General features: G+C 42.2%; 5 protein-coding genes and 3 non-coding genes across 10 annotated transcripts in view; 7 read left to right on the top strand and 1 right to left on the bottom strand.

The window, feature by feature from the left end:
• LOC121301881 (suppressor of cytokine signaling 7-like) overlaps nucleotides 1-10,953 on the bottom strand; it is a 15,238-nt gene extending 4,285 nt beyond the window's left edge. The window contains exons 1-6 of one of the 2 annotated variants that reach the window (XM_041231568.1): nucleotides 9,018-10,953; nucleotides 5,042-5,106; nucleotides 4,534-4,638; nucleotides 2,334-2,495; nucleotides 1,257-1,441; nucleotides 845-1,013 (exon numbers count right to left, since the gene is read on the bottom strand). In XM_041231568.1, coding sequence (XP_041087502.1) covers nucleotides 845-1,013; nucleotides 1,257-1,441; nucleotides 2,334-2,495; nucleotides 4,534-4,638; nucleotides 5,042-5,106; nucleotides 9,018-10,633 — 2,302 coding nt within the window. In that variant the 5' untranslated portion in view covers nucleotides 10,634-10,953. The remainder of the gene's footprint in view (nucleotides 1-844; nucleotides 1,014-1,256; nucleotides 1,442-2,333; nucleotides 2,496-4,533; nucleotides 4,639-5,041; nucleotides 5,107-9,017) is intronic. The other variant, XM_041231569.1, reaches the window with a different exon arrangement.
• A 4,030-nt stretch (nucleotides 10,954-14,983) lies between these two features.
• Nucleotides 14,984-27,893, top strand: LOC121301752 (probable G-protein coupled receptor 158). Its single transcript, XM_041231350.1, has 12 exons — nucleotides 14,984-15,064; nucleotides 15,178-15,953; nucleotides 19,284-19,392; nucleotides 21,262-21,361; nucleotides 21,450-21,679; nucleotides 22,063-22,131; nucleotides 22,750-22,859; nucleotides 22,946-23,184; nucleotides 23,572-23,710; nucleotides 24,297-24,402; nucleotides 24,965-25,102; nucleotides 25,393-27,893. The coding sequence occupies exons 1-12, from the start codon at nucleotides 14,984-14,986 to the stop codon at nucleotides 27,736-27,738; spliced, it is 4,443 nt and encodes a 1,480-aa protein (XP_041087284.1). The 3' UTR covers nucleotides 27,739-27,893.
• A 5,604-nt stretch (nucleotides 27,894-33,497) lies between these two features.
• On the top strand, nucleotides 33,498-60,305 carry LOC121302027 (puromycin-sensitive aminopeptidase). The gene is made up of 23 exons (XM_041231816.1): nucleotides 33,498-33,847; nucleotides 39,346-39,430; nucleotides 43,428-43,505; nucleotides 44,922-45,043; nucleotides 45,257-45,364; nucleotides 45,788-45,988; nucleotides 46,143-46,239; nucleotides 46,334-46,367; nucleotides 46,692-46,806; nucleotides 47,159-47,323; nucleotides 47,934-48,038; nucleotides 48,318-48,378; nucleotides 48,838-48,947; nucleotides 49,157-49,220; nucleotides 49,425-49,564; nucleotides 50,034-50,168; nucleotides 51,815-52,034; nucleotides 53,631-53,773; nucleotides 54,118-54,174; nucleotides 55,718-55,825; nucleotides 56,422-56,577; nucleotides 57,209-57,256; nucleotides 58,180-60,305. Exons 1-23 carry the CDS (start codon nucleotides 33,725-33,727, stop codon nucleotides 58,333-58,335), a joined length of 2,631 nt encoding a protein of 876 aa, XP_041087750.1. The 5' UTR covers nucleotides 33,498-33,724; the 3' UTR covers nucleotides 58,336-60,305.
• Nucleotides 60,306-61,843: 1,538 nt separating this feature from the next.
• Nucleotides 61,844-81,396, top strand: LOC121301826 (importin subunit beta-1). Of its 2 annotated transcripts, none has more exons than XM_041231445.1 (22): nucleotides 61,844-62,131; nucleotides 62,947-63,005; nucleotides 64,893-65,075; nucleotides 65,655-65,855; nucleotides 66,461-66,613; nucleotides 67,610-67,669; nucleotides 67,794-67,883; nucleotides 68,277-68,387; nucleotides 68,766-68,867; nucleotides 69,760-69,984; nucleotides 70,805-70,996; nucleotides 71,178-71,308; nucleotides 71,863-72,010; nucleotides 72,478-72,549; nucleotides 74,561-74,705; nucleotides 75,206-75,288; nucleotides 76,108-76,215; nucleotides 76,640-76,783; nucleotides 77,060-77,165; nucleotides 77,497-77,611; nucleotides 78,090-78,257; nucleotides 78,762-81,396. In XM_041231445.1, exons 1-21 carry the CDS (start codon nucleotides 62,092-62,094, stop codon nucleotides 78,253-78,255), a joined length of 2,634 nt encoding a protein of 877 aa, XP_041087379.1. In that variant the 5' UTR covers nucleotides 61,844-62,091; the 3' UTR covers nucleotides 78,256-78,257; nucleotides 78,762-81,396. The 2 variants fall into 2 exon arrangements, with proteins under 2 accessions (XP_041087379.1, XP_041087380.1); XM_041231446.1 differs by having other exon boundaries at nucleotides 61,846-62,131; nucleotides 78,090-78,251.
• Nucleotides 74,980-75,121, top strand: LOC121302047. The gene has a single exon (XR_005947678.1). It is a non-coding gene; the product is annotated as a small nucleolar RNA SNORA79 (small nucleolar RNA).
• On the top strand, nucleotides 76,420-76,561 carry LOC121302046. Its single transcript, XR_005947677.1, has one exon. It is a non-coding gene; the product is annotated as a small nucleolar RNA SNORA79 (small nucleolar RNA).
• LOC121302048 lies at nucleotides 77,199-77,343 on the top strand. Its single transcript, XR_005947679.1, has one exon. It is a non-coding gene; the product is annotated as a small nucleolar RNA SNORA79 (small nucleolar RNA).
• A 4,011-nt stretch (nucleotides 81,397-85,407) lies between the features above and the next one.
• On the top strand, nucleotides 85,408-104,711 carry LOC121301734 (TANK-binding kinase 1-binding protein 1-like). The gene is given in 10 exon segments (XM_041231330.1): nucleotides 85,408-85,831; nucleotides 90,941-91,176; nucleotides 91,979-92,095; nucleotides 92,421-92,531; nucleotides 93,107-93,263; nucleotides 93,884-94,086; nucleotides 94,666-94,727; nucleotides 100,710-100,819; nucleotides 101,536-102,425; nucleotides 103,186-104,711. Coding segments are annotated over 9 exon segments (2,001 nt in total). The 5' UTR covers nucleotides 85,408-85,831; nucleotides 90,941-90,954; the 3' UTR covers nucleotides 103,315-104,711.
• The last annotated feature ends 22,789 nt before the right edge of the window (nucleotides 104,712-127,500 follow it).

Consider the following 127,500-nt stretch of genomic DNA (forward strand, 5'->3'; position numbering starts at 1 on the left):
CACAGCTTGCTACAAGGAAACTTTTTCTTATTTGGAATGCAGAGAAAACATATAATGGGGGGGGTGAGGGAGCTAGCAGTTCAATCTCCATGCCTCAAGCCTGCCCTGGACTGGAGGGAGAACACCCTTTCTCTTATCCCTAGTCCTTTTGTCTCTCAAAGTCATGGCTTCACAAGAGTGAAGGACCCCTATGTCATAATAAGGTTGTTTTGTTGACTGGCGAGAATGCCTGTATTATTTTGGCTTGTACAGTGCAGTGCTAAAAATAAAGAGATCATCACGTAGCCCGATTTTGACAAGCTATGCCTTCAAATGCTGTGGACTATTTCAGCATGTAACGGGGGCAGCTGCGTGCCAGAGACAGCCCGCGGCTCTGATCACAGCTGACAGGCCAGACTGTGACCCTGCCGCTCACGATTTACTGGTAATGAGAAGCAGAGGGACAGGAAGAGGCAACGAGGGGACCTTGCAAAACAAGAAACCACAGTATCGACCAGCGCCCAGACCTTTTACACTGAAGAACACCCACACTTACACTCGCTCGCACGCACACACACACAAGCATGTACACTCGCGCACACTCGCACACACTCTCACATTTAACCATTCTTTATTATTTAAACATGTGCTGTCATACTATTTACAAGAAGCACTATAACAGGCAGCCAGCATACAACAGACATAAACAGCAGAGATATTGCACTGCAAGCACTTGGCTGCAAACACAGCAATCACTGAGAGAGCAGTATAAGCCAGTCCTGGTTTTACATTAATTCTGTGACCTTGATTATTATTCCCCAGCCCCTCAGTAATACTGCAGCCCTACCCCCCAGCCCAGGCTTACCCCTGTAGTGCTCCATGCGCGTGTGGTGGGTGATGGCCTGCGAGCGGAAGCTGAGACTCAGGATATAGCGGGGGTCCGAGCTGTCTCTCACCAGGAACGAGCCGTCCGGCTTCCCCTTCAGCTTCATCTCCGCATCCTCCCAGTTCATGGGACCCCAGTACCAGCCACACTGTGGGAGGGAAGGCACAACACAGGAGCTTCAGATAGGAGCAGGTGCTAGTAAACACGATGTGCGAGGACAGCTGGCTGTGTCAAAGGAAGGAACATTTCTAAAGAAGCCACCGTTCTTATATATATATAAAACTCTCTCTCCCTCTCCCACTCCCTCTCCCTCTCTCTCTAGTGAACATGGTGAAGCTGGGTGCCATGTAATGACTTTAATTCAGCTCCCATCCATTTGTTTCTCTCTTACCTTCTCGAGCTCCCTCAGGCTGGCTGCGAAGCTGCAGGAGTCGGGTCTGCTCAGCGGGCAGTGCAGCACCCGGGCAGGGGGGGGCTGTGTGACGGGGAGCTGAGGGTCTCCTTGCAAGGAACAGGAGGAGGACGAGGAGGAGGAAGAAGAGGAGGAGGGGCGAGGGAGTGCCCGCAGGAACGCGTCTAAAAAGAAGCAAAAAAAAAAACACAAATAAAAAAAAAACCACAGGCATGAGTGAGGCATCAAAAAGACATAAACCACAGGTCTCTAGTCATACCTCATAGCCCCATCCCAAAAAATTATAACAATGCAAAAAATAATAGTGGTCTGCCTGGTCTCTGCTGCAAAGTTGTTGTCTTTCCAAAACTGGACAAATTAAGACTGCAGGAGGCACAGCACAGCAAAAAGAACCAACTATCCCTCTGTGCAATTTACAGTTTTTAATCCACCCCCATCGGCTCAAAGGTAAATAATCACACCTTAAAAGGGGGGCAGAAGTTTAGAACCTTCCTAACGCACACTCACAGTGAAGCACCGAGCTGCTCGCACTGCTGTCCTGTAACATCCCTGCAGCAGTGAAAGCTGACAGGAACACAAACAGCCACAATTCAGCACAGTGACTTGGGAGTCCCTCAGGTCCTACCCAAAACTACACTTCCCATCATCCTCCTGCTCATATATGTAACTCAGATGGACTTGCCAGTGAGCAGGAGGATGACGGGAAATGCAGTTTTGAGAGGTCCATGCGGATACATGGGAAGACATCTTCCCTCCCTCAGCTTTAGGTACTTTTGAGAGCAGATCAGCTGGTCCGGCTGGCAGGTCTGCTTTGGCAGTGTGGTTGCAGGTGGCACCACCAACTCAAACGCAACAGAAACTCCAGCATCGCTCCGGCTCAAGAAAGAATAACCGGATCTCAGCCCGGCTAGGACGTTCTGCACAGAACCCAGTCCAGAACATCTCTACCTACTGTAAGGCCTTCTTCATTGAGATTCAGCGCGATTCTAAATTTGAACTTTTGCCTCCTGTCTTTGGTGCATTGATTTTATTTTGATCCCGAAAGCAAAGTCTTACCATTCAGGGTGAGGCTATGTTGGATGGTGGCATGGGAAGGAGAAGGAGGAGGAGGAGGAGGAGGAGGAAGAGGAGGAGGAGGAGGAGGCAGAGGGAGAGGCTGGAGGGAGGCCCCCATAGAGCCCGCTAGGAAAGGCCCAGGCTGCAGCCCACTTATATCATCTGTAACAGAACACAGTTCACAATTTCAAAACTCGCTAGCAGTAGCTACTTTTGCATTCGGATTTTAAAAAACAAAATAATAATTAGTGTTTCTAGCATTTGAAAATATATATTTTTGTTTCTATTACATCAAAACTCCCCTTATAATGTTGGCTTTCTCCCTAGTTAATAGCTTTCTTTCTTTCTATCCATCTAGCTTTCTCACACCCTTTTTTCTGTCTGCTTTCTGCAAACTGTTTTTGTTTTGTTTTGTTTTTTTAAATAAGGCCGTGCCACTGCTCGCTCTTCCCCACAATAAAGGGAAGTGCGTATTCAAGTCATTTCCTCTTGCCCTGTTTAATTAAACTGATTTAAGTTCAGATTGAATGTACAATACTGTCTTTTAGAGGGATGCTGTTGCTTTTCACAATGTGAAACGGCTGCTGTCTGTTTCTGATCATCCTGCCAGGACACCCCATGTAAAAGAGACCTCTGACTCAATGGGGTTATTCCTGGTTAAAGAATGAACAAATACATTCAATAAATAAATTGTATTAAACTACAAAAACTGTTTTCCTGTCCTCTCTCTCTCCTCTCTCACTCTCGCTCTCTGTCTCTCTCTGGAAGTGAAATGCTGAATGAATGTGCAAGAATGATGCAGAGTTGTTGTCTTCTGCAGCTTTACCTGCATACCTGCATACAGTACTGCTAGCACAAGCACAGACAGATGCACACACGCACACTAAATTCTACTTCTAGCACAGTGAATGCCTCACATTGACTCCTGTTCAACTACAATGTACCACCTTTAACCCCTCAATCTAACATACACACATAGTGCAAAACTAGGGCACATTTATTTTTGTCGTACAGCGCTTGCCCTACAGCACTCTGTATATTTTCTATATATATATATATATATATATATATATATATATATATATATATATATATATATATATATATATATATATATATTAAACTTGGGAATTGATTTTAAAAGGGAATTGAAGAACAGCAAACTGACCCCAAACCCTGCTTTGTATAGTGAAAAATAGTAATTGTGCAATATCGAGGGTAGAACTTTTATAGAAAATCGTTTTGACAGTCTGAAACACTTGGCTGAAGACCAGGACTCAGCACAACACCCTATTGAGCTGAAAGCAATCTGCCAGAACACATGATTAAATCTCCGGATTGCATTCGCAAAACACAGAGGCATGCGCTTCCACCGATCCACAGAAAAACTCAGTTCATGTTTGTTTGGTTCACAAATTTCGAATTGTTTTACCTCAGAATTTGCGATCGAGTTTTTAAATTGATCAAAACTTTTAATTTTTTTTTTTTTCTTCCCCATTTAAGCCTTTAAAAAATAAATAAATAAATAAATACTTGTACTGTTGCTCCTAATTTAATTTCTGTAGCTACTTCAGGTGTTTTTTTTTTCCTTCTCTTTTCTGAAAAAGAAATAATAAAATCATGCTAATGATAGATTGGAGTCCAAATGTTTTTATAAATACATCAATCAGTAACAAGCTTTAGGAATCAGCCCCTACCTGGTATACAAACACAATAAAGACACAAGGATGGCCAACCCAACACAGAGACAAGCTACATAGCAACAGCAGAACACCAGGTTCTGTCATGCATCACACGTGTGCCAGCCTCGGGTTAATTCTTACAGTTACAGAAGTAAACACTAGGTGTTGTGGAATTCATGTGCAAGGCGCAGGGATGGGGATCAGACTCAAACCCATTCCAGGTTTTACTACTTGCTTGGTTAGCTGCAGTGAGTCTAGGTAATAAACTCTGGTGTTTCTGATTTTAAAAGTTTGTCTGCCGTTATGAGGAGAGGCCCTGCACACGACATATTAACTTTTTACAAAAAAAAATTCCATTACAGGCAAATTTTGCCGACACATTATCGCTAAGCTAACACCAAGTAAAGAACACGCAAAGCGACAGAGCGGAACCGTTCACTTGGAAAACTGCAAGACAGACAGACAGAACGTGCCGAACCCCCCCCCCCCCCCAGCCGGGGTGAAACAGGGATCTGTACCGAGCAGGCTGAGGCTGCGTCTGGGCGGAGGAGGGGGTGTCGGGGGGTGGGAGGAGTTCAGCCCCCTCCGAGAGATATCCACGTCAACAAGCGAGACCGTCTCACCTGCAAACAGGGGGGGGGCAAGGTTAGAAATCTTGAGAAGACACATATAAACATCCACAGGTAGCCATGTATTAACATCAGTAACACCTAGTTCCCAAGATGAGTGCTGGGTGAAATGGGGAATGCACTGCAATGAATTATCTGATATTAATGATGTTCTCTCTCACAGCAGAGGCGACTTTAAATTAAACTGGGAATCAGAACAAGGCTAAGCAAATGACGGTGGCTGGTTACTGAAAAGGTTTCACACGAATGCAACAGTTCAATGTGTTTTGTACTAGTTTGCATTAGATTGTTGGTTTGCAACAACTGTATGAGTTGGGGGGGGGGGGGGGATCTTTCAAGACTGACGGTTGAGCGGAATGACTTGGAACAGGATTTAGAAACGCTGCAGGATTCTTACCCGTGAAGACTGGGCTGAAGGAGGCAGGAGAGAAGGCACTTAGGGTCGTGGTCAAGCGCGGTTTCCTGAAAGAAAGAAAGAAACAACAATTAGCCCAAACTAGAGACTTCTAATTGCAATGTGCTGCGCCTGTAAAGGAACCCTCCATATTAAAAAGTATGCCTTCAGCCAGGGCAACACAAAGCCGCTTTTTCAGGAACAGCAGCTTGAAATCAGACCTCGTTTGAGGCAACCTGAAACCCAACACAGGGTTTGACTGAATATAATCAGCCAACGCCTTACTTCTTCAGGTGCGTCTTATTAAAACCAGGAATGGATCCAACTGCTATGCAACGGTATTGCTGCCTGTAGCTGCTCCAGCCCTTAGAAAAGAAGGTAAACTGTCGAGGCGTTTCAGCAATAAGGGAGAGCGGAGGGCTCCTGGATACAAAAGTATATTTGCCCCCTGCACAACATAAATGGCAATTCATGGATGGGAATAAGACTCCCATTGCACAGCAGTTTCACCCATTCCAGGTTTTACTCTGAGTCTGATTAGCAACAGTGCATGGTTTTTAATAACACTAACAAGGCATGGATCAAACTGCTATGCAATGGGAGTCTCCGTCCCTGCAACTTCAATACAGCCAATAAGCTCTTAAAAGTGAGAACTGAAACCCAGGACTGAGTGCCCTTCTTTGCAAGCACGGTTCTGTGGTGCAGCGCCAGGGGAAGAGGGGAAGGCTGTTTCCTCCAGCCACACTGAAGTGAAACTGGGTTGCGAAACTCAACCCCTCCCACCCCATCGCCATGTTCCACTTCCTCTGGGGTTTGGGGTTCCCGCTGCAGAGTAAACACGCTGTTCTTTGTGTGGAGGCTTTTAAATGCCTGTTTGCAGCTGCAGTAAATCTGCCTTTTCACTACCTCAAAAACCAACACCTGCATAGGCACATTTTTCAGCTTGAAAAGCATTCGCTGGCACAAAATAAATCCAAACATAATGAGCTGGTAAAACAGAATTCTGAAATATTTGAACATCAAAAAAAAAAAATGGTCCCAGCACTACAAACAGGGATAGAAATAATCGATTAGCCACAGTGTATAGGTAACAAGCTCAGACATGTTAGACCCATAGTAAAGCCAGGAATGGATAAAACTGCTATGCAGTGGGAGTCCCATTTCCATCCAGACCAGGTTGGCAAGAAGCTGCTTAAATAATCGTGGCTTGACTGTGCTGTATTTCAAGGCTGAAATTTAAAGTCAGGGTTATTGTAAATGCAGCTGAGAAAGCAAGCTGCAGTTATGCGCCTTTTATAATGTCTTCAGAGGGCAGCTCAATCTTTAAGATCTATTGTGAGAATGCAGGGGCCTGGTGTTGCTGTAGAACAGCCTCTAATCTCTGGGGGAAGCCTGGCTAATTAATGCCAAGTTTTCAACCAGCTACACTACAATATACTTCCAGCGGTAGAAATCTGAAATCCACAGATTTAAAGTTCGGAAGATCCAACTTGTTTTCCATTGCTGTGCTCTGTACAACCACTTCACGCTCGATATTTATACATTACCTGTCACCGAACCAAACATCACAAACGTCAGGCTGCGATTTTGCTGTAGCTGAAGCAACAGCTGTATTACGCATAAAAAGTCTGTTTTGCAAATAAAAAAGGTCAAACTTGATTTGGGACTTCGGTAGAGCTCACACTTATCGTGTGGACACCTAGTCCAGAATACCCACAGTCTGGACAATGCTGAAAGACCGTCCTTCCTGTTTGGGGGAGGGGGGCGGCTTCTTCAACAGGATTAAAAGAATTCAGGTCTGATTCTCGTGCCAGTGTTAATTGAACAGCTGTCCACTTTGGCAGGTCCTGCATCCTGCCTGAGCTCGGCCTCCCCGAAGCAGTTTGTAAAACCTGTTTGGGAGTCAGGAAGACACGGCTAGGGCAGTTGAACTGTCACCCCCTTTCAGGCAAGGGGTACCTGGAGTGCACGACAATATAGGACCGTGAGCCAAAACACTGCGGTTGCCAGCGCCGTACCTGCTCCGAAGACACATGGAGGATTCCAGGCGATCAACCGTAATGTATCACCGTGACAGTGTCTTAAAATGCATTGTCTCTAGAATACTTACACCCACTGTATATCTGCCACATTCCCCCAGTTATAAGGTCACTGCAAAACACTGCTTCTCCCTCTCTGCAGGAGTTACCCATCGCTTTGAGATCACGGAAGAAGACGGTCTCTTGGCTATTCCCAGAACCCAGTTACAAACCTCGGAACTCACTTCCAGGTTTTATCCAGAATGCTGAGCCCGTCAGTGTTTTTAACTCCACACATCCAGTAGATCTCTTTGACTTTTCCTTTTCACGAGCGAGCAGTTTGGAGCGGTTTTGGCTGGCTGCTTGGTTTTTTGTAAAGCGCCCAGTGATGTTTGCACAGGAAGGACACTATATAAATGAAATTGGTAAGGTACGAGGTAAAAAGTGATGCCTAGGCCAGACAACCCGGCACTGAAGTTCCCTTTTATTTTGCATTCAGGGGGGCTATTATAAAAGCTTGGTAACTCCTGCTGGGTAAATCGCAGAAAATTAAGTTGTGGTACTGACCTGGCGAATTCCATTTCATACTTAGAAAAGTACAAATGAACAAGGGAAAAGACAGGATTAATTTAAATTGAAACACAAACAGACTGCCGAATCCTGGTTTTGCAAATGAAAAAAAAAATGATAAAAAAATAAAAATAAAAAAAACTTATTTTGTGAAAAGAATCGCTACTTTCAATAATGAAGATTTGGGGTGAACAGATCTGAGTCAAAAAAAAAAAAAAAGGCAATAAAGAATCTCTAATCTCTCAAGGTAGAGATAAGGGAAGACATGTAGAGATTAAGGCAAGACACAGCTAGGAATTTCAAGTTTTACCGGCACAGCTTGCTAAATATGTTTAATCCCTGCCCTGGGGGTATAGTACAGAACTCAAAAGGGAGACAGAAGTTAACTACTTCAACAGTGACCTTACTGATCGTAATGCAGAGTTGTTTGTGGCAGGGCTGGGCTAACAGTGCACTTTGATCAAATGTGCTATTATTAAATGATATGGTGCCAGGAATCAGGTCCCTGCTGGATAAGGTAAACTATTTTTGTTCTTCCCCTCCTCTACGCACAAATCTCCTGCAGCATGTAATTAATTACAGAGTTGGTTGAGGTCAATTACTGGTTGGATACCTTCTGCAATGAAGTGTAAAGGCTAATCACTCAAGAGTTCAGCTGATGTAACTGTTGGACTGGCTGTTCAGACCGCTGACCGAGTCCAGATAATTCTACTGCGGAGTGATTCCTGTTTATTTTGCCATCTGATTTGCACATCAACCCCCCCCCCCAAAAAAAAACACATTGAAAAAAATATATTGAATACAGTGCACGGGGATTCTTCAATCTCATACAGGTTCCTGCTACAGCTGATTCATCCAGGTTTTGATGACCAGATTGAATTTATAACTTACACAGCAACCCTACAAAAGCACAGTCAATTGGCAAGACTCAGATCAAGTATAGGGACGGAAATGAGACTCCTATTGCATAGCAGTTTCACCCATGGCAAGTTTTATACAAGCTTCATTAGCCCCAGTCAAACAACCTCTGGTGTGTCTTATTAAACTCATAGTAAAACCAGGAATGGATCAGACTGCTATGCAACGACTCCATCCCAGAGTTACTGATCACCAGAGCTTTTATTTTATGAGCCTAGCAATTTGATCCATTCCTGGTTTTACTGCGCGTTTAACAAGACACATCTGAGCTTGTTACCTGTACACAAAAAATCTAGCCCTTAGTAAAACCTGGAATGGGTGACACTGCTATGCAATAGGACTCTTACTGCCATCTCTGATTCGGAGACCACTGTACAACTATAAAACTTTTTTTTTTTTTTTTTTGATAAACAATATTGCTTCTTTCTAAAGTAAATAAATCAAGTGAAACACATATTTATTTTATACTCTACCTTCCCGGGTCTTGTCCTCCTTTGGAACCGGAAATATCCATACCATCGAGGCTCCCGGCTGCCACCGTCGAATCCACGGAATGCCGTTTGTCCTCCCGTTCACCGGACCCGTTGCAACTTCTAGTTCGAAACAATTTGCTCAGGCGGACTTTTAGCGACCCCTTCCTGGATTTGCCCGGTTCCCTCGCCGTTTTCTCGGAACCTCCTCCGCTCGCCACGGTCAGAGGCGAGCTAGCGCACCTGCTAACCCGAACTTTGTGGTTCGGGTCCTGAGGAGCAGCTGGCAAGTCCAGGGTGGGCCCACGAGTGGAAAAGTCGTTCTGGTTAGAGGCGTGTTCTGACAAGGGGCTGCGTTCGTCGGGGGCGGGCTGTGACAGCTGCGCCACGTCTGCCCTCAAATCCAGACCGTCCCTCAGAGGGCAACATACCTGCGGCTGTGGAGAACCGGGGCAGCAGCTAGCACCGGCCGCCCTTTCCGCCTGTTCCCGCAGAGTGTTGCTTGAGAAACCGTTCATTTTTTGCATCACATCATCGTCTCCTGTGCCGTTTAGCAAGGCGGCCGTGCCGTTTTTCAGAGCCTCTTCCAAAAAAGTGCTGCTCATTCCGAGTCCGTCCATCTCTTCCAATTCGAGTCCTTCCAAAACCAAAAGAACGTCGCTGGTTTCTGTCGGGTCCTCCCCGGGCCTGACCCCAGCCGAGCCCAGCAGGCTTTGGCAGTGACACCGCGGCAGCTCTCCTTCCTTGCTGAACAAAACCGCAGCCCCGTCGACCACGAACTCTCCAAATTTCCTGGCCAGTTTGAACACCGGATCCGCCGCCGCTGTGCCCGGACCGCCGCCGCCGCCTCCCGGGGCGGAGGAGCCCCAGCTGGTATCTGAAAGGTCGCGGTGGTCCGGTTCGTTATTGAGAAGCCTCTCGGAAGCTGGGGGCCAGTCTTTGTCATCAGCTGTAAGTCTGTGACGGGGGCGCAGTTCAGGTCTGACGCTGCGGGGAGCAGTGCTGGTGGGGGAGTCTGCAGCCTGCCGAGGGTGCACCAAGTCCAGTCTGGGTTGGTGCTTAATTTGCGGCTGCAGAAACCTGCCTGGCTGTAGCGGGTCGGCGCTGCTACTAAAACCAGCAGAACTAACATCGGAACAACGGCCGTGGCTTTCTAGTACAAGTCCTCCCATTTGGAAACCGTGCTGCCCCGGCCCGTGGTGGTCACTGCCTCCGGGCCGGAGTAGGTTCCGAAACACCATCAGCTGGGGTCGAGAGCCCCGGTTTCTGCGGTGGAAATCCAGCCGCCGAGCCATCGCTGTGTCCGCGGGAGGGGGCGGCACTAGAGGCTCCAATGGCCGTGTTGTGGGCATTGCATCTTCGGGGGATTCAGCCGCCCAGTTCCCTGTCTGTTGCTGCTGCTGCTCTTGGGTCGTTTTGTGATTCGCGTCGAACTCAAAGCCGTTCTTGAGCAGGGTCCCGTTGTTATGGTGCTGACCCAGCAGCACAGGCGCCCCGAATGCATTGCTGGCCGCTGCTGACAGATTCGCGTTCTTCTTGTCCAAACCGTCCTCGTCGGATACCAGGCGCATCAACACAAAATCAGGAGACATATTAATGTCAGCTTGCGTGTTATTCATTATTAGAATATATTTATATAACGCTGGTGTCTCTTCTTCTTTTTTTATTGTTTACAAAAAAAATATAAACTATTTCAATCGCTTTTTCAGCATCGTTGTTTTTTTCAAGCAGAGTGGCGCGTCCTGCTCTCTATGACAGCTCCGCGGGATCAATATCAATCATAAAAGCATGCTTTTTTTTTCTAATACTGAAAATAACCTCTCTAGTTCCATATTGAAAGCTTCCTGCTACTTACAACAATGCAGCCCTTTTCTCTTCTCGAGTTGCAGTGCAAGCCCCACCCGCTACCCTGCTTCCGCAAATTTAATGCTGTGTTTGTGTTATTCCCCTCCTCCTTTTTCGCGTTTTTCTTTTTTTTTTTTCAATGTATTGATGATTTCAAAAACTGATGACGTATTGTGCAAAGCATTTTTTTTTTTTTTTTAAATATACATAAATGTACCCCAAGGGGTTAATCACATCAGGTAAAGCACGGGTGACAAATGTCTGTGATGTCTTTTTAAAGCTTAACCCATTATGTACCAAATAAGATATTCTTTAATACTACTACTACTACTACTAATAATAATAATAATAATAATAATAATAATATATTTATTTATATCATTGTAATATATTACATTTAGACTTAACTCTTGCGGTTAACAAAATAGTTATCGTGTCTTCCCTGCAGTGCCCTGCAGTGGCCTGAAGCCTAACCTTCTTAAGATTCAAGACGGGCTTCGTGTCCCCACGGCTTTACAAGGGCCTGTAATGGATTTATATGTGTGGGTGAAATATTGATTTTGATAATTCAGAAGAAAAAAAAAAACTAACTATCAACATACAGGAATGCACGAAGAGGTGAAGCAAAACATGTATAAATCAAAAACATCGTTTTGCTTTTACTTTTTTGTTTACCCACTGGTGTTTCTTTTAAAAAAAAAAAAACACCCTTTCCTGCACACTGCATGCCACCACAGTGACATCAAAGAAGAGGCAGGAGAGCGGAAACGTCTTAAAGAAATATCACTTTGCAGCGGGACTGTGCTGTTCAAGGGTATTTTATCATGGTGTGCTGTATCCTGGTTAGCTTTCAGCAGCTTTTTCTTGTACGGGTAGAATGACTTCGAATCTGACAGAGTCGAATAGTCGAGGTACAAATAATCGACTATAGTCGCCCCAACTCAAAAATATCCTGTTTGGAACACAATTTGTTTGATAGTTTAGTTTATTTACTTTGTGCCAACAAGGCCAGCACAGGTACATCTCAGCAGTGCATTAATACGAAGAGAGACCTAATACACACACACACTGACACACACAACAAGATATATTTGGTTTTATCTGTCCCCATATGAAGTCGCTATGCATGAACGCTGTAATCTTAGGCAAACTAATTATGCCATTTATTTCACACAGTCTCTGATGTCAACTGCAATATTGAAAATCAGATGTCTTGGTTCGTAAATTACTGAATGGATCGCTCAGTTAAATCATGTACAGAATTTCATGTCACCCTGAACGAAACCAAGCGTTTTACTGTATTGTGTTTTGAAAGCAACAGCGCCCCTTGCTGCTAGCAGTGTAAGCAGCAAGTTACTGCATTTATTACACAGATCGTATTTCGGCTACCAATTTTACTACTCCAGAAACCCACTGACAATTGCAATTTTTAATTAGTATTTTTTTTAAGTCTCATATTATTATGAAGTTACCATAAATTTACTATTTTAGATTTCAAGCTCAGAGAGGTCTGGTAAAGCATAGGGAAGAATTGTAAAGCACAGAGAGGTCTGGTAAAGCATAGGGAAGGTAAAGCACAGAGAGGTTGTAAAGCAGCATTGAAAGCACAGAGAGGTCTGGTAAAGCATAGGGAAGCATTGTAAAGCACAGAGAGGTCTGGTAAAGCATAGGGAAGCATTGTAAAGCACAGAGAGGTCTGGTAAAGCATAGGGAAGCATTGTAAAGCACAGAGAGGTCTGGTAAAGCATAGGGAAGCATTGTAAAGCACAGCATTGTAAAGCATAGGGAAGCAGTAAAGCAGAGAGAGGTCTGGTAAAGCATAGGGAAGCATTGTAAAGCACAGAGAGGTCTGGTAAAGCATAGGGAAGCATTGTAAAGCACAGAGAGGTCTGGTAAAGCATAGGGAAGCATTGTAAAGCACAGAGAGGTCTGGTAAAGCATAGGGAAGCATTGTAAAGCACAGAGAGGTCTGGTAAAGCATAGGGAAGCATTGTAAAGCACAGAGAGGTCTGGTAAAGCATAGGGAAGCATTGTGCAGCACAGAGAGGTCTGGTAAAGCATAGGGAAGCATTGTAAAGCACAGAGAGGTGTGATAAAGCAAATATTTTAAGTGCTGAGTTGGTGCCTTCAAGATTGTGCTTTAATTGCAATATCGACCCACGTAAAGAATGAGTAACCAGCCCTAGGATATAACCTTTATGTTCAATATTACATCTGTGAAACATATCTACTAAACATACTGTGGTCTCTGCCGTTCCCAAACCCCGGTCCCTGGGGCCCCCCAGGGTCTGCTGGCTTTCATTCCTAGTGAGCCCTCAGTTACTTAACTAGACCCTTAATTAAACTAATAATGAGCTTAATTAGACCTTTTTAATTGTTCTCAACTCTTAAACAGTTGTAGATTAAATTTCTTATAAGTTTATAGTTGAGCTGAACTCTCCAACTGTTTAAGAGCAGAAAACAATTAAAAGGGTCTAATTAAGCTAATTATCAGTTCAATTAAGGGTATAATTAATTAATTGAGAGCTCAGTTAGAATGAAAACCAGCAGCTACAGGGGGTCCCCAGAACTGGGGTTGAGAACCATTTGCCTAAATGACATCATGGAAAATAATGAATGTTGTCTATAATATGTCTTAATTATGGATTTCATATATATCTAATACCCATTGAAGGGCTGGTTGTGCATTGTAATATTATGCTGTCAGCAGTAATATCTATTGCTATATATCCAAGATGTTTAATAATATATACAGTTTAAATACAAGTGAATTGCATCTATTATAATAATTGCAATATGCAATGAAATTATTATATATTTATTCACGAGAGAGAGAGAGAGAGGGAGGGAGGGAGGATGGAATAGAATTCACAGGCACCCGTTACCATGGAGCTCCATCCAGGATTTGGTGACATCACAAGCAATGGCCGAGCCTTCTTTTTTTTTTAAATAATGGAACGGTAGAAGCAGGGGAAAGAAGGGGGAGAGAATGTGAGACAGGAGGGTCACAACCATTAGCTACCTATCTGACTTTACATTGATTTTTTGTTTATGTTTATGGTATTGCCCAGTTTAGGTATTTTTTAAGGTTATTTTTACCTAATTTTTAATGTGGGTGCCATCTAGCACCCACATCTGTCTGCCTCTCAATCTGTATAGATATACACACACACACACACACACAGACACAGACACGCACACACATAAACAGACACACACACACGTATCTTTATACATTTGTAGGTAAGTTCCAGGCATTCATGCATGGGTGGATATACAGGAGATTATCACCCACTTCATTTTTGTCCTCCTACACTCTCTCTCTCTCTCGCTCTCATCCACAAACCCTCCTCCCCTCTTTCCCCTATAAGACCAGCCCGTCTGCCACCCTCTCTGCTCCCAGATGTAAATTCACAAGAGCAGCAGGGAGGAGGGACAGAGCTAGTACTGACACTTGTGAATATTTCTGAGGCTGTCGTTGTAGCTGCTGCTGGCCTGCTACCACCAAGCAAACAGAAGAAAGAAAGAGGGAGAGAGAGAGAGAGAAACAGGAGGGCGGTGCAAAGAGAAGACGACGGTTCTCTTCGTTCTGCTAGCTCTGAAGTGTTAAACTCGCTTTGTTTTTATTCTCTCCTTTGTTAGAGGTCTTATTTCTACGATCGTGGCTGTTATTCTTATTGATTACATACCTACCTGGCTGCCTACCTACAGTAGCGATCGGATTCCTAGCAGCCTAATGGATGCTGAAATCTCAGAATGAAGCCAGGCTACTCTAATTACAGCTGCTGGTTCTTTTATTATTTCTTTAAAATATATGTGTGTTTGTGATAGGGACAGTCGAAAAAAAAAACAACAAAAAAAAAGATTTATTGGGTTTTTCTGAAAAGAAGAAAACATGAGACAAAATAGACGCCTAGGTTCTTCCACAGCAGACTGCATCCCAGCAACTTGTAGATAACAACTGAAGAGCCTGAATCAATCACAACAGCAAGCACAGCAAAGCGCTGAGAACTGCTGCTAGATCTCCAGAATGTGGCGGCAGTGAGGTTGCAAAGGGACACACATCACAGACTTTTGCTGCAACAGGAGAGGCGCGGGAGCAGGAGGAGGAGGAATCTGCAGAGATGGATGTTCTGCTGTTGCATCTCTTTCTGTCTGCTCACACAGTCATTGCCTCTGGTCTGGGAACCTTTACGTTCCAGAAGGCAGCGGGATCTACCTCCGAACCTGGGACTCTGGTTTCTTTGGCTCCAGAAGACATCTGGACACGGCTGAAATCTCCTTCCCCAGCTGGCCCCCCACCCCTTGTGAACTTTAGAGGTCGACCTGGGGGTGGGGGTGGACTGTGCCCCCGAGTTCCACCCCTGGTTACGGAACCACAGCGCAGGCAGACCCAGTGAGTCCGGATGGCTTGGAGGCTGCTGAAGCTTTCTTGTACAGCGGGGATGTCTCCAAGCTGACCCAGGCTAACTGCTCACAGAGGTACCAGCTGAAAGGGCTGCCCGGTTCCCCCAGCGGTGCCCTCCGCCCCTACCTCAGCAGCGCCCTGGATACCTTGACCCACGCCGCCAACTTCCTCAACATGATCTTCCAGACCAACGACATCCGCGAGTCCAGCGTCAAGGAGGACGTGGAGTGGTACCACGCCCTGGTGCGGAGCATCGTGGCAGGGGACCCCAAGATCTACCGTGCCCTGCTCACTTTCGACGCCCAGGCGGCTTCCGTCAGGCCCCAGCTGGTCCTGCAGGCGACCCGGGAGCAGGGCCTGGGCGAGATCGTCCTGCGGGACCTGTCCTCGGCCTGGGAGATCCTGCGCATGGGCAGCGACGCCAGCGACTGGTTCGCGGGGCTCAAGTTTTGGGAAGGCCCCTCGCCAGCTTCCTTCCTCCACAAGAGGGTGCTCAGCAACGACCTGCGCACCCTCGACACCCCCAAGTGGAGCCGGGGAGACAGCTATGTGATGGACCGGGGCCAAGTGCGCTGGTCTGGGGCCCCCTTCCTCGAGTGCCAAGCCGGGAGGTTTGTGCCCGGCTGGATGGTCACTCTGTCCACCTCCTTCTACGGACTCAAGCCAAATCTGAGCCCGGAGTTCAGGTGAGTTTCTTTCTTTTTTCCAAAGGTCTTTTAAATGATTTGAGTGTTATTTTGCATGTGTCTGAATCTATACAGGGTGATTCATAAAGAAAGCTCCATATTAACAAAAAACAGTATTACAGAAAAAACACAAGCAGTAATGTTATCTACTCCAAATTGTCATCAGAGCATTCTTTTCGGAAAGGACAATAACACTCAATAAATTTACAGAACTAAGAAAGAAGCAGCTCAGACATTTAATTGGGGGACTTGCAGTTAGCAATAAGGAGCTCTTTTTGGCTTGCTGTTTAATTATTTATATATTTTGCAAAGCACCCTGGGATGCTTGCACACAAACGATGCTATGTAAAATGATATTGGATGACATGGCAAGGTACAATAATAACACTGTCTAGAACATTTTTTCACATAACAAAGCTGCCACATGAAATGACCCAATCTCCACGTTGCTGTTAACACACTGAAGGACCAGAGAACCAGAATCAGAGTGATGCTGTACCAGGGTCCCGATCCACTGCCAGGACTGACAATGCTGTGATCAGTCAGCACTTCCCAGTATAATATTCTGGTTTTAAAATGGGATTTTGAGAGAGGGCCACTGCATTGCAGCTCAACACAACCTGGTAACAGCACTAGTTGGTTGGTTGGATCTCTTGGGCTGCATATTGCTGCCTACGTACAGCATCCATTTTTGGGTGGGTGTGCAAGAACATGTAAGCAAAACGAATCTACAGACAACAACTGCAGCTTCATTGCTGCGGTCAGTTAAACCATTAAACCACAGGTCAGGCCAAGAACGTGGTGCAGGCGTTAATTCACAGACACAGTGCAAGCAAAAAGCAGCCTTGATTGGGCATTCTTGTATTGACTCTGCTTAGCGAGATGGGAATTTACTCCAGCCAGAAATGAACTATTTGCTGTGGGAGTTGTCTGGCCTTTCAGTGAAGGTGCCACAGGTTGTGTTTGCCTCACTGTCTGTGTTTTCCAAGTGTATCGAATCCCACTTTGTCTGCTTTGCATCCATTTTGTAATGTGAGGGACATCTTTATACCGCTTCAGTCTTCAGGGGGCTGTTAAGCGTTTTGGTGACGATAGCTGTTAAAATGTGATATTGTTTGGAAAAAAAAAAAAAATGCATGCAACTGGGCCAAAAAAGTGGTCTTATGTAGGATTAGATATACATTTACATTTCAGAATTCAAAATTGATTTTGTTGTTGTTTTCCTTGATGCAATTAGCTGTCTTATATTAACTCTGTCCTTGATCTCTGTGTGCTGCTGATTAAGCTTGAACTGCATATGTTTTTATTATGTTGTTTGTACGTTGCAATCGTTCTTTCTGTGTGTTTACAGGACCCCTTGATAAATCCGGTCCTGGTCTCAATGGATAAATCTCCTGGTTAAATAAATAAACAGATATTCCAAGTTCATTAAAAAATAAGCAGTGCCTTTTGTCACAACTGTATAATAATATTTTACACTGTTGCCACAAACACCCAAACAGCTAACCCAGCCTTACAAATGCATCTCTGGGTTAAAATCTAAGAAACTCTGGTTAGCGTCACAGCCCAGGTTGGTTACCAGCAGAAATTAGACCCTGCGACAGACAGCTGCAGTTTAAAGGGTACATAAGGACCTTTTTGATTTGATTGTGTTACATGTTCCTATCATCCTCCTGCTCACTGCTAAATCCAGCTCAGTTACATATGTGAGCAGAAGGATGATGGGAAATGTAGTTCTGAGAGGTCCATGCGGATACATGGGAAGCCACCTTGAGGCAGGGAATGCAATTTAAAAGTTTAAAAAAAGTCAAAATATATATATATATATATATCTATATTAATAAAAAAGAAAAATTAAAACAATACACACACGTTATATAAACAGTTGTGTTACATGTTCCCATGTGTTGCTACAATAAAATAGAAAGGTCCTTATGTAACCTTTTTATCATGTAAGTAAATGCCAAATGACCGTCAGGATATTAAAAATACATAATGAAGTGTTCTTACCCGGGCATAAATTAGTGACTCAAAAAATGAAAGCGACTGTCAATAACAACAAGCCCAATTCCCAATGTGCCCTTCAATCACTACGGACGCTGTCCAAAAATGAGGGGTGCAGCTCACGCCAGTCCTCCACGTTCCATTGGCTCCCACATTTTACTCGTAATCATACCCATCAAATCATACTGCAGCAGTGTGAGGAAACCGCACGCTTCTGCAGTATGACTTGATGTGACACATGTCAGTAAACTGAGATCGTGTGAACACAATGACGAGAGTCAGCAGCCGCTGAAGAGAGAGCTATTAACCTCACCGACGGGATAGGACAGAATCTATAATGGCAGTGCATCCCACAACACTGCTGCCCATTACACTGGCACCATTGCATCACAGATGACTGTCAGAATGGTTGGAGGTGATCTTTAAGTGGTTTTAATGGTTATGTGGTTTTTTGTGGGTTTCCCAGGCAGGCTGGGAGTGTCCTGAAGTCCCATGGTGTGCAGGAGTGGAATGGAGAGGCTAAGCCCTTGCTGTATTACAGGAGATGAGTGAATTCTACCAGGGATTAGTACCCGTCAGCCTCCCCCCACAGCATAATTCTTTTTTATTTTCTGTGCTAAAGCAGCTCTCCTCTCGATCCTGTTAGAGTAAACCTCCCAGCAGCTGGGCTTGTGCTGGAGGGAGTATGAGGGCCAGCGTGGTTGTGGATGTGGGCTCCAGGCTGGGGTCCAGGGCTGAAGGACAGGGGTTCAAATCCAGGGCTGATGGACAGGCTTCTCCTTCTTCTCCTTCTCCTTCTTCTCCTTCTTCTCCTTCTCCTCCTCCTCCTTCTTCTTCTTCTTGTTCTTCTTATCCTCCTCCTTCTTCTTCTTCTTGTTCTTCTGTGTGTGAGTGAGTGTATATGTGAGTGAGTGAGTGTATATGTGAGTGTGTGTGAGTGAGTGAGCGAGTGTGTGAGCGAGTGTGTGAGTGAATGAGTGTGTATGTGTGTGAGTGTGTGTGTGAGTGAGTGTATATGTGAGTGAGTGTGTGTGTGTGTGGTGTGAGAGAGCGAGTGTGAGTGAGTGAGTGAGCGAGTGTGTGAGTGAGTGAATGAGTGTGTATGTGTGTGTGTGAGTGAGTGTATATGTGAGTGAGTGGGTGGGTGAGTGAGTGAGCGAGTGTGTGTGTGAGTGAGTGAGTGAGTGTATGTGTGCGCGAGTGAGTGAATGAGTGTGTGTATGAGAGAGCGAGTGTGTGAGTCAGTGAGTGAGGGAGCGAGTGTGTGAGTGAATGAACTGCGAGACAGACAGACCCTGATCTTTCCTGTCTCTGTCCCTCTCTCAGGGGAGTGATCCGGATCGACGTGAACCTGCAGGGGTTTGACATCGACCAGTGCAGCCCGGGAGAAGCCTGGTTCTCAGACACACACCAGTGCAACCACACCAGCACCCAGGTGAGGGCTAGGGGCTACTGCAGGGCTGGGCTCATCAGAACATCTGGCCTCTTGACAGATCCACCAGCCCCCCCCTACCGTGTCGTGCCAGGGGGTGCTGCCAAGCTGAGGCCTGTCCCCCGGAGGCATTAAAATGGAAATGATTCCATAAGAGATGGGGGAGTCGACTAGACTGATCATATATCCTTCTCAGTCCCTGTGTCCATAGAAATGGATGTTTGGATTTTCAGTATAAATCTAAACTGTAGGTTTTTAGGTGCTGGAAACTAAAATGCATTTAAATGGAGCCTTTACAGAACCTCCTGTGTGGTTTATATTGTATTAAACAGTGTTTAAACTTATCGCTTTAAATCAAGGGTAGGTGGTAACCTTGGCTCTTCCAATCCATTCCACTGAAGGTCTTTGTTCCAACCTTTATTTAATTGACTTCTGACAGGGTCAACTAAATAATTAAGGGTCTGGTTGGAACAAACACCTGCAGTGGAATGGATTGGAAGAGCCGAGGTAACTTCCCTGTGATTTAAAGGGATGTCTTGCCCCCAAAAAAGTGAACGCACTTAGTGGCACATCTTCCAACTCATCTATGGCTTCAGGTCAAGAAAATACCATTTATTGAAAGAAAAAATGAACAGGGCACTCTTGTTTAGGCAGCAGTGTGCACACTTGTGAGAATGCTGCTTCCCTAGTTTTGATTGTTGCGCGTATGAAATCAAACCACTGGAACTGAAAATCTTGGAAAATTGTCAAAACATGCAAATGAGTGATTGTCTGATTTAATTGATGTCTTTATTAAGCTTCACGTGCAATTAATTTAAAACAGCAAGAGAAAATTAACATGTAGTCACACATGGTGAAATGCAGGAGACTTTTTAGAAGTTGTTTAAGATGCCTAATTAAAGCACAAAGTGGTCTAACGTGTTCACACAGGAGCGCCTATTGTTTCTATATCACTAATTACTGAACAGAAATGCAAATTCTACAGCTACTGTCACACACACACACACACACACGCACACAGTGCTCTGCACTCAGACAGAGGCTGGAGCACTCTCTCCTTGTCTGTCTCCCTGTCTGCCTGCCATGCTGCATTAAGAAGACCAAGCACAGTTTTCTATTTAAAGATTGCTGTGGATGGGATGATTTCAGGGATTATACTGATAATCCATCTGGAATGCTGCACCAGGGACCTGCTCAAATAGCAGAGTGCCAGCCAGGGTGCAGGGAGCAGGGTGTAGGGAGCAGGGTGCATGCAGTGTGTAGGGAACAAGATGCAGGATGCAGGGTGCAGGGTGTGATCTGATTATATAATTGATGCATAGAGGAGGGAGTTCTGATCACAGTAAATAGTTGGTTAGGAGAGGAGAGGGTTAAAAGCTATAATGCATGCTGAACACAAGACATGCCTTGGAGCACTCAAGTGTCACATTATAGATCATTCATATTTAAGCCTTAAAGCCTTAATCTTACTGTTTCTGATGTCAGACCTACAGCACATTGATTTCTTTTTATTAAACTGAATATGATAAAGCTGTTTTCACAGCAGTAGAGGTTCATTTAGATTTTAACATGGATTGACACATTGAGCTTCTGTGGTTCATTTCTATTGTATGAGATAACTGGTTCGCTTTGAGTTAGGGGCTGTGGGGCTGTGGGGGAGGGGCAAGTGTGTGTGTGTGGCTTGGAAGACATTGAGCAAGGCTTCTGGTTGAAGCATTAGTCTTCTTAGCATTGCTGGTACTTCAATAAAAAGAAAAAAATGAAAACCCGAAGAAGTCAAATTAAAGGAGTTTCTAAATCTGCTGTTGACAGCATTATAATTCTGTGCAGCGCAGGGCCGTGTTGACAGTCCGGTTTGTGTTCTTTCCCCAGTGCATCCCTCTGAAAGGGCAGGGGTTCAGGCTGAATCAGTACCGCTGTGTGTGCCTGCCTGGGTTCTACAGCGCCACCGCCAGCTCCACGCAGAACTCACGTAAGGAAACTAATCAGCGAGCAGAAATGCACAATCCCACCCCTCAAATATCTCTCAGTTTGTAAAGACCTCTCTCCCTTCCCTGCAGGCAGAAAGGAGGATGGCCTGCTGAACGACAGGCGCCCCAGAGAGGAGGATGCTGGGACGGTGCTGGAGTGCCTTCCCTGCCCCCCAGGCTGCCCGCTGTGCCATGATGGCGCCCCCTGCAGCGTGCAGGAGGACTTGTATCTGCGGGCTGCAGTGCTGACAGTGCAAGCCTTCTGCGTGTTGCTTGTCTTTATCAGCATGCTGGTGGCTTATCACTTCCGCCGGACCAAGGTGAGCGAAGACAAGGGGGGGGGGGGGGGGGGTTGTTTACTGTTGTCCCAGGACAAGGTGGGCGAACCCAGGGGGTCATGCCTACCAGAGTCTACGCTTTTCAACTCCCACACCAAAGCCTTTTGCAGTATGTTTTACCCATCTGACGGATCTTTCATAGCAGGACTACACTTACCAGAATGCACTGGGGTATGAGTTGAAAATCCTGTTCACAAATGAACCCCAGCCTGCCACTATTCCTGGAGTTAGGTGAGTAAAAGCCTACCACTGCCCCCTGGAGGAGAATAAAGTTACAGCGGGAACTAGCTCTCCAAGGGTTTGATTTCACTGAGCTGGAACGCATAGCATAGCTGAGTCTATCCTTTTTTTTTCCTCCCCGACAGAGAATCCGGGCTTCAGGTCTGCTGCTATTGGAAACGATCCTGTTCGGATCGCTGCTCCTGTACTTTCCAGTAAGTGAGGGACTTACTATCTATCTGTCTAAACAAAAAAATAATAATCACTGCATATGCTTTATCATGACTGTTGGCTCACTTTGAAAGCTCAGTTGGTGGGCGGTCTATATTAATAACCCTCCATGACCCTCTGTGCCGCACGCTGCTGTACTTTGAACTGGAGAGACGTCTCCGTCGATATTTCAGTCTGTCGTCCAGATAAAAAGATGCATGACATTTTGACAGAACATTCCCCGGGGGGGGGGTGTTTAAACTGAAAATCCATATACAAAGATTAAAGTTCCAGCCATCCCCAAATACGATCTGAAAGAAATCAAATTCCATCTTCACCCTGGTGAACCCTCGGAGCAGTCAAATGAACAGAACCCTGACAGCGTGTTAAACTCAGGCCAGTGAATGCTAGCCCAGTCTACCGCTCGGATAGGCAGAATAAAACTGACATCGTCATAAGATTGGCACTTACCGCTGGCTGCAGAGCTGGATTATCTTTTGAAAAGTAAGGCATTCGTCTTTGAACCGCATGCTTTGCGGTTCGCGTCCCTTTCCATCCGATTCAATGGGCTGAGCTGCTAATTCATTTACACCTTTATCTCGCTTCTCTGTCTCCCCCTACAGGTTTTCATCATGTACTTCAAGCCCAGTACAGTTCGCTGCATTCTGCTGCGTTGGGTCAGAATGCTGGGGTTCGCTATCGTGTACGGGACGGTCAATCTCAAAATGTACAGGTACGTTTTAAAATTGGTTTTATTAACATTATGACCCTAACCCTAACCCTAACCCTAACTCTCTGTCCCCTTGTCTCTCTGTGCAGAGTGCTGAAGGTGTTCCTGTCCCGCACTGCCCAGCGCGTTCCCTACATGACCAGTTGGCGCGTCTTGAAGATGCTGGCGGTCATCGTTCTGATGGTCAGCTGGTTCCTGTCGGCCTGGACGGCCGGAGTGCTGGAGAACCTGGACCGGGACGTGCCCCTGCTGGTCATCTCCCAGACTCCCGAGGGGCTGGGCTTCAGTATGTGTGACCTTGACCGCTGGGACTACATGATGGCTCTGGGTGAGTGACGGGAAACCATGGGCACGCCCCCAAATTCTTCTTGGTTCCAAGCTAAATAAATTAACTATCCTTAAAGGGTAGTTAAGGACCTTTTTATTTGATTGTGTTTCATGTTCCCATGTGTTGCTACAACTGTTTACGTAAGGAGTTTGTATTGTTTTATTATTGTTATTTTCTTTTACATTTTGACCACTTTTTAAAAACTTTTACACTGCTTGCCTCAAGATGGCGTCCCATGTACCCGCAAGGACCTCTCCGAACTACATTTCCCATCATCCTCCTGCTCCCTGCTAAATCCATCTCACTTACCCACTCTCTCTCTCTCTCTCTCTCTCTCTCTCTCTCTCTCTCTCTCTCTCTCTCTCTCTCTCTCTCTCTCTCCCCTAGCGGAGCTGCTGTTCCTGTGCTGGGGCAGTTTCCTGTGCTACACAGTGCGGACGGTCCCCTCTGCCTTCCACGAGCCTCGCTACATGGGCATTGCGATCCACAACGAGATTCTCATCTCTACAACCTTCCACCTCCTCCGGTAACACCCCCCTCCCCCTCCCCCCAGCAGGACATCGCATGGGGCTGTGCTGATAGCCGTTACTCGTGCTCCTAGTTGCCTTTGAGAAGTGCTTGTAGGCAGGTATTAAATAAACCCATTCATTAAAGCACTTATTTGAAAACAAGAAAAGTCGTCTTTCCTTCGCCTTTCCAGTAAATTGATTGGCACTCAGTTGTAAAGGTGAGGGAAGGACAGCTTTTCTTGTTTTGAAATCAGCACCTTCGTGAATGGGTGCATTTGATAACCTGCAGACGCACTTCTCTGCAATTCGAGCATCAGCACACCACTATTGTAGAGACACCTGCCACTGCTTAGATAAAGAACATACTGTTGCAAGGTTTAAAGGCTGTCACTGCAGAGATTTCAATGTGAGCTGAATCAGAAGAGATGCTTTCCAGAGGTTGTTATGTACTGTGTTGGCATGTGGCAGGCTGGTAAACGGCCAGCACTGTGCATTCACTGACCCTTTATGAACCCTGAGCCGCCGTGGGGAGGGGGTCTGTGTCGGATCGTACCTAGGCTCTGGTGCTGTTTCACTGGGTCGCTTCTCCCTTCCTGTCCCCAGGTTCCTCATGCTGCCCTCGCTCCACCCTGACTGGATGCTGCTGCTCTTCTTCGCTCACACCCACGTCACGATCACCATCACCCTCGCCCTGCTCTTCATCCCCAAGGTACTGGCAGCGAGGAGGGTGGACTGATCGATCTTAACTTACTGCCTTTGCAAATTCATCAGAACCGTTACAGTTAGCACAGTATCTGCACACCCTGTATTTAAACAGCGAGGCCATGTCTAAACCCTGTGTGGTGCTGGGAAGTGTGTGTCCTGTTTCAGTTCTGTCTCCCTGGATTAAAGTCTTGCATGGGAGTTCAAGCACCCTGTTTCACCCTTTCATACAGCTCATATAGGGACAGATTACAAAAAATATATATATGTGGGGACATATGGAAGACACAAATGCATGATGACCTCATATGAAGCTAGTGTGTTACATTTGTTGCATGATGAGATCATCATGAGGTCATACAGTATATATGAAAAAAATAGATAAAGCTGCAATGAAAAATATAGTGTTCAAAAGTACTTGCATTTTTTTCCCCAGCTGTTTTCAATACCTCATGCACGGGAGGGTTGTGTGGCGCAGTGGTGCTGAGCGCGCATGTGTGTGTGTGTGTGTGTGTGTGTGTGTCTCTTTCTGCACCCCCAGTTTAAACCCTGTGTCTTGTCTGCTGCAGTTCCTGCATGTGAGCTCTCCCCTGCGGGAGGAGATTGCAGCTGAGGTGTACGAAGACGAGCTGGACATGCGACGCTCCGGATCCTACCTGAACAGCAGCATCACCTCCGAGCACAGCCTGGACCCTGATGACATCCGGGTAACCCTCTCTCCAATAAACGAACCCCCAAGGGCCGTACCCTGTACCTCTATACAGAATCAGGGTCCATTCTTGTTTTTAAAATCAATTCCAAATTCCCATTCAGTTTTAACCAACCCCAAAACACATCATTGATTGAAACTGCAATTAGCAGTGTTTTGTTAAAACAAGCTTCTCACAACAGTGGCAATAAGTCATTGTTAGTCAGTCAATGAAGTTGGCTAATCAAATGAAAGCAGTTGAACAATCGCACCCCTTACTCTGACTGCTCTTTCCTCCCCTCCTCGCAGGACGAGTTGAAGAAGCTGTATGCCCAGCTGGAGGTGCACAAGACCAAGAAGATGACAGCCAACAATCCTCACCTGCAGAAGAAGCGCAGCGCCCGTCGAGGGCTCGGCCGCTCTATCATAAAGAGGATCACAGAGATCCCTGAATCCATGAGCCGGCAGTACAGCCGCGAGGACAAGGAGGGCTCCCTGGCCAGAGCAGGAGGAGGAGGAGGAGGGGGGAGCCACCAGGGATCCTGCAAGAAGAAGCCCTTCGAGTCCACCAGCTCCAGCATGAAGATGAAGGAGGACTCCATCAAGCACCGCGTCTTCTCCTTACGCAAGTCTCACAGCACGTACGACCACGTCCGCGATCACAAGGACCAGCACAACCCCCATCACCCCCACCCCCACCGGGCCGGAGAGGGCAAGGACCCCTCCCTGCTGGACTCCCTCATGCGCAAGAAGCTGGCCAAGAAGGCATCCGAGAGGTCGGACTCCGATTCGGTGGACGCTGCCCCTTTGGTGTGCAAATCGGCCAGCGCCCACAACCTCACTGCCAACAAAAAGCCGCTGCACCCCAACAAGCCTAGCAAGCTGCAGAAGTCTCTGAGCGTCATGGCGGGCGCCAAGAACAAAGCACCGCTCCTGACGGGCAAGGCCCACAGCTTGGAGGACAACTCCAAAATGCGTGGTAAAAGACAGGAAGAGGAGACGGAGAAAGGGAGGAGGCCTGCAGATCAAGGTGGCCCTAAAGACCATCTACAGGAGCTGGAGAGCAGAGCTTGGGAAACAGCTCAGTGGATCGTGTCCGGAGACGTCACACAGAGGTCGGTGAACACCCTGCTCAAGGAGGACTTTGACAAAGAGGAGGTCTGTCCTTGGGAGCTGGAAGACCTGGCCCTGGAGAGCAAGCCCCAGAAGCATGTCTCCTATGGCCCCTTGAAGAGAGACGCCACCAACGGGGATCATGGCAAAGAGCAGCCACCAGAGGTAGAGCCGAGACAGCAGGCCCACAAGGGTGAGATCTGCCTACCGCCTGGGACCAGTAAAGAGGACTCATGTCCTCTGGAGGGAGAGGAGCTTCCAAGCAAGACTCCAGCTGAGGACATTTTTCCCTGGGATCCTGATCTGCCCCAGGAAATGGAGACGGATAAAGCCAGGGCTCCTGTGTCCTTTAGCGCCCCAGGATCTCCCACAGTAGGGTTCTGGAAAATGAAGGATTCCAGAGGGTTCTCCCACAGGGCCCCGGCGAAAGGGTTCGGACTGTCCATGAAAGGGCTGGGAGGGAGAGGGAGGGAAGGCAGCGGGAAGGAGAAGGTGAAGAAAGGCACGGAGAAACAGAGAGAGAAAAAAGACGACGCAAAAAAGAACAAAGAGAAAGCGGCTGCCAAACCCAAGCAGGGAGAGGTCTGCTGTGGGAAGTCTGGGGAGGCTAAGGGGAACGGTTGTAAAGGAGCTGACGTGAGTCCCTGGGACCCGGAGGGAAGCCCGTGGGATGTTAAACAGGACGAGGAAGGTGTAACGCCAAGCAAGGACAGGAGGGAAGACAAGCTTGCTGCAGTGTGCCCATGGGATGCAGAGGAACCCAAATCGAACACAGTGGGCAAGACTTCAGAAGGGTGCCTTTGGGATACCAGCAAAGCACCTTCTGTAAAAAACGAGCACAAAAATGTCAGTGAGCCAGCGAGCAGGACGAGGACACAGCAGAGCACGTTAGGAGATATTTGCCCTGGGGACGCCGTGCAGGTTAAGTTGGGGTTTGAAGCCAAAGACAACGCAGGGGCAATGCAGGAGACTACTAAAAGACAGGCGAGCCAAGACAGTAAAGCCTCGGAAGTGTGTCCTTTGGATGTCCCGGAGCCAGCAGAGAAGACGCCCAGGAGCCAAGAGAGTGCCTTGGCAGACGATTGTCCATGGGAGATCGAGGAACCGAAAGCAGGGTGTCAGAACCAAGACAGCAGCAAGGTTTCTGAAGTATGCCCTTGGGAGGCCACAAAGGCGGCAACTAACAATACCAAAAAGCAAGACAGCAGAACTAAGTGGCAGGGGAGTGCTGTGGGAGACAATAGCAAAGACGTGGCAGATCCAGAATCCATCTCTACCTGCAGGCAAGACATGGAGGCTCCTGAAATGGAGGAGCTGAAAGCTCAGAGCAGCAGCACTAAGAGCAGGACCACATCCAGAGAGTCTGACCTGGCCCTGGGCAGAAGGGACGTGCTTTGCCCCTGGGAAATGGAAGAGGTCAAATCGAAGGAGCTGGACGAAGCCGAGGATGTTGGCAAATCTGCACTGGGAGGGGTGCACCCCAGCGAGGCCGAGAAAACGGGGGTCAAGAAAGTCGACGTGTGCCCTTGGGATTTCGAGTAGGTTACGGGAGGTGGTGAGGAAGAGTCCCACACATAGATTCTGATGATGCTGCCCTGTGCAGCACGCTTCCTGATTTCTGCCTGCTTGATCTCCAGTATTCCTACAACTCTTATACAGGCTGGTTCACATTTCAGCATCATTCCATGTAAATGCACCTTCTCAGGTGTTTCTGTTTTTAGTGATCAATTTTCTAAAATGCTCAGATTGTATATTTTATATATATATATATATATATTCTATATATATATATATATATATATATATATATATATATATATATATATATATATATATATATATATATATATATATATATATATATAATATATATATATATATATATATATATATATATATATATATATATATATATATACTTGTGATGCACTCCATTGCTATTATTATATATTTATTATACAATATGCATTTGTGTCTACTACTAGGCTGGTTCTAATACTAGCAAGCCAATCTCACATTCCAGACAACAATCTTGTGTCCAAATTGTTATTTTTCCTGAAGAAGAGAGACCCTATGGCTCAGACACTGGGAGCAGAGTGCAACGATCCACTGTATATTTTGGCGTGGGGTTTGATTCGATTAAACCTACACGCTGTGTTAACACCGCAATGATCTGCAGTATTTCATTCATCAAAGCAGGGTTCGAAGCATTCTTTAAACGAGATTGAAGCTCACATTAAAGCCTGCAAAAGAGCCCAAATTTAAAAGTTTCTAAAACATGCAATAAACCAGAGATGTAAACTGGTGTTTATTCTTGCAAAAATATGACATATCAAAACATAATTTCAGTAATAATTACAGTAATCAGCACGCACCAGCCTTTTTTTTTTTTTTGCTGTGTATCTTGTTAAAAATATCTTTTTTTTTTTTTTTTTTTAAACTTGCCATTAATACATTCGACAAACATTCCTCCTAACTTTGGAAGCCGTGCCCATAAACCAACACGACTCCTGGATGTTGCTCAAACTGTACCTACGCTGTACAATTCACTAAAATTCACAATTCAGTGCGTATTTAAAAAATAATAATAATACTAACTACAAAAAATAAATAACGATATTGTCTGTTCAGCATGATTGTTGCAACGTGTACTAGGAACATGTATGTGTAATAACCCGGCCATGCCTATCTTAAATAATTCCCATTCCTGTGGTATCTCGATGCTGTTTCCTTGTGACAGAAGGTATTTTAGACCCAGTAGCAGGGACCCGAAACTCACAGAAGCCCTGCTGCACCCAATCCTGAGCTTCAGTCCTACTTTAGCTATTCTGTTAAAACGACCAGCTGCCAGGAGTTTGAACCATCCAGCCCCTGGTGGATCTTCTCCATTTGAAGGTAAATAAAACCTTATATTTAAAGTAGGGGTCTTGAAGAAGTATTAATCGACAGGTATAAATAACCCCACCCCCCCAAAAAGTTGGGGTGTATCGGCATACCCCAACTTTAAAGCACGTTTCAAGGGTTATCCAACAGACGTTCATTCATTGACATCAATGAGGTACGAGGCTCAACACAACCCCTTTTGTTCCACTCAAGCTGGAATGTCCCTGTGTCTAAAATACTGCATTATATTTGATTGCCTTAACATGGTCTGTTAACCTCTGCTTTGTAAACATGCTTCCACATTGTTCTATAGCAGTGGTACTCAACTCTGGCCCTTGAGATCCAATCCAGTCTGGGTTTTTACTCCAAGCAGGTTCTAATGTAGTTAACTGAAGCTGTCAAGAGGCAATTAACTAATTTAGGACCTGGTTGGAATAAAGACCAGGACTGGAATAGATCTCACGGGGCCAGAGTTGAGTACCAGTGTTCTGTACTGTGTTTCTGGTCTGCACATGAGTTTGATTCATAATGTATAATATAAATTGCGGTATATTTGTAAAAAAAAAAAAAAAAAAAAAAAAAAAAAAAAAATAAACCCATTTCTTTGATGCATGTGTCAGCGTGCAGTAAAAACAAGCTAGTGAAGTGAATTTAATGGAAACAGAAGCCCAGGAGGGTACAGTCCGGTCCAGGTTTCACTATGAGTTTAATGGAACAGAGCTTGTTAGCTGGACACACTGTGGCTAATCAAGCTGGAAACCTGGGTGAAACTGCTATGCAATAGGAGTCTTATTCCCATCCCTGATCAGAGCTGCCCCAGCCATGATGGAAATTAGACTCCTATTGCATAGCAGTTTCACCCATTCCAGGTTTAACTACGAGCTTGATTGGCCCCAGTGTGTGTGTTTTATGAAATATGTTTGTCGTGCATGCCTATGACCTGTCCGTACAGGTTGCCCTTGCTGACCATGTTGGGACACGCACGTGGGTGACCCACGGTAGCCGCAGGAAGAACCAGCTCCTGGCCATGCAGAGTTTCCAATGTGCCATTTCCTGCTGGGCAGAGGAGAGCATTACTGCATTTACATGCACACTGAACGCTTTCACAACAAGCTGGGGGTAAGACAAAGACACGCTACTCAATAGACCTGGGCTCAATTAAAAAAAAAAACAGAAACCCTAACCCTGGGCTCAATTAAAAAAAAAAACAGAAACCCTAACCCTGGGCTCAATTAAAAAAGAAATATATAAGAAACCAGGTTGTCTTTTCCTCACATGCCAGGTTACAAGATTTAAAAAATATTTCATACAAAAAAAACATTTACCGGAAGTCAGTACAGAAATGAAGAGTGTTAAATGTTTTTTGTCCCAGTAAGCGAATGACAAACTCTGTAGAAGTCACCCGGTGAGGTTGGCATGCGCTTCAATAAATAATAAGCCCCTTGTGTTGAAGTCTGGCTCGTGATCCTTGATTTAATGGATGCTGCGCAAATAACACACACAAACACAGCAGGCTAATTTGACAATTACACATAGCACACAGCAATCTGGCCGCAGTTCATTTCTATACAATGATGCCGGGTTACTCACGCCAGCTGTGATCCAGCACTCTATTTCAGGTGCTCTACTCTCTGTTCCAAGCCCTCTTTGAACAGTGGGCTTCTCTGGAGGGATGTAGGGGTTGCAGCTACACAAATGGAGATCACAGATTCACAAGTGTCTCGCCGGTCAGCTTGGTCCTGCCCATTTCAGAGAGCCATTTATCTACAATAACGGACAGATAATCTCAAGAACCAGATTTCAAATCTGTAGCCTGGGGCTATCATCTCCCTTACATTCGCTCACAGACGTACCTGACATTGCTAATGCCCTGATGTTAATAAAGCAACTGCAATGCAGTACAGCGCCCCCCTCTGAGATGGGATATTTCCGCATATCTGATGGACGCCTGGAACCAATTAAATTGGATGTGACAGGTTCTACTGTAGTTAGACCAGAGTAAAAAGATAGTCTTACCGGTGCAGGTGACCTTGACGACCATGTACTCCAGCCTCACTGCCACCCCTGCTGCTTTGGTCGAAGACTTCTGCTCAAAGAACGTCTTAATTTACCAAGCTTTGAGGGTCTCTGGAGTGTACTGTGCAGAGATGGAAATAAGACTCCCGTTGCACAGCCTTTGGATCCATTCCTGGTTTTGCTCTGAATTTAATAGCACTCACTTGTGCATGCTACCTGTTCACTGTGCCTGTATGTATACTCTTGTCTGTGCAGCGATTAAGAAAATGTCAATCGCAGCCCATGATTTTGAATGCGGGTTTGCTGATCTACAAACTATATAGATCTACAGATCTGTCCAGTTAAACAGTGCCCTAATACCACACACAGAACTCTGGGATTGCCTGGAGGAGTCTGGTGGGCGGGGCTGAAGCGATATTAATTATATACCCTGTATTGTAATGAGAGGCTGATTTTAGTTCGCAGTATTTGTAATTGAATTCGAGGTCCATAAGGTTATTTAAAAATAAATAAGCACGCAAAACAGAAGTATGATTCAGGGGTTATAATGTACCCTAACTTGTTTATTATTATTATTATTATTATTATTATTATTATTATTATTATTATTATTATCATGCACTAATTGAGGGTTTGGAGGTAAAGTTTTTTTTTTTTGGACACTGGGCGAATCAGATTAGAGAGGATTAGAAGGAAATCCTTCTAGGTTACAGGAAGCAATCAAGCCACAGGGGCAAAACCTTTCATTGTTGTGACTGACAGCGTTTCCTGCACTCATTTCACCGAACTCTAGCCGATAGCTGTGTGTTTGTGCGACTGTAAATCAGCCACATTGCAAAGCGTAGAAAAAAAAAAACACACACACTGCGCACAAGAACGAGCACGCTCAGCAACGGATATCTTACTTAGACTGCTTCCTAAATCTGATTTTCAGACCCGTATTTAATGTGTCCGTCTGCCTGTCTGTGTGTGTGTAATTAGCGGCTGCTTCTCCTTAGGGCTGCCGTGATCAGAGGACCCCTCTCCGGTCTCCTGTTCCTGCGCCCATCGCACTTTCCTAAAGACAAGCAGCGGGGCTGCACCAAATTCAGCGAGCTCTGAGGTCACTGCTCTGAGCCGTGAAGGGCAAAACGAGACTCCAGACCTCAGACATGCACAGCGCTCACTGGCTATGTTATAACTGAGTTAGCAGGGAGTGATTAAGATGCATGCCTTTACTCACACACACACACAGGGGGTTAGGGTTACACCAGGGGACGTAGGGTTAAATCTCAAGAACCCGGGATTATTGGTTTTCTTAAACAAAAATTATGCAATGCCTGTCTATAGAAAATAGGACTCCAACTACTCCACTGTATGCCACACATTTAAAAAGGTATGAAATACGGAGCCTATTACTTTAAACCAAAGCTGGAATGAGTCAGCAAACATGCGCCCAGTGTGCCATACCAATAGTGACTACTACTACTACTACTACTACTACTAATAATAATAATAATAATAATAAATAATAATAATAAGAGCCACTTATTGTATCATGATGATAAATGCAGCTGCTTGTTGCAAAAGAAACTATCACACACACACACACACACACACACACACACACACACACACATATTCAAGTGCCGTATAAGTCATTCGTGTTACATATGTTATAAATTTATGTGTAGTAACCTGACTCTACGTTAATGTAATATATTTATATAATTAACATCTGACACGTTATTTTTTTGTACGTAAAATTGTTATGAAGTTACACACATATATATATATATATATATATATATATATATATATATATATATATATATATATATATATATATTATTTTTTTTATTGGTGCAGGCTTTTTACACGTGAGGTCTTGAGCTCCATAGCATGTGCCGAATTATTGCGCGCCGCTTGCTGGAATGCGCGGAGCCGTCAGGAACGCGCTTTTGACGTCTGTCAAGAGGTGACGCGATGGCGTTTGGGGGTGGGACAGGCACAAGGGGTTGCGCGCCCAGGCGCCGCTGTCTTGTGATGATGAATGAGAAACCGCTCTTGGCTTTGTGAAAGGAAGCAAGCAAGAAAGCAGAGAAATGCATTACAGGCATGTGCATGCAGCTTTCGTGTTTGTGTGTTTTATTATTATTATTATTATTATTGCTAATTTGCATTATGTGCATGTTTTGATTATATTCAGTCATAAGAAACCCGAACTTAAATTAACCCATTAAGTACCAGATCATATTTTCTTTGAAAAACAAAATAAAAGAAATAAAAACCAGAGCACAAGCTTTTGTTTCTGTCACTTGAGCCCCTGAACCGCTGTCTCGTTTGCAGTGCAGCTGCATTGCTTGACAGGTTATTCACTCCCTCGCTTGCAGGAGGCGCGGAGGCCGACGCGGGGCCGCGCACGCACGGTTGGGGGACGCGCACGCCGCGGTTGTTGCTCTCTCTCTCTGTGTTTCTCTGGAGCAGAGGCTTCCAGTTGTCTCTCCTTGCTGGGTTTGGATAGTCGGTCACAGGAGTAATCCCGAAAAACCCGCTTCGCCTCCGTTTCGTGACCCGCTTGACTGTCGAAACCGGCGATATACCGAACCGTCACCGCCAGCACCAACAACCGAACCCGAGTCCCAGCACCATGCCCGAGAAGCGGCCCTTCGAGCGGTTACCTACCGACGTCTCCCCCGTCAACTACGGGCTGTCTCTGAAACCCGACCTCGTCGACTTTACTTTCGAGGGCAAGCTGGAGGCTACTGTCGAGGTAATGATGATGATAACAATAATGGCAGTAATAATAATAATAATAATAATAATAATAATGTAACACTTGCAACGTGTGTCCATAACAGTTATGTAACGTAACGTACCGTTTCTGTATTTGTCTGTGTAATATCACTTTATCCATTGGCTTTTTTTAATATTATTTTTTTAATTATTTTACGACCATACTAACTACAGCGTACGTCATTTATTGTGTGTGTGTGTGTGTTTGTGTGTCTCCATTGATGTTCTTGTCTGTCTGTGTGTTCCTGTCCTATCGCTGTAGTAATTATCAGAACATGTTTGTTTTTTTGCCAGGGTGTGTTTGTCATGTTGTGAACAGAGCCAACACAAATACAGATATACTGGCATACTATGTATAGAGTGAATCTGGAGCCTGTAATTGAAGCGCCTTTGGCCTATCTTGTTGGGTAAATATTTAAGGATGAACATATTTTTTGCATGCTGTTTCGTCTCAGTAGTGAACACCACGTTTTCTGTGGGTGGAGCAATACAGTATTACAGTACTGTAATATTAAGATGGAAAAGTTAAATGCAGTTGCCCTGGATACCTTTATGTAATAAGTTAGCTGGTAGCCTGGTTAAATCAATCAATCTTTATTTTATATAGGGCCTTTCATAGTGGGCCACCATCACAAAGCACCTTACAAGATGCAGTAACAAGAAGAAAATCCATAATACTTCAAATACAGAGAAATGCATAATACATGATATACAGTAAAAACACACAATGCATAATACATTAAATACAGTGGAAAGAGCAGAATACAGGATAGCAGCAGAATACATGAAATAGTGCATTAAATACAGTGGAAAGTGCAGAATATATAATACATGAAATAGTAGCATCAACATAGCAGCTAATAGCAGAGATCAGGCATAAAGAGCATGGAAAGGAAGAGAGAACAGATGGGTCTGGAGAGTTGATTTAAAGCGAGCGCGGTGGGAGCATCACGCACCAAAGCTGGGAGAGAGTCGGAGCCATGAAGCTAAACGAGCGTTCTCCAAGTGTGGTGCACTTTCGCTTGGCACCTGTTCATTTTAATAACATATCACAGGAATGTAGATGTAAAACTTGTGACTTTGCGAGACTGTAATAAAAATGTCTCAGCCAGTTGTTTAAAAACAAAACCAAAAAAAAAGTTCTTGGTTTTAAAAAAAAAAAAAAAAAAAAAAAAAGTTTGAAGCTGAAATAATGAATAGATTTTCAGTGCGATAGACTTGCTTTATACCTACCTGTGACAGTGTTATGATGGTCTTATTCATACAGGTAGCTGGGGGGTTTCCTCTATATTCCTAGGTGAATAATGGTGAACAGAAGCAGTGGTTCCTCAGTAAACAATTCTGTCAGTGACAGCTTTGTTTAAATAACTTGTTCTTTGCCAGTGTTTTAGGAATCTGAAATCAGCTCTTCCTGGCAATCTTTCCAGTTGAATGATTTTAAAGCTACAGCAATGTGATTTTAGCCAGGCTGGAATATCTCTAATCTTAACCTTCTTAAACTTTTCATCTTGGTGCTGAATGAAAGGTTCTCTCTCTCTCTCTCTCTCTCTCTCTCTCTCTCTCTCTCTCTGTGTGCCTATGTTAGTGCCTATGTTAGCACTTTGCTGGTTCTAATAATAGAACACTAAAGCAGATAATGGCAGAATTTGGGGGCATTGTCTGTTTAGTTGTTACAAACTACAGTTTCCCTTTAAAAACAAGCAGCTTAACTTGTATTCCCAAGAGTAGAAGGATGTTTTCTCTGGAGGAATAATTACCCTTTATAGAACAGGCTCTTGGAAACCAACCAAGTTTGACACGAATCATTGTCAATGGGAGCTGCCTCCAGCCCACCCTGGAAGGACCATCCTCTTGGGTGGGTGGTGGTGGGGGGAGTGGGGTTAGTTTAGTCACTATGCCCATCCAGTCTCTAACCTTGCAAAGCTGACCTTTACTTCCAGTTGTGCAAACACTGCAGGCTACTGAATTGTTATTGGATTGCATGTGTAGCTTTTGGTGTTTGATGTGAAAACATAATATCTCTTGATTTCCTCCCCCCACCACACGCCCCACTCCCCAAAAAAGATGAAAAAACGTTTTTTACTTTCAACAGACATGTAGGTGGTTTTAGCCCTGTTAGCTGTGGAAAATAAGCACCTTCCATGCAAAACAGACTTGCTGTGTGTTTAGTGTCAGTTTGGCACACTGTGCACACCCCCTGCCCATAAACGATTGTCAAGCACTCATTGGATCCAAGCCAACTCATTGGCTGCTATAAGATAATACTGAGTAATGTTCTTTCTGTTTCATAAACACAGCATTAACATGTAGTTGCGCTAAGTTTAATAGGTCTTTTTAAAAAAAATTGTGTTTGTTTCTAAGTACTAAACCCAGTTTAACATGCTGGGACTAAAAGCTTTGCCCTTCTCCGTTTTAATTGTGTGTGTAAGGGCTGCAGAACCTCTACATCCAGTATCCAGTGGAATTTTAAAAGTGTTTGCAACCAGCTGATCAGCAGGCTTGCCTCTTTCCAGTTGTTCCCAGATTTGCTCCCCTGAGGCCGGTGGTGCTTACTGGAGCCGGATCATGAAAAGGCTAGGGAAACTGACCAATGAGAAGCGAAGATTCTGAATGTCAGAAATTTTTTAGATATTGCGCTGAAACGAAGCTCAGGATCAGCGCTGATCCTTTTAGTGCAACCCAATCCAGAATTGGATCTGTTTAGTACAACTGGCCCATGGAGTTTTCCCTTTATTTTTATTTTTTCCCCCCAGCTCAATCAAAGGTTTTTGTTTGCACCATTGGTGGCGAGAGTTGTTGGTGTTGCTGAGTTTTTTTTTGATTTGGCAGACTTTGACAGGAGGATGAGAAGTTGCTCCGCACAAATTACTGATGTTTTCGCTGGGAACACACTCAAACGTTCTGGAGATCTCTGCCGTGGATTTCTGTGGAACTGGACCCTGTAGTGCCTGAAGTATGGTCACCTGTCACTCTGTAATGATTTAAACAGCTGACATGTTGAATTGGTCCTGCAGACCCTGCAGCCTACTGACATGTTGTTTTGCAATTACATTGCCTTGTGATGTGCAAGGCAAAGCTTCATCAAAAGACAAACTTTTAGCACAGTGGGTTTACCAAGCAGCAATGAAAACAGCTGCCGGGCTGAGCGAGGATCTGTTCCTGGCTTCAAATTCTTTAGAGGTGAAAGTGTATTTCTTCACCTGTTTTTCATGTGATTTCTGTTCTGGTGTTTTAACAATAAAAAATATTTATTTTTATTTTTTTTCCATTTATGAACAAGCCAGGCATGATTCTGGTTGTATGCGAAAATGGAATTTCAATAATAGTCTTATTGTGCAAATGGTCAAACAGAAAGCTGCTGAACATGTATGATTTGCACTTTATTATGGTTTAATGAGTCTATAAAATCACGAGTATTTCAGGAGAAGTGCGCAATAGAAGATAAACGCAGTACTTGTTTGTCTTAGCTTGTCTATTATTCTGCATCTTTATTTTTTTATAGCAGAAAGCTTGAATGTTTTGGCCTTATTTCTTTTTATAATAATAATAATAATAATAATAATAATAAAATGCTTTCACTTTTCCTGGCACTGAAAGATTATAAATAAATATTTCATTATAACTCCCAGGAGTATTCTGAACTTTTTAATTATAAGGCGATCAATGTAGCGTAACCTGTGAAATCCATTCTGTGCAGTTGAGCTCAATGATTCCGGTAATCAGTTTTCTGTAATGGTAATTGTGAAACGGTTGCAATTTCACTTCTTGCAGCATCAGGTGTTCTGCCTTTTGTGTTCATATAACAAAACTTTGTAAAGCTGTGTAGTGTTGCTCCATTGTGCTTTATTTCCAGCCTTTTCAGTCTGCTCTAATACTGGGACGCCTCAAAGACTTTTGACTTGGCTCTTTTGGATAATTGCTGCATTTTAGATGGGATTTATTCTGACAGAGCTGACAATTGTCAGGATAAACGTTGATTCTCAATTTAATTGCTGTGGGAGGGTCAGATGAATTGATTAGCAGATGTTGGGGATAGCATTGTGTTCCTCCCAGTGGGGCGCATTTCCCTATAAGACTGTATCGAAATGGTGTGTTACATGAATTGGGAGATCGCATTATGTGTGCTGGAACGGCACTTAAAAAGCGTCAAAATATGCGAAAGACCTCGCCGAACCTGCCTGAATCTTTTTTTTGTTGTTTGTTGATGTCTACATAAGAGCTCCTGCAACATTATGCCAAGCTAATTATAATCAAAAAGACACCGCCGCTAATGAAGGGGTGGGTAGAGCTGGTTCTGCCACTCCTGGTCTTTGATCCATCCCTGTTCTAAATTGTTTAATGGAACCAATTAAACCTCCTTCCAGACCCTGAAGTAGTTCATTGTCTCATTTTACCTGTTAAACCTGGAGTGGAATAGCCCTCCGTGGATTGTGATTGGACACCCCTGGTTTAGGGCAATTTACTAGTAGCCTCATTATTACAGAGTTTATTTTTGATAAGTTTTGGATGGCGTTTCTGATTGTGATCACTCTGTGTGTAATCTCCTAGTTTATAGCTGTGTGTAGCTACAAACAGTAGATATAATGAACCATGTTGCGGTCGACAGCAGAGGTATAGTTACTTCAGTGTGTTGCTTGCAGCGTTGTACTGCGGTTTTGCATTCCTGTGTCTTGTGCTGACATACTCTGTGGCAGTTATTGATAGAACTTGGTTCACACGCCAGTGATGATTGGGTAGGGGAATGGAATGGCAAAACAGTTCAGTGCGAGCTATGATTTGAATCTCCAGAGTGAAAGGAAAAAAGTATCCTGCAGAATGTACCGCCGTGCAGATTTCATACAGCAGGGGAATATGAATCTAGAGTACATGCCCCTGTCCTGTCGTTGGGAGTTTCACTACACATGTAAAATGATTGCAGTTTAAAAATAGAAGCTATTGACATGAACTCAATGCCGCCTATCGGCATCTCATTTGCTTAGTGTCTCTTCCTGTGACAGCCTGGTCATTTCAGTATCCTAAGGCATTACACTGCGTCCATTTTCCATTAGAGACTAACATTGATCGAAACTGCATACATCTGTTTGGGCAGGGCTGTCTGTTGAGTGAGTGAGTCAGATTTCTGAAGTCAAGATATTTTAAACAAATGCATTGGTTTTGCTTGACGTTACACGATAGTGTCAGACGGCTAAGTTTCTGATGTGGCTGCTGTTGCTTTCAATCGGGTGCAGTACGATATCTTTATATCTCCCTCTAAAGATATCGTATATCAAGGAACATTTTACTGTCCATCCATCTGTATGTTGCACGTACTTGTTTCTAGCTGGGATGGAATGAATGCTACTCGCACACACCCACGTTAGAAAAATAATACTTTGTGCACTCTTTTCAAAGGTGTAGCGCTTGTAGACTTTGACATGCACATTTGATAATGTATTTATAATGAACTTTTATTGTCTGGATGTGTTTTGATTGCAGGTTATAAATACAACCAATCAGATTGTTATGAACTGTGCTGATATTGACATCATTACAGCATCTTTTGTACAAGAAGGAGGCGAAGGTAAGTGGAAGTAATGACTGGTCGAGCAGAGTGTGTGTGTGTGTGTGTGTGTGTTTATTAATTGGAATGTGCCCATACGGTGATTGAATGATTTGCCATTAGTCTGATATTGATGACGAATGTGTTGCCGTTCTCATAAGAGCCCCCGGAGTGACATCTGAAAATAGAATCATGAAAACAGTTCCCGTTTCTTTTCATTATCAAAGTTGCAATCTTCAGTTTTGAGAGCCGAGGTTCAGACTCTTGTTCAGCAGTCCTGCACAGTTTCACTTTGTTTCCAGACTCCCTGTCCAGTCCCAAAGTGTTTTGGCTGAGGACTGAATGCAGTTATCTCTAAACTGTTGTTTTTAAAAAAAAAAAAAAAAAAAATATCCCTGCTTCATGATTTCTTTAGAAAGACAGTGCTACTAATTTAATGTGTTTTGTCTTATAGATGTACTTGAGGAAGTCGGGAAATGGCGATAAGTCATCAGCCTTAAACTGTTACTTGATCTAAAAAGTCAAATTTATCTCTTTTCACCTTCGTTTAATTCAGAGGGCTCTATGGCAACCTTTCACAGTTGTTATGGAAACCATAGCAGCCAGTTGCTACCACAGGCGTGTGGAATGTATTGATAGTTGCTTTTTCCTGTTTTTCTCATTTTATTAAAAACAGTTGCAGAGCGAGAAAGGCAACTACTGTAGTGAATCTAAAAGGCATTAATATAGCCTGGCTGTTGGGATGGGTGTCTGTGTGCAGCCGTTACTCAGGTCAGAGCTGCTTACATTGCAGTAGTTCATTAGCAATAGTAAATGTACGTCTGGTGCTTAGCTGAACCGTGGCGAGGATTTCTACAGATGCATTCAAATTAATAGGGAGGTTTTGATGTTGCTAACCCCATATATCTTACATTGCCTTATGCAGCACTGCTGTAAAGTTGCTTGGGTTATAGCATTATTATTATTATTATTATTATTATTATTTAGCCAGTTTAGCAGACGCTTTTATCCAAAGTGACTTAGACTAGGGGTTGAGCAACAACTGCTGCTTCAGAGCCACTCAGTTTTACGTCTCTTCTGAGGGACGGAGCACAAGGAGGTTCGGTGACTTGCTCAGGGTCACACACAGTGAGTCAGTGGCTGAGCTGGGGTTTGAATGGGGAACCTCCTTAACCACGGACCACCAAGCCTACCCATGCTGTGGCTTGTCTGTCTGATGTGTTGAATTTTAGTACCGACACGGAACAAGCCATGTGGAACACAATGATGCAATGAGAAAAAAAAAAGAACTGCCCATAGAGGCTGTGTGGAATCACAGGGCACTGGGCCATTAACTTAAAGCAGCAATAAAGCTGTGTGTTTGAGGCCTCGCACAGCCAGTCTGCAGCGCTGGGCGATGGTAGCGTTTAACATTTCTGTCATAATTACGTCATTGTGTTTCCCATAGGTTGTTCTGTACACTCTAGATAAGATACATATTGCATTCCCGACTTCCGCGCTCCTCACAAAGTGGCTTCATTTACCCAGTCCCTGAGGTTGGATCTGCCCTGCTTGACTACCCTCAAATAAGTGTACAACTAAGTGTGGCATTTGGCTCTGGGATGGGAGTTTAAGTATCCATTGACTCTTCATATGACATAAAACATTTTGAAGACGTTCCTCGTGAAAAATTAAATACCAGTTTAGAACAATTGCTTGAAGTTTTTTTTTTTCTAGTCAATATTCATAATAATTTCACCATTACCATAAAGGAAATTATACAGTTTTTTATTTATTTTGCATTCTGTCTCTTGTTGTGTAATTGCTTGATACAGTATTTTAAGAAACCAGAAAGTGACAGAAATGACTCATTTTTTTAAAATGTCACCTGCCCCTTTTTTATTTCTGAAACGATAGCCGTGATATTGCACAAAAATACCTAATTTCTTGCTGTAAAAGCTACTGCTGCAAACTCAATCTAATTAACCTACTGCAACACTGATGTGACACTCCAGTCTGTCATGTGATGTTTTTTGTAGTGCAACATGCTGAGCTGTCAAGTATTAGGTTATTCTTCTCGGATTCGTAAATACTCTGGCTTTGAAAGGTTAACTCGTTTCATTAAAAATCCGGCCAGTTTTACTTGCAGGTTTTCTTCCTTGTTTTCTCATGAGCATGTTTGATTGATAATACACTATATTAATCCCAGACCAGTGAAATATTCTCTCAGGCATCTAACATGTAATTACATGCCTTGCTACACAAAGCAAGAACAGCAGAATCTAGGATGCCTGATTTCCCTTCTGGGTACATTTTGCACATAATGCGGTGTGATCTATACAGCAATCCACACTAGATGTGCTGCAGTATCCTTGATTAACTGTTTCTGATATTCGTTTGATGCATAATTGAGCTAATTACTCTTGACTGCAGATAACCGCGGGGTCATGCTAATTCTCACAGCTGTGTTATGAATTCCCAGTGGCGATTCTCGAATTTTCTTGGGTACACGTTGTTTTTTTTTTGTTTTGTTTTTCTTTACAATGTACTTAGTGTAAATCTTTTTACACTGTTTAGGTAGGTACACAGTTGCAACAGAAAAGGGTGATACTGTATCATGCAAAAAATGTACACAAAGTACGTTGTAACTGCACATAACATTAATTGTGCAAGTACACATGTATTTGTTACAACCATGTAAATACACAGTAATTAGAGACACAATGTAAAGTATTACCGAAGCTGATTGCATTTCTCCAAGAATGAACTCTACAACTTTCCTCTTTAGGTATATAGTACAGACATGAGTGAATTCTGCAGCATGGCGTGACTGCACACTCTCAGTTTAAGGCTTGCGTATGTGAATCCCCATCACTTTCTAGTGTAATTACTTATGGACTCACTTTTGTAATTTTCCTGCAGCATTAATGTTAAGTACGGTACTAAGGGCAGGAATGCTAAGCACTGCCTAATGCTTGTTTTCTGGATACATCTGTTAAATGCTGCTGTATTTACACTGCCATTAGTAACATTTTAAATATTTTTCCCCAGATGCTCACAGGCTTCTTTAGCCTTGCAGGGCTACGGTTGTTTCTATACAGTCGATTATTTTGTTTTTTTAGCTTCTCAAAGGGTTTTAATGCTAATAGCTAATGCATATGGTATGGAAGCAGATCCTTAGACATCTGAATTAAAAAAAAAAAAAAGCATGAGTTATTCTGACGCAACAGCAAAAAGAGAATCTTAAAGGGAAGTGACCTTACTGATCAGTTCAGGAAACACTTTCTGAAAGTGGTTGGTTTAATGTGAAAGTCTGAAGTGCCCCTTACCAACTACAATACCATAGCAGTTTGCAAATAATGTAATCTGTGCACAGAATGCATTTACAGCAGCTGTTTGAAAAAATAAACCAGACACAAGTTTTCAAATTCAGTTTCTCTCCTATCATTCCATCCCTGTTTATTCAAAGTACTGTATGCATGGGCTCACGAGTGGCTGCTCCAGGAAAGGGGCTCAGCATGGAGTGCAGGACGCACCCTATAGTCGGGAGATCACAGGTTTGAATCCAGGCTTGCTGGGGGTGATTGGCGGTTCCTAGGGGATGGCAATTGGCCGAGCGCCGCCCGGGTAGGGAGGGCTTAGGTCGGCAGGGGAATCCACGGTTCACCATTCACAAGCGCCCCGTGTGGCTGATAGGGCGCTTGCGGGTCTGCAGTGGAGCCAGTCTGATATGTGTTGTTCTCCAGCACTATAGGTCTGGTGGCCTCGCTGTGGATCCACAGTGTGTAAAATGACGGACTGGCAGGAGCACGTTTCGGAGGACGCGTGTTCCAGCCTCCGTTCCCCCGAGGCGACGGGGCGTTGCAGCGGTGAACCGGGATTAAAAAAAACAATAATTGGGCATTTGCAAATTGGGGAGAAAACCAGGGTAAAAACCATTGGTGACGACTAAATTTAAAAAAAAATAAATAAATAAAAATAAAAAAAATAGTATGCAGTAGCTGTCTATTCTGAAAGCTCACCTCTTTTTCTTTCTCAGAGATAAACGCAACAGGTTTCAACTATCAAAATGAGGACGAAAAAGTGACCTTGTCGTTCCCCAGTGCGCTTCAGAAAGGTGAGTGCGGTCTGCTACTCTGAAGAAGTCTTTATCGCCAACAGTAATAAAATGATGATGATAGCAACACATTTTTTTTTTGAGGCTGGTGAAATACACTTTTTTTTTTTTAAATGTTATATTTGGGTCACTGCAGCTCTGGTAGACCCCATTCTGTTCTGCATATAAACTGCATGAGATTGATAAGGTGATTTCAGGGTAGTGTGTGTTGGGTGCATGGAAAAGAAGAGAGGTGTATGTGTAACTCATGCAAGAAAGTGCCTGTGGCAGAGGAAGTACATAAATAACTTTTCATTTTAAAGCTTGTTTTAAGGGCTTAGCAAATGGAAAATGGCCATCGAGGACCACTTGAGCTGGAGACCCATTTGCTGACTTAGTGTCAAGTGAAATGTGCACGACAAAGTAAAGAATTCTGTAAAACTGCAGTGTTAATCATTTCAATAGCCTAAATATAGCTAAAAGGCTGTGCATGAGCACCATCATTGAAGCAGATTAACAAAAAAATAAATTAACAGGTTGTTATAAACCCATTGAAACCTCTCAAGTTTTAAATAAGGCTGTGAGCCTATTGAGATCCACGCTGGGATCCAGATTTATATTCAAATGTTTTGTTTTTTTTAGAGGGCTAGGGGCAATAGGTTAATATATTCTGCCGGCTTTTATTGAATAACGAAGGCCAGTTAGTTTTTGTGCAGTTCAGACCCAGCAGGTAGTGAGGAAAAGGACATTTTTTATGAATGCAGTAATGGAATAACTGACCAGGAACGGGGTTGGTAGTAGGTAACTTGTTATCCATGCTGTGAACCAAGCCCTGAAACTTTTTAGTAAGAGATATGCACTGGATGGCTGGCTTAATCCAAACTAGAATAATACGAAGTGTGTAAATTTGTTTTGGGAGAAGTTTATTTTCTACCAAGTGCAGATTATTTTGTGGTTAAGTAGATGCCACTTTAGTGACATGATGTCTGTAAAACCAATAGCAAGCCTCAGAATATTTATATAGAATGAAGAAATGTTATCTGTCTTTTGCATATGACATGTTCTGTTTAATCAAAAACTCTTTTGAGAGTTGCATTGAAATAATACAAAACCTGTACAGCGCTCCCATGCAGTGTCAATACATTAAAGAATGTTAAACCGAAAAGTTAGTTTAATTGTCGTCTTTATCTTTGGGAATAGACAAACAAACTGTAATTAGACTTTGATCTTTTGTTTGCAGAAGATGGCAGTTGGCATGTATGCTATCAGGGTGCGTGATTATAAATAGGAAGATGGCAAGTTAATGATGGCTTCAGATGTCAGGACAGTGGTGTTACTGTCTAGGGAAAAATAGCTTGTTTAGAATCGGTTAACTTGCCAGGGGTAAAAACCAATCTATGCGCTTCCTTTCCTGTTAATAATTTTTTTTTTTTTCAGGTTCTGGTACGCTAAAAATAGATTTTGTTGGAGAACTCAATGATAAAATGAAAGGGTTTTACAGGAGTAAATATGCAATTCCATCAGGAGAAATTCACTATGCTGCTGTCACACAGTTTGAGGTACAGTGTGGATTTTTAAACAAATTCTTTAATAAAGTTTTTGTTTTTTTTAAATGTTATTTTATTATCATATGAGGTATACTCAAGTGGACCAATGAAGTAAAGAAGCCTTTATTTGTGAACCACCATCTATTGAAAACATTTAGATCTAAAAAAGTCAGTTTCTTACATGGCGGTTTTTTGTTTAATTTTCCTTTTTTCCTTCCTCTCCAGGCTACAGATGCTCGGAGAGCTTTCCCTTGCTGGGACGAGCCAGCTATTAAAGCAACTTTTGACATCTGCTTGATTGTTCCTAAGGACAGAACAGCTTTGTCAAACATGGTAAGTGCAACGAACTCAATAAAGTACGTAATGATGTGTTCAGTGTTTCCGTAAAGATCCAGGTTCCAAGATGCACATTTTCACTCCATGCTTTGCACAGATCTGTTCTGGCTGATGCAGCTGCTTTTGGATTATTGTGCCAATTGATCGAAGCCCTTTCTGTTGCTACTTCGGTCCTCCTTGTCTTTGCTTATGAGTCACCAGTCTCTTCCCAAGCTTTGTTATAGCTCGTGAAATTTAAATAGGGTGATTGCCTTTGAGCTTAGATGTTTTTAAAGCACCTTTTTGAATATGCAAAACTGCGCTGTATTGGGCACAAGAAACTTGTTTTTGGTATGTTGACTGTAGGGCAGTTTTTTTATATTTTTATATATATATATATATATATATATATGTGTGTGTGTGTGTGGTTTTGTTTTGCAGAATGTTATTGATCGAAAGCCATGTCCTGATGATGAAAATCTTTTAGAAGTGAAGTTCGCTAGAACCCCGATCATGTCCACGTACCTAGTAGCATTTGTAGTTGGCGAATATGACTATGTTGAAACCAAGTCATCTGATGGTGTAATAGTTCGGGTGTACACACCACTTGGAAAAGGAGAACAAGGAAGATTTGCATTGGAGGTAAGCGTCATTCATGTTATTCTAATTTGAGTCATTTTAAGTCAAGAAAAAGAGTACTTCATAGCCATCAAGAGATGTATTTCGTGAAGTTACTGAACTGTAAAGAAAATTCAGTTTTCTGGTTAAAACCATTATGATTTCTTCTTTCTGGCAGGTTGCAGCTAAGACCTTACCTTTTTACAAAGACTATTTCAATGTTCCATACCCACTACCTAAAATTGATCTCATAGCTATTGCTGACTTTGCCGCTGGTTAGTACATTACATTTTCCTTGAACTTGCATTTTACAATAAACAAACAGTAATAATATTAAAATATGCTGACTCTTGCTTTAATTACCTACAGGTGCCATGGAGAACTGGGGCCTTGTTACTTACAGGTAACTTGTTTTTTTAACAGATAGCAGACTTGATCTGTGTGCCACATGTGTGGTTTACAATGATGATAGATTTTGAAACGGATTGGACAAAAAAAAATTGTGTCTGCTGAAGCTGCAGAACTCTGCGTGTTTTTGCTGGAGCGCACTGTGGCGCTTGCTTTCATTACCACAAGCTTTTCGTCAGCATAAATTGTGGCCAAAAACAAACAGCACCTAGTGCATTTATGAAAGTATGAGCAGGTGGTCCACTAAGCAGTCGAAATGTAAACAGCAAGGTCTGTTTTGTAAGTTAAGGGATCGTGTGTGTGTTCCTCCCACCGACAGAGAGACAGCCCTGCTTATTGATCCGAAGAAATCCTGTTCCTCCTCCCGGCAGTGGGTCGCTCTGGTGGTTGGGCACGAACTTGCTCATCAGTGGTTTGGAAATCTAGTCACAATGGTAATTCCATTCAGATTATTATTATTATTGGATAGATATATATTAATTTTGGTGCGTACCGAATCATTTCTGCTGGTACTCGTGTGAGAACCTAATGTTAAAAGTTATGTGAACCCTTAATTTTTATAATTGCAATGACTGCAGCATAATTGTAGTAGAACAAAATATCATTGTAATTATAATTTCAGCTAATGATGCTGCTGTAGTTGCAATTCTTATTGAACCCCAGGTCTGCTCTGCACTGCTACCAATGTTTTTACACGTTCAATGCAAGTGTAATGTATTTGATCCTGTTCTCTCTCTCTCTCTCTCTGTTTCTGATCTCTCTCCACCATGCTGTTTCTTCCGGCAGGAGTGGTGGACTCACCTGTGGTTAAATGAGGGATTTGCCTCCTGGATTGAGTACTTGTGTGTGGACCACTGCTTTCCTGAGTATGACATCTGGACTCAGTTTGTGTCGGCAGACTACACACGGGCACTTGATCTAGACGCTCTGGACAACAGCCACCCCATTGAGGTACTGAACTGCACTGCTTGCCACTGCAATAGATTCTGTGCTGGGTTGCATGTCGCAAATGGACTGGAAAATAAAACCGCCAAACCTTTTATAAAAATGTGTTATAATAATAGATGAAGTACTTCAAGGCTTGTGTTCGCCATTGTGGTTCCCAATGTATTTCATAGTTCATATGGCAGTGATTTGCACACAGTCACACAGCTGGTTTGAATGCTGATCATGTGTGGTTCATGGTGAAGGTTCTGTCCTGTTTGAAGGTGGTTGGGGGTACTTTTTATTAAACAATATGTGGTATTGAAGGAATGCTTCTGATATTGTTAATCTGCTAGAAAAAAAAAAAAAACGGGAAGCATGTATGTAATCTTTTAAGAACAGCTTTAAATGAATTCTTCCTTGGAAACTTCTGCAACATAAAGGGTGTTTCATAAGCACAAGTTAGTGTGTGTGTATGTGTGTTAGAAGTTACAGGATGTCTGATGCAATTTTAAAGGGTCCAATAACCACAATCATTTCTGTAAGTAATGTGAATAAAACAAAGAAAAGTTTGTGGTTATTTGTTAATGTGTGGTATTTCTGGTGCAGTTTTGATTCTCAGTATAATTTTTTGTAGGTCAATGTTGGACACCCGTCGGAAGTTGATGAAATCTTTGATGCAATATCCTATAGTAAAGGAGCTTCAGTTATCCGTATGCTGCATGACTACATAGGAGATGAGGTGAAGAGTTCAGTTAATTTAATTTAATGGGTTTTGCAATTTTAGTAGATGGTATGTTTTAATAAATTGAGCATGTTTGGGGGATTTGGATACAGGAATAACAAAAAAAGTGCAACTGAATCAAATGTTAGAGGTTTGCCAGTAGCGTAGTAAACAAAGAGTATCAAAATGATAAAGGGGGCAATCTATAAACCATGTCTGGGGGTAGAATGTCCAGTCAAGCTGGTTTTTTTGGATGGGGGAAAAAAAAACAAAAAAAAAACGTTGTTTTTCCTCCAGGACTTCCGGAACGGAATGAATGCATACCTGTTAAAGTTCCAACATAAAAATGCATCAACAGGTAAAAACATAAAAAAAATGAAAATCAAACTTTAATATAACATGACTGTCTTGTTTTGAATATTCATGCTGGCTTCAGGATTTTAAAAGGTTGTTTTTGTGTGCTAGCTGTTTGCACTTTTTGATTGAGGGACACCACAGCTAAAATGTAATTTTCAGTCCTGTGCAGCATGCCAAGAGCTGAAATTTAACTACAGGCTTGACCTGAATAAAATCATCCAAAATAATCTGTCATAATGCAAATATCCTCTGCAAATACCTTCTGCAAATGTTTTTCATGCATCATTCAAAGTTGTTGGTCTGAGTTTCCTTCTCTGTTTTAAGGTACTGGTAGCCAGTCAAGCGAATCAGTGTAGTTAGTCGCCTTGTCAGTAATGAAAATGTTTAATTTTACACTACGGCAGTGTAGGATCTAGAAGTTTGTAATGATACACCTTATTTGTTTTTATTAATTCTACAGAGGATTTGTGGGACTGTCTAGAACAATCCAGTGGGAAACCAATAGCTGCTGTTATGAATTCGTGGACTAAACAAATGGGATTTCCAATTATCCTTGTGGAACAAGAGCAGGTAATTATGATTCCAGTTAAATTGCAGTGTACGTTGTACAGTAAATGAAACTTACACAAACCTCTAGGTTCAGTGTGTCTTGCACCTGCAATGGATTTACTGTTTTTACCTCCAGGTAAGCTAGTAAAATTGTTCATATGGTAAACTATAACAAGACTGAGTGATTTTTGCTTTTATAGAATGATGACTTGCCTATTTGTTTTATTCAGCAAGGAGATGACAGAGTGCTGAAATTGTCCCAGAAGAAATTCTGTGCCAGTGGACCGTACAGCGGTAAGATACATCTAACACTCTTACGACACAAATTACAAATGCAGAATGACCCTTTTTATTAGATCACACGAGACATTTTTCTATATTACAGCAAGGAGGATGAGGGGTATGGATGCATGCTTCGAGGAGAGAGTCGGGGGGTGTTGGTGCTTTTCCAAGTAGTGTGCACAACGACTAATGTGTGTTCTTATCTCGTTTCTGAAGGAGACGAGTGCCATCACTGGATGGTTCCTATCAGCATCTGCACCAGCGATGACCCAACCTGTAGCAAGATGAATGTGCTGCTGGATTGTGCTGAAATTACTGTCACTGTGAAAAATGTGGCGCCAGATCGGTGGGTTAAGGTAAGGTGGAATTAAACGAGAGAGAGAGAGAGAGAGAGAGACAGGGGGGTTTGCCTCTTTATATTCTGGTAGCTGTATAGTTACAGGACCTGATTGTATTGGGGGGCGGGGGGTTGCATCACCTAGTATTTTAAGATTGAGACATTAATTCTAAAGAAAAAATATATATATAATAATTTTAAATCCTTTTATCTAACATCATGCAAAGAAACCACAAAATGATATTGTAAAGGTCTGTTGGAAGCAGTACAGTATTTCATGTTCTAAATGTCACAGAGGACAACACAGCTCTGGGAAGCTTACAGGCAAGTCATCTGTTCAATAAGTTATTGTTGAGTGCCCAGTGACTTTTGTTGTCTAACAAAACCGGTTGTTTACGTACATCATCAGCAGAGTAATACATTTTGAAAGCTGTTTGTAACCTTCACTGTGTCTATGTTACAGTTTTCGAATGCATGCTCTATTTCAGATGAACCCAGGAACTATTGGGTTCTATCGAATTCAATACAGCTCCTCAATGTTGGAAAGTTTAATTCCTGGAATCAGAGACCTCACTCTGCCCCCCGTGGATAGGCTAGGTCTGCAAAACGACCTCTTCTCACTGGTGAGTAACAGCTCTCATACCGGAAGTAATAACACTAAGGGGTCGATGTACTAAGATGGGTCAGTCGCAGTACAACCGCACTGCAATTTGCATTTTCGTTGCGACAGTTTGCAAAGTGTACATTTTGTCATATGTTCTAAGAAAAAGTATGTTAATTTTAAATATTATTTGTGTCATCTTAGCGAGAGTTGTGCGACATTGTGTAAATAAATAGCGGCAGCTGAGTTGTGGTTTGCTGCAGCAGAGGGTGTCCGAAGGATAGCATCTATACATGCAAGGGTGCAAGAATCAAAATAACATTGTTTCTGTTAAATGTAAACGTCATCTGTACAATGCAATCTGTTCTGTCTTCATTGTACCTACTTTAATACTGATCTGTCTATGTATGTATGTGTATATATATATATATATATATATATATATATATATATATATATATATATATATATATATATATATATATATATATAAATACAATACACACATACATTTACAGTTCTTAATTTATTTTAAATGTAAATCACTGCTCTGAAATAACACTAATGTGTTTTGGGGAGGCTACACATTACATTATGTAAAAATGTAAATCTGTACAGTAGGCCTATACAGTACAGTAGTAAAATCAAATGAATACCGAGCACACTTATTTTGTACTTTAGCATGTAGGCTACTGGTAACACAAAATAAATCATGCTGCTGCTTTGTACACATGGGTTTACAATGCGAATAAAATATTATTTTAAACTGAAACTAAATGATTTTAGGGTTTTTTATTTTATTGTAATTATTATTTTATCTTGGTCTACTTAGTAGCCTAGACAATTAGCACACAGTAGATCATGGTCTTAAACAGATGCTCAGAATGAGCTGGAGGAATTAGTGGCACATGTGTGCAGTCTATTGCTCCCAACATGCTGGGAAAACCAGAAATGCCATAGAAGTTTGTTTTCAAGGCTTGTAAGTGCACCCTGACTTTAGTGAAAATGAAGTACTTTGGTGTTCATCCCAAAGATACATTGAGCACAACTGGCAACGCACGAGAAAAAGCGGACTGGGAAATGCCAGCAACAATCGTGACTGTTTAAAACATGCTCTCAAAAGTTCTTAACAAATTGATGCAATTGTGTTGCAATTGTCCGCAGCTTTAGTACATCTCATTACAATATATTTTAATCCCTCGTGTGTCTCCACCCTGTTTTTTGCACATTTCTGCAGGAACGCCCAGAATTACATATTCATTTATGGCTAAAGTGCAAATAAGAACTGCGGCTGCAAAGCATCTGTTAAAATGATGCTAACAGCGCTTTGTTTGAGTACATTTCACACTACGCTTCTGACTGGTTTGCAACAGACGTAACACTTTGGCACATCTACCCCTAAATCGTTTAGAGTTGCTGCTGTATAACACATCCACTCCTTGTTAAAGTCCCATTTTCAGTATTGATGAAAAAGTCATGTCACACAGTAAGTACATATTTATTGTCCTAGAGCGGAGGGGGGTGTCAGAGAAAACTGATGTGGTAAATGCATTTAACGAGGAGAAATTAACCTTGCTCCTCTTCTTGGAAAATATCTAACAAGGGAGTTCTCGGCATAAAAGTGAAACCTTTTTGGTTGTTTTTGTTTTTTTCTCCGCGTTCCTCCAGGCCCGAGCGGGTATGATTAGCACCGTGGAAGTACTGATGGTGATGGAGGCTTTTGTAAATGAGCCAAATTACACCGTGTGGAGCGATCTGAGCTGCAATCTGGGCATCCTGTCCACTTTACTCGCCAACACAGATTACCACGAAGACATCCAGGAGTTCATAAGAGATCTCTTTACACCCATTGGGCAGAAGCTGGGCTGGGACACTAAACCTGGAGAGGGTAGGTTTTAAATGCAGAAGCTGGGCTGGGACACTAAACCTGGAGAGGGTAGGTTTTAAATGCAGTTCGGTACCTGAGCCGCTCAGAGCAGTGAAAGAACCCGCTTAACAGCACGCTCAGTTCCGCTCCCCCTGAGCAGCTCCGAGCTGCAGAGCAGATTCCATCGGTGATCTGAGTGAGCGGAAAAAATATCGCTCTGAGCCTCTGTTATTTAATGGACCCACTGAGTAGACAGCCACACCTATCTGTACTGAAACTGCAGAACTATGGAACCTTCTCACAATGTATAGAATAACCTCATATATACGGCTCAGTCATTAACTAAGCTTCATATTATCAGAACATTTCAAGTTTGTGAAATTGCAGAAGTGACCACACCCTGTGATTTTTAATCGCTCCAGGTTTGTATCTGACTTAATTGTCCTGGAATGCGTCTGAGTCAGACCAAATAAGCTTTACATTATTTTTTAGAAGCACAAATTGGAGATATATATAAAATGTGTGTGTGTATACTGCATATATAAGCACGGTGAATGCATAAAGGAAATGAAGTGTCTTATATTGGCTTTAAAATAACCCTAAAAAAAAATCCTAATTTATTTACCTTATTTAATTAAAAGCAATGATACAGCAGTAAACAATCCACATTTATTTCCTGCACTTTTTGAAGTTGTTTACCAAAATAAAACTTGGATGTGTTTGATGTTTTATGCTTTTGGGTGCCTGTAGAGAAGAACTAGAAGCTGTGCCGTGCGAGTTGCAGGGGCAGGGTGACCTCAGCTGCTTTCTCTTGGCTTTATCATTTTACTGCTGGCTTTTTTTAGGATTTGTAGTCAATACAGTTGCCTGTCTTTCCCTGCTGTAATTATTTATTTTGCCTCCAGGGGTCTGTTCACTGTTAGGTTAACCCAGCAAGATTGCTTTGACCAAAGACACCTGCAGGGCTTGACAAATGGTCCAGTAGTGACTCATCAGGTTTATCCATTTCAAAAAGTGACAGTCACAAAGCGCTCTCTCACTCTCTCTCTCTCTCTCGATTTTCATCAGGACATTGTGATATGTTTTGCCTTGCGCTAATCCGGTTAGATTGTGTTAATGAGACAGTAGATCAAGCCTGGCCTATGTAAAAGATCAGTTTCAGAGGCTTACATTTGAAAGTCTTGCATTAACTTTGTTCCAACAAGAGTAACCAGTAGTGGGAACTGCATCAGTACTGAGCCACAAAGCAGGCTATTTGTTATTCTACATTCCAGTTACAAAGGTGTTTTTTTAAATGTATGTGTTCTTAAAAATAAATATGTACATGAAATATAATGCTTTATTTATGTCTTTCATTTTAGAATTAGTTAAGTCAATGCAAACAATGCAAGAAATAGGAACCAAATGCTACTTCTGCCGATTCTATTACCAGTAGGAACTGGTAATATATCCTCACTATATCGGCCAAAAAAAAAAATATATATATATATATATATATATATATATATATATATATATATATATATATATATATATATATATATATATATATATATATATATATATATATATATATAAAATCATTGATGATTTATTTTTAATTTATTTTTAATCCAGGTCATTTGGATGCCTTGCTTAGGGGTTTGGTGCTTGGAAAGCTCGGAAAAGCTGGACACAAACCCACGCTGGAGGAAGCACGTCGCCGATTCAAGGATCATGAGGATGGAAAACAAATACTGCCAGCTGACCTGAGGAGTCCGGTAGGAGATCTACATCCATTTATTCGTATTGTTGTGACCAGATCATATACAGCGTTGAGGAATGAGCGTAGCCAATGCTTGGCATTTTAAAAGAAAAGATCTGGAGTGCTGACAAGCCAAAACCGTTTAGATGATTTGGGATCTTTTATAAATGTTATCGCATAGAAGGTGGAGGAACATGCACCTGTGTTTTAATATTATGAACAAACAAATTAATTGTTAGTGTAAATAGATCAAATTAAGTTATGGTTTGAGTTTTGAATGTGCTGTTTGTTTTCAGTTCAGATTAATGCAACATCGTTTTTGTTTTTGTTTTTTTCCTCCTGTACTTGTTTATGTTGCAGGTCTATTTAACAGTTTTGAAGCATGGAGATAGTGCAACGTTGGAGGCTATGCTGAAGGTAAATGCTTTTGTACATGTAATTGTGAAAAAGGGGACGAGCGTCAGCATTTGGTTTTTAGGTTTTGTTGTTGAGAGTGGGTATCTTTCTGTCATTCCATTATTGCACAATATTAACCCAACCAGCCAGAATCTTGCGCGGGTCTGATTTGTATGACCCGATTCCGACCCAGACCAGCTACTACAGGCCCTGATCCTTACCGATCCTTACTGTCTTCTTACCCCCGACCCGCTTTAATAAGACTGGCAACCTGACCTAAACCCGCAAGTGTTTGTCCTTTACCTACTGCCTGCGTCGACTGGCGCTCTCGCATTCACACACAGGTAATCTCTACCATTCTCCACAGATTGAGTTTGTACAATAGGCTGTACTAGTGGTCTGCATATATTTTAACATTGTAACATATTAACTATCTCTACTATAAAATACCTCTCTCTTCCTTTTGTGCCACCAATTGAAAGGGAGCTACACCTGCTCTTTCACAGAGATGATGTACCCAAAAACATAATGACAGGTTTTACAAGCAACGAACCCAGTCACATGTTCATTCTCTGATTCCAAATGAATTCCACACTTGTGATTTACCTCTCGCACTATTATCCACTGCATGATATAAACCCTGCGCTATCTTTTGTTTCACCTCGTCCACAGGCATTTCTAATATCACCAAGCAGATGTGATAAAAGGATCTTGCGACGTATCAAACAAGCAGCAATACAAACCGAGAACACTGCTTAGTCAGCTGACCCCTCCCTAATCGCCTCCTGCTTTGGTGCAGGAAATGCTTTTATCTTCTAATACCTTATTTGGGAAAGGGTTAGAGACGAGTACGCTGAAAGGACAGAGTTTTTGGTGATCCAAATTCAGACCCGAGCCTGACCTGACAATTACAGGACTCTACTACCGGCTACATTACTGCCACCTGCAGTGTCGTGCCCTTATTTCACTTGTAACAATTGCTGCAGCTCAATAGACACAGTAGTACTATTTGTATATTATGGTGCCACCTAGTGTCAGTGTGTTGTAAATGTACCAAAGAGGGAAATTTTTTTTTTTTTTAAATGCAAATACTTTTTCTGTAGAGATTCAGTGTTAGGTTACAGAAAACATTTTCCGTGCGCCAATTAAGCAGTTACAACAATTAAATACTTGGAGCAAAATCAGTGACTATTTTAAACTAGCTGTCTCTGCCTCTGAACAATGCTGATTATGTACAGTATACGTTTTCATCATTGCTGGTACATTTTATATTTTATTGGTGTTATTGTATTTTTTGATTACCCAAACAGTCAGCTCAATTTCGGCTAATCTGCGTTTCTCACTAATTCGGGCTCAAATCGGACCCAGTCTGCACGGATTAACGGGGGTCTCCTGTGGGCTTCAGGCTGAACTGAAAAATAATCTCTCTGTCGAAGTGAAACCAGCTCAGATATGCAAATTACAGATTTGAAATGTCTGTCAATTGAAAATGTTTGTTTCGCTGTGTTGCAACAAATTCCTTGATTTCTTGAGTAACTGATTGAACGTGTAACTTTCCCGTCAGCTTCACAAACAGGCTGACATGCAGGAGGAGAGAAACCGGATTGAGAGAGTACTCGGGGCTATTGCAGCACCTGATCTGATTCAGAAAGTTCTGAGCTTTGCTCTGTCGGTAAGACTTTTTGAATGATTTTTTGGGGGGTTGTGTTCATTTCACATGTTAAATAAGCCAGGAGGACACAGTTTTGTTGCAGTAGGTACCTTTTTGTTGGTTGGTGTCCATGCATAATTTTAAATTCTTAGTTAGACTGATCTTTACCATTATAAACGTCAGCCAAACCTATGGACATATACTGTGGGCTTTAATGTGGCTACAATATTCATACAGGGTTAAGAGATTTTGGTGCACCGTCTATGTCTTCTGTCTATTTGAAATGTTTAGTATATTTAAACAAGGGATGCGGGGGCTATAGAAACCATCAATCTGATTTGGTGCTCACAGCATTTTGGGGCATAGGGGTAGAAAGACGGGCCAGCTGTTTCGGCGAAGGGCCAACTGAGTGAATTTGAATACTGATCTTAAGATTGAAATCACCCTCGTGTGAAAGAACGCAGTACAGTTTGACATTGGCCCATTTCTGCTGCAGATAGAGGCCCGTCTTGGATTCTAAATGTGGTTCGGGTGCAGCCCTTTGAAAGCGGGTGCTTGTCACACAAGTGTCCAAGCATGCTAGCAGCTGACAGTAATTGCGCTCTGTTGTTTCACAGGAGGAGGTGCGTCCTCAGGACACCGTCTCCGTGATTGGGGGTGTCGCTGGCAGCAGTAAGCAGGGGAGAAAGGCAGCCTGGAAGTTTGTAAAGGACAACTGGGAGGAACTGCACAACCGCTACCAGGGCGGCTTCCTCATATCCCGATTAATTAAGGCAAGTAGCCATGCCAGAGCTTATCTGTGGCATTAAAATGTGTGCAGAGTGGTGGCTGTTCGCTGTCCCTGTATGGATATAATTGGAAGGCATGGTCCTTGTAATAATTTGTTTAGTCAGGGTGTTATGGTAAAAGGAGCTGTGTAAAAATAAATAAATCAATAATTTATAGGTAAGCCTAAATATTACATTTTACAGCAAATTCAGTAGCTTTCTACCAGCAACCCTGGAATAAAATTCTAAGAGTTAAAGTGAAGTTTAAATTGTACGCTTTGATCTGGTTTTACAGATCTCGGTTTCCTTCCAAATCGTTATTAGAACCTGAATAGAGCAAATAGACTTCATTTGTAACTTATCAGGTTCTAGACACTTTGGTCTACTTTTTATCAAATTTACATTATCAGACCTGGGAAAAGTTGCAATGGTTGCCCTCTTCAAAGTCAAAGATAATATATATATATGATATATATATATCATATATATAATATATATAATATAATATTAGATAGATATATATATATATATAATTCAGCCCCGTCAGTATGTCGCAATCAAAATAACAAAATTAGCAAGACAAAAGAAAAACGTCGAATATTCTTGTTTTAATAATCGTTCCTGTTTTCTTTTGCAGCTTTCAGTCGATGGCTTTGCTGTTGATAAGATGGCTGCTGAAGTGAAGGTGAGGATACTGCTGAAACACACCACCAAACCTCTTTGGTGAAGAATCTTATCTTTTAAAATAAATAAATCCAAGTTTAAAAAAAAAAAAAAAAAAAAAAAAAAAAACACATGGGAGAAAAAAACAACAACAACAAAAGTTATTTTGGTCTTGACAGCTAGAACGGGTTCAGTCATATATAAATTGCATGAGTTCTAATATATTGCATGATGAAGCATGTTTTCATTGGGTGTGTTTTTACACAGGTTTGTGTTTTAATCTATAATGGGCACAGTCATTTACGAGTTGCTGATAGAATCAAACTAGGTAATACAGGATTGATTGCCCTTATCAAAATGGGCAGCAGGAATCTCTCCAGTTCAGAATAATTTTATTTTCTTGCCAAGCACAATTGGCTTCATTAATCCTGCACTTGATTCGTAATCCTACAATGTTTGTAAACTGCAAAGGCTATGATACGGTTTGCAAATTTAATTTTGGAGAAATTTACAAAACTGTTTCTGCAAAGAGCGGTTTTGGGTTGGCCAGATTTTTCACGAGTAAGTGAATGTAGCACAGGTGGCAACTGAAATGAATTGAACTGAGAGCACTGCATTCTAAAAGGCATGCGCCTTGCAGGTACTGTCTACGTTTCATTGAGGATTTTATAATAAAGCTATAAGGATAACCATTTAACGTCAGACAAAGGAATCGTTTCATTTTGCCACGTAGCTTAAAATCTTAGCCATGTTTTAAGGGTTTTAAAACATTGATGTATGGGGGTGGCAACTACATTCTCAATATTTTTGCTATCGTTTGGTTACAAGATGCCAAAGCACAATGCGTCTTTTTGTTTTTATTTTTCATTTACCCCCTGCACAGCATTTCCAGTTCAAGTAATAATTAGTTGTTCATTTATTTATTTTTGTGTTGCTTTCTTTCAGTCCTTTTTCGAAAGCCACCCTGCACCAGCAGCGGAGCGGACGGTACAGCAGTGCTGTGAGAACATCCTGCTGAACGCAGCCTGGCTGAAGCGCGACTCAGAGCTGGTGCACGAGTATCTACTGCAGCGCAAAACCTCTCGGGCAGCCAAGGTCTGACCTGCGGAGCCACAATCTCACCATCCAGAGAGGGGAAAGGGGCGGTCAGCAACGAAATCCTGAGTCATTTCTCCAAAAAAAAAAAAAAAAAAAAACAAGCAGAAAACTGGTTTGGACAATGAATGTAGTTAATCCCATCCTGCCCACACAAGATTACAGTCATCATTTTAGGCATGGCAGATCAAAAGAATGCTTACTGAAAGGCAGAGAAAACTGTACAAAATAAAAATTATACATTCTTAAAGCTACACAACAGTGAAGCTATTGCAGTATTTTGTGGCGATTTAAAATTAAATAAAATGTGAAAGATATATTAATCTGAGTGATTTTGTATCCCTTGCTAAATTAAAAAAAACCAAACAAACACACACGTGTATGACAGCCGGGTTTTGTTTGGTGAAGTTGGGCAGGACGGGGTTAATGGCTCTCTGCTTATGTAAGGAGTTTGCACAAAAGAAATGCAGCATTGAATTGCTGAGAAACGGTTTTTTGGGGATAGCTGCCGCAGGCTTGGAACCTCATATATATCCAGTGTTTGTTTTTTGCAAGACTTCTCACACAAGAAAGGCGTGGTGTATGTGTTATTTTTCACCATGTTCCCCCTTCCCAAAGCGATTTTGTTACTCATTATCAGTTCTGAATTAACTGATGAACAACAGAAAATAATAAGTTAAAAAAAAAAAAAAAGTGTGTTTAACCCTCTATGAATCAGCCACATTTAAAAAACTATTTTAGATTTGCATTCGCTGAGGTTTGTGTTAAAAAGGATGTGAAATTTACCAAAAGCTGGCATACCTTTCTAAAAGGAGGAGGGACTTTTTAGATGAAATTTACAGGTAAAATGAAATATAAAATAGTTTTTAAAAAGTGCAACTTTCTGGATGGGGCCCCCAGTATTATTATTTTTTTTTTTTTGCCATAAGTTAAGTTTATTATTTTTTTTTTTAAATTGCAGTTCTATCAATTCAAAAGCCTTAAATTGGTCAAACTGGTTTGCAATAATTATTACACTGTGAAGTGGTAATAGTTACTACACTGAAAATAAAGCAATGTTGAACTAACATTATAAATCTACATAGTTGTTGAAAGGGTCTATTTAAATCAATATAATTTGCTATTAGTGTGGCTTTTACCCATACTGGAGATCGTCATCAAACTAATCGTCAGACTGCTTCCCTGAAACATTTTGTTGTGCTTTTTTTTTGTTTTGTTTTAAGAGAAAAAAAAAGTTGGTGTTCATGAAAATTAAAACAAAAACAAAAATTGTCGATTTGAAATGGGTTGTTTTGCTTTCCTTACTTTTAGCGCATCTCTCATTGCTGTGGTCTATATCCTTGATCATCAGATTTCAGTCACCACACACCATCAGCTAGCTAGCATACTGTAAAACAAACAAGACTGTGCTTAAAATAATTATATACAGCTATGTGGAAACATGTAAACCTTCCCGTTTAATAAACAAACATAGGAATTGAAAAAGCAAATGTGATTGATTGGTGATGTTTTTAACCCCAAAAATAGTGAATGGAGTGACCCTTCCTGCACCCACACAGACACAAACAATTAGAATTATGATGTATTACTGATTTGTGGTGGTTCTGCTAACCAAAACAGTCTCTGCTTATTCCTGCACTGTTACAGCTGGAGGATGAGGTGCATTAAGATGCATGTGCGATGTTCGTCATCTTCTCTTTCAAAGGGATATACAGCTCTGGCCAAAAGTTTTGCATCCTGCCCCCCAAACAATTAACACATTTTGCTTCGTCGAGTCGCATGAAACCTGTTCAGTAATGCTAACGCATTGAACTGCGTGCCGCTGTGTAGTTTTCCCAGATACTTAACGAAAAAACTGACATTTAAAAATGTGACGTTTCAAAATCGAACATCAAATACTGCGCTACTGTATAGTGTCATTTTTGTAGTTTCTTTGATTGCATGATGTTTAATAAAATATCGAAAAAAAAATGTAATCCTGTCTCAGTCTTAATTCTAGGTGATGCAAAACTTTTTTTGCCATAAACTACACATGGATTATAAATCTAGTGCCTAACTGCCTTGACAAGTACTAGGAAGACCTTCAGGCAATGTGGGTTTTTATTGTCCTATGTTAACCACATATTCAAATGCAGTGCTGATCTGTGCTTTGTTTTCCATAAGGCCTCAGATTGAAGCATTGGAATTAGTTTGTCTTTCAGATGGTTAATAATAACCCAATATACTCTATTACAATGTATGAATTCCCTTTGGACTGGTCTTGTAGCCCTTACAGTGCACACTGCTCCATTCTCCGGTACTATTGCAACACTATAAAAAAACACTTTTCTTACTGTCACACTTGGATCTCTTCTCTGTACAGGTAGCTGTGTCTGAGATAGTTCGAGGTTACAGGGCAACTGTATTGTCACACCACAGCGCATTCTGGGAAGTGTAGTCAGGCTGTGAAAGGTACCGGAATCAGGTTAGACTCACCAGAATGCATTTGCGATTGACCTGTCCCCACCTGAGGGGTGTGGGTCCTGTATTTGTATACAGAAATGACTTGCTGATCCTTTGGAACGCCCTGCATGCTGCCGTGTCTAACCGCGTAAGCGGCAGAGCATGGCGATTAACTCCGTTTGACTATTCACAAGCTGCAGACAGCACAGTGTAGGAAGGCCCAGGGGAGCCATTGCGTTGCATTCTTACCTGTTTGTGTGTGTGTGTGTGTGTGTGTGTTCTCCCGAGACTCTCACAAATGCACGATTTTGGGCAATTTTCAATCACATCTCTATGCAAGACTAGAACCGTTCCGGCCTCAATATTGGAAAGAAAAATGCAATTCCGCGTTAGAGGGGATGTTCACCTGCACTATGAATTCACAGTAAATTACAGGGAAAAGCATAATTAGTCATGTGCTGCATTTGTTAAATACAATCGTATGTAATTCAGTACGTGCACGTTTGCAATACTATAACACATAAAAGTTAAGCTCACAATTCACAAAAAAGCACCATAAAATGATATACTACTGGAGTTACTAACTGCACTACGGCTTCTATTACACACAACACGTTAATAATAAAACAGTCCTGCCGTGCATATTAACTGCACCCTTCCACCGCTTTCCCGTCTGGCAGACCTGCTTGGCTGTCCAGTTTGTTTACCTTCCCTAAAGGTAAGTTTCAGCTGCAAAAAATGAAGCTGCGAATTCTGTTTGCATGAATTATTAATACACTACCCTCCCAGGATTGTTACAATCGACCAACCAATGGCAAGTCGTTTTAACATTTATTAAATTATTTCCGATACCAAAAAAAAAAAAAATAATAATAATGAATTTTAATTTTAATGTGAAAAAGGCTTGCCGTATCAGCCAATAGGGAGAGGCGGCGGATTCTGCGCGCACACGCGTCGGGGCGAAAAGGAGGTTAGCCGCGAGAGCGCGCCCGCATGGGGGGGGGGAGGGGCGTGATATCCTTCCGCTGTCGAGTGAAGAGGCTCCTTCCTTTCCGTGAGCCGCCCGAGAGCGAGCAAAAAAAAAAAAAAAACCGCCGCTCCGCGAAAATAAATAAATATAAATAAATAAATAGATAGATAAATAAATAGATAGATAGATAGAGAGAGCTGCTGAAGAATAATACTGCCGTGTAGCAGCCGCAGCGGCGCTGGGGGACTCGGGCAGGATCGGCTCGCCTCGTTTCCCCTGTATGGTTGTACTGGTTTGAATCGAGTCTAATCCGGGTTGAGTCGAGCCAGTGGCGGGTCCGCTCGGGCAGGATGGAGCTCATCACAATCCTCGAGAAAACCGTCTCTCCAGGTAATTAAAAACCTCGGGAAGCGGGGGGTCCTTCCTACCCCAGCGGGGGTCCCGGCTCCGAGGGGGGTTATTTGGATGCGAAACCGCGACTGGAAAGTTTAAAAAAGGGAGGGAGCGGCGGGCCTGGCTTTCCTCTTCCCTCTCTCTGTCCTGGAGTCTCCAAACACTTCTAATAGAAACACAGCCGGCTTTTAATGGAGATTGTATTAACTGTGCTTAAAACGAAGTTTCATCTGTTCTGTTTTGTAAGGATTTTTATTGTAGTGTTTAACAATTGACCCGATTAAGTGTGTGTGTTTTAAATTATCGACCTAATTACTTTTTAAAATATTGCAAAGGGGACGAACGGGCATAGCCTTTATATATATAGATAGATAGATATAGATGCGGCACCTGCTCAAACCCGCTGGGGTGTTTCTCAGTTTCTGGTGTATATTATCTGTATATTGACGTGTGTTGCCGCACATTATATTCTCTATCGATTGGTTTATTAATTGCAAAGTGCTTGATTTTGATGTGTTTTAATTTGACAAACGCGTGGAGGATTATACAAAGGAAGCTTTATAGTGGTGTGCATGAGAAGTAGCGTTGCATAACCTAGTCTGCTTCGTTTTTTTTTTAAATTTAATTCAGCAAGTTTTAATTGTTTCTCTTCACTTCTAATAATACACGTGAGGGCTAAAGCAAAGTGTACATGTTGATTCAATACCTCTAATAAAACGGGGTATTCAAAACGGTTGGTTTTCAGACAAAAAAAAAAAAAACCCCGCTTTTGTGATTTACCGAGAAGGCTGGATTTTGTTCTTGCTTTTTAGATCGCAATGAACTGGAAGCAGCGCAGAAGTTTCTGGAGCGGGCAGCGATTGAGAACCTGGTAGGTATTTATTGAAGCTACGCAAGGGGTTGCATTACTAGGCCTGCTTGAAACCCCGCCATGCCGGTGCAACCTAGCGTTCATGTGCCGGTGATTGCGCTTGATCGACACGCCTCGCAGTCTTTCAGGAGACCGGGTTGCACATCTTCGAAGGTTTTTGTCCAATGGCAGCTCCTGTTGAGGGCGGGGCAGTGCTATGTTGGGTTGGGGTGCGGGGTTGTGTCCCCCCCCCCCAGCCACGTGGGAGAGCGTTACCCAGCAGCATTGGAGGGGGGGGGGGGACGGGGGGTGTCAGCGGCAGGATTGTAGCGGCCGGTAAGTTCGTGGTCAGATTGATCTTGAGTTAGAAACGCATTTTCGTAAACCAGACATGTGGAAGACTCGCCCGACTGCTGCCCCTGCCTCAGAAGTTAAAAGGTTAGTCTTTTTTTTTGTCTTTGATGCATATTGATAATTATAACAGTGTGTTTGTGTTTTTTGGGCTTGGAGCTTGGTTTCAGGAGACTAGGTTAGGGCCTCCGCATGGCACACCAGGGGAGTCTTGGGGTTTGAAACGGCAAAATTGACGCAAACTGGGTCTCCTGGAGCCAGGTTTCAAGCCAATTCAGCTTAAAGTGGCATCGTGTTCCCTGGGGTTTCAGTCAGATTCATTGTAATGCATGCATCGTGGGCAAAGGGCACCAGCCCTCAGCGACACGTGTTGGGGGGAGGGGTGGTAGTGTCCGTGTGGGTACAGTTGGGAAGAACAGACTTTGAAGAATAAATTACTTTGGCTCTTTGCTTTTAATAGTATTGCACCTCCTAAATGTTTTGCAAAATATAGGCTTTTTTGATTGTCGCCGGAGGTGGTAGAGTATGCAGGCTCGGTATGCGTCTGCATAGCACCGTGCTATATCGTGTGATGATAAACGAATTCACCAGAATAATAAAAGAAATGCAGAAAGTTGAATGTGTTTTTAAATACCTTGTTTTTGCGAACCACATTCGAAATATAATAAACTATGTATAACTTTGGAAGATGATGCTTAAAGGCCACAGATACAGCAAGGTTGTGCCATATCGCATTCAAACTTCTAAAAGATATGTTAATGTGTGTTTTTTTGTTTTGTTTTTTTAAGTAGCAAACTAGTTGGCTTGATTTTAATCAAGGGCGGGGCACCAGCGCTATGCTGAAAAATAACAGCATAGCGCAAGTGGGGTATTGGTGACCACAGCGATTAATAATTCTAGTTCAAAAGTATTTAACACCATTTCAGAATTAGGTTAAAGGACCTAACACTGAAACCACCTTTCCAGAGTTTCCAGCTAATTTACAGTGTACTCTTGTAAGGGAGTCAAGTACAGCTGCTTGCATTTCAAACTATTGCAGGTTTCATGTACAAGGTTAAATTCTGGAATTCCATTACACTTGGTGACCTTTTGTGAAGAGTTGAATTGCAGCAGCTTAGTGTAATTCTGCCTGTCTAGCAGTTGCTGTATCACGTCAGACTGAGGTTGGCTTAGCGGTAGTGCACAACAGTTGTTTTACAGTGAAAGTAATTACTTTTAATTTAGGGGTCGCCAATAATTTTTTACCCTGTTTTTATCCCAATGTGGATTGCCCAGTTGTATTTAGGCTCCGCCTACCGCTAGCACCCCCGCAAAGATGAACACATGCTGCCCTCCGAAGCGAGTGCCGTCAGCCGACCGCTTGTGCTCACTCTGCAGGCACGCCATGCAGCCAGCCCAGAGCTACAGTGTCAGAGGACAACGCAGCTCTGGGCAGCTTACAGGCAAGCCTGCAGGTGCCCGGCCAGCCCACAGGGGTCGCTGTTGTGTGGTGAGCTGAGGACACCCTGGTTGAGAAGCTGCTGAAGGCTTAGTTGCTACTTGTTTGTTTCCTTCTAGCCCACCTTCCTTGTGGAACTTTCCAAAGTGCTTGCAAACCCAGGAAACAGCCAGGTTGCCCGTGTTGCCTCAGGCCTACAGGTCAAGAACTCGCTGACGTCCAAGGACCCTGATGTGAAAACGCAGTACCAGCAGAGATGGCTTGCCATCGACGCCAACGCACGAAGGGAAGTCAAGAACTATGTAAGTTAACCAGTTGCAGGTTGTGCAAAGAGAATCAAACCTCATCTAAAAATTGATCCTCAAAAAAAGAAAAATTGAAGGGCATTTTGGTAGTTTTTGATTTACACAGCGTTGCAATATCTCCTCATGAACGCAGTAGAGTCTGATCACTGAAAACTGATATAATGGAAGCCATATTAAGGAATTAATGTGATTCTAAAGTAATGATCATATGACAAATCAGTGTGTTTCATTCTAATGAAATGGTATAATTAAAATTAGGCAGGTGTGTCAAGGTTCCGCTCCAATTAGTTACATTGTAATTGCAATTAAAATTGTATCGCTATGATTGTAATTGGCTCCAGGTCTGCTGTCAAGTGTTCATTTTATTACTGACATGGAGCAGACTAGCTCTTTGCTGCATTCATTTCCCCAGTGGCGATGAGGGTACACTGCACAGTGCTTTTGTATGTGTATTGCACTAAATACATTCTCCACAATTTTAAAGTTAATTCACTATAACCCTGCTGTGTGCCCCCACAAAATAAAAGCAGATATCAGGTTTTCAGTGAATTTTTTTTTTTTTTAATTGTATTCCAGGTGCTGCAAACCTTGGGCACAGAAACTTACAGGCCCAGTTCAGCCTCCCAGTGCGTGGCTGGCATCGCCTGTGCGGAGATCCCAGTGAACCAGTGGCCTGAACTCATTCCCCAGCTCGTAGCGAATGTCACAGACCCCAACAGCACTGAACACATGAAGGAGTCAACACTGGAAGCCATTGGATACATCTGCCAGGACATTGTAAGCGCATCTGTCAGTGGTGTTCTCATCACTTTTAGTTGGATGCAATACCAATTATTTTGAAACTCAAAAGACTTGGTCTGTATTGTATACCCTGATCGGCAGAATTTAAGGTTGTAGCTGTGGCCTTAGATCTGCCAAATTACAATGTCGGTACCGTCCATTTCCAGTTAGCTTGGCCTTGGTAATGTAATTCAGTCATATGGGTAAATGCAAGCAATAATTTAGATGTGTTAACATGATTTAAGTGATAAGTTTAGCTATGCAGGTCAATGATGAGAAATCATGCACCACGCTGACTTTGTAGTTGATGCAGTAAAGATTTCGTAACTGAGACTGAAGCTGAGCATCTTGAAAGAACTCAATCCCTTGGCTAATGACAACTGTATGCATCTGTTTTAGCAGATCAAACATGTATCTAAAGAATTACAAGTTCCAGTTCTTTAATTTGCTAGCCATTTGTCATCTCGTGCCTACTCTTCCAAGTACTGAAAAACAAATGCCATTGGAAGATGGCGCCAGCATCTGCTGGCAGTATAAAGCTGCTTAATTTCTCTTTCCGCGTGGTCGCTCTTAAACCTAGATCTCGCTTGCTTTGTTTTCAGGATCCAGAGCAGCTACAGGACAACGCGAATCAGATCCTGACGGCCATCATCCAGGGCATGAGGAAAGAGGAGCCCAGCAACAACGTTAAACTGGCAGCTACCAATGCCCTGCTCAATTCCTTGGAGTTCACCAAAGCAAACTTCGACAAAGAGGTACAGGTTGACCTGGCTCTCGCTGGTGTGTTCTTGAGGAAACTCAAGATACACAGCATTGATTAAGACCGATCTGCCGTTTTTGAAAGCTGTACAAAGACGCTTTAAGCATGCAAGGGAAATCCATCATAGATTGAATTATGCTCCTAAAAGGCTTCAGTTAATAAAGAATAAAGATTTGGCTATCGCTTATTTGTGCAAATCAAACCCTTAAGGAAGTCTGATCATATTGAAGGAGCCCTGCCTTTATTCGTCTTTTACCCCTTTTAAAGACCATATGCAACATCTAATCTAAACTGTCTGCCTGGGTGCCAAAGCAGGTCAAGGATGTAAACTATTAAAATGCTATAATGTTTATCCTTTCATGTCTATTAGACTTAACTGATACTTGTTAATAGTTTCCACAGACTGATTTCTTTTGGGTAAATGTAATCGCATGCCTAATGGTTTAGGAAGACTCATGAAACTAATGAATGCTGTTTGCTAGCTAATGAAATTATGTAAATGTGTTTAATTTATTGGCTTTTAAAGATTCCAAGAGTAAATGCTTTCTGTCAAGAACATTTAAACCGTTTTAATTGGATATGAAAAATTCAAGCAGTGTCTTAAACTGCAGGAAATACAATATTAATCTGGTTTCCCCAGAAATGGTGATTCTAAAATGTAATTTACAAAAGTTAATTTGACAGGTGAATTTGTTACTGTTAGGCACATATTGTGTGTGTAGTTTGAGACTTTTCATACGCCTATAATTATACTGCAAGTGTGACCAGATAATTAAAATGCCAATACTGAATACCTGTCAGTCAAACGTCTGCTCTGTGATGAAAGATCATGCACCGTTCTGATGCATTAGTGCGATGTAGAAATTAACAAAAAAAAAATCAGACTTGACAATTCAGAAGTGTTCTAGAGCAAGCAGGAACTGCTTTTCTGGGAGGGGAAGAGTTCATCAGTTTGACGCCTCTCTCTCTCTCTCTCTCTCTCCTTTCTCAGACCGAGAGACACTTTATTATGCAGGTAGTCTGTGAAGCAACACAGTGTCCGGACACAAGAGTAAGTACCTGGCTTGTTTGTTTAATTTTATTTTTACTTTGAACTTTGCCACTGTTAAATTGTCTTAATAGCAGTGTTTTGGCCCTTTTTTAAATCCTGTAGCTAATCCTCTTCTCTTTTAAAGGTACGAGTAGCAGCCTTACAGAACCTGGTGAAGATAATGTCCCTGTATTATCAGTACATGGAGACATACATGGGTCCAGCTCTGTTTGCAGTAAGTGCTACTGAGAGTGACATTAATCACCAATGCTTTGGCAATAAGAGTTTTAGCCTCGGAGGTCAATGATGAGAAATCATGCACCACGCTGATTTTAGATGATGCAGTAAAGATTTCAAAGCTGAGACTGAAGCCAGTAAATTGAATTATTAACCCACTTGCTGAAGGCAGTTTGAGTTTTTTGCTTTAAGCTTATAAAAATGAAGATTTTTTTTTTAAAGGTTGCAGAGCGCTTATGTCAATATCAATTTGTTTTAAGTGTTAAATCCTGTTTTTTTTTTGTTTGCACTGTTACACGACTTGAAACCTGTTGGGTTAAGAGATTAGTTAAGTTGTAACACTGGTGCATGGTGTTGGACTCACATGGTGTTGGTTCCTGCTCCTCTTTAGATTACAATCGAAGCTATGAAGAGTGATATTGATGAGGTGGCCTTGCAAGGAATTGAGTTCTGGTCAAACGTGTGTGATGAGGAGATGGACTTGGCTATTGAAGCATCCGAGGTGAGTGAGTTTAGTGATCAACTTGTGTCCATCTCAAATACTTTTGTAATTGGGTTTATCCAACAGTTAAGGCCCAGGAAAGAAGTGTGTTGTGACACTGCATTTACACCAGTGTAATTCTCCTGCAACTTTCTGTTGCTCAGTGGTCAATGATGAAAGAACATGCACCACGCTGAACAATTAGTGATGCATACCACTTCCAAAATGCTGAGACTGCTATAGGCCAGAATAGTTTAGGGCTCAATCAATGCTTTCTTAATTTTATTTAGCAGGTATTAAACTTGCAAGTTTGTCCTTTTTTAAAGGTGTTTTAAAAAAGGATTATAGCCTTTTAGAATACTGTGCAGACTTACTCTGGACCTTTTATTTTCTCTCCAGGCAGCTGAGCAAGGAAGGCCCCCAGAGCACACCAGCAAATTCTATGCCAAAGGAGCCCTTCAGTACTTGGTGCCCATCCTCACACAGACCCTGACTAAACAGGTAAAGACAGCGCCTGTGGTTAGACTACTTTGTTTTGTAGCAGGCTGACAAAACATGACCACATCCTGCTGTTGTGGATAAACTGAAATTCTGGTACTTGATCTATTCAGGTGTGCAAGGTAAAGTTGCGTTTTTAAACTGTTAAGAATGGTAACTGACAATATAAAAGCAGAACCGGAAACAAGCCGCCTCTGCATTCTGTTTTAATCCCGTCCCCTATACAATGGTTAATTGTCGTTTTTAGGTACAGCTTTCAAAAATCAAGCTTTGATTGCTTTTATGTGCAAGGCAAGCTGCATGTGTTATTACCTCATTTCATATTGATTGATTTACACTAACTGATAAGGGTATTGTTTTTTTCTTTTGGGGTGTTGGACTGCTCCAGTAACCTGTGCTGCTTTGTGTATGATTTGCTTTTTAATAGGGTGGAAACTGCAGCTCCTCAAGTTGGGAATCAAAGTCCATTTCCGGGGTTTTTAAATGTAAGGTCTATGATGAGAAATCATGCACCACGCTGATGCACTTGTGTGATGCAGAACCTACCAAAAAAAATCTGAGACCGAAAAGCATACTCCCCCCCCCCCCCCCTCCCCCCCCCCCCCCCCCCCCCCCCCCCCCCCCACTTCAGTCAGCATTGAGTACAGATCCTGCAGTTTTTAAAATGATATCCTATGAATACACAAGGAAATGTGCTTGAAGGCTGTGTGACAGCAATACACTAGTATCCCTAAAGTTAAATGACTCTGAATTTAGTGACGAATCAAAGATTTGCTGCTACTATGATATGTATAAAATCCACTAACGTAGAAGTTGGAAGAGGAGGTTCAATGTAATGAGGGTTCTTCAGTGAGCAGTGTGTCGGGCGCTGCTGTAACGCCGTGTGTGTTTGCAGGATGAGAATGATGACGATGATGACTGGAACCCCTGTAAGGCGGCGGGCGTGTGCCTCATGCTGCTGGCGACCTGCTGCGAGGATGACGTTGTGCCCCATGTGCTGCCCTTCATAAAGGAGCACATCAAACACCCAGACTGGAGGTACCGGGACGCCTCCGTCATGGCTTTCGGGTCCATCCTCGAGGGGCCGGAGCTCAACCAGCTCAAACCGCTCGTCATTCAGGTGAGCGACGAGGGCTGGAGCCGTGAACCCCTCACCTGAGCGGTGGTTCAAGCGCTTTTAATATATGTGAGTGACTGGAGGATTATGAGGAAGGAAAATCATGATTTGGATGATCGGATCCAACCTGTCAGTAAATTAATCTTGTTTTGTGCACCGACTTATTGCAAAAATAAGAAAGTTAGCAGAATTTGTTTGTGGGATGCATATGTCCCTTGTGCCTTAAAGATTAGTAGTGTTGAATAGCTAAATCTTATCAGAGGTCATTTGATCATATTTCCACATCATACAAACTAGCCTGTATGTACAATAACTTGTATTGTAACCTCCATGCTGTGAGGCATATCAAACCAAAATCTGTAGGCGTTTTAAACAGAACGTCTGGTCTATGATGAGCAATCATGCACCACGCTGATGCACTTGTGTGATGCAGAACCTACCAAAAAAAATCTGAGACCGACAGGCGTATGTTATTAACATCCGCCCCCCCCCTGCACTTGAGACTGTGTTGAGTACTGGATTGTAAATTGTACCCTATGAATACACTATCATGTATTTGATCTTATTACACTATGCAGTGTAACCCATCAGGACCAGAACGTGTTGTATTGTAGCCAGTTTTACACGTGTGCTCTGCACCCTTTGCACCTCTGAATAGTTACCAAAGACCAGTATGAACAAAGGACAACCCTTATAGGAACATCATACAGTTTCACAGTCATGCCCCAAGAGGTTAAATACTTGTTTACTTGACTTTAATAGTTACTAATTTATGAGTTTATTTTTTAAACCTGTGCATGGGTTTTTCACTGCGTCTCTGCAGGCCATGCCCACGCTGATCGAGCTGATGAAGGATCAGAGTGTGGTGGTCCGGGACACCACCGCCTGGACGGTGGGCCGAATCTGTGAGCTGCTCCCCGAAGCCGCCATCAACGAGGTCTACCTGGCTCCCCTGCTGCAGTGTCTGATCGACGGGCTGGGTGCCGAGCCCAGGGTGGCCTCCAACGTGTGCTGGGTAAGAGGCTAGACTCTCCTGATACACCCTTTCAAAACTGGACTCTGTGCAGCGCAGCAGGGGCCAGTTCCACAAGCCACTTCTAGGGGGTCTGCTAAATCGGATTCTTTTTTCTATAAGAATCAAGTAATGGATTAATGGATTGTGTTTACTCTAATTTGACCGTCCCATTTTATTCCAGGCTTTCTCCAGCTTGGCAGAAGCTGCGTATGAGGCTGCTGATGTGGCCGATGATCAGGAAGAGCCGGCTACTTACTGCTTATCCTCCTCGTTTGAGCTGATTGTACAGAAACTTCTGGAGACTACAGACAGGTATGGGGAATAGTGCAGTGTGTCCGCCTCGTCTTGCATGGTGCCTTGGCTGCTGAAGATGTTACACCTGCCAATTAAAACAAGTATGTAAACTTTCAACCTTGTGTTACTGGACTGGCCTGTCTGCAACTTCTCCAACAACATTGCAAGTTTTAAAATGTCATTCTTTCCCAAAGGAAATCCTTCATTCTGTATCTTGATGTCTGGTCTATGAGGAGAAATCATGCACCACGCTGATGCATTTGTGATGCAGAACTTACCAAAAAAATAAATAAATCTGAGACTGACACTTCCTTTGCCTAGTATGCTTGTAAAAGGAGGGACCAGGTTTGTCTTAGTCAAGCCCTTTTGTTGCACTGTTACTGTTCAGGCTTTTCAGTTTTGTAATTTGCTGGAGTGCTTGTACAGATCTTAAAATAGTTCCCTGCTTCAATTGTTGGAATTGCACATTTGAGACTGAGGCTAAATAGTTTTGAGCTGCGCATAAAATGTGTAAGCAGTTGCTAGCAGGAAGGGTATGTGTAATATAAAATACTTTGCCAAATGTTTTTTAGGCCTGATGGACATCAGAACAATTTGAGGAGTGCGGCGTACGAAGCACTGATGGAGATTGTGAAGAACAGTGCGAAGGACTGCTACCCAGCTGTACAGAAAACTACTCTAGTCATCATGGAGAGGCTGCAGCAAGTGCTGCAGATGGAGGTAGGGACAGTGTCTGGATTTTAATCATTTCCGAAGTACTGAAAAGCGTTGCTTCGCCTTCACATGCGCTATGATACTTCGTAAAAGTGAAGAGACACTGACTGGTTGGTCATGCTCAGTTGGTGGTTTATTTCTTGGTTTTAAACCATTTTTAGATAAATAACTGCATTTTTAAAGGGCAAAAACAATAACCTTCAAGGAACTACACCAGTCCACTAAATCCCTTGTTACTTTCAGTGTTAATTTTCTTGGCTCTGAAGAAAGCAATTAGTCTGTTTTGAAAATTGATTAGAAAAAAATTTAATTGCTTAGTTATGTAAATGAACTAGTGATCGCTTGGAATGGATTAGAAGTGGCCTAGATTCAAGTAGCTTTACCAGCGCAGTGAAATCTGCGATTTTATAGACCTCTTTTTGCAGTGTGTTTTTACATTGAATATATACTACATCTTGCTTCTTTTCCTGCAGTCTCATATTCAAAGCACATCAGACAGAATCCAGTTCAACGATTTGCAGTCTTTGCTCTGCGCCACACTCCAGGTAAGATCGCAGTTTCAAATCTATGTGTGGTGTGTTTTTTGTTTGTTTGTTTTCACACAAATAGAAGCACTGAAATGCTTCTGTTTTATCACAAACTTCCCACACTTTGCTGGTTTATAGTCCACTATCTGTGTTGCAAAAACACGACCTCTGTTTAATTACATGCGAGAAACAGATCTGAACAAAAATGCAGTTCTAGCCCAAAGGAAATTCCCTGTTCTGTATCTGGATGTCAGGTCTATGAGGAGAAATCATGCACCACGCTGATGCATTTGTGATGCAGTACTTACAAAATAAAACCTGAGACTGACAATTCCTTTGCCCAGGCATGTACTTTTTTTTTTTTTTGTGTGTCAAGTGCTTGCATTGCAATGGTACTGTTCTGGCTTTGCATTTTTGTAATTACTAGAGTGCTTCTACAGATCTTCAATTAGTTCTCTAATTTAGGAACTGTACATTTGGGATATAGACTGAAATAGTTTTGAACTACACCAATGTATAAGTAGTTGCCAGCAGGCAGAGTTATGTACAGTGTAAAACGCATTTTGCTGAATGTAGTGCTAGTACAAGCTGTAACAATGTTAACTTTGCCCTGCAGCTAACATGATTCAAGCCTGCCCTGATGGCAACATCCTGGGTAGGGAGCAGTTTAATTTATGCCCATCGTATTTCTATAGAGGTGCCCAGTGCTTGTTGGATAACTGCTGCTTTTTAACATCATACTGGTCTGCATTGAGGTGCTTATTAGTCTTGATTGTGTCCAATAATGAATGTAACTGTTTCCTATGTAGTTGCAGCACTATCCTCGAGCCATTCTTCAGCACTGCCCTTAAACTTTTCCCAGATGAGCCTCCATAGTTTGTTATACAGCGGTCAGCGTCTGATTTCAACCTATAGAAATTGGACCAAGCTGCTAAATTTACAAACTTACTTTTTTTTTTGTTTTAGTCAGGAAGAGAGTCTGGATTCAGTAAACCGCAGCTAGTTTGGTCCCAGTTTCTGCCAACGCTGGTTTCCTGCGCAAGCCATTTTGTCTTAATGGAAGAAAGAATCATTTAGTAAAACGCCTTGACAAATCTGAACTAATATTCAGTGTGGGTTTACTGAATGTACAGCTAGCTGACACTCGAGTGACATCCCTGTAGTGCAGTGGGGCTGTGGTTTCACAGGTGAGCATAATGAATCAGACAGTTGAGGGGAGGTGCGAATTGCTTCTGATCGATTACCAGGGAATTGTTCAGCTGCTTGCAACACCACTGCAATTTATGGCTATGACATTTTTGTAAGTATCATCTAACTAGCAAACCTCTGCAATGACATCCATCGGCCCTGCCCTTCATTTCTGTGACTGAAGGAATTGATGCCTTTGTTTTGCTGTACGTGGAATTTTTTTTCAGAGCAATGGAGAACCAGTTTGCCAGTGGTACAGATTTTGAACAGCTGTATCTGAAGTACAGCTGGCAGAAGCCAAATCCCATCTGAATTCATTTGGTTGGAGCACTCTAGTAGCATAATCAAAGGGGATTCATATTGCCATATGTTTAAACATTGCACGGTTTGTGTTTTAATATTTCATATCAATCGTTGCCTGTTTTTTTTTTTTTTTTCCTCTATTCAGTGACCTAAGCAATGCAATTGCCTGCTTACAGCAGCCAGTAAGCTGCAGTGATGCACAAGAATGGCTTATTAAATGAGCGGCTGCAAAGTTAGCCTCCTTTTGTGAATTTACATCTTGCTGTATAAAGCAGGGGTGTCCAATCAGTCCTGGTCCTGTAGGGCTGTTCTTCTCCAGGTTTTAACAGCCAACATATTATATAATAAATGACTTCAGGGTCTGGATGGCTAATTGGTTCAATTGCACAGTTTTAGAACAGGGTTGGAACAAAGACCAGGAGTGGAAGGGTCAACATTGGCCACCCCTGGTATAGAGACTTGAGACGTATCCTTGCAATGTACGGATTTGCCATTTTTCACTAATGAGATTCCCGCCCCCCCACCCCTTGTGTTCCAGAATGTTCTGCGCAAGGTGCAGCACCAGGACGCCCTGCAGATCTCGGACGTGGTGATGGCGTCTCTGCTGAGAATGTTTCAGAGCACCGCGGGGTCCGGGGGAGTGCAGGAGGACGCTCTCATGGCGGTCAGCACGCTTGTCGAAGGTGAGCAGGCTTAACCCTCCATTGAAATCCACTGTGTTTGTGAATGGTAGCAAACTTCATCTTTCTGTTTTTTTTGGTGTGGGGGGTGGCTTGGCTTCTACGTCCTTGGTTATACGTCTCCGTAGAGACACTTTTTTGTTATGGGTGTGATTTTTTAATTTTTTTTTTAACCCTATGTACTGTGCCGTTTTCATCTTGCATCACTCGAACCCCTTGTTTGCAGTGTAATATCAGAGTAGTACTTATACCCTTGTGGCTTGTACAATGTCTACCCCGATGACCGTTCCTCCTGTTGCTCAAAGTTCTGGCAAGCAGGATTTTAGGTCATCGCAGATTATTCTTGGTCCTTTTCACTTGGGGTACTGAGGCAGCGGGGCTGCCTGTCTTTACTTCGAATTTTGCGGGACCTGACAAATATAATACATTTCAGTTTATTTTGATACATAATTAGTATTAAGTACATGGAAATGCAACTAATAGCATTTATTTCTCTCTCGCAGTGTTGGGCAGTGATTTCTTGAAATACATGGAAGCCTTTAAACCTTTCCTAGGTATTGGGCTGAAAAATTACGCTGAATATCAGGTAGGATTCCCTTTAATTGGACTGTTCAAAGAGTTTTCTTGTAGAGCCTCTGCATTAAACTAAAGGCTAATTTTCAAAGCTCAGTTAAGACCCCAGTTGACAATGCTGGATTTTCTCTTGTAACACCATGCATAAAACGAATGATTTTGGACTCTGGGGATGTTTCTGTGACTTGGCTGTCAGACACTGGTGATGTAAAGGAGTTTAATTGCCATGTACAGCGTGGTGATTTGCAGGTTACTTTGAATGTGCTGAAGTCTGATTGCAATTAAAATCTATTGACAAGAACAATTCAGTTTGTGTGTGTATGTATATGTGCATATATAATGTGTGTGTGTGTGTGTGTGTGTGTGTGTGTGTGTATATATATATATATATATATATATATATATATATATATATATATATATATATATATATATATATAATACACATCTATATGTATATAAAAAATGTGTGTAAACACTGGAACAATTTTTCAGAGAAAATGGGCGTTCAGTTAATTTGCCATGACTTTACTAGAGCAGAGCCTTCACTATTTAACCTTGGTTAACCAACAGTGGGTTGCCAAGAGCTTTGGGCAAGATACAGCTTTCATGTCAGTCAATCTGTTTTGAAAACAATGTACTGTACATAGTTTTGAAATTGCAATGCATGTTTTGTAGGTTTTCAATTCTCTGGGTTACTCAGTCTGCGAGTCTACTTTTGATTTTCTTTGTGACCATGCAGTGTGTTTTTTAAAATGACACATCCACTAGATTATTCACATGTTTTTTGATTTCTAAAGACACTGTTTTAATCTTCCTGTTTTGTCTGCAGGTTTGCCTGGCTGCAGTGGGGCTAGTCTGTGATCTGTGCAGAGCTCTCATGACAAATATCTTGCCGCATTGTGATGAGATCATGGCACTACTGCTGGAAAACCTGGGGGTAGGTAAAAGTGATTGGGTGCTGTTAGTGGGGTACAAGGCTGTCCTTGGATCGGATGAAAAGCCAAGGTCCTCTCTAAACGTTAGATACAACAGCATATTCTAAGGAGTAAATTATGGCCTGTTATCCATTTTGTTGTTCAAAATGTTTTAGAGCAGGATTAAGTGTTCTAATGAATTAATAATCTATTTTAAATGTCTACCCCGATGACCGTTCCTCCTGTTGCTCAAAGTTCTGGCAAGCAGGATTTTAGGTCATCGCAGATTATTCTTGGTCCTTTTCACTTGGGGTACTGAGGCAGTGGGGCTGCCTGTCTTTACTTCGAATTTTGCGGGACCTGACAAATGCCATTACGTTGTTGCACACGATTTGCCGGGTAGCTGTCGGTTTAGTATTGATATCTTCCTTCCCCTCCTCTTCTCAGAATGAGAACGTGCACAGGTCTGTCAAACCCCAGATTCTCTCTGCGTTTGGTGACATTGCCCTGGCAATCGGTGGAGAGTTCAAGAAGTACCTTGATATTGTGCTGGACACTCTCCAGCAGGCCTCCCAAGCACAGGTCGACAAGGTGAGAGGAGCTTACCGACCAGAAAATAAGACTCCTATTGCATAGCAGTTTCACCCATTCCAGGTTTTACTACGAGCTTGATTTAGCCACTGTGTAGGTAACAAGCTTGGGTAGGTGTGGTATATTAAACTCTAAAACCTGGAATGGATCACACTGCTATGCAGTTGGAGTTTCATTTCAATCCCTGGAACAGATTCAAATGCTCAGTGGTGTACATAATCCTAAACCATGATCTGTCTAGTTTAGCATTGCTGAACTGTGGCTTTCTCTTTGCAGACGGACTATGATATGGTGGACTATCTGAATGAACTGCGGGAGGGGTGTCTGGAGGCGTACACGGGCATCGTTCAAGGGCTGAAAGGAGACCAGGAAAATGTGCATCGTAAGTGCTGGAGTCTCCTTTTTAATCCAGCAGCGATGACTGTTCCTCCTATTGCTCCGAGTCCTGGCAAGCAGGATTTTGGGACATTGCAGATTATACTGTGGTCTTTTTGACTTGGGGATTTGTGAAGTAGCGGGACTGTTCATCTCTACCCTGAATTTTGCAAGACCAGACATGAATGTGTTAAATTATTGGATGCATTCTTAAAGATAGATACCTGTATTTATATAACTCAAAATTACTAATGTATTAAAAGCACCTGTCTACTAATGTTGATTTTCTGTAGTAAGTCAACTTTTTTTTTTCTTTTGTCCCCCTCCCCCCTCTGTAGCGGATGTGATGCTGGTGCAGCCTCGTGTAGAGTTCATCCTTTCCTTCATTCACCACATTGCTGAAGATGAGGATCACTCGGATGGAGTAGTGGCTAATGCTGCTGGCCTGATAGGGTAAGGTGGGTGGGGGGAGCGCATGCCACTTCAGGTGATTTTTCTTTGTGGAGCTCAACCCCAGGGCAGACCCAAGCGAATAGGCAGCTTTTTACATTTACAAAGGTGCTGATGAGCTTTCCTGCTCCGATTTTGCTGAAAGTCCTGGCAAGCAGGATTTTAGGTCATTGTACATTATACTTGGTCTTCTGTCACTTGGGTTATTCGGTGCAGTTGGCCAAATCCTCCTATACCTGGATGTTTATTGGCACAGATTGTTATCTTTTCATGCATTGTAACCTCGAATGGGGGGGTGGGGGCTGCACTAGTCTTTATATAGGGAAATTAAAATTTAAATGGAAATAATGTTTTCAGTGATTTTGAATATTAGTCAAACTATTTGAAAATATTGAATGCATGAAAGGGTTTAGTATTGAGGCTTGATATTTCTGTAACGCCACAGCACAACTCCTAACGTGTGTGTTTTGTTTTCCTGCAGTGATCTGTGCACAGTGTTTGGTAAAGATGTCATGAAGTTAGTGGAGGTGAGGCCTATGATTCATGAACTGCTAACTGAGGGGAGGAGATCGAAGACGAGCAAAACTAAAACTCTCGCAACATGGGCTACCAAGGAGCTTCGGAAACTAAAGAATCAGGCTTGGTAAACGTGTGTTTATTTAACCTCACTCATGAAACGCAGTACATCTCAAAGTACTTTGAGAGCAGCCACGTTTCAGAACCTTTACATACCACTAGAATCTGACCTATTTAAGAGTTAGGATTGACGTGAGGGAATTGTTTAGAAAGTATGTTACAGCTTCAGTTGTCATCTATAGCAGTGGCCAGAGGTTTTGCATCACTGGTATAAAATTAACTAATTTTGTTTTGGTTGAATGAATCCTGCTGAAATGCTGTTATGTTAACATTGAATTGCATACCACTTGTCATGTTTTTTGTTAAATATATAGGGAAAACTACAATGTGAAAAAAATGGTTATGGCTTCTGTTACTACTTGTAACCATTTTGTAGTTTATTTTGATTACATGATAGATAAAAGGTGATATATAATAATGCGTGTGTGTATATAATTCTAGATAATGCAAAACGTTGCCATGAGGACCTGAAACATGTATGATACTTTTGCAATTAAATGTTTTTTTTTTTTTTCAGATTTCATTGGAAAAATGTGAGAGAAAACAAAAATGGAAGCTGAAGCGAGGAGTGTGCACGGATGATGAGTGTTTGGGAATGTGAGAGAGAGTGAGTGAGGGTTGAAATCACACCACCTTCTGAATACTATTCCAGCAGCGTTCGTCACAGCCTCGGCAGCGTGTCCGCTGGCCGAAGTGCTGAATTCAACCGAAAGAGCGACGCTGGACCGCTGCAACCGGCAACACTTCAAGAACGAAAAGGAAAATCTTCAAAACAAAACTATAGAAATTAACAGCCAAACTTGAGGGTTCATTTTTATTTAAGCCGGTCTTGTAGAAGATTTTGTTGAATAGAAATCCTGGATTTGAAAATATTAACTTCTAAATAAAAAAAAAAATGAAGATTTTTTTTTTTTCTAAATGGGACTTGCTGCTGGAGTTCAAGAAAGCTTACACAAGAAACAATTGGATTCTCTGGCCCAGCTTCTGTAATTTTAACCCATTGTGCAGTTTATGCATGAGAAACCTTGCGACCTGCTTTGTGAGGGTTAGTCCCAGTTGAGAGAGAGAGAGAGAGAGAGAGAGAGTGTGTGTGTGTGTGTGTGTGTGTGTGTGTGTGAGGATGTATCCACTTCACATCCAATATAAAATTAAAAACAAAAACAGATCTTTGCAAATAGGTTTGGCAAAATGATTGAGTCCCGTCAGCTAATGGCAGCACAAGAGAAATTGAAAAAGTGAAGTTGCTTTTCATGTTCTTTAGGAGAACTGCTGACAAATGTGCAGAGCTTCCTTTTTAAGGGTAAAAGCAATGTTAATGACCGGAAAGGAAAACCTGTTCTTTCCCTGTCTAGAAATATCAAACTGTGAATTAGTGTTCTAATGATAGCAACAATACACTATACAAAATGCCCTTAATTAGACAGATAGCACTTTGGAAATAACCCCAGTTAACACAACCTCAATCCAAACACAAATAGTGCCAAAGAGTTAAACCATACGAAAAAAATAGAAAAAAACCAGGAAATACTTTGGCTTGTGGTGTAAAAAAACAAAACTGAAGAATCTTACCCTTTTGGAACCAGCATTGGCATTTCTGTGATTTTAGTGTTAAAATTGATGCATTGTGATGTTGGTCTGTAACTGCGCTAAAAGGAAAAATCTTACTGAGCTTTGCGAAACAATTAGGCTTTTTTTTTTTTTTTTCCATTGCCATTGAAAAAAAAATTAAATGAATGTTATCTAACATTCCCCAGCACTTTTTTGTTTGGTCTTTTAAACAAATCTTAAACATGTAATTCTATTCCAGTTGTGTGTGTTTTTTTTAATATGAAAAGTTTTGGGAGTGGTTGTCAAGACAACACGAGGAGATCGATTTTTTTTTATTATTTTTTTTTTTTTAAAGGCACACCTGACAACTTAAGACTGGTGTCTTCGGTCAGTTCCGTGTATTCAGGGAACTAATTATTATTATTTTTTAATAAAAAAAAAAAAAAAAAAGCAATTGTATAAAATCTGCAAAATAAAAAAATTCTCTTCCTATCTTTTGGCCAGAGCTGGTTCTAGTCCCACTTTCTTTATTAAGAGGAATAATTCCGGGGTTATGAAATGTGAATTGTCTTCAGTATCTCTAATTTTAATGCATTGGTAGCTGGGATTGGGGAGTTTCATTAGTTTCGAACCCCTCTTCCTTACATCTATTGTCTCTTACACGGAATGGTGATTGCTGTGTTAAAGTACTCACTAGCCCTGTACAGCATCGGTTCCGAATGGACACAATCATGTTGCTACGTGGCATGTACACTGCACAGAACCCCCGTTCCTTGAGCGCTAATCCATTTTACTCGAGAGGGCATCCTGGGCTTTTAGAATGGGCTGTGTGTTAGCTCTGCGCTTCTGAGGTGTAATTGTGTATTTGATCATGACTTCGCTGGTGTATACCGCATTGCTCTCATGTACACTTCCTCTGAGCCCCTTGTGAATCTCCCTCTTCCAACACTAACGATGTTAATTTCTTAATCTGAGAACTGGGGTTTACGTTTCTTTTAAAACGAAAAAAACAAACAAACAAAACTTCTGAAGCATAGCCAGTTTTATAAAAGGTCTGTTTTAGGATCTTCAGGGCGGAAGTGGCCTTGTTTAGAGAAGCAGGCTGCTTCTCTTTGGTCGGGGTGAGCTGTTTTAAAAGCTCGCCTCTACCAGCATGTAGGAAGCAGTTCATTCCTGCACTCCTTATCTGCCCACTTTGTCTCGGTACAGAGTATGAGACGTGTGGCTTTTCAGAGCTGGCTTGTGAATGCAATGCGGTGTGGAGAGTTAGTGACCACTGTTGCAGGGAGGGACGCAGGTGTCTTTTTTTTTTTTTTTTTTTTTGCACACTGGCAAGATAGGGATTGGTGTCCAGCTCCCAAATCAGATTGATTACTCCTAGGTATATTTAAAAAATGTGTATTTTTAAAATATACTTTTTTTTGTTTTGTTTACTGTTCTTGCCTTTGTGGTTAGTTTGTACTTTTATTGAGGGAGTTTAAGGATCGGGGGATAATCGTCTGCCAATGGGGATTTCTGACCATCCCTCAGTGCTACCTGTTTCTGTCTGTCCGTGATGCAGTTCGGCTTTAGAGCAAACAGAATAAAGCACACTGAGATACTAAGCACTGGCATTCGTCTGTTTATTATTGCTTTCGTTTACACAAGGCCATTATTTCTAACGTTCATAAATATTATTTTCTAAAATGATATTGGGCAAACTAACGCTGGGATTCAAATAAAGCTTTTGTAAGGGTAACTGTATACCTGCAAAGTGCTTTGCAAAACCGGCGTGAGAAAACAGACGTGACAAACTCCAAACGGTACGTGCGCAAGTAGTTTCCACGAATAGAGCTCCAGCCGAACATTTTGCATTACCCTCTACATAAAATTAACTCCTACTTGAAGTGTGGTGACGAATGAAACTCGCTCAATAATGTTGTCGTATTGAATTACATACCACATTGTAGTTTTCCCATGTGTTTTAAAAGTATGGTCTTGGAAAATGAGCAAACAACTGTAACATGACAGCTGATTTTACTGTATTATAAGGACAGCCAGTCTGCTGATTTGAAGACGCAGTTGGAAGTGCAATCTATATCGGTATGGACGTCGGTCCCAGCTCTGACATGAACGCGTTGCCTACGATTCGGTCTGGAGGTCCAGAGTGTGTGTTTTTGCTTGGCAGACTCTTGCATTCTCCTTCAGCCTCATTGGTCAGGAGATCATGTTTTAGGCAGCAATGTGTTATATATTTTTTTGCTGCTTCTGCAGTGTGCAATGGACAGGGATTCGATGAAGTGTCTCTTAGGTGTATTGCAGCTGTACTTGAAATGTGTTCTGCGGGGTTGTCAGTCATTCTGCATTAGAAACACTGTCATGTATTTTACTCTAATGAACCCTTTTCACAAACGTATGAGGTCTTGTTAAGTAAGGTTTGGCATAAACACGTTGAATACCAAGCGGAATGTTATACATTATTATTATTTTAATTTATGTTTTTATCATCAGCTAAGCATGCTGCAGTGGTCCTGTCTGAGAATTGAGTGTATCCATACGCTCTCACTGTTAAATCTGCAAATGAATCAAAAGGGAAATCGTTGTGCCTGTCCTTTTTTTGACTTCCAGTTTGATTGGTCTATGCAATCTTGCTCGGGGTGCAATTTAAATGTGCCAGTTTGACGCTAGAAGCGTGTCCCTTGATTAATGAAAGCATCTGAAAATTCAAATTCCGTACGAATAATTATTACCCTTCATCATGAAACACCGAGCCCTGTCCCTCTACTGCATACTGTATTTGAAATGATGTGCTTGTCAACCAATTCCCTTTGTCTTTTGAAAATATATATATATATATACCAGGTCTCTATCACTCTCTCTTTTTATATATAGTAAATATATTATATATATATATATATATATATACCCGTATATATATATTAATATGAACCCATTTATCACTTTGCTTAATATGCCCCCGTTTGTTTTGCACCACAGGTTGTTTGAGAAATGCACCTGTCAATATCATCTCACAAACTCGCTTATTGTTACGGTTTGTGCAGCCTGTCCAATGAGGCGTGGCTGGGCTTTACTACCTAACCACAATACAAACAATTTTTCATGTGGGCTGATAAACTGACATTTTGTGTAGCCGGTCAAATGTTGCGTGGGTGGTCTGGACGAGATAGAGTTCAGTTATAAAAAACGTCACCAACTGTCTTTAACAGTCTTACTCATACAAAACGACCAGGTGCAACGCCTAATTGATAGCTCTCATCAGTCCACAACTGCTGCCTTTTTTTTTTTTTTTTTTTTAAGAACAAACTGTTTCTTTCTGGTTAATTATACAAAACAAGTTTGTCCTGTAGTCAGCTGTATGCATTTGTTTAAATGTATAATATTAAAGCAATGAAACCCGGTCTATTTTTGCCTGCACTGCAATCATAATTAAAGCGGGTTCGTGTGTGTGTGTGTGTGTGTGTGTGTACACACACACAATATTTCACTTACAATAGGACATTAATTTAATATCTCATCCTCAGGACGGAGCACAAGGAGGTGTCACACACACAGTCATGAGTCACCGTCTCGGCAGAGGAGGGATTTGACCTTCTGGTTACAAGCCTTGGACTTTAACCACTGGATCCACAGCCAGTGACTCGGTTTATATATATATATATATATATATATATATATATATATATATATATATATATATATATATATATATATATAATATGAATATATATATATATTATAAATCACCCTTTGCTCCCCACAGAACAATTGAATTCATGATATTAGTGGTTACATATCCAACGGGGGTCTTGCAACAGCTCCAAGCCATATTCTACTCTGCATTGAAATCTGTGGGTTGTAAATCAAGTATGTGTGTGTCTTGTGTGTGTGTGTATCTGCATAGAAACAAAGCTGGTATCCAAGCCCCGCCGGCTAGAATCCATGTTGTGGGACTTGAAGGAAACAACCTCTAGTATCGCAGCTAATAACCCTATCATAGCCTGCAGTGCGTTCATTCTCCGAGGAGCTTGTTAATATTCCAATACCGTACGGAATAAGGCTGCCAAAGAAACACACACAGACACGACTGAACTGTATTGTAGCTGCAGTCTGTCACAGCTTTAGTGTTGAGTATGCACAGCACAGGTATGGCAACAACAAATAATTTGCAGCAAGATAGAGTTGAGGATTATATGGCCCATTTGTTTCTCAATCCTCAGCATTTATATATATATATAAAAGAGGAGACGATTATCTGTTCAGGGATACCAAGATATTTAGCGAGCAAGCAGTCCGAGTGAAGTTATCCGCCAACAAACTCCCCGCCCCCAGAGGTGCCGCTTTCCTAGAACAAGGAGAACATTTCGGGGGACCGCTCTACTTGTGAGATTTCTTGCTCGTTAAAATATTGCAGCGTATCTTTAAAGAGGAGATAATTATCTCTTCAGGGATCTTAAGTAAAGGGTCTGAGTGAGGGGAAAATGCGCAAAACGATCCCCAGATCTAGTCTTGTTGCAAAGCGTTTGTCGTTGGGTTTGTTTCCAACCCTAACACAAAATGCTCAATTTTAAGACTATCACGCGAACTGGGGGGGGGGGGGGGGGGGGGGGGGGGGGGGGGGGGGGGGGGGGGGGGGCGACACGAAGGCATGTTCATGTTTCAAGGCGAGGCAATCCACGCACAGACTGAGAGCTGTACAAAAGAGCAAGGAGCGTACATCGGGCTTATGTCTTTGTATGTGATTACGTCACCTACCAGCCCTATATATATATATATATATATATATATATATATATAGTATACACACACACACACACACACGAACTAAAACTGCTCTCTAAATCTGAATTTTTTTTTTCCTTAATAGCCTGTCAAGAGTTCATCTTCCTGAGGAAATTAGCAGCTGTCTCTACAGTGACAAGGTCCTGAACAATACAATTACACACATTGAGGGGAGAGAGAGAAGAAAAAAAAAAACAAAACGAGGTTACATTTCCAATTTTGTGAAGAGCGATGCGATTCTGACGTCTTCCAACGTGCTGGCCTTGGCGTCTATCACCACAGCAAGCCGGTGCTAATTAGAGAGAGCTCTTTTTTAACCCGACCTTTCTGTCTTTTGTTCCGCAGGGAGTCAAATGAGAACATTGGAAATCCATCTCAGATAATCCCAAAAAGGGGTAATAACTGATTCTCAAATAGAAAGAGGAATTTAAAGACAAGGTGTTTACTCCAGATCGTCATTGCACCCGAGGAGCACGAAGTCACTTCGTGGAACGTGGTTTCAGGCCTCTGCATGGAGGATTTGGGGTTTGATACAGAGCAGCTGCCCCAGACTAGGACTCCCGCTCTCCTGGTACCAGGTTTCAATCACTCTCTAGTCCAAGATTAGTGCTATTGAGAATCTGTGAAAGCAGCCGTGTGCAGTGTAACAATAAGACTGAAACAAACTACTTTATTTGCACTTTTGAGGTTACAGTGAAATGCCACTATATATATATATATATATATATATATATATATATATATATATATATATATATATATATATATATATAGATTTGAAAAAAAAGTATATAACCAAAATGTGCATCTTCAGTATAGATACAATTATTAGTATGCTGTAAATGAAATACCCCTTATTCACACAAATGGTTTGGGCTCAGTTTGCATTAACTATGACTGAGAGCGCGTAGACAGAACAATCAATTTATTTGTAATAAAAATAACATCAAGTGCGCTACATGAATCTGACTGTTTTCTGCTTATTGCTGTAATGGCCTGGTTGCATATATATTGCTATGTGTTTGCTCAGTTCACGTTGCATATTTACTGAAGCCTGTACAGTTTGCTTTGCACGCCCACCCCCGCGTGGGCTCTGCTGTTAATTCCACGCCCCGCGACGTGGTACCTTATGATCTCCCAGTCAAACTGATCCACGGGAGAGAAACAGAAAGGATTCTCAGCGCCTCTGAGTCGGAATATGCTTTTACTGAGTGATCCAGCATTAGGAGATGGGCTGTGAAGACGCTTCAACGGGAAACCGTGAGTATAGCGAGACTGTATCTGTCTTCATTTCATTGGTAAAAACAAAACCAATACAGCGGAACGCGTTTAATTAGCAGCCCGGCTCGTTGTGTGCTGTTCCTGCTACTGGTAGGGATGGGGGTCGGCAAGATTGCAGTGCGCCGGCATGCTGTACAGATTATTTCAAATGCAAGGACGGTCGGCGTTTGGGGGAGTTAGTACAGAAACGTGAAATACTTTGGCGTTGTTTATTTCTGCTGTGGATTTTTTCCCCCTCCCCAACAATGCTTTCAATTTTTTGAGTGAGGGAAGGTGTCTATTTAAAGGGGAAGTGTGCTTTATTCACTAGCACCGCCGACACAGCACAGCTCAGGCGTGTTTACCGACAATAAAAAACCCCTTCAGTTCAATTGAATTAAATAGACTTATATAGTGTATATTTATATAGTGTATTTTATATATAACAACATATATACAGGCGGCTATATATATATAGCCGTCTGAGTAGCGGCACTGTAAGATGATTCAATTGCTCGGTCCATTTCCCTTACCCAGCGAAACATTATATTACTTGACCCCTCTCTCTCTCTCTCTCTCTCTCTCTCTCTCTCTCTCTCTCTCTCTCTCTCTCTGTGTGTGTGTATATGTATATATATATATATATATATATATATATATATATATATATACATATATATATATATCATAATAAATTTAAGGCATGTCAAAGAAAAGTTTTTTTTTTTAAAGATCTGCACAAAAGGTTTAAAAGATTAAAAATTATATTTTATTTTCAAGACGTTCTGGCCAAAAGCCCTTCTTCAGCTGTTTAAAACGCTTGCATTGCGCTAAGTGTTAATTATAAATCACACGCTGCAAAATGATTATGATGTTTCTTGGATGTAGGTGTGTGTGTGTGAGATGTGGGCGTCGTCAGTCACGCTGTGCCGCCTCCCATCCTCCTCTTTCTGATTTTACTGTAGGTACCGGTAGGTTGATATATACCACATACCCCTCACTACAGACCTGCAAACAATCTTGCTAATGTGTTGCCTTTTATTATAAAACGTTAATGCGCTCCCCTTCCTCCTTCGTAGACCGGGTGCAGGCTCTGCTACGTTAGCAACATCTCTGTCTTCTTGCAGCCTCCATCGCAGCAATTTGCAGAGATGGGAATAAGACTCCCATTGCACAGCAGTTTCACCCGTTCCAGGTTTTACTGCAAACTTGATTAGCCTCAGCTTACAGGTAACAAGCACGCCCCCTGCCTGACCTTTTGGTCCCTGCCTTCCAAAAATACTGTCCAGTCCGCTCCAGTAACCTTACTAATGTCACTCATGTACATTCTCATAGCAGCGCATCATTTTTCTATGATCCCTTATTTTTTTGTGTTAGTGACATTGATTTAAGGTACCCTAAGTTAGAAACTATATCCCGGTTCCAAATACACCCCCAGCACCCCACACTCCCTTCACGAAACCCCAGCGAAGAGAACTGAATCAGTCGTCACATTGACTCTATAAGTTAAGGCCCCTTCATTTTAGTGGCATTAAGTTAATGCTGTTTGTATTCCTCCAGTCTGATTTCAGGTGTGACCTGTTCTGAATTTGCAGCAGTACTGTCCTTGAATTAGGCAGGACAGAAGGGTTTTATAGACTGTGCAGAAAGCTCTTTGATTGCATCTGTAGCAGTAATTTGTGAGTGGGATGTTTAAGTGTGGGCACTGGTCTGCTTTTATTGTGAATCAGAGGGACGAGGAGAGTCGGGTTTCATCTTGGAAGCAACTGCTTGAAATCCGGCTGCCTGTGGGTTTACTGCATTGCCAGGCTGATACAGTATCAGGATTTTCTTTACATTTTTATTGGGCCCATGATGATTCCCCCTAGCTGAGACTAAAAATAACCAGAACTGTACAGAAACGCACCTCCGCCCGTGTACTTGGGTCTCGATGACGCTGGCGCTGAACACGTCAGCAGTCTTATTTTTTAATGCTGCAAAAATATAGTTCATATCTAGCCATCTTAAAGTGCTTCGCAAATCAAATAAATAAAATAAAGGCCTATAAAAGAATAAACCACAAAATAAAAAAAATGTAATTCGCACACCTCCAAAAGCTCGAGAGAACAGGGAAGCCTTAATCCAGAGGAGTCCAGAGAGCTGGAGCATTGTTTGTGACATTCCTCGACCCTGGTACAACGCAGCAGCCCTGAATGAGTCGATCCTAACTGGCAGCCAGAGTTCCAGCATAGATGTGTAGGTCCGAAGATGTTATCCTTCACCTGCGAGACCCCTAGGCCTCTCCGCTCCGTGTGGATGCTGAGAGTGCCGCCCCTTGGAAATCCCTGTCACAATGTTTGATTGCATAAAGAGAGGAAAGTCATAAGTCAGGACATTATCTCTGGATGGCCTAGCGCTTCGCTGCTGTGGACTGAGCCATGCCCATTTACTACAACAGCCCCTTATAAAAATGTACTCGGGTAATATTGCAGATCTCCTACTTGCTTTCACCAGAGCTTGTTATCATGTATTCCTACGTGTTTAATGTTTTTTGTTTTTATTTATTTCGCAGGCACCTTTATCCAAGGCGACTTACAGGTATTACAGGGCAATACAGGGTTACAATGCAAGATTGATAGATAACGCATTACAGTTTACAGTAAATGCAACTAAAATACAATATGAACTAGGATGCAACAAGTTCGGATTACAACAAGTTCCATCTATAAATACATAATAATAGCGCAAGGACATTAGCTGAGGGTCCAGTAACATGGTGCCTAGGTCAGGGAAGTCCAGTGCCGAGCAGGAGGGGCAGATCAATAGATCTGGCTGTTTCTGTCAGGATCATGCATTGTTTAATATCAGGATTCAAACGCCTTCTGATCTTTGTGGAGGATTTTCTATTCCTTCTAGGTCAGACCCGCCCGAGTGGAACATCCCCACATATTCCTGGGCGAGTCTTGCAACACCGCAACGCTCTTGCTTGAGAGGAGAGACCAGGTCCTCAATGACTGGTGAAGCACGCTCCCTCCCTCGCTCCCGCCCTTGCTCCCTGTCTGAGCTACATGCTGAACACACAGAGAACAGGCCTGCATTGTTCTACAAATAGCGATTCTGCTGTGTTTTCTTTTGTTACAGTACAGCATGCTTGCATACGTTATGTATTTCCTCGTTTATATCTGAAGGGATTCTCTGCAGCCGGCATGTACAGCAGTTTCAAGCTGGAATCGGGTTGGGGTGGTTTTGATCAGGTTCAGTTGCGCATAATTTTCAGTACCGTTGATCATTCCTCCAAGCCTCATTGAGATTGGCAGCTTTATTTAGGTGCCATTTGTTCTAAGATTTGGAACATGTCGATTTAGAAAAGGGTTACATTTCCTCCAGCATTTAAAAGTGGTAACATACGCAGACATATGGAAGATGCAAATGTGTGATATCTTCATATGAGCCAGAAGGATTCCACCCCCCTCCTTCCCACCCCCATTTAAAGCAATAGAAATACATATCTTCAGTATTTCATGCATGAAAGGTTTAAACCAGAAGTGTCTTTCAGTGAGCTGTGGGTGCTCAGTCTCGGTGTGAGTTTCGCTGTTGGAGAGGTTAGCAGGATGAAGCCCATGCAGCCCTATCGTTGGGTTAGTGGGTGGGTGTGTGGAAAGTGAAAGTGACTCATATATGCGGTAGAGAAATGAAACTCTTCAGGTCTCTATCCAGGCAGTGAGATTTGGCTGGCATGCAGCTGTGTGCATCAACACCTGCTAAGAAGTATTGAGAGTCAGTATGATGGCTGATTCAGTTCTCTTTGCTGGGGTGAGGGGATCAGCGGTGCTGTTAAGTAACAAAGATTGGTTGAAACGAAAACCAGAAGACCCTGTAGCTCTCCAGGACCAGGGTTGAAGACACGATCTGGTGTAGAATAACTTTAAATTTTTATTTTTTTTTTGTTGAAACTCTCCTTTTAAAAGATGCAGTCATGTTTTCTGTTTGGTATGGAACGAACCAGCCTGGTATGCAAAAAAACGTTTGGTTTTACCCACCCTGTGTGTTTTTTGTACGCTGTTTTTTTCCTCGGATTTATTACAATCAAGGGAAGTGTTCCATGAAAGAAAGAACAAAATGATTGAAGAAACCTTGCAATTAAATCAGTTGCTGCTATGCAGGAGTCGGGGCTCCCTCTCAATCCTGCCTACACACTGTGTGGCTTCACAGCAGAGGCAACAACACTTTCTTTCTTAATTGGATCATTTTTAAAATCTGAATGGCAGATTATTGTTTTAGTTTATTTTTTTTTACTTACTAAATTTTAATCAGCATGACTTGGCATTACAGAATGCTGGGTCCGTTGCCCAGGGCTTGCAGTAATGTGTTGGATCCACTCTCAGTTTGTGCCTGCTGTCTGTGCTTATCCAGTTAATAGAGAAATTAAACCCGTGCCAGAGGTCTGTATGTGGTCAGCACCCCCCCCCCCCCCCCCCTTTCTCTAGCATCAGTGTCAGATCAATCACGGTTTTTATGAGCTTCGACATGCCAGCCATCTCCTCCGATCACTCCTGGCATCAAGCTAACTTGTTTTCCCATGGTTATACTCTGCATTTACTATAGCCTACACCTGGATTGCCATGTTTAATAATATGCTTTACCATGCTATTCTTTATAACGCTTTATTACAATTTGCTATGCTTGTATTCTGGGGAGCTTTTATACGAATTGTTGTAATATATCAAAGGAGAACCTTATTATTACTATTAATAGAGTCACAGGTATGTTATGTAATACCTCTAAAAATACCAGAACCCACCCACCCTCATTAAAGTTTCACAATCAATTCTCCACCCCTTTCAGCAAGATCATTTTTGCTGCTTCTGTCATCATTGTGGAGTTAAACTCACTGTTACATAATTTTGAAACACTGTACCTTGGGAAAGGATTATGATTCAGTCATGAGGAAAAGCAGGGATCGATAACAGTATTGTTAGGGTTAATAAGAAATAAGAAAATAGAACTTTAAATACGTTCTGATCATCATGGGAGATTTGTTTCCTCTCCAGCTGGCTCTGTCGTATCACCTCTCATGGGACAGGTGTGTGTGTGTTTTAAGTATATACACTGCCTCCTCTCCTCTCCCAGGCCGGCTGTGACTCATGGACTCTCTGTTCAGTGGGGAGCTGGGCATGCTGACGGCTGAGGGGCTGGCGGAGGAGGGCTGTGGGGTGGGCTGGGCAAGCAGGCCCCTCAGGGGGGACATGTACGCCACCCCCCACTTCACCCTCATCACCGCCTACCAGGACATAAAGAACCAGCTCTCCGGGCTGGAGAAGGAGAACTGCGGGCTCAAGAGGAGACTCAAACTCTACGAGATCAAGGTGCAAGGCTGGCTGTGTGCATCTGTGTGTGCGTGCGTCTGTGTGTGTACGTGTGTGTATCTGTGTGTGTGTGCGTGTGTGTGTGTGTGTACGTGTGTGTATCTGTGTGTGCGTGCGTCTGTGTGTGTACGTGTGTGTTTCTGTGTGTGCGTGCGTCTGTGTGTGTACGTGTGTGTATCTGTGTGTGCGTGCGTCTGTGTGTGTACGTGTGTGTATCTGTGTGCGTGCGTCTGTGTGTGTACGTGTGTGTATCTGTGTGTGCGTGCGTCTGTGTGTGTACGTGTGTGTATCTGTGTGTACGTGCGTCTGTGTGTGTACGTGTGTGTATCTGTGTGTGCGTGCGTCTGTGTGTGTATGTGTGTGTATCTGTGTGTGCGTGCGTCTGTGTGTGTACGTGTGTGTATCTGTGTGTGCTCGTTCATAGTGCTTACTGGGTCAAAAGACTCCCCAACAAGAAACGAAACGCTGACAAAACCTACCTTATAAGGGCACAGGCCAAGTCCCTGTAATGCTCAAGCAGATATTTCAAACAGAACGGTGCAGCAATATTTCCTTTCTCCCCTGTAGTTTTCATTATTGCATTATTGTGTTGATCCCCCAGGCTCCTCTGGACTTTAAGATAAGAAATCCATGCAAAGTCCTCATAAACATTATAAACAGTCGTGTGTGTGCACGCATTGCTGTCTGTGCGTGATGGTCACAGCTTCGCTCCCTCACATACACACCCACACACACACACACACACACACACAGTCTGACTCTCTGACCCTCCTCTCCATCTCCCTCTGCCCTTGCTCTGCAGTTCCCCATGATCAGCGACTTCAGCGACGATCGCAACTCCTACTGCTCCTTCGAGACCATGGACACTTCACTACTGAACAACAGCCTGCAACAGCAGCTCAACCGGCTTCGGCATGAGGTGAGGGGCCCCCGGGGGCAGGGAATGGGCGAGGTGATGAGGTGTCATGCATCGGGCTAAACCAGCTGAAAGACCCTCGGGATCTACAATTGAGCATTAGTGTCTGTAGAACGAGGTCCGTTATAGACAGGTCATCATGACTGCCGCTCAGGGTTTTACTGTTTTTTTGTTTTTTGTTTTTTTTGGATGATGCCTTTTTCTTGTGGTTATATCTTGGAATGGAATTGGTTTAAATGCTTGAAATTGGTGAGTTTCGGGAGACGACCCGCCAGGTGCATACTGTCCGAATAAAGACCAGGGCCCTGCCTGCCACACTCTCTTACAGCTCCAGAAAGGCAAGGAGAGGGAGGAGCATCTGGAGGATGTAATCCAGACCTACGAGAAGAGCCACATGGAGAGGAGTAACCTGCAGAGATAAATCGTTTGTGGGGGGATGGTGTAGGGAGCGATGCTATGGGGGGGATGGGGGATGGGGGATGGGGATGGGGGGGGGGAATGGGACCTACCCCCCCACACACACCCACACACACACACACAATCCTGCAGGTATTTTAGGGTAACTTGAAATCCTCATTGGCTAAAGAAAAAAAAAAGTTAATGTTGACCAATTAAGAAAATTGATTCAATTTTTACAATAAGTTTTTCCTATTAGCAAAAAGGTATTAGTAATATATATATATATATATATATATATATAATATATATATATATATATATATATATATATTTATAAATTGTATGGCCCTTTAGGAATTCCGTGATATGCTGGACACACAGACACAAACACTCACAGTTAGCTTCATTTCAAGAGCACTTACTTGGTATTGACAGCAGGCGGCACTGTTGTTCTTTTTTATATATGTGTTACAGTCCTGCTAATAAAATGGTATTGCAGCATCTTGTTAGTCAAGTTCTGTACCTGACTGAAGTGCCCTCTGCCAAGCACGCTGGTAAATGATGCCGTTGTTTATGTATTTGTTGACGGCGAGGGTTTGTTTGCGTCTCTTGCAGACCACGCTGGCAGAAAAGCACGTGGAGCGCATTCGGAACGTGGAGCAGATGCTGCGGCAGAGAGACAGCTCCCTGCAGAACCTCAACATGCAGCTGCGCAGCAAGGAGATGCAGTACCTTCAGCTGCATGCCAGCCCCGCCCGCCCCCACCCCCGCAGTGAGTGACTCCATGTGGGCAGGACACATTCAGACATATGCATGTGAAACACTGTTCATTGGATTTCATTCCTCCTTTTATAACTTTTGTGAAATGTCTTGCTGTGTTATTTGTTAAGGAACAGGTTTGCTGGTTTGAGTGTGTGGTACATGACCTTTCTTTTTGTCCTGCTCTCTTGTATATTCATCCATCCATTATCAATAACTGCTTAATCCACACACACTCACACCAAGGGCAATTTAGAGCGACCAGTCAACCTGAACAGCAGAACAGCAGAACAGCATAGTCTTTGGACTGTGGGAGGGAACCCACGCGAACACGGGAGAACATGCAAACTCCACACAGACAGACCCCCTAGGCCAGATTCGAACCCAGATGTATATTCAATAAAGTTGCATATATTATTCTTCTTCAGCTCAACAAAAAATTCAGGACTGAAAGGGTTAAATACTGTACTCACAGGTGTAGTTTGAGTGTGTGTTATATATATATATATATATATATATATATATATATATATATATATATATATATAATTTTAAATTTTACTTTACTAATTAGATAAGTCGTATCCATGCAGTATCTGTTCATCCCTCCTCCTCCGTGTCCCCGTCCCTCAGTGCTGGCCTGTCCCGCGATGACCCTGCAGAGCTCGCGCAGTCTGGACGCGGTCTCCGACCTGGAGCTGCAGCGGCTGGAGGCGGAGCTAGAGGAGGCACGGCGGGAGGCAGGGGAGGCGTGTCGCCGGGAGGCGGAGCTCAAGGGGGAGTGCGAGCGGCTGCAGGAGGAGCTGAGACAGCAACAGGAGGGACAGCGGCAGGGGGTGAGCGACTCAGATTAACCCATTAAGTAACAACTAATTAAAACAAATAAATAAAAATATTTGCACTATGCAGGCTGTATTTTTACATAATTTGATACATTGAAAAGTTATCATAACAATGTAAAGAGAAAATTCAAATAACAGGTAAATGATGCCAAAAAATGCTCTACAAAAAAAATTACAAAGTAGCGTGTCCTCAAATGAGGGCAATGGCACTTGATGAGTTAATAAAACCATTTCATATTTCATAAGACTTGATCTTCTTTTTTTTATTTTTTTATTTTTTAACTTGATTATATGAAGTATTTGGGATAAGACTCCCATTACATAGCAGTTTGATCCATTCCTGGTTTCGCTGCAAGTTTAATAAGACACACCTGAGCTTGTTCCCTATACACTGTGGCTAATCAAGCTCGTAGTAAAACCTGGAATGGGTGAAACTGCTATGCAACAGGAGTCTTCTTGCCAGCCCCAGGGACGTATTGTGTTTTGCACCTGGCGAGGCTATAAAGAGTTTGGTGCTTTAGACACCCTTTGGGTTTTGGGGGTGAGCGATTGATGGGATCTCTGTCTCTGCAGGAGATGACCACTCATTGTGTCCAGTGTGATGTGGAGTGGATCAAGAAGGCTGGCGATGAGCAGTGAGTGTGAATCCACACGTTAGTCTACCGAATGTAAGGCTGTGGGGGTTATCGGTATTTCTTCACGGCAGTGGGTTTGAGCAGCTCAGTGGTTAGAGAACGTGCAGGGCTGCAGTGAGTTCAGAAAGGGCCACGGTGACAGCAAGGCTTCTCGTGGTCGATGACACTATTGTCTTAGCGGCTCAGGTGTCACGTTGAAAAGTGCTGTTGTGTAAGGTAGGTGTTTCAGTCACCAGCGTGGCTTTGGTTCTCATGGGAAAAAGGATGTGACACCAATCTTAAAATTTCACTTATCAGGTGGCACATCAGGTGGCACATCTGACAGGGTCAGAGTACCTCGGCAGGTCGGCTAGGATTGAAAAACTAAACTCTGTGACAACTGAAATAGAGATGTAGGGAGGGGGGAGTGCTATCACAAGTAAAGAAAACATCAAAGCCTTTTTGTGCTGGATAGGTTAGTCATTACTAGCACATTTCCAATGGGAAAACATTTACACAACAGCCAAGCAGAACATTTAATTTATTTGAAACTGTACCCACAGTAGGGCAACTCATTTAAAAGAAAAAGGGATTTTTATGTATTGTTTTACATTTCTGGTGTTTTTTTTTTTTCTCAGTTTTAGTTTTTTGTCTTTTTGCATCTGTACCACAGGTGCCAGACATGGGGGTGTGTGCCAACCACCTGGCTAGACCGGGCATTCGTTACCTTTCACTTTGACGGTGCTGCTTAAAGGGTAGTCAAATGGCGAAACCATCAAGTCCATTGCCCTGGCTATGTAGGCTTTTGTGTGTGTGTGTTTTTTTTTAAATAGCTGCAGTGCATAGCCTCCTATGTCTCATCGTTTAGCAGTTTGCTTGCTAATTTCTTAAATTATTGAATTTGTACAGTAGTTTGTCGTATATCCGTAGGGAGGGCGGGTCTGTAAAAAGTCGGATAATATTTAGTTTTAAATACCATAATAGACGGCTGTAATAATTATTATATTCACATAATTAATGTTTTGAGATTCAACTTTTATTAGGGAGAGCCCCTAAATGCCATGTGGGTGTGTGCATTCGCTGCCGAGTGTCAGCAGTATCAGCAGTGGTAGCTCACAGAGTCCAAACAACACAGTGGAATCTACAGTGCCTGAACTAATCTTCTCTGTCGGACTTGCTAACTCTATCTTCGGTATCCAACCCTGATTCTGGTACACTCTCTCTCTCTGTCTGTCACACACACACGCACACATCAGCGAATTTCAGCTTCTTCAGCCCAGATGGCTCTGGTTTTGCAGCAGCCCCAAGGTGAATAAATATAACCTTTTTATACCTGATGCCCTGCTGGAACACACCTTCCCGCTGATTTAGATTCCACACCTGCTAATCGCACACAGCAGACAGGCTGTCCCGGGAGTGTCCAGTGCTTAATTAATCAATTACAATAAATACACACTATTTACATTATACATTTACACAAGAAAACCCCTTTTCATGCACAGGGCTCCTGCCCTGCCACAGTGCTGTGTACACTTCCATTGGTGTCGGGTCATTAACACAGGAGCTAAATGCACAGGTTAACGAAAAGAAAACCACTGTGAGCACAGCTCGCTTTCGCTTTGCATTAGCGCCGTACACGTGGGTGATGTCGCTGAAGAGCTGGATCATGGCAGATAAATGTGATGGGCAGATACACGATGGGTTACTGTATTTAATCATATGCTCAAAACAAGTGAGACTCATCGCCTCTTTTTGTTTGTGATATTATTTATATATATATATATATATATATATATATATATATATATATATATATATATATATATATATATATATATATATATATATATATATATATATATATATATATATATAATATATATAATGTGTATATATATCATTTGTAATGTTATATTTTGTTTATATTGTGTTCAAACCTGTGCATTTATCATGACTTACCATAGTTTTCTATTGCACTATGCATTTCTCATACTTCTCTGTGATTTCCCATTCATCACTATGGGTTAATCCATTCTGATCGTGCTTTCCTATGCATCCGTACACCTCCAAAAGTAAGAATGACAAAAAGTACTTCCATGCATCACCTTGTGCACCCCAAACCCCTGCCCTCCAGCTCAATTTTCAAACTAAGCAGCAATCCTTCACACGTTTTCTAATTTTAAAACCTAAACCCATTTGGTTACAACACGTATATTAAAAGCAGTCACACCTATGATACAAGGAGACACGCAATACAGACTGTTCTGTATTCATCAGGGTGTGTTTTAGTCTGTGTGAGAAATATGTTGACGAGGGGGAAAAAAAAGTGTGAAAACAGTTTAAGCACAGCAGAATTGGGTTAATCGCCTCGTCAATAAATACAGCTCTTGGCAAACTCTTGCACTTTGGTAAAGAATTCTGCCGTGTGCATTTACATTTTTCTCCTGGCCTATGGTGACTGCGTGTGGCTTGGTAGGTACATGCAATTCGAATGATTCTCATCAGTTTAGGTGCTTGGAGTACTGCTCAGAAATTTACAAAATGACTGTTCGTTAGTCGGACTGACATCCCCCTTACTTTAATAGAAAGCAGGGTTAACTTCCACTGTTCCCTGTGAACAATGCAAAAAAAAAAAAAAAATAAAATAATTAACATATATTGCAACGTGGATTTGTGTTGCTGTATTGCGTTAAATCTATAGTAATATAATGCATTGGTGACACAAACTGATCCTGCTGTAAATGGATTTGAAATGAGCAAGGCCTTGCATTATTACTGTTGTATTGAATTAGCTAAAAGTATAGTGCTGTATTTACTTTTTGGTAATGAAATTCAGATTGTAGTTGATGAAGCTCGTTCTAAATTGGTGTAACAAAGGATTAGAGGTTCATTTTCACTTTTAAAAGCACTGTGGATGTTTTTTATAAATGAAATAGTCATTAAAAAATGTATGAATACACATTTTAAATATTTGTAAATAGCTTTTCCTATTTTACAATCAAAACTGCTTTTTCTTTTTGTCCTTTTTCTATTACATTTTTGTTTTGGACTCAATTGTTCGATTCAACAAACTAGCTTTTAAAAAAAAATTAACATGGTTTTACAATTAAAAACCACATTAAGTCTCTTTTGTTACATTTCAGTTTTTATCAAATTCTGAATTTAGACTCATTTGAATTCAGTGGTTTTAACTGCTCATTTTTTAATGTGTGAAACGCTTTGGGATCCTTGCGATGAAAGGCGCTATAGAAATGTGAATTGTTCTTGTATCTGATTCGGTTGATATTTTACAAAGTTGGAAAGCCAACCATCCAAGTATTTGATGAGTCCTACTTCTTTAAAAATGGAAAATTCGGACAGTGTGTGATTTGAAAGGGGAATTAACAGACTCTTGCTTCAACTAGCCCTAGGAATACGTTTTAGTTGGTCATGAAACAAAAACAAAAAAACCTTATGCAAGTATTTAGTGCTTAAAACACTTCATACAACATTATCACTGTTTAATTGGCTTATTATTGAGCTGGTTTGATTGGCCAATGGCTGTCATTAACAAGCTTTTATTTGTTTAATTTTCTTTCTTAAACCCCCCCCCTCCCCCCCAAAAAACCAATGACATTCGTTTATTTCTGGTCTGGTATTATGAATGTTCTAGGAATGCCGAGACAATTCAGAGGTGGCGTTCCGATTCTAAAAGGAAGCATTGTTTTCCAGGTTCAGTCCATGTGGGGAAATAAAGTCTGTGAATCCCTGAAGGGTTCCCTTTCATCTAACATGCTAGGATTGTACACAGTTATTATTTACGTATATATATTATACAGTGCATATACAGGGGTAACAGTTTTGTTCAATGGCTTTCAGTACCCCCACTATAAGAACTGTGGATCAGAGGCTAGTTATCAGGTGCCATGCTGTAAAAAAGCAACTTAGTTTAGTGACTCACGTTTAGCAGAATGACTCGTTTATAATAAATACTAACATGTTTTCTGAAATTTGGTTTTGGGTCGATCTGATAAGAAAAAACTTCACACAGACTCACATAGTTCAGTCTCCATCTCCCCAGGCAAATATGTTCTTATCTTTTGATCTTATTACACAATTTGCAAAATGCCTGTATTTAATCGCTGATAATTTCGATACTGTACCAAAAAAACCCCATCATCGTTGTGTGTTACAGTAAAAAATAAAAAGTCAGTGTTTTGTGTTACGAACTCAGACAGACACCATAAAAATGAGATCATATTCTGTGACTTTTTTGTATTGCAACATTTAAATGCTGTGAACTCATCATTTATTTCAAACAGGGTTTGGGGTCAAATCATTTTTCTCAATTGCCTTTTAAAATCAATTTCCATCATAATAGTTGTGATTTGTTCAACTGCTTTCATTTGAAACCAGTTGAATTGACTAACAGACTCAAATTTAATCAATGTGTTGCCGTTATGAGGAGCTCGTTTTTAATAGAATGCTGCTAATTGCAATTTTGATCAATGATGTGTTGGTATTGATTTAAAAGGGAATGAGAGTTGGAATTGGGAATAGATTTTAAAAAATCAACCCTGATTTCAAATCATAAATCAAGAAGAACTGCAAAATATATTTATTAGTATTATCTGCTCTCAAGCAAACTGTGTGAAGTGTAACCGAAAAAAATCTTATTTTTAAAAAGCAACTTCCTTAGCTTCTTAAACACTAGTGTGCTAAAAAAAAAAAAAAAAAAAAAACCTCTCTTTGAACCTGCGAATGGGCTGTTCTACCAAAAAAGAACGTCAAACATCAAAGTGCCTGTTTTTGTTTGTGAAGAAAACAAACCCACGCCTGATCTTTCACTGCGCCATTGCAGCTTTGCAAAGCAGGGTGATCTCTGAGCTCTTATGTGCATTGGATAAATCTCTGTTTTGAATGTCGTTATATAGCATTCGTTTTTTAGTCTAGCCAATCAACCAAAACCTTTATTTCTCCCGGTGGGTGATTTGAGAACAAATACTAATTTATGGTTGACGAACTGACACCACCAGCAAAAAACAAACAAACCCAAAACAAAACAAAAACACACACAAACAAAATCAATCATAGAACCTAGAACCTGAAACTCAGCAGCAATATAGCAAACTCGGCGGGCGCAGATGCCAGTCAGCAATGAGCCGGCCCTACGGCTAAAAGCAACCTCCAATAAGAACCGTTCTAATTTGAACTTTTGTTGAAACGCATTTGCTGCTGCAAACTGCAATGCGTGTAGGCCACTGCTGTTGATACCCAATATATGAACTACGATGCTGTTTCATAGAGAGTTAGTTTTATCAGTAATGAGCTCTCAATACAAAAGCAAGTAACGGGTTGTGTAGTCCAGTGGTTGTACCTGGGAGATCCAGGGTTCAAATCCCGGCTCACTCAATCACTGTGTGAGACCCTTTGCAAGTCACTGAACCTCCTCGTGCTCTGTCTTTCGGGTGAGACGTTGTTGTAAGTGACTCTGCAGCTGATGCATAGTTCACACACCCCAGTCTCTGTAAAGTCGTCTTGGCTAAAGGCGTCTGCTAAATAAACAAATAATAATTAACATGTTGAGTATTTTCGGTCCCTACATTGTAATTATTTTTAAAGTATGGGGCATTTTTTCAAAGCGTTCACTCCAGTCTTTTAATTAACTTCTGTAAAACTGAACGTATTTTTTTTTTATATTTCAAGTCCTCATGAGCACTGTCAGTGTGTTACTTTTTTTTTTTACTTTTTCTCATTATGTAACAAGAACATGTTTTTTGATTTTCTCTTTTGTAGTAGTAATAATAATAATAATAATAATAATACCGGGGCATTTGAAAATTGAGTTTTCTGTCTAAAAAATATCATTTGCAAGGTAAATATTGCAGACATTTTAGGAAGCTAACTTTTGCATTGCAGGAGGACGATGGAGACAACAGTAGCTTGTTGTTCTTTTGCTTGTTGTGTGTGTTTTTTTGAGGCGCGTAACGCTCTGTTTTTGTCTTGCTTTGTTGTTTCCCTCAGGGTGAACCTGGCCCTGGCCTACACTGAGCTAACAGAGGAGCTGTCCCGATTGCAGAGCCTGAGTTCCAAACAGACCGAAATACTGAGGAGTCTGTCCCAGGAGCAACCAGGTGCACGCACTCACACACACACACACTACTGAGGAGTCTGTCCCAGGAGCAGAGCCAACCAGGTGCACGCACACACAAGCACACACACACACACACACACACACACACATGAAACCTGCTCTTCACAGGAAACTAAGAGAGAGAGACAGACCAGCCACAGGAAAGCTACATCTTTTAAGATGCACTGCCATATCTTTTTAGAAATCTACGATAACACTATATTGTTAACAAAATAAATGTGTGTATGTGTGTGGATATATTCTGAGAAATAGAAATGGCTTTGGGTGAGGGTGAGGGGGCAGGAGGGCAGGTAAGGGGTGCGTGAAGATTAAGTAAAACATTTTTTCTCTAGCAATGCCTAATCGAACTCAGATCCAAGACCAGTGGTGAGAGATATCCTTCAGACAGCTGACACTATGACAAGTCATCATGTAGGTCTGATGAATAATTTTGCCACTGTACTGAATTCAATTTTAAAATAATAACTAATAATTTTAATAATAACATTCCAGCTTTTAATACAAGCTTGATTAACTGCAGTCTCTATTGGTAACAAGTTCAGGCGTGTCTGATTACAAAGCAGGAACGGATTAAACTGCTTTGCAAAAGCAGACTTGTTGCCATTCCTGGATATCCACACTTCTTAAATCATTAAAAAAAAAATTTGGACTCTAACCAGGCTGTATTCTTCTTCTTCTTCTTCCTTTTCCCTCTAGTCCAGCGGCACTCCCCGGTCCCTCAGCGGCACTCCCCGGTCCCTCAGCGGCACTCCCCGGTCCCTCAGCGGCACTCCCCGGTCCCTCAGCGGCACTCCCCTGCCCCTGAGCGGCACTCCCCTGCCCCTGAGCGGCACTCCCCTGCCCCTGAGCGGCACTCCCCTGCCCCTGAGCGGCACTCCCCGGTCCCTCAGCGGCACTCCCCTGCCCCTGAGCGGCACTCCCCTGCCCCTGAGCGGCACTCCCCTGCCCCTCAGCGGCACTCCCCTGCCCCTGAGCGGCACTCCCCGGTCCCTCAGCGGCACTCCCCTGCCCCTGAGCGGCACTCCCCGGTACCTCAGCGGCACTCCCCTGCCCCTGAGCGGCACTCTCCTGTCCCCCAGAGGCTTTCCCCTGACGTCCAGCGGAGGTCCCCCCTGCCCGACTCGAACGACGGTCCGGCTTCCTACACCAGTCGCCCGACCAGCCACCACCTGCGAGCCAGCTTCCAGGGGCGCAGGAGCTACTCTGAGGTCAGCGACCCCGCCGCATACCAACGTCCACCCCGTCTGCAGCTCGACCCGGTCTCCACCCTGCCCAAACCCCGGCCCTACAGAGAGGGTTACCACAAGCAGGGGCTGAGCAGCAGTGTGACCAGCAGCCCCCTCCGCACCCGCGATCCCTTCACCCCGCAGGAGCTCCTCCATCTGCGTTTCGACAAGCCCGCCCGGCCTTCCCTCCAGTCCTCCGAGGACGAGGAGGAGTGGGCCCGCCCCAGTGCCCCCTCCGCTGCCACCCCCCCAGGCTCGATCAGAGGAGTGCCTTCCTGCTCCGCCTTCCCCATCCTCAAAACCATCCCCCATCCCTCCTCCTCTGCCACAGAACATGCCCAGTCCTGGCCCTCTATCAATGTGAGTGACTTCTCTCTAGCTCCTCTCTCTGTCTTCTCTCTCTCTTCTGTCCTCTCCACTGTGCATAACCTGACGCTGTTTGTTAGATTCAGAAATGCAGTATGTATTCAGCAACAAACACGGTGATGGAACATTTGTCATTTTGAATTGATGAAGTTTCATTTCGTGTTTCTGCATTTAAGAACTACATTTAGAGTCTTTAATTGTTAAGGAGGCTTGTTAAATTAACTGTGATACCCAAACGCTAGCTTTGAGACCTCAAGATTGTTTTTTTTTTTTTTTTTTTTCAGGTTTAAATTGAAAGAAAATTGAAAGAGTTAGAGGTGCTTATTAGTACCGCTTGGAGCGATTTCCTGGATTCTAGTCATTGAGGGTTAACAGACGTTATATTTTAAATGCTTCTCATTCAGACCAGCAGGTGGCACTGTACACAGTCAGCTGTTCATTTTCATCAAAGACCTAACCCGCTATCCTTGCCTCTCGATAGCACGTTTTCAGAAGCCTTGTGCCTTTATCGTGTTTTGTTGTGCAGATTGCGTCGTTTAAAATCATCACTGTTAACAAAATTAAAAAGGTATTAAATAAAATAAACAGCGATAAAGCTTCACTCCCCGTTTCTAATTTTTCATCATGAAAAAACTACTAGAAAAACACAAAGAATACATTTTCTCAACTCCTGCTAATTCTGTCAGTACGTATGATTGTTAAAAGGTGTGATTGGTTAAAAGGTGTAACAGTGCTACGTTTTGATTGGTTGCAGCTGTGGATGGAGACTGAGGACTCTGACATCAGGAACTGCCCGCTGTGTCAGCTGACCTTCCCATTTGGTTACCCCGACGATGCCCTGATCAAACACATCGACACACACCTGGAGAACAGCAAGATCTGACAGCCACAGCGCCCCCTTTTGGGAACCTCCGGGAATTGAATGCAGGATTTCCAAGCAAAAAAAAAAACCCGAAAGAAATGAAAACAACAAAACAAGTCTAAAAACAGGGCTGAGTTTTTGTTCCTCTTTAGCAGTTGTGATGGTTTACAACAGACTGATACTGAATGAAGGAAAGAAATAAGGGTAAAAAAGGAAGATGAAGAGAAGAATGATTGCATGTTACTGAATTTAATAAGACGATATCGAGGTAATCTTTTTTTTAAACTGAAAGTCTTTGAAAAAACATTGCAAGCCAAGTTATAAAAATTGTACAGTGCAGAATTGAGAAGAATCCTGCTGTTCTATCTATCAGGTATCTGACTTTTTTTAACAGCTGATTTTGGGTCAACGTTAACCTAAAAGCAAAAACAAACAAACAAACAAACAAAAAACTGCCGAAGTAACACTCCTAGTTTCATGACTAAATGGAACATGCAAAAATTTCTGAAATATTCCACCGGCCTGTAAGGGATGAATTTGTCCCTTTATATATATATATAGTGTTTTATATAATAATGCTGCAAAAAAGCTATCCTTGGTACAAGCCAACAAAGAAAAAGCAAACCATTTTCTCAATTTTATTGATTTAAAAAGAAGTTAAGTATACTTGAACTGAGTGCATAGTAGTATATTATACTTTTGTTCATGCAGAGTATCATTCAATTTGAAATCATTTAACTATATATACACTGGGTCCATGTACTGCATTATATTGCACAACATATGTATGAAACAATGTATACTATGCCAATATATTACCCCATATAGACTTACCTGTGCAGTATACGGTCCCACGTCTGTTTCACACTACAATAAAAAAGCTATAAATTAGTGCGTTCAGCATATAGAAGTGTAAAGATATTGAGAAGTATTGGTAAAACTAAATTAATATACAATATATTTAGTGCTGTTGTATAGAAGTTATAATGGTTCTCACTTTTCAGAGCTGATAATGTTATCTAAAAAAAACCCAACACTCAACAGCCTCTCTCATGGGCAGAGTGTTCATATTACCAGCAGATGAAAAGTCCAGGCCTTTATGTTTAAGCACTAGAAATGTTTTTACAAACACTTGTACACTCAGAAAAAAAAAAATATGAGCGTGAATTTGTACATAGTAACCAAACAAACACTGGTTGTGTGAGCCTGCTGAAAGAATTGCAACACAGCTAAAGTAAGTAGTGAGGTAGCTCCGTATTCTGTCATGTTTTATATTGTACCATACTGTACTGAAATTTCCTGCATCCTTATCAAATTTTACCACGTTATTGTTGCATGGTTGCAGTTTTTACCATGCTTTTCCCATGGTTATACTATGCATTTACCCTAGTTGACGCTGGTTTGGCATGTTTTTTTAATATGCTTTACCACACCTCTCTGTGCTTTACAATGCTTCCCTATGCTTTACCATACCTCCCTGTACTTTACAATGCTTCCCTATGCTTTACCATACCTCTCTGTGCTTTACAATGCTTCCCTATGCTTTACCAGACCTCTCTGTGCTTTACAATGCTTCCCTGTGCTTTACAATGCTTCCCTATGCTTTACCAGACCTCTCTGTGCTTTACAATGCTTCCCTATGCTTTACCAGACCTCTCTGTGCTTTACAATGCTTCCCTATGCTTTACCAGACCTCTCTGTGCTTTTACAATGCTTGCCTGTGCTTCACCGTGTTTTTAATTGCTATGCTTTATTAGATTTTGCTATGATGTTACTAGGTTACGCTTGTATAAGGGGAATTGTAGAGCCTGCTCATACGAAGTGCAGAAATATAGCATACAGAAAATAGCTGGATATTCTTTTCAATAATATACCTACCAAATTCTTAAACAGCAATTAAAAGAAATGTATTTGTTTTCTTATTTTTAAGTTACCCCATTTGTGTAGCCTGCAGGATTAATGTAGATAAATGAAACGAACAGCCGGTAAGGTTCAGTTTCTTCATTTTAGGGCAATTTGCTGTCGTTTTGGCAATCTGCAAAAATAAGTAAATAAATAAAAACACTTTTGTTGCAATCCGATTGTTAAAAAAAAAAAAAAAAAAAAAAAAAAAGTGCATGCAACTTTTAAAAGCAGCTTTTGAGTTTAGTGCTCATGAAATGGTCATGGACAGTGACAATGGATACAAGAGTCAAAAGAGCTTCCCTTTTGCAGAGAGCGAATGAAAGCGAGAGAGTGCCCCTTAACCCCGACCCGGCTACAGTGTCACAGCTAATTATTCCTAATCGCCATTAGCACGTTTCTATTTATTATTTATTTATTTATTGATTAGAATGGAGAGACACCCATAATAAAGTCACCAAACCAGATACAAACACCCAAGGCACTGAACTCAGGAACTAGCGAGCAGTCTTAGGCTGCTTCTTGTTCATTTTAGAATTATAATGGGGGGTGTGTGTGTTGTTAAATTGTGATAAACATTGTGCTAATGACGATTTAGAGTAAATAACTTTGAGAAGCTGGCTCCCCCCAAACCCCAAGAGCTACATTGTTTTTTGTAATAACACTGGAACTTCACATAATAATAATAATAATAATAATAATAATAATAATAATAATAATAACAATAACAATAATAATAATAATAATAAAATGTCTGTAAATACTGTGAAAATGATACAGTGATTCTGCTGTAATTTGCAGTGACGTGTCACACATGCATGGAGACAGGTCTGTTTTCATACTGTGCTGTAGTGTATTGGTAATAAACTGTTGTTTTTTTTATTCACCTCAACATTGACTTCTCCCCTCTAGACTTCTTCATCGTAACAGATTCTCAAAGCTCATTCCTCATTGGCACTTTTATCAGAAAGGAGAAGCGAACCCAATAAAGGTACCAACCCAGAAATAAACAACCAGGACTTTTAATTTGGGGGCTTGAATAGAGTATTGAGTTGTTTCGTCTTCATTTTTAATTGGCTTTTTTGTTTTTTTCAATGAAAATTGCTGTAATTACGATCTTGGAGTAAATACCTTTGCCAATCTAGCCCTCTGTGTTCACTTACCTGAAAAACGAAGTGGGTTTAATACAGTCTTGAACGCGAGGCCGTTGAATGCCTTGTACATAAACACAGTCCCTGAACAAAAGGGAGGCTGGCAACCAGTGAATCTCTACTGCGGTGGCAGCTATAAGCTATTTTGAATTCCCTACTGCTGTAACCCAAGTGATGTCATTCATTCATTTTAACTACTCGATCTCACACAAACACACAAGTCCACACTCAAAGCTCTCTGGTTCAACTCAACATTTGAAACAAAAAAAGTTTTCTTTTTTTAACATATATTCACCCAACAGTGCCCTTTTGAACTTCACATTCAGCAGAGGAGCATATTTAAAAAAAACATCAAAAAAACACTATTGCTGGTTTCACTGAGCCCGATCAACACTGATCTCAGACTGATCAGTGCCAATCTGCATCCAGGCGCAAGGGGTTGTAATCGTAACCCGGGTTGTCATCTGTTACTGTTTAAATTGTAAAGCACACCAGGGTCTGTTATTGATCCAAAGCAGTCTAAACTAATGTACTCCATGACCACAAACATACCGAGGCTGTGGCACTGCATTCTGGGAATCCTGATCTATCTCTCTGTTTTGTTTTTGAAACTATTCAGTCAGCTATATAGATTTTTTTTTTTGTTAGCGATACGCATCTCTTTTTTTTTTTTTTTTTTTTTGTATAGATAATTCCTTAGTAAACAGTATGGCTCATTAACTGAAAAAGGTTCCAAATCTCTCATATAAAAAGTGGGTTGAAATAGATATTTAGGACTGGGTTAAATCTGGTCTTAGCAAACCAATCTTTTTCTTAAATCCAGGACCCAATCAACTTTCAGACCTAAGATGGGAAAGACATGAGAAATAAGTCTTGTTGCCATAGTTCTCCTGTGCAGTTAACCTACCCCTAACCCCCCCCCACAATGAAATAAATTTGGCTTTGTGATTCTGTTAAAATAATACAAAAACATCAGCTATAGCATGGTGAAAGCCACACTAAATACTTAAGCATAAGTCAGCTTTACGCTTCACCGAAATAAGCGTGCAATTGTAAAAGCTCGAGTTCGCTGTGTCTCTATGTTTAACGCTGGAGGGGGGTCCGAGGTTGCCATGGTGAGTTTCTTGGAACCAGCGCCCCGCTAACTCAGCCCCGCTCTCTCTTGCCCCAGCTCAAGCGGCTGGATTGTTGTGGTTGTGAAACAGGATGGGTGTGTTACCTCGCTTCGTAGTGTTCTACAAGTTCAATGCCTAGTTACCACCTTACACGAGGGAGAGAGAAAGAGTTTTTTTTTAAGTGGAGGCGAATATATATATATATACCCCTAAACTCGAATCTGTATCGTGTTGCCACCACGATCTTTTACTGCAGGTTTGTTTCATTGATTTGACAGTCAAGTGCATTTAAAACAGCTTTTGAGCCCCCATGTCAATTGTGGTAGCTTGCCCTTTGTGAAATTGTATTAGATACAGGCCTACAGGTGGCCAAGCCTGATACTTTGCATCTCTTGGTGTTAAAACAAAGAAACTTGTACTGTAAAGTTTTGAGAAATCCCACGTGTTTGTATTCAAAATGTTATAATATTCCCTCAAAATTACCTGGTAGTTACCTGCTGAATGCTAATGAATAGGGTAACATACCCTGGAAAACCCAAGTGAAAGCCATCTTTTATTATTTTAAATACTTTTTTCAGATCACACAACAAGACTGTGGCACAACAGCAACAGGCGAGTGTGGGAAAACATGTGTACCTATACTTCTGTGTGTGAATGTAATCTAGACTATCGTGGGATGGGGGTTTGCATTATCAGCAGATAACAACTACTGAAATGGAACAGCAAGTGATGCTTCTAATAATTTGGTTTGCAACAGAGAGGGTTTTTGGTAAACCTTTGTGTTATCATGCTAACACCATCTCAGGTGGCAAATTTCGAGCAAGGTGGTGTGAAGTTTCAACGGCTAGTGCAGAGTTTTACAAATGAAGGGGCTGGTGGAACGAAGTGGAAACCGCGCTTTTTGAGATGTTTGGAGTGGAGCTCAGCTATGGAGTCTAACGCGTGTGCGTGTGCGTGTGCGTGTGTGGCACAGCACAGCATTGTGAATTCGGGTTTTACTTCCAGAACAAAGTCAGATTTCAAACTCCAGTGAACTAGAGCACACATTTTGAAAAGAGCTTTGAAACAGACTTGTAAAAATGACAGTATATATGTTATTATTAGATTTTCTTGAAATCTAAATCTAATGCAGCAAATTACATAAATACAGCTTAATGTGTTCAGATTTGTTTCAAAGACACGTTTCTTAGACAATACTAATAAACTACAGCACAACTATACTTAATTAATACACTTCCTGCCGTGTATCTGGAAATTAGTGTGGGGGGGAGCCAGTGCTCGCCAGGTTTGGGGCTATGGTGGAATGGGGAGGACCCCCCCCCCCACCCCCACCCCCCCCCACCCCCCCCCCCCCCACCCCCCCACCACCTTAGGAATATTTTTTGGAGTCACTGATTTAAAATAATGCAGGCGCGTTTTCACAGCAGTGCAGCAGGCCTGCTTGATATTCTTGCTTGAAGTGTTCATTGTGTAATGTTCCTCCTTCGCCACCCACTGGTATCGACAGTTTCACTCTTTCATGCGTTAAGGCTTGTGTGTTCTGTGTCTTTTGTGGTTCGCTGCCCACTGAGCTAAAGATAGAAAATCACCTGATTGTAACACTGTGCACTAAAGGTATATATATATATAAATATATATATATATATATATATATATATATATATATATATATACACACAAACACAAACACACACACACATACATATATATATATATATATATATATATATATATATATATATATATATATATATATATATAATATATATACGTATGCATATATAAAGGTATGAAGTTAAAAAAATAAGTTTTTTTTGGATGTCCACAAAAGGCTTAAATGATTACAAAAATCACTTATTTCAGAAAGTTTTGGACGAAAGCCTTTCTTCAGCTGTATAGAATGAATGGTACACGTGCTATAACTTGTTTTTTAAAATCATTTATACCTTTTTGTATACATCTAACACACACACACACACACACAGATATATGTACACATTGGTTACACTTTAAAATCAGTGTCAGTAATTGAAATAGAACACATTCCCTAATGCATTATTTATTTATTTATTTATTTATTTCTTAGCAGGCGCCCTTTACAGTTGTTACAAAGTATCACATTGCAAAATATCACCATACAGATAAGAGCATTTATAAAGTACAGTAAAAAATAACATCAAATTCAAAAAAGAGCAAAATAAAAAATATAGTAAATAATTATAGTTTGGAGCAGTAGTTTAATGCAGCAAGGTGTGGAGCAGTGCAGTGCAAGTACAAGCTGATGCCAGTACTGGAACAACTGGGGGCCATATAGTCCAGTATAGTCGAGAGTTGTGAGGTTTACAGATGCTGTCTGAACAGGTGTGTCTTGAGGAGGCGCAGGAAGGTGGTCAGGGACCGAGCAGTCCTGATATCAATGGGCAGGTCATTCCAGCACTGAGGGGCAAGGGTGGAGAAGGAGTGGGCTCTGGAGGCGGGGGAGCAGAGGGGAGGGAAGGGGGGATCACAGCTAGTCTGCTAGAGGTGGAGGAGCAGAGTTTGTGAGAGGGGGTGTAGGGAGAAATAATAGTCTGAAGATAGAAGGGAGCAGAAAGATAGGCATTTTAAAACATGTGCTTATTTGTGATTAGTATTAGCGTTCAGAGTGAATTAATGTTTAATGCATTTGAATGCAATAATAATCTATTTCAGTGTGAGATTTGCTGTGTATTAATTCATTCACTCATTTATACAATTTAGAGGGGAAAAAAAATCTCCCCTGGTGTGCCGTGCAGTGGCCTGAAACCTAGTCTCCTGAAACCAAGTTCCAAGCCACAGTGTGGCTTCATGTTCCCTCGGCTTTAGAACCACACATTGCTGTCTGGAACCCTTATTTGGGTTCTAGAACAATCAGAACAATGTTCTCCTGTATATGAAGGCTCTGTATAATGGGCTCAATGTTAAACCTCTATTAAAACTCAACACTACAGTTCTAGCGACAGCAGAAGGGATACAGGTATGCTAGCATTGCTGACATGACAAAATGCCTTCGATTTTCCCTCGGCACACATCAGTAACACAAACAAGCAACACTGGCCGTCAGTCTTTTCCACGGGGCGAAGTGAGATTGCAATGGAAACTAGCAATAGTATTACCTCTCGACTCTGCTTCCTGGAAGCCTGTAGAGATGGAAACAGGGTTTCAGCAGAATCTGGGCGGAGGTGCGTCAAGTGAAAAAAAGCTGAAGTTCAAAGACATTGCGTTCAGCTGTCAAGGAAATAGATAAAAAAACAAAGCAAAAAAAAAAAATAGCTTTGATTAACTAGAAGATCAATTGTATCCACTGATTTGTACACCAGATCCTGCTCCAGTTAACGCAGCATGCAACGTCGCTGTTTAAAATAAGACAAGGGACTTTCTTGGGGGGCAACCCGCAGTCAAATAAATTGTCCCCTCCCTTCCTTGGTAATGTTGTTCATGGGCAATTTGCCCACAGTGGAAAATTGAGCCTCTAAACTTGTTTTAAGGAAATCTGGGCATCTAATTACTTTGTATTTACACAGTTAGCACATGCACACTTACACATCTTTTACAATGTTATTATGCATAGCTGCAATGACAAGGTGCACATCTTTTTGCACGATATATGTAAGCACACAATTCTGTCAGAAAAGGACTAGAGCTGTAATGTACAGCAGAATTTTTTTAAATGGTATAAACAGAGTAATTGTTTTTTTTTAAATGGTATAAAAGCAAAGTTATTCTCATTTATTTTTTAAATCCTCTGCAAGTTTTCATATGGTTAAAATCGTTTTATTCCTGTCGATTCAATTTCAAAGCAGTATCTTAAAATAATTAAGGGTTGTATCCTATACCTTGCTTTTTCTCGCCCCCACCCCCCACACACAGAAAAAAGTTTGTGGATTTCTGAAACCTGTAAATTTATCTCAGCAGCCAGGGAGGTAAATGTAAAGTGCATCAAATGAAAGAAAGAAGGAAAGAAAGAAAGAAAGAAGCCAACCACCATTATGGTTGTGGCTAGACCTAATCAGAAACTAAAATCAGAGTGGCTTTCGATATGATTCACCTTTTATTGAGTCTTTCTGTTGACTGCTAAGTGCCCATTTCTTTAGTCACTGTGGGCAGCGATTGTACCGCGTTACGTTTCCTATCTATGTATCTATTTTATAATGCAGATCTGTTTTTTTGTTTTTTTTTACTGATGTTTTGGCAGGGCAACTTTGCTAACTCCGTAGAGGTCACACACACTGTTACAACATTTCTAAGAACTGAAATAAAAAATTGTGACCAAATGGGCTACAAACAAGTGCTACCTTCATTAACTCCACAACACTATCTCAGACACTGTTGTCTGACCAAAACCAAGCACCAGCAATTGAAATATCAGAAGTCTGCATTGTCGCCCTGCATTTACTGCACAGGAAGTGATTAGGTACCAGGAAGTAACAGCAGTCTATAGCGAGGTATTAGAAACGGTGGAAAAAACAAGCATAGAAAACAACACGACAGAAAAGGGAACAATTTCTCCCACTTTCTAAATACAATTTTTTAAAAACTTTTTGAACTGTGCTTAAGTTTAACCCCTTTTTTCTCGTGGTGCTATTAAGCAAGGCATCTTCCAGCCTTCTGTTCAAGGCTGAAAGATTGCAGGAGCCCGCCACACAAACGTTTCTTCACTATAACCTTTTGCCTGTGTCATGTTTGATAACAGTCGTGTTCTTGCTGAGGTGCAGTTTGGCATTTTAATGATCCTACCCAGCTCTACCATGACTGACCACTGGAGGGCCAGTGAGCCCACAAGTGGCCTGTACTTCTGAAAAGGAGCTCAACCTGATGAGAAAAAGGAAGTTTGAACAAGGAAAGTGCTCTCTACATTGTATATTGCAGGGCACGGATAAACGCGTGATTGCATTGTAATAACTGGGCTCTTTCATAGTAACTAACGTGTAATTACAATGAAACAGCAGTTTAAACTACAGCTAGTTTTTGTAGAAAATCATTGGTCGCTTCCTGGCTACTATCATGATATCACATGGTTATGCATGTCCCCTTATCTCATTTATAAATCACGTGTCAAAAAGCAACCAATCACAGAGAAGTATTTGTCAAACTTCCAATACACCTTATCCGGTGCAGCTATGTCATCCTGATACCAAAGTTAAAAATAAACAAACAAACAAAAAACACATTCAAATCTGCACATGCGAATCATAATAATTATATATCATACCCTTCACAAACCCTTTGAAATATTCAAGTGAAAAAGGATGTATTTAGAAGTTAAGAATATCTGACCCTCAGTTGACCCCTAGCCCGTGGAGGCTGCATTTTGGGTATTTTTGTTTTATTTCTCACTTCATTTTCAGTGCCAAGTCTATCTGCTCTGTGGTTTGGGGCTTCTTCGCCTTTATTAAAGGCAGGTAGTGTGAATTGACAGTAGAGTGTGAGGAACTGGCATTAAAACAGTGAGAGGGGTCGAGACTGGGCACTCAGATTGACAACACACACATTAACACACAGAGATATCTACACACACACACCAGAACAGAGGAACACACATAGATACACACATGAAAACAGAGCAATACACATAGACACACAGAGACTCACACACATTAACACACAGAGATATCTACACACACACACACACACACCACAACAGAGGAACACACATAGATACACACATGAAAACAGAGGAACACACACATTAACACACAGAGATATTTACACACACTCACACGAAAACAGAGGAATACACATAGACACAGAGACACACACTTACTTACTTACAATTAATTACGGCTGTCCCCTATTAGACAAAAATCTATTGGCGTTTATTGAATCATTTTGGTAATACTAAGCGATGATTGACTCTTACTGGAATAGCTGAAAAAGCATGTGTCCAGGTGTAGACGTGCTGCAGTGCTGAAGATAACGACAGACAACAAACTACTGGTGAAATAGTGGTTTGAATTTGTAATCCAATAGTCTGATGACAACAGAAAACAACAAATGGAGGACTGGCAGTACCCAATGATGGGGTTCAGTCCTGAAATAATAAGCACAGTATTTAAACACACACAATACACCAACATGAGTCCAAGTTCAGAGTGAGCGCTATTAGTGCTAGTGGTGGAAATACAATTGATCTGTGATCAACAGTGCAGTGCTGTCCGGGTTTGTGCTGGCCTGTAGCGATAGCTCTGGACTGTATCTGTGATCAACAGTGCAGTGCTGTCCGGGTTTGTGCTGGCCTGTAGCGACAGCTCTGGATTGTATCTGTGATCAACAGTGCAGTGCTGTCCGGGTTTGTGCTGGCCTGTAGCGCAGCTCTGGATTGTATCTGTGATCAACAGTGCAGTGCTGTCCGGGTTTGTGCTGGCCTGTAGCGACAGCTCTGGATTGTATCTGTGATCAACAGTGCAGTGCTGTCCGGGTTTGTGCTGGCCTGTAGCGACAGCTCTGGATTGTATCTGTGATCAACAGTGCAGTGCTGTCCGGGTTTGTGCTGGCCTGTAGCGACAGCTCTGGATTGGGTTAACTGGCTAACAAATAACAAATGCAACAGTTAGACTAGTTTGACTTAAGAGCAGTTAAACTTACAGTAAAAATATTGAGTTATTATCTTTGCCTGTGCTTACCTGGCTTTGAGCTTGCCCTCTGATTCCATTCAAATCCTGTGACAATGTGACCTTTCACCTACCTACCTACCTACCTAGAGGAAGGTGTTCCAGGCATTCCATATGCCTTCCCAGGACATGAAGTTTACCCCAGTAGGCTCTACCATAAATTGAGCACAGATTTGATACAGCAAGATGCAATATCGCTGCAACAGGCACACAATATTAATTGGTTGTCAATAATGTGGCAATAATAGAGTTTAAACACCCCCCACCCCCACCCCCCACAGTTTTCTGTATCTCAGACGTGGCAACTCCATTGAGAAGAGGCTCCTTTCAAGACTTTAATGACAAAAATAACTACTGTAAGTGGACACCAAACAGGAAAAACGTCTTAAATATGAACCTTGTGTAGCTATATAGTCTCTCACGAAGTAGGTGAAGGAAGCCTGGGCCTCAACAACACAGCCACATTGTTAAACCACAACAGCGGATGTCCCATCCACTCCAGCCTCTGGCTGCGGCCTACCTGTGGAACACCTGCTAGTTTTGTGTAAAATGCAACATTTTATGTTAAATATAACATAAACAACAGGGAGCCAATTTAATTTAAACGCAACGTTTTATAGGAAACCGAGAAAGTCTCAAAAAATGCAACCTTATTGGTATCATGCAGTTTCTTTCTTGGTATTATTCAGTTTCTTTCCATTCTGTGTCAGATGAAGGTGGCTTTGAGGCCACAGTACTCTATGATTCAGACCCTTGGCTGTGGTTTAACCACAAAGGCATATGATATATGATCTCTCGTTATACACACATGCACACACACGCACACACACCCCGCCTCAGTGCACAGCGACCTCAAACATTTATAAGAAATGAATCAAAACGAACACATAGAAGAATTAATCAGTGTTCCATTTTAGAAAAAAAAAAAAAGGCTCTAGTCTATAAGCAAGAGAAGAAATACAGGAGAGGAGAATTTTTATATTATTCATTTTATTTACAAAAAGCAGCTAACCTTACTCCCTTTTGCATCGTTATATATATATATACTGACTCGCTGTGTGTGACCCCGAGCAAGTCACTTAACCCCCTTGTGCTCCATCTTTCGGGTGAGACGTTGTTGTAAGTGACTCTGCAGCTCATGCATAGTTCACACACCCTAGTCTCTGTAAGTCACCTTGGACTGTGCATCCCTTCATGATGTCAGCTGGTATCCTGATACCCAGAAATGGAAATATGACTCCTATTGCATAGCTGTTTTACCCACTCCAGGTTTTACTACACGCTTAGCCACAGTGTGTATAGGCAACAAGCTCAGGTGCGTCTTATTAAACCCCCAGTATAAAACCAGGAATGGAGAAAACTGCAGTGGAACGGGAGTCTTGCATCAGAAGCAGTGGGGAATGTGTTTGCGCTGTGCTAGAGAAACTCTATTTCACAGAGAGACTCTGACAGCACTGTCCTTTTGCAAAGTTTTGTTTCTGGAAGCTCTGCTCTGGTTCCAGCAGGGGTAATGGGGGGAGGTGTTGGTGGGGGTGTAGCTGTTTTTACACTTTGCAGTATCACAGCTCTGATCTGTCAGCCTTTGCAGTCTTAATGTGCGAAGGAAAGATGTGTTGCGCCTATTTGCACTTCACGGCAAGGCCTGCTGCATGCTGATCCACGTCCCAGGGGAGCGCAGCAGTATCATCCCGGGAGGCAGTCAGCCGCCTGTCACAGTGCATCAGCCCAGCTCCTGGCAGGCAGGAGAAGCACCAAGGCAGGGAAAGGAAACACAGGGATAAGCCCTCCATCAGCACAGAAATCCATTTGAGCCTTGTGCAGCCTGCACTGTACTGTGCTGCTGAATGACAGTATGCACCATCCTTCAAAACCGTCTGAACTCCAAAGATGAGGGAACACATTAATTGAAACTCGGTTCCAGGTATAACTCAATGAAGCAGCGAGTGTAGTAGGGTGACTGTATGACCGGGATAGTTAGGGACAGTTCGGGCTTTTTAACTGACACCCCACATGCATTCTGGTAAACAAAAGAGATACACGAAAGGTACCTATGACAGGTTCCAGAATGCATTGCGAAGCCTGAACTGTCCCAAACTGTCCTGGTGAACATGCAGCAATATGGTCGTCCTAGGCCAAAGAAAGGGAACTGACGCACAAAAAAATAAATAATAATAATACAAATAAAAAATAAAAATAACACCCCAACCCCCCACCCCGTCAAAGCTAGCTGACGTTTTTTACACGCCTGCGAGATCTTGACGTTTTGACCTAAAATGTAATTTCAATTAAATGAAGTGAAATTAAAACTAAGAGGTTAGCTCAAGACACCGAATTATAATTCTAGTAATAGCAGAATAACATTGAGGAGTGAGGGGCACTGGGACGGCAGGATGGTCTATTACAGCTGCATGCTTGGCAGCTTCTATTCTGATTAGCGGTGATGAGGTAAGGGGGTGACACATTGAGGCTGGAGGGGACAGCATGGTTTTAAGCGCACACACATGTATATATACTGTGCACACACACAAATAGTGCACAGGAAAAGCCACACGGTATTCTCCACAAACAGAGAGAGAGGGGATTGAAGGAAGAGAAGCATTGCTGGCAGGTGACAAGCTTGAACTTTTGGACGTAATCAGGGGGCACCTAGCGGTCACCGGGGGCATGACTGGGTTCACCGAGGGTGGTACGAGACTGGAAGGGGGGAGCTCTGAGCTGCATGATGGGTCACTATAATGTCAGCTGCTGTCAAGTGCAATCAGCTGTGATTGTTGCAATTTTCTGAGCAGTTTGCATGGAGATGTCTTGCTGTGAAACGGGCGGCGTGGCGATTGTGGGCTGTGCTGTTTCACAACTGCAAAAAAACCCCAAAAACAACAAAAAGCGAAGAAACGAGACAGACACAGACACCCAAGCAGATGATTTGATCCCAGACAGACTTGCTGTTCAATTTCAAATCAAATATCCCTGTTACATGAAAAAAAAATACTGCATGGATTTTTACCTGTTGTGACTGTCGTGTCTGTGCTGTCAATACAATTGCTATATATTTGTAATTATTAATGCATGTATCCCAATGACTCATTTATGTTACAGAACAACTGCTAGTGCACTGTGACAATAGACTTCACTTGTACAGTGTCTCTGCACACAGCGTTTGCTGTTGAAGTCTGTTTAGTGGCTGCTGCTTCTGTCTAATAGAGCGCTGTTGTTAAACAGAAGAGCTAGCTGAAGGTAGTGGAAATGCTTGTGATTCACTATAAAGGCTCCAATTGCTTAAACCACCCACAGTCACTCGGATCTGACTAATCTTTCCATATCCCTCATTTCTTGGCCTGCACTTGTATTGCTATGGACCCCTGTGTTGCACCTTGCTCCCTCTGTGCTACGCCATGCTCACCCTGTGCTGTACCCTGCTCCTCTGTGCTGCACTTCTCTGCAGTTTACTATACTTGACAATACACACTCGATAATAATGCATTATCATTCCGTGCTTTACTCTGAAATCCACCTTGTTATATGACAGTAAAAGTTTTATAAGCATGTTAACAAATTAATTGAATGAAAAGAAGAAGAAAAAAACAGCAGTTGAGGACCCAGGGGGGGGGCCTTAAACCTCTCCCACCCCCTATCCCCGTTCTGCGTTTCTAACTCCTGCGCAGTTCACCCCTCTGCTGCCTCCTGCCTGAATCACAAGCCGTCAGGCACCAGCAGGAAAAAATCTTTCAGTGCCTTGTGGGATCAGGGCAGATGACTGAATCTCAGAATGACTTTTACAAAGCTTTAGCGTCCCCGTTTGCAAGGTGTCCACATTCGTTGCTTGCTATACCGCTGACAGATGTCAATAGCGCTGCCGTGCTGCTGAAACAGATAAAACAAACACACACAGCCTTCTAAATAACAGCTTCCTCCCTTAAAGTTTTAATTAGGCTCGTCAAGCTTGTTAAGCACCCAAAGGTTGATTTTATAGGACTGAACAAGCCTGTGCTAGGGTGAGGTTAATTGAAAAGGAACAGTGACTATACAGGGGAGGAAGGGTGTGATGAAAGGTCATTCTGATAGGGGGTGTCTTGGAATGGTCTTTATTTCCTGGCAGGTAGAGTTGTCACGTGATCATTCACTGATTTCAAACTACATTCATTTCAATGGGGTTTTTATTTGCTCCATTTACTTCGTCCAGTTATTTTAATATTGTTACAGCAGTGCTTGAAATGGGGTGGGGAGTGGGGGAGGGGGTGCCGTGCTATCGTGTACAGCATTAAATCATTTTAAAATGCATGCATTTCTTTCAAAACTGCATGTTGGCGAATGGGACAGCTGGTAAGATATCTGGAATTGTGTGGTTAGCTACAATCAAAGTGCCTTCTTCATAAAACTCAATGTGTTTGCATGTTAGCCTGTAAATTTGTTAGGGTTATCATAACACAGGTTTTGCTATGGTCGGTTATTATTAATTCCCAGTTGGAAGTGTGCTGGTTCACGACAGCAGACCCCCTGTCACGACCTACTTTAACAAGGTTACCCCTCCAGGCTACTGGCCGTCAAGCTTGACTCACATCAATTATCACTTCTCACTGGCATTTTTTAAAGGAACTGCTTGCTTTTTTTGTTTTTTTCGTGCATGGAACCGAATAATTAAGCTTGGAAAGGCGTGTCACTGAATTGCAGGGATGGAAATAAGACTCCTATTACATAGAAGTTTGTTCCATTTGATTAGAGCCAACCTCAGCCCTGCCCACAAGATATTTAAAAAACAAACCGTCGCAGTTTAGCAGGGCTTAGCGAGGTAAGGAGGGAGGGGGAGAGGGGTAGAGAGGCAGAGAGAGAGAGAGGAGATCCCTCGCTGTTGCTACTGCATACTGTCCTGTCTTTTTCTTGCAGGCATTTTTGTCTGTGTGTGTGGCCTCACTTGCTCAGCATCACCGAAAAGAATGTTTTCAGATTTCTCATGGTCTTTAACTCTGCTCGCTGACCTCTCACTCTGTTTGATTTACTGCTCTCTGTTAAACCTTTGAATTCAATCAAAAAATGACTTTACTTCTGTTCTATGGCTCCATGCAATCCAACTCCCAAACACTCTTAAAAAAATATTAACAAGCGCTAAGCCCTTTAAAACACACATATTGCATACCTCTGATTCAATAGCGCCATGCAACAACAATATATTGCACTTGCTGTAATTTTCCTTATTGAATCCAGTTCATGGGCACTGCAATCCTAGCTCTCAATACGATTGGGTATCTCTGGCAGCCATCTGCCTCACTGCATTCTCATTGGCTCTCCAGAGCTTCCTGCTTCTTTCCTGGTGGCTGATGGGATTTGAGGTTCTCCGATTTGTAGTTTTGTGGCATAGCAGGCTCAAGAGCAAATGAATGAACACATTTTTGGGGGGCGGGGGTGATTGGGTAAAACCCTCCCTTGTGTGTGTGCACCTCAATCCTGAAATCCTGGCCTCTTCTGCTAGTCTGCCCAGGGACTGAGACCAGACATACTGCCTGCTGGCTCACAGCCATGCTTGCCAGTAGAGTCATTGTCAGATCAGTCACAGAAGATAAGCTGGGGTGACCTTGGTCATTTTTTGAATGAATAAAGTGGTGGTGGTGCACCAGTAGGGGGCGCTCTTGTTCGTTCGTTCATTCGTTCTCTCTCTCTCTCTCGTATAAAGCCCTCAAAACTCAACCCGGTGTACTTTTATATATGACTTTGGAAAAATCTAAATAAACATAAAATGAAATAGAAATGCTTTTCATGCTATTTAAATCTTGGTTGGCACGCCTTTACCATCTCGCGATTGAGCATGTAACAGGTGCAAAGGCTGCGGGCAAACTGGCAACCCGCGAACTGAGAGCGAGTGTCTTAACCGCTATGCAAAAGAGCCGGGCTCGTCTGCATTCATGGTTAGAGAGCTTTTGGTCTCATCTCGATGACAGAGGGCAGAATCCATAATGGCAGAGCAGCACACAACACTGCCCACTACAATCACGAACAACAGGTTGATGCAGTGCGGTAGGTGGCAGGGTCACTATCAACTGAGCCAGAGAAACTGCATCTAGGGAGCCTTGCTGGAGCACATGAGCGTTTTTGATGAGTTCTGTGGAGCTGGGTGAAAAGGGAAAGGGCAGTTTTTCCCTGGGAATCCCACCCCCCTGCCTGGTCTGCTTCAGCCCCCCTTCTCCCCCTGCCCTGGAGATGCTGGCACCAAGCGGAAATTCCTTCCCCAAGCTCCCTTCCTGCCTCTCCTAACAGAGATCAGCCCTCGTGAAACAGGAGATCCTCTCTGCGCTTCCTCCCGTGGGATCACTGCTTGGCATTCCAGAGGCAACCTTCTCGCTTTCGTTTAAAAACAGCAGAGAGGGCAGAGAGAGGGAGAGGGAGCAGAGGAGCTAGCGGGCTACTGCTGCCCCGAATAGAACTGTGACGCAAGCCACTTCAGCAATAAAAGACGTGGAGGCAGGCGTTGTTGTGAAATTACAGCTAGCATTCCCACATAGTTTCAATGTGTCTTATTGCAGGGATGGAATTAAGACACCTGTTGCATAGCAGTTTCACCCTTTCCAGGTTTTACTACCAGCTTGATTAGCCACAGTGTGTACAGGTAACAAGCTCAGGTGTGTCTTGTTGAACTCATAGTAAAACCAGGACTGGAATCTGCTGTTCAATGGGAGTCTTATTTCTATCCCTGTATTGCTATTTTTTTTTTGCTATTCTGAAATTCTAGAAGAGTTCTATTCTGAAGGATGTCATTATGTAGCTTTTCTTTTCATTTTTAAATTCAAGCTGCTGTTGCTTTAAGCGACTCAAAAACAACAATCAGACCGTCTGACCTACAGCACAGGAAGTGGGTAGGAACAAACGTCTTAAATAAACGAGCAAAAAGGTTTAGCAGGAAGAAGGGAAGTGACAGTGTTGATGAGAGGTGAGAACATTAGCTTCAGTACGTTGGTTAACACTCTTTTTAAGACACTCCAAATGAAGCAGACAAACTTATCTGAAATGTTCCACCCAGAGGGGAGCTCAACTTCAACATCAAGAAAAATCAAATGTTCGCTGCAGAGAACAAGAGCTAAAAATACAAATCCATGATTGACACAGATAGCGAGACTAGATAAATGAAAACTGAAGGGACAGGAGCACGTCCTGCTATCTGGTGTCAGTTTAGAGTGTGGCAGGGCAAAGTACACCCCCTCACACCCCCGAGCCCTGGGGCAGGACGAGCTACACCCCCCCACCCCCCCCCCAGGATTGCTGACTGAGTTGCAAACTCAACGCATGCACTATTTAGATTAAACAATTTTGGTTTTTAACTTTAAAATACTGTATGGGATAAATAAACATGAATATACTCAACACGTCTCAAATAAAACAATGTTTTCATATATGTGTAAATAGGGCTGCTTTTATGTCAGAGAGAGAGAGAGAGAGAGAGAGAGAGAGGGGGAGGCAGCACAGGCAGGTTTCAGTCTGACTCCCCCCCCCCCCCCCCCCCCCCCGAGACCTGGGGGTTAAATAAACAAGCCCCTAAGCAAGTGTACAGACTGTAATTACAATACTGTCAATGACAACCACTGTGTGTGTGTGTGTGTGTGTGCGTGTGTGTGTGTGCGTGTGTGCGTGTGTGTGTGTGTGTGCGTGTGTGTGTGTGTGTGTGTGTGTGTGTGTGTGCGTGTGCGCGTGTGTGTGTGTGTGTCAGGGAGTACAGAAGCAGGTGTTTATGTGAATGTGGACATTTGCATATGTGTGCCAGGGATGTTTGTTTGTTTGCTACAACAGGAACCATGTACTGGGCAAAATTTTTTGCATATTTTCTTTACAAGATTTTTCCTCACTTGGTCTAGTTATGAAATGTTTGCACAATTTAAAATAAATAAATAAACACATCATTCTCCAGAAATAAAAAGAAAATAAAAATGGAGACGAAAACTAGACTCAGATAACCGTAACAGAATCAAAAGCAAATGTTAAAAGTGTTTTTGTTTTATATTTTTGTCTTAAAATGTATTAAGCTTCTTTTAGGATTAAAGAGAAGTAAAACTAGAGTGCATGGACTTTAAAAAAATAATAATAATTTAAACAGTTTGTGTGAACTAGATGCATTATAAAATAGATACATAGATAGGAAATTTAACATGGTGCGATTGTGCACAGTGTCTGAAGGGGATGCAATAAACAGGACTTTTCACAGAAAAGCATTTCTAAGACATAATACTAGTTTCATGCTAGTGAACCACAAGAACCAGAAATAAAAACGAGTATCTGTGCAGCTTTTGCACTTGGTATTTTGCAGCTGATTCTGTTCAAAAACAGAAAGAATGTGTCTGTGGCGAACGGGTGTAAAGAAGCACTGTGACACTTTCAACCAGAGAGAGGCGGGTGTGTACGAACACAGAGCCTGAGCCAGAGAGAGGCGGGTGTGTACGAACACAGAGCCTGAGCCAGAGAGAGGCGGGTGTGTACGAACACAGAGCCTGAGCCAGAGAGAGGCGGGTGTGTACGAACACAGAGCCTGAGCCAGAGAGAGTCGGGTGTGTACGAACACAGAGCCTGAGCCAGAGAGAGGCGGGTGTGTACGAACACAGAGCCTGAGCCAGAGAGAGGCGGGTGTGTACGAACACAGAGCCTGAGCCAGAGAGAGTCGGGTGTGTACGAACACAGAGCCTGAGCCAGAGAGAGGCGGGTGTGTACGAACACAGAGCCTGAGCCAGAGAGAGTCGGGTGTGTACGAACACAGAGCCTGAGCCAGAGAGAGTCGGGTGTGTACGAACAAGGACCCTGAGCCAGAGATAGGCGGGTGTGTACGAACAAGGAGCCTGAGCCAGAGAGCGATGGGTGATGGAACAAGGAGCCTGAGCCAGAGAGCGATGGGTGATGGAACACGGAGCCTGAGCCAGAGTGAGGCGAGGGGCTATGGTATTCTTTGTGCGTCCCTAGACACTTTACTCAACCTGACACAGCAAAGAGAAAAAGAATGAAAAACACTCTCAACTTGATCAGAGGCAGCCACCGAACATTTGGAAACATACAGAATAACAAACTACTTCCCCTAAACCGAATGGGTGTGTGGTTAACTACTGGATGGTTAAATATATCAGGGTGCATGCTGATTACCATCGGCAGCAAAGTAACCCTCATCAGCAAAGCCCAGGACATGTGTGGGGGTTGATAATCAAACAAAACCTAACAAATGTCACATGTTTTTAGAGTACCTGCTCTGGATAGGTTGCGTGCGTGCATGCATGCGTGCAGGTGTGGGTGCGTGCGTGCATGTGTGTGTGTGTGTGCGTGTGTGTGTTAGGGGGTTGAATCTGGTCTAGGATGCTATAAAAACCAGTCCACTGAGAAGAGGAGAAAGAATAGGCACAGAGGAAGACTCAGTATCATTACAGGATATTCGCTCTGCAAAGGGCCCTCTCTTCTGCATCTGCCCAGAACCGGTAAATGCATCTCTCTCAACTTTTCCCCCTCGATATACTTCCTGGATGAGCGCTATATTTACACAGAGAGGGAGGTGATCCGGTTTGGATCAGAGATGGATAGCTGGATAGCTGTCTGTGTGGAGGTGCCAAGTGTGTCAGTCTTTATTGGGTCACCTCCTTGCCAGGCTGGATCATACATCTGGCAGCGATCGCAGGAGCTAAACAAGCTAGCTGTTATTTAAAGTGCGGTCCCAGCTCTGTGTGTCCCTGTACGGTTACAAGTGCGCTGACAAATAAATACGCTTGCCATACGCTATATATATAATCATAAATGCATTCGTGCACATCAAATACTTTTATAAAAGAGGTGCTGGCACAATATATATATATATATATATATATATATATATATATATATATATATATATATACTATAATATATATAAACTGCACATACTGTAACTCTCGTCAAGCTCTTTGTAAACCACTGGAGTTTGAGCCTCTTATTCTGCACAGAGCCAGCTGGCTTCTCCAAGAAGTGGCCCCAGCATTGATTACCGGCTAAATATAACCCGAGGAAGTGGCAGATTGTTTGTTTCTAGGGTTGCGGTGGAATATATTTGCACTTCTTCTCTGCCGGTTCGTGAGATATCGGGTGCGAATTCCACAGGGCACTAACTGCTGCGTCTCTCCCTCTCCGTCTCTCTCTCACACTCTCGCAGTAGGTGGCCTATCCTGACAGGAGCTGTGATAGCACCCTGAGATCATTTAAATGAACATATGTTCCGTTAATTTCGCTGTGTGGCTCGGCGTGCGCGTGTGTGCTGTTGCTTGTGTGTGTGCGTTATTCTTCCTGCTTGAGACCTGAATGCTCCTAAACATTCCTTTCTTTCTTTCATTTCTCTTTTTAGTATTCTTTATTATTTATTTCTTAGCAGGCGCCCTTATACAGTTTCTACAAAGTATCAGAATACAAAGAATCACATTACACAATATCACCTTACCGACAAGAGCAGTCATAAAGTACAGTAAAATCAGTTGAAAACACGATCACATTCAAATAAGAGCAAAATAAAAAATATAGTAAATAATTATAGTTTGGAGCAGTAATTTAATGCAGCAAGGTGTGGAGCAGTGCAGTGCAAGTACAAGCTGATGCCAGTACTGGTACAACTGGGGGCCATATAGTCCAGTATAGTCGAGAGTTATGAGGTTTACAGATGCTGTCTGAACAGGTGTGTCTTGAGGAGGCGCTGGAAGGTGATCAGGGATTGAGCGATCCTGACGTCCGTGTGCAGGTCGTTCTACCACTGAGGGGCAAGGGTGGAGAAGAAGCGGGCTCTGGAGGCGGGGGAGCGGAGAAGGGGTACAGCTTTTCCCAACAAAGCCATAAAGTCACATACAAATGACTAGCATGATTCTAATGAACAGAGTCACTCCTATTACAGCAGAACCTTCCTTGCACTTCATTTGGGAAAGGGATGTGTGAAAACCTTATCTCTGTGTCATTCTTGCATAGAGACACGAGAACTCATTGTTCTCCAAAGGAAAGGAAAGGAAGCCTGTTTTTGTTCTGTGCCCAACCTCCCAGTTTGAAAGGTTTTTTTTTTTTTTTTAAAACTCCACAACCTCAACCAAGAAAAGCCTTGCCTGGTGTGTGAAGCACCACATGTGTGGTCTTCTAGCTTTCACTGGTTTTGACAACTTTGAAACGTGACAGAAAAGGGCTTTTTATATCCTTCACCGAAAAAAGTACAACTCTTAAAAACTTCCATTTCAGCTAGTCATTTATGTATTTATTTAAGCAGGAGATTTACCCATTAAGACAGAGGCCTCCTGTACAGGGGGTCCTGGAACACAATTAAACATGCCAATGTATAGAAAGACAGTTACAATTGCTTTGTTTCAGTTTGCTGGGCTCTTACTGTGGGACGCGTTCGGCGATTACTCAGACACTAGAAGGGAATTTTGTTTTTCAGAAAAGTCCCCCGCATACGGATTCCAGCTGGTTCAACCAAAACTACAAGGTGATCATCAAAATCAGCCAAACTGTGCTGTGCCGAAGTACGGCATCGGAAAGCGGTCACTGTCCGTCACGTGTCTCTTACTGCTTCATGACAGAACCTTGACGGCTATGCAAAGACCGAAAATAAAAAGTTTTGCTCGACATCGGCCACCTTTGCTTGTTTGCATACATTTAAATCAATCCCACAGTCTAACATGACTTTTTCCTGATGCACCTTTACGGTCAGCCGTCCCTGACAAAATGACACCGGCAAGCAGACAGACATCTTTAACTGCACCCCGCCCAGACCAGCCAGTTCAGCTATACTGGGAAAGGGCATGTCGACCGTTTCCAGTAGTGAGATTGCGGTTCCCTGCTACTGGGGGATCAGGGAAAGTTTACCCCTTTTATAATCTTACTGCCAAAGCCTTCTGTGAATAATACACCGGGCTTTAGCAAACTGACGCTTTCTTTACCACTTACAGTGGCAGCTGCTCTCTGTCTATTGTTTTGGTGATGGGGGAAGGAGGAGAGGGTTAACAACAATTGCTAGAGTGGTATAAGCCAGGCTTTACAATCCTTTATCTGTTTTTTTTAAACTCATTACTCTCCAATGGCCTCACTTACTAACCCTTCTCACTCTGGGAGGTTGAAAGTGAAGCTGACCTACGGAACAGGAAGTGACGGGCTACCAGGATGCAAACGGCTTGTCCTTGTCATGTGAAACACGAGGCCTGAGCCATCCCTGGGAACTCCCCTCATTGCGGGATTATATTTAAATGACCAGGTGCCAGGAGTTTCAACAACCTGATCCTTCTCACGGCAGCATGATCAAGTCGAGTCAGTAGGGTTATTAATAGCTTAATAGCTTACTAATTTAGATTTTCATGCATTCACAATGTATTTAACATCTCACTGCTCCTGGCTCCTGCTCATTTAAATAACATACTTAACATAACTGAAGAATTACAAAAAATAGATCTATGATACATATTACTGTCGGTTAACTACAGGGGCTTTTAAATAATGTTGGAAAGTTTGTCATCATACTATTTCTGGTATGTAATAGTTATCACTGGAGGTATGGGGATGAGTTGTGAGTTTAGATTTCTAATTGTATTAATGTTATAGTTCTGCATTTGAGAATATGTTTGTATTATGAGATTGCATACATGTTATTTATTGTATGGTGAGTGGGTGTGGGGTGTTCACTGGTTGACATTGGTGTTACGATCTCCACCCTCCCTCTCAGCTGTGGCAAAATACGAAGGAGAAATGTGTTTGTAGATAACCATAGCTGTCAAACGAACGATGGCACCAGAGTTAAGGACGGCACGCCCACGAAGTACTAAAATGAAGCAAAATCTCAAGCAAACGTTTCAACTAGAAATCGCGTTTCCATGTAACAAAAATAATCCAAGCTGCTTTGGTTCCAGGTGATTTGAAATCTCTTCTGCGCAGATTAATTGGACAGCAAAGCAATACGCTTCGAATGAATTCCTACACAGAACAATACATTTGGCTAAACACAGTTTACACAAGCGTGCAAATGCATCAGAACACGCCGTCGCTTCTGTTGTTCTGGTTTATCGTGCGTATGAAATCAAACACTGGGACTGGAAATCTTGGGAAAAAATATTAAAATAGGCAAATGAGCGATTGTCTAATTTAATCGCTGTTAACATTCGGTTAAAACAGTGAGAGAAAAGGCACAGAGTCAGAAACGATTTAAAAAAAAAACCCAAAACATTTGATTTTTTTTAGAAGTTGTTTAAGATGCTGATTGCTGAACGGGAATTGAATTTCTCACACCCAGAGGTTTTGATGCAGGTGTATAAAAACATACTAATATTGCAAAATGCGGATTAACTTCATCTGTTTGTAAATATGCTACCTATTTTTTTTTTCTAATTCGAAAAACGGTGAAATAATTAAATAAAGCACAATTTCGATGGTTAATGTTTTGTCTACCTTTCTCCTGCTTTAACAACT

Source organism: Polyodon spathula, chromosome 28 (assembly GCF_017654505.1).
Source record: "Polyodon spathula isolate WHYD16114869_AA chromosome 28, ASM1765450v1, whole genome shotgun sequence".
Lineage (NCBI taxonomy): Eukaryota > Metazoa > Chordata > Actinopteri > Acipenseriformes > Polyodontidae > Polyodon > Polyodon spathula.

What these genes read in the sequence shown, in the direction of transcription:
- LOC121301752 (XM_041231350.1), top strand. Translation starts at nt 14,984, where the DNA reads ATGGATGTTCTGCTGTTGCATCTCTTTCTGTCTGCTCACACAGTCATT. An exon ending in CGCTGCTCCTGTACTTTCCA is followed by an intron (nt 22,132 to 22,749) that starts GTAAGTGAGGGA and finishes CTCCCCCTACAG; the next exon opens with GTTTTCATCATGTACTTCAA. An exon ending in ACAACCTTCCACCTCCTCCG is followed by an intron (nt 23,711 to 24,296) that starts GTAACACCCCCC and finishes TCCTGTCCCCAG; the next exon opens with GTTCCTCATGCTGCCCTCGC.
- LOC121302027 (XM_041231816.1), top strand. Translation starts at nt 33,725, where the DNA reads ATGCCCGAGAAGCGGCCCTTCGAGCGGTTACCTACCGACGTCTCCCCC. An exon ending in TATTGCTGACTTTGCCGCTG is followed by an intron (nt 46,240 to 46,333) that starts GTTAGTACATTA and finishes AATTACCTACAG; the next exon opens with GTGCCATGGAGAACTGGGGC. An exon ending in CAGCTGACCTGAGGAGTCCG is followed by an intron (nt 53,774 to 54,117) that starts GTAGGAGATCTA and finishes TTTATGTTGCAG; the next exon opens with GTCTATTTAACAGTTTTGAA.
- LOC121301826 (XM_041231445.1), top strand. Translation starts at nt 62,092, where the DNA reads ATGGAGCTCATCACAATCCTCGAGAAAACCGTCTCTCCAG. An exon ending in CACAGACCCTGACTAAACAG is followed by an intron (nt 68,868 to 69,759) that starts GTAAAGACAGCG and finishes GTGTGTTTGCAG; the next exon opens with GATGAGAATGATGACGATGA. An exon ending in AGCAAGTGCTGCAGATGGAG is followed by an intron (nt 72,011 to 72,477) that starts GTAGGGACAGTG and finishes CTTTTCCTGCAG; the next exon opens with TCTCATATTCAAAGCACATC.